Source organism: Chelonia mydas, chromosome 4 (assembly GCF_015237465.2).
Source record: "Chelonia mydas isolate rCheMyd1 chromosome 4, rCheMyd1.pri.v2, whole genome shotgun sequence".
In the NCBI taxonomy this organism is placed as follows: domain Eukaryota; kingdom Metazoa; phylum Chordata; order Testudines; family Cheloniidae; genus Chelonia; species Chelonia mydas.
In genome coordinates this window covers 12,686,893-12,831,071 of record NC_057852.1, presented here as the reverse complement: position 1 = coordinate 12,831,071, position 144,179 = coordinate 12,686,893, and the positions used below count along the sequence as shown (strand labels likewise).

Below are 144,179 nucleotides of genomic sequence, written 5' to 3'. Positions count from 1 at the left end.
TTCTAAATCAGCTGTGTTTTCATATACCCAAATCAATTATATTTTCCGAAATTCTCCAGCTGATCATAGCAGACTGTATCTGCAAAAGGTAACGAAGTGCCAAGCCACCATGAATCTCTCTTCCAATGAGTATCCAACCACCATTACTTTTTGATCCCCTGCTCTTCTCTGAAAACTCTCTCAACAAGAATTAAAATTGCAGGGGACCTCTCTCACAGGGCTTATTTGCACTTGCTCTAAGGTTTTTCTTTCTGGAGCTAAATTAAGTTCAACATCTTTACCCCTCCAATCTCTTACCTGCTTGCTGTGAAAGTTCTTCTGAGCAGAAACATGGTTCTGAAGAAGGATTGAGGTGATTGTGATAGGGAGAAAAGAGCACTTTGAAGAACTGGGAACTACTTCAATCACATCTTCAATTGAGAATTCCTGCCACCAGTTGTCAAAGTGGTATGCTGCTTTTTGGTCCTCTTGGACTCATTGTTGCTCCTGAACACCCAAAATTGCAAAAAACAAAACAAACAAAAACTTCTGCCATTTTCTATTAGTAAAGAGACTTTGTCCTGTCCTCCTGAAGACAGCCACAGTGATCTGTGAATTTGCCACCTCCAGGTTGGACTATGTCAATTCTGTCTGCCTGGAGCTGAAGAGGAAGGCTATACAGAAACTGCAACTAGTACTCCTGGGAGGATTCTGTGCTACTGTGCATGTGCATAATTAATGAGCTGTGCATATCTTTATTTTTTTTGCCCAGAAAAAAGCTTCTGCCAAAACGCTGCTGTAGTTCCACCTTTCCCCCACCAGAGGGCACTGTGGTGCAAGAACAGCCGCGGCTCCCAGCAGAAAATAACTTCTGCTGTTCCTCCTTTTGCCCATCAGAGGGCGCTGTGGCGCTAGAATAAAGTAGCAGCTCCCTGCAGCTAGGGAAGAGAAAGCATCTGCCTTCTTCACAGTGCCTGCCAGGCCAGGTCCGGAGACAGGAGCTATGGGGAGACAGACAGTGTGGGGTGCTGGGGGTGGGGGTCAGACAGGGGCTCATAAGGGCTAGTGCGGAAGGACAGACTGGGGCAGGGGCTGAATGGGAGTGGAGGCACAGTGCCACAGGGGGAGGGAGGTGCAGGGGCATGTGGTGATGGGGGAGGGGATGCAGAGCTACATAGGGACAGAAGGTGGCTGAGTGGGGGCACAGAGACTTATAGGGACAAGGGGAGGGGGTACAGGGACACATAGGGACAAGGGGGTGGCTGGGTGAGGGACAGAGGAACCTGGAGATGGGGGAAGGAGAACAGAGCCACCTGGGAATGGGGGAGGGGTGAAGGGCCACACGGGGATGGGGGGAGTGGGTGTCTGAGTGGGGGTGGCAGGACACATGTGGCTAGGGGTGCCTGGACACATGGGGATGCAGGAACACAGGGGGCAGGTGTGCCTAACTGAATGGGAGGCTAGGGGTCAGCCAGGGTCTGCATTGGGGAAGCTCCCTAAAAATCCCCCTCCACCCCCCAAAAAACCTGTTCCATACTTTTGCCACCCATACCCAACAACCCTCCAAATTCACACCCAGGCTGCTTCCCAGCAATTTACTTCCCTCTCCCTCAGCTGACTTACCCCTGACTCCCTCAAGCCTTTGCACTCCTTCTGAGGGGTTTGGGAAATATGGTTCTGTATTGTAGTTTAAATGAATTATTACTCAGAGTTCTGTATTAATATGCCCAGTAAGGAATCTATTTGTCAAAAAACATTTCCTGAATCTTTTTTGTTGTCTGTATTGTTACAGGTTTCAGAGTAACAGCCGTGTTAGTCTGTATTTGTAAAAAGAAAAGGAGTACTTGTGGCACCTTAGAGACTAACCAGTTTATTTGAGCATGAGCTTTCGTGAGCTACAGCTCACTTCATCGGATGCATAGCATATCGTGCACCCAGCCACCCCCTTGTCCCTATGTGTCCCTGTACCCCCTCTCCTTGTCCCTATAAGTCTCTGTGCCCCCACTCAGCCACCCTCTGTCCCTATGTAGCTCTGCATCCCCTCCCCCATCACCACATGCCCCTGCACCTCCCTCCCCCTGTGGCACTGTGCCTCCACTCCCATTCAGCCCCTGCCCCAGTCTGTCCTTCCGCACTAGCCCTTATGAGCCCCTGTCTGACCCCCACCCCCAGCACCCCACGCTGTCTGTCTCCCCATAGCTCCTGTCTCCGGACCTGGCCTGGCAGGCACTGTGAAGAAGGCAGATGCTTTCTCTTCCCTAGCTGCAGGGAGCTGCTACTTTGTTCTAGCGCCACAGCGCCCTCTGATGGGCAAACGGAGGAACAGCAGAAGTTATTTTCTGCTGGGAGCCGCGGCTGTTCTTGCACCACAGTGCCCTCTGGTGGGGGAAAGGTGGAACTACAGCAACGTTTTGGCAGAAGCTTTTTTCTGGGCAAAAAAAATAAAGATATGCACAGCTCATTAATTATGCACATGCACAGTAGCACAGAATCCTCCCAGGAGTACTAGTTGCAGTTTCTGTAGTTTCCACGATATGCTATGCATCCGATGAAGTGAGCTGTAGCTCACGAAAGCTCATGCTCAAATAAACTGGTTAGTCTCTAAGGTGCCACAAGTACTCCTTGTATTGTTACAGACACACTTGTCGACAGGTATTTTGAAATAAATGACCAAAAATAATTGAAACTGGTGTGATTATCATTGTGTTATTTTGACAAATAAAATAAGCAGAATTTTAAAATATTGTGAGCAGAATTTTTAATTTTTTGAGCAGAATTTCCTCAGGTGTAAACTAGTCCATGACTCTCAGGGGCACTGGTGGCTCTCAGCTGGTCATGAGGCAACCAGAAAGATCCGCTGTACCCAATGAGCTCCCTCCAGATGGTTGCACTTCCTGATTGGGCAGGGGAGCCAACAGTCTGATGCTTGAGTCTTGCAGCACAGTGGCTGCTCAATATATACTATGCCTGTGGCTGTGCTTACCTACCTCTCACTTCTACTTTCTACTCCAATCCTTGGTCAAGCCCTGCTCCAGCTCCAGCCCCAGCCTTCCTGTCTGTTTGGATTTCTGACTCCTGGCTCTGACTCTCAGCTACGTACCTATGATTACAGCTTTCCCTTTGGCTCAGACTTTGACTTCTGACTCCCATCTCTCATCCCCTGGCTACTTTTCTAACCATGACTCTGACTTACCTGTTGGCTTAGGCTTTGGCCTCTGACTCTGGTTCTGACCTTCAGCTTAGCCCCTTGACCCTGACTCCGGCTACACCCTTGGACCAGTGCCTTATCCCTGGATCTAAGCTTGTCATGAAACTGCCACCGCAGCCATCAGGCAAGGGCCTGGTTCACCTACTAGATAGGCTGCCCAGGCCCCAGCAGCTTACAATCACTTTCACATGGTATCTCACTTCTTGAGCACAACAGCCCAAAGGGAGCATATAATAGTAGTGCTCTGCAACCAGCATTAGCTTATATTTATTATTAAATCAATCTCAGTAACCCATATTAATGAACTAGGCCTGCTCTCTCAGGAACCCTTTCTCCTTCCATGCTGCTCCATGGAAGTTTTGATTGTTGGCACACTGTAGTTGATGAAGCCCAGGTTCAGACTATTGGCAGGGTCTTCTTGGTGTAGGGTCCCAAACACTGAAATTTCATATGAGCAGAGATAGCACAGAACAAAACATCTCTTCCTGAATGTTTGCAGTGTTGTGGCCCTCATGGGCCCAAGATACGAGAGAGATAAAGTGGGTGTGGTAATACCTTTTATTTGACCAATTTATGTTGGTGGAAGAGACAAGCTTTTGAGTTTCACAGCGCTCTTCCTCAGGTCTGGAAAACATAACCAGAGTAGTTATAGCTAAATACAAGGCAGGACAGATTGTTAAACATAAGTGGGTAACACTTTTGTTTATGGGGGAACACTTCACAAAGTGATCACTCCATATCTGACCTCTCAGTCTTAGTCCTCAAAGGAAACCTGCACAACACGTTCAAAAGATGAGCATGGGAACTTGAATTCATGATTCTACTAGACATTAAAAGTCCTGGTCTGAACAGAGACACTGGTTTTATGGCTCATTACAATAATTGTGTTTTTTGCACCATGTTATGTTTATGCTTAACAACCTATCCCATCTTGTATTTAGTTGTGACACTCTAGTTACCTTTTCCAGATCTAAAGAGCTCTGTGAAGCTCAAAAGCTTCTCCTTCTCAGCAGCAAAGTTGATCCAATTAAAGGTATTACCTCATCCACCTTGTCAATCTCTTTATGAAGGCATTCCCTAAGTAACAGAACTGAGGAAAAGCCCAGCAGCTTTTGTATGAAAAACAATCCATGATGGCTAGGAAAAGTGGAGGATTTTGGTACTGCATTGGACAGAAGTCCCTGAGATTCTTGCTCATGCACAGTAACAATGTCTGTATGCTAAGGAGGTGGGCACTTTATGGTGATTAGATCATGCAGACACCTAAGCATGGGAACAAGATGGTAGCATATAAAATGTGAACTGCACTGAAAAATGTATAGAATTTTCAGAGATTCTTGGGACAATGAACATATTTTTAATGTAAAAATGTCTAGTGCCCAAAGGTTAAGATGACGACAATTTCTTATACACAAGCAGTTTTTGATGAGCGTATCATACATGGAAGCTGTCTGAAAACCTGACCTTGTAATTGTTTTTAATATGGAGTTTATTAGAGCTGACCTCTTTATAAATGAGTTGGAGATAACTTTCTTAGTGAGAGCATGTTGAGTTCTTCATTCCAAGTAATTACTTTGGAAATGAATGTTTTGGCAAAAGTTACAGGCATTCCATGTTTAGATTTATCACAATAAATCAGGTCTAGTGGAAATCTACTGAATGCTTTGCAGGAAACAAACTAATTGGATGTAACAAAAAAAAGGTCTTGTTAGAACATGAGCTGGTTGGGAAATATGATGTGAGTTTGACTTCAAGAGTTTGTTTCTTTGTCTTAAATTTGTAATGACATCTTCCTCTTATGTTATTAATAATGCTGATTGCATTTATGTATCAGTAAAGTAAAATATGGTTTCACTGACGTCTGCTAACAGGAAAACAACTTCCAGCACGCCTTTTCTCTGGAATTTAGAATTGAGAGAATAAATTCTGTACTATAATGCACACATCACGTAACCTGTGAGTCCTGATGAAAGTCTTGCATAATTTTTCCCTATAATTTAACCAAGTACTTAAAATAATAATATAAATATTTGCATTTGTTAAATTCAGAAAAATTATGAAAAAGAGCTTACAAAATAAAATTGGAAAGTCAACCATGTGGAGACTGCATTGTGCTTTAACTGAAGCCCTTAGGCAGCTGTGAGCACATAACGTCTTATCTTTCTACTAATATCAAAGAGCAAAAGCACCCAATAACAATCTCGTGCTTATTTCCTATGGTTCTGCACAACAAAAGTAAATGTATTCAGAAGAGCAAAGAGTTTGGGGGAAAATATTTGAACCTATTTGACTATTGTAAATTTGACTAACCCAGTGTCGACCAAAACACTGAGGATTTAGGCACCTATCTGTATGTTTAGGTGCCCAAATACATTTGAAAATCCAGGCCTTAATACTTGAAAGTCAATCTACTTCCCAGGGACAACTCTGTGCGTACATCTTTTGTGCATCAGTGTGATTCATTTGGACAAATGGGTTTTGGGCATGACAGCCATCACCTGTGCATACAGGTGGTAGCGAACAAAAATACATGCATAGGTAGCTTCTATGTTACACTGAGGTGCTAGGGGTTGGAACTTATCAGATCCTACTACCCTTATTAATATCCCAGCATAGAATCACAGAATCATAGAAGATCATAGTTGGAAGAGACCTCAGGAGGTCATCTAGTCTAACCCCCTGCTCAAAACAGGACCAACACCAACTAAATCATCCTAGCCACGGCTTTGTCAAGCCAGGCCTTAAAAACCTCTAAGGATGGAGATTCCACCACCTCCCTAGGTAACCCATTCCAGTGCTTCACCACCCTCCTAGTGACATAGTTTTTCCTAATATCCAACCTAGACCTCCCCCACTGCAACTTGAGACCATTGCTCCTTGTTCTGTCATCTGCTACCACTGAGAACAGCTGAGCTCTATCCTCTTCGGAATCCCCAGGGCTTCAGGTAGTTGAAGACTGCTATCAAGTCCCCCCTCACTCTTCTCTTCTGCAGACTAAATAAGCCCAGTTCCCTCAGCCTCTCCTCATATGTCATGTGCCTCCAGCCCCCTAATAATTTTTGTTGCCCTCCACTGTACTCTCTCCAATTTGTCCACAACCTTCCTGTAGTGGGGGGCCCAAAACTGGATGTAATACTCCAGATGTGGCCTCACCAGTGCGAAATAGAGGGGAATAATCACTTCCCTCAATCTGCTGGCAATGCTCCTACTAATGCAGGCCAATATGCTATTTGCCTTCTTGGCAACAAGGACACACTGCTGACTTATCCCCAGGTCCTTTTCTGCAGAACTGCTGCTTAGCCAGTCACCCCCCAGCCTGTAGCAGTGCATGGGATTCTTCCTTCCTAAGTGCAGGACTCTGCGCTTGTCCTTGTTGAATCTCATCAGATTTCTTTTGGCTCAATCCTCCAATTTGTCTAGGTCACTCTGAACCCTATCCCTACCCTCCAGTGTATCTACCTCTCCCCCCAGCTTAGTGTCATCCGTGAACTTGCTCAAGGTGCAATCCATCCCATCATCCAGATCATTAACGAAGATGTTGAACAAAACCGGTCCCAAGACCGACCCCTGGAATACCCCACTTGATACCGGCTACCAACTAGACATCGAGCCATTGATCACTACCCATTGACCCTGATGATCTAGCCAGTTTTCTATCCACCTTATAGTCCATTCATCTAATCCATACTTTTTTTAACTTGCTGGCAGGAATACTGTGGGAGACCGTATCAAACACTTTGCTAAAGTCAAGGAATATCACATCCACCGCTTTCCCCATATCCACAGAGCCAGGTATCTCATCATAGAAGGCAATCAGGTTGGTCAGGCATGACTTGCCCTTGGTGAATCCATGCTGACTGTTCCTGATCACCTTCCTCTCCTCCAAGTGCTTCAAAATGGATTCCTTGAGGACCTGCTCCATGATTTTTCCGGGGAATGAGATGAGGCTGAGCAGTCTGTAGTTCCCCAGATTCTCCTTCTTCCCTTTTTTAAAGATGGGCACTATTTCCCTTTTTCCGATCATCTGGGACCTCCCCTGATCGCCACATATTGTCAAAGATAATGGCCAATGGCTCTGCAATCACATCAACCAATTCCCTCAGCATCCTTGGATGCATTGCATCCGGCCCCATGGACTTGCGCATGTCCAGCTTTTCTAAATAGTCCTTAACCTGTTCTTTCACCACTGAGGGCTGCTCACCTGCTCCCCATACTGTGCTGCCCAGTGCAGCAGTCTGGGAGCTGATTTTGTCTGTGAAGACCGAGGCAAAAAGCATTGAGTACTTCAGCTTCTTCCACATCATCTGTCACTAGGTTGCCTCCCCCATTCAGTAAGGGTCCCACACTTTCCTTGACCTTCTTCTTGTTGCTAACATACCTGTAGAAATCCTTCTTGTTACTCTTCATAACCCTTGCTAGCTGCAACTCCAATTTTGCTTTGGCCTTCCTGATTACACCCCTGCATGCTCTAGCAATATTTTTATACTCCTCCCTAGTCATCTGTCCAATTTTCCACTTCTTGTAAGTTTCCTTTTTGTGTTTAAGCTCACTGAAGATTTCTCTGGTAAGCCAAGCTGGTTGCCTGCCATATTTGTTATTCTTTCTGCACATTGGGATGGTTTGTTCCCGCACCCTCAATAAGGCTTCTTTAAAATACAGCCAGCTCTCCTGGACTCCTTTCCCCCTCATATTAGCTTCCCAAGGAATCCTGCCCATCAGTTCCCTGAGGGAGTCAAAGTCTGCTTTTCTGAAGTGCAGGGTCCGTATTCTGCTGCTCTTTTCTTCCTTATGTCAGGATCCTGAACTCGACCATCTCATGATCGCTGCTGCCCAGGTTGCCACCCACTTCTTCTCTATTTGTGAGCAGCAGGTCAAGAGGAGCCCGGCCCCTAATTGGTTCCTCCAGCACTTGCACCAGGAAGTTGTCACCAACACTCTCCAAAAACTTCCTGGATTGTCTGTGCACTGCTGTATTGCTCTCCCAGCCTCCCCTGCTGCACCCTCCTACTTGTGTTTCCTCCCGGTATCCCACTTCCGCACTTATCTCAGGGCTTAGGTCTCCATCCCCCAGCGAACCAAGTTTAAAGCCCTTCTCACTAGGTTTAGCAAGCCCGCCTGCAAAGATGCTCTTCCCTCTCTTCATTAGGTGGATCCCACCACGTCCTAGCAATCCTTCTTCCTGGAACAACATCCCATGGTTGAAGAATCGAAAACCCGCTCTCTGACACTATCTGCATAACCGTGCATTTACTTCCACAATTCGATAGTCCTTGCCTGGGCCTTTTCCTTCAACAGAGAGGATGGACAAGAACAGGACTTGCACCTCAAACTCCTTTATCCTTCTTCCCAGAGCCACATAGTCTACAGTGACCCACTCAAGATCACTCTTGGCAGTATCATTGGTGCCCACGTGGAGAAGTAGGAAGGGGTAGCTTGGCTACAAGGGCTTGATCATGGCTCCAATGTCACTTCTGTGTCTCTAGCTCTCTGATCCCAGCCAATCTAATCTAAAAAACCCCAACCAACCAAACCAGCACATCAAATTATGTTCAGCCAATATCAGAGATTTAAATTTCTTATTTTATCACTCCACAATCTTTGTTCCTGAGCCCTGACCTTCACATTGAGATTTAGGCATACAACTCTCTCCAATTTGAAACAATCTTCAGTTCTACTTGGGGTTATCGTGGCTATCATTGGTAACAGAGACAGTGTATGCCCAGGGTCTTTCTCAAACCTTTGAATACTTCCATCGCCACTTAGATGCTAAACCTTTTACATTTATGTTGTTCCAGCTATACCTGTCTCCCTATACTGGTCCAGCATATTTGAACTATGTTTTCCTATTATACATTTCTAACAGTTCATTATTAACTGAATTGGTATGTTACTTGGTTTGTTCTGGTAATAACCTCATGACAATGGAAATCACAGCTTTATGTCATTAAAAACAACAAGGAGTACTTGTGGCACCTTATAGACTAACAAATTTATTTGGGCATAAGCTTTCGTGGGCTAAAACTCTGAAGTGGGTTTTAGCCCACGAAAGCTTATGCCCAAATACATTTGTTAGTTTAGAAGGTGCCACAAGTACTCCTCATTGTTTTTGCTGATACAGACTAGCAAGGCTACCATTCTTAAGCTTTATATCATTGTGCCCATAGATTATGGTACTCAGGTCCCGTTACCATTCATAATACCCAAACCATGATGCCACTTAAAATCAAGTTGAAGGAATAATGTTTGCTGCTGCTTTTAATTGTTTATTGTTAAGCATCCAGTGTTTTTTTTTTGTTAAGAACACTGTATAAATATGTTATCATTAGAGACTCACAATTTTTTTTTTCTATGAGCAATGTTCAAGCCAACTCATTCTGAGCTAAGGGCCTATCTGGGTCCCCAAACTATGGGCAAAACATTTTACATTTCACATAGAATATTTTATTTTCTGTTATTTTAAAGGGACTCCTGTATTAAGAAACATGGTAGGAGAAGCTTTAATTTAGTAGGCAGGATCACTTTAGGTGACAAGGGAACATTTGATTTTAATTTATAAGATTAAAAATGGATACAACATCTTGGTAAAAAAGATTAACAATATCTTGGTTAAGCAATGGCTAAGAGTGGGGAAGGAGACAGGACACCTATAAATATTGGAAGTAAGTGAAAGCTAAGGTGGAGAGGTAACATTTATGGTGGTACAAAGGGAGTAATGGTATGAAATTAAAAAGAAAAACTTGGAATGAATAATGAAAAATGAAAAAATGTACTGCACAGCAATCTATTAGGCTGGCAATAAAAATGGTAGAAACCTCACTATTTGAGAGTTTTAAAAATGAGAGAAAACTCAAGGAAATATATTGTAGGGACCATTCTGCACAGGCTGTCGGACAGATTAGATGACTGAACATGTCTAACACCTCTAGTGTTTATGATTCTATAAGGAAAATGTTCAAGATTGCAAATTTTTAATTTTTCTGAACTTTTGGAGAGTGCTCTGGTTTCCCCCCTCCCTCCTTGCTTACTGTACATAATGCCCCATTTCTGTGTATTTCAACACATCAGTTTATATGCTACTGATATGCAAGAATAACGATTATATCAATTTAAAACAAAGCACACTAGATACTACCTGAAAGACAACATGCAAGCACAGTTTGAACCAAGTGTTTTAGATAGGGTAGTATTAATGGCCCATACATGTTAAACCCCTTTATATGTCAATACTGTGTGTCATTAATATCTTTTTTAATAGTGTGATGATCAAGTGTATCACTTCATATATCAATTGCTACAGTAATAACTTCGAACAGACATAAAACTAAATGGGAAAACAGCTCATCTATTTCCTGGATGAACATACAGATGATAATACAACACAGGCAGAGCATGCGGACAGTCAAGGGCTCAATCTACTTCATTCATGTCATCGCTTCCAGTGTTCTCTTCCCCAGAATGACATTTCTGTGCCAAACAATGCTGATTTAGTAATCGCTAAACCATCATTCCCGGAAGCATTGCCTCTTTGAGGGCGGCAAATGACGTTTCAGCATTGGTAGTTCTGTGACTAAAGAAAGGCATCAGTAAGTAGTTGAGGCAGAAGATATTTTATTATTTGCTAATCTCTAACATGTGCAGATGACTCCAGTTTATCCTTTAGTCCAAGAATTCTTTCATTTCTGATTCTAGGGAAAATCATATATATTTTTACAAGACAGTTTAATTCTCATGAGTATTATTCCCACAGGACAGTCTAATTCCCATATGAATTCTCATTGGTGTAAACTCTAATGACACCTAGCAGTTACATGGTTACAGAGATAAAGATTTTTGAGAAGGCATGCCTAAAGTTTGCTGCCTATATCTTTATTTAAGCTCCTAAATAAGTGGCCTGATGCTGAGTCCCCACAGCTCCCACTGAAGACAGTCGCTCTCTCATGAATGTAGTTCCTGCAGAGGAATTTATGTGTATTTGCCACTTCAGATGTCATCAGCTATGCACATGCTGTGTGGTCTCCAGTTGTTCTTGCATTTGGATATATTACACTGCCATTATCTATCAGAAAGATCCTTACAGAGATTATAATGCTAACGTTAGCAGAAATATTTGAGGATCTTATTTCTTGTGATTAATTTTCTCTATTTTACATCATGATGGTCTTAGCTAAATCCACTGCTACTGTAGCATGTGTGACATTTTTAAAGATTAGTTTGTGCATTTCACATGTTCCCCCCCCAAAGTACTGTATTGCTGTTCACATAGGAAGTTGCACAAGAACTGGAAATATGCAATAGTGTGGATCAGTAACATTTAACTAACTTAGCCTCTGAACTCATGTAGTTGCTGCCATCTAGTGTTTAGTTCTATACCATGCATTGTTTTCTAAACATACCTGACAAGTACTTTGATTTCTGTAATTGTCCCATAATAGAAGTTGATTTTATGGGAGTGCGAGGGATGGGGGAGTTGCTGTGATATAAAATCTTGCCTGCAGGTAAATGAGGAGATCACAATGACTGTGCAGAATGGGAACCTTTAGACCTTGCTTTGACATAAATCTCAAGACTGAAGGTCCAAAAACCTGGAGATTTTTTGAGTAAGATGCATTTTTTCATTTACATAACAGAAAAAGTAACTAGATTGTAACACACCAGCATTCAGAATACACTACTCACTATCTATTTATCTTCCCTCTTTTCTCTCTAAGTAGTAAGTACTTTATGATTTTTCCTATCAAGAAGAGACCACCGGAGTTACTTGAAAGCTCTGAAGAGACGGCTGGTTTTCCAACAGACGCTCAGACCATGTTCTCTATTGCACATGACCCTCTCACATGTGATAATCATGACTTGTACAAAATATAATGAATCTGGATTAAAACTGTACACATTAAAATGCATAAAATCAGTGCTATTTGATGGGATATCTACTATGTGGCATTTGTATATGTATAGAGCAGTGGTCCCCAAACTGTGGAATGCGTCCTTGTAGGGGGGTCCAGAGGGAGTTCCACCTAGCCCTTCTCTGCCCCCAGCTCCACTCCTCAGCTGAGGCCTGGGCTCCCGGCTTTAGCTCTCAGCCCCAGCCTCTGACTGCAGCCCAACTCCGGTCCCATTCCGCCCCCAGCTCCGCTCCAGCTCCAGCCCCAGCCCTGCCCCTAGCTGATGCCCCAGATTTGGCTACAGACCTGGACCCTGATCACAGCCTGGCTCCTGACCACAGCTCCCGCTCCTGGCTTCTGACCCCACCCTGCTCTCCGCAGCTCCGCTCCTGGCCTTGGCCCCGGCTGCAGCTCCAGCCTCAGCTTCCAGTCCCACTCCCATCCCTGGCTCCTGGGAGGTTGCGGATAGATTACATTATGGGTAAGGGAGGGCACAACTTAAAAAGGTTGGGGACCACTGGTATAGAGTTTTAAATATCTTATATGGGTTTTGATACCTCCCCCCCTGCAAGGATTGAAGTGTTTGTTGTGAGGACAGTTTGACTGTGTGCTTGATTGGTTGTTTGAAAAGGGCAGGAACTGGGAGTGCTTTGTTCCAGGTGAGCCTTAAGTGGGCCTGACTGTATAAAAGCCAGTCAGCAGCGAACCAGCTGAGCAGCGAACAGAAGGAGTTTGCCTGGGAGTTCGCCTGGGGAGAGCCCACTGAGGCTTACATCTTGCTGGATTCTCTGAGTAAGTACTACAACTCCTGAGGAAGCTCGTAGAAGGAAGGTAATATGGATGGGGGGTGTTCAGCTGTTGTGACCTGCACTGGATGTGCTATGTTTGTCTTTCTTCCACAGGACAAAAGTGACTTTGTCTGTACAAAGTGCAAGCTGGTCTCCATATTGGAAGAGAAGGTTCAAGGTATCGACCCTGCGTTGCATAAGAGAAACTGAAGATTTCCTGGACAGACATCAGGACATGCTTCTACGGACACAAGGTTCTGAAGATTCAGAGCAGGCTGCACATCGGGGACAGGAGGATGGTGAAGAAATTTGGCAGCATGTGACCTCCAGAAGAAAAAAGGGGAACGTCCATGTACCAGCAATGCAGATACAGGTAAGTAACTGTTTTCATGTTCTCTCCACAGGTACTAATGCGGAGAGTGGACCAGATGATACGTCTGAGGGAAGGGAGCAGAAGGAGACTCCGCTGACTGGAAGGCATGAGATGCACTGTCCTAGGGTTGGGGGTTCCACGACTACCACTCCCAAGAGAAGGAAGCGGGTGGTGGTGGCCGGGGACTCTCTCCTCAGGGGGACTGAGTCATCTATCTGCCTCCCCGACCGGGAAAATCGAGAAATCTGCTGCTTGCCAGACGCTAAGATTCGCGATGTGACAGAGAGACTGCCGAGACTCATCAAGCCCTCGGATCGCTACCCCTTCCTGCTCCTCCACGTGGGCACCAATGATACTGCCAAGAATGACCTTGAGCAGATCACTGCAGACTACATGGCTCTGGGAAGAAGGATAAAGGAATTTGAGGCGCAAGTGGTGGTCTCGTCCATCCTCCCCGCGGAAGGAAAAGGCCTGGGTAGAGACCGTTGAATCGTGGAAGTCAACAAATGGCTACGCAGGTGGTGTCGGAGAGAAGGCTTTGGATTCTTTGACCATGGGATGGTGTTCCAAGAAGGAGGAGTGCTAGGCAGAGACTGGCTCCACCTAACGAAGAGAGGGAAGAGCATCTTCGCAAGCAGGCTGGCTAACCTAGTGAGGAGGGCTTTAAACTAGGTTCACCGGGGGAAGGAGACCAAAGCCCTGAGGTAAGTGGGGAAGTGGGATACCAGGAGGAAGCACAAGCAGGAGCACGTGAGAAGGGAGGGCTCCTGCTTTATACTGAGAAAGAAGGGCGATCAGCGCGTTATCTCAAGTGCCTATACACGAATGCACGAAGCCTGGGAAACAAGCAGGGAGAACTGGAAGTCCTGGCACAGTCAAGGAATTTTGATGTGATTGGAATAACAGAGACTTGGTGGGATAACTCACATGACTGGAGTACTGTCATGGATGGATATAAGCTGTTCAGGAAGGACAGGCAGGGCAGAAAAGGTGGGGGAGTTGCACTGCATGTAAGAGATCAGTATGACTGCTCAGAGCTCAAGTATGAAACTGCAGAAAAACCTGAGTCTCTGGATTAAGTTTAGAAGTGTGAGCAACAAGGGTGATGTCGTGGTGGGAGTCTACTACAGACCACCGGACCAGGGGGATGAGGTGGACGAGGCTTTCTTCCGGCAACTCGCAGAAGTTACTAGATCGCCTGCCCTGGTTCTCATGGGAGACTTCAATCACCCTGATATCTGCTGGGAGAGCAATACAGCGGTGCACAGACAATCCAGGAAGTTTTTGGAAAATGTAGGGGACAATTTCCTGGTGCAAGTGCTGGAAGAACCAACTGGGGCAGAGCTCTTCTTGACCTGCTGCTCACAAACCAGGAAGAATTAGTAGGGGAAGCAAAAGTGGATGGGAACCTGGGAGGCAGTGACCATGAGATGGTCGAGTTCAGGATCCTGACACAAGGAAGAAAGGAAAGCAGCAGAATACGGACCCTGCACTTCAGAAAAGCAGACTTTGACTCCCTCAGGGAACTGATGGGCAAGGTCCCCTGGGAGAATAACGTGAGCGGGGAAAGGAGTCCAGGAGAGCTGGCTGTATTTTAAAGAATCCTTACTGAGGTTACAGGGACAAACCATTCCGATGTGTAGAAAGAATAGTAAATATGGCAGGCGACCAGCTTGGCTTAACAGTGAAATCCTTGCTGATCTTAAACACAAAAAGGAAGCTTACAAGGAGTGGAAGATTGGACAAATGACCAGGGAAGAGTATAAAAATATTGCTTGGGCATGCAGGAGTGAAATCAGGAAGGCCAAATAACACCTGGAGTTGCAGCTAGCAAGAGACGTTAAGAGTAACAAGAAGGGTTTCTTCAGGTATGTTAGCAACAAAAAGAAAGTCAAGGAAAGTGTGGGCCCCTTACCCTTACTGAATGAGGGAGGCAACCTAGTGACAGAGGATGTGGAAAAAGCTAATGTACTCAATGCTTTTTTTGCCTCTGTCTTCACGAACAAGGTCAGCTCCCAGACTGCTGCACTGGGCAGCACAGCATGGGGAAGAGGTGACCAGCCCTCTGTGGAGAAAGAAGTGGTTCGGGACTATTTAGAAAAGCTGGACAAGCACAAGTCCATGGGGCCGGATGCGTTGCATCCGAGAGTGCTAAAGGAGTTGGCGGATGTGATTGCAGAGCCATTGGCCATTATCTTTGAAAACTCATGGTGATCGGGGGAAGTCCCGGACGACTGGAAAAACGCTAATGTAGTGCCCATCTTTAAAAAAGGGAAGGAGGATGATCCTGGGAACTACAGGCCAGTCAGCCTCACCTCAGTCCCTGGAAAAATTATGGAGCAGGTCCTCAAGGAATCAATTCTGAAGCACTTAGAGGAGAGGAAAGTGATCAGGAACAGTCAGCATGGATTCACCAAGGGCAAGTCATGCCTGACTAATCTAATTGCCTTCTATGATGAGATAACTGGTTCTCTGGATGAAGGGAAAGCAGTGGACGTGTTGTTCCTTGACTATAGCAAAGCTTTTGACACCGTCTCCCACAGTATTCTTGCCAGCAAGTTAAAGAAATATGGGCTGGATGAATGGACTATAAGGTGGATAGAAAGCTGGCTAGATTGTCAAGCTCAACAGGTAGTGATCAATGGCTCCATGTCTAGTCGGCAGCCGGTATCAAGTGGAATGCCCCAAGGGTCGGTCCTGGGGCCGGTTTTGTTCAATATCTTCATTAATGATCTAGAGGATGGTGTGGATTGCACCCTCAGCAAATTTGCAGATGACACTAAACTGGGAGGAGAGGTAGATACGCTGGAGGATAGGGATAGGATACAGAGGTACCTAGACAAATTGGAGGATTGGGCCAAAAGAAATCTGATGAGGTTCAACAAGGACAAGTGCAGAATCCTGCACTTAGGACGGAAGAATCCAATGCACCGCTACAGACTAGAGACCAAATGGCTCGGCAGCAGTTCTGCAGAAAAGGACCTAGGGGTTACAGTGGACAAGAAGCTGGATATGAGTCAACACTGTGCCCTTGTTGCCAAGAAGGCCAATGGCATTTTCGGATGTATAAGTAGGGGCATTGCCAGCAGATCGAGGGACGTGATCGTTCCCCTCTATTCGACACTGGTGAGGCCTCATCTGGAGTACTGTGTCCAGTTTTGGGCCGCACACTACAAGAAGGATGTGGAAAAATTGGAAAACGTCCAGCGGAGGGCAACAAAAATCATTAGGGGACTGGAACACATGAGTTATGAGGAGAAGCTGAGGGAATGTTCATTCTATGGAAGAGAAGAATGAGGGGGGATTTGATAGCTGCTTTCAACTACCTGAAAGGGGGTTCCAAAGAGGATGGCTCTAGACTGTTCTCAGTGGTAGCAGATGACAGAACAAGGAGTAATGGTCTCAAGTTGCAGTGGGGGAGATTTAGGTTGGATATTAGGAAAAACTTTTTCACTAGGAGGGTGGTGAAACACTGTTACCTAGGGAGGTGGTAGAATCTCCTTCCTTAGAAGTTTTTAAGGTCAGGCTTGACAAAGCCCTGGCTGGGATGATTTAATTGGGGATCGGTCCTGCTTTGAGCAGGGGGTTGGACTAGATGACCTCCTGAGGTTCCTTCCAACCCTGATATTCTATGATAAGTGTGAACCCAGGCATCCTAGCCAAATCATCGTTTGGTAATTCTCCTCACTCACTCATTCTCACTTTCTGTCAGGCATAAACAGACAATATATTAGCAGGAGACAGAATGCACTGCTCCATATGGAATTGGATGCAAATTGCAAGTTATTTGTGTGAATTATGTGACCACTGAAAGCAATAATGAGCTGGAAAATGAATAAGTAATCACAAACTATTTTCATGTATGTTTTGGCACACAAACTATCTTTTAACATGGTGAATTTGTTCTTTTAGAAGGATAGCTTGAATTTTCTCCTCCAGATGAGTCAAATGCAGCTCTGTTGATAAACCACTTATCTGTGGTGTTGCAGGCATGGAAGATAGCAGAGATATATTGTTTAACCATCCTTTTTAATGCCTCACTATTTAAATGTTTTAACATAACAAATGTCTCAGATATTAATCCAAAGAATTCATACTTGTTAGTTTTTCCCATGTGTTTTGAATTAATGACTGACATGCATGTTCCCATCTTACACAGGGCACAAACCTTTTTAATAATGACATCTCTTTCTGGTCTATAATGGACCGGCGTATGGGACCCAGCACAGTGGGAGGCTAATAGCTGTGTGGCTCTGCTAACCACTACCAGAAATCTGCTACCAGGACAGTTGTACACTCCACTATTCTTTGCAAAATCACTACAGCCAGCTTCTGAGCATCCAGGGACATGGACCTGGAGAAGCCATAAATAACAAGCATTCACCATAAACACCTCCATTTTCTTGGTGCTTGGCAAAGTATTTCCCCAATTTACAATAGTAGTTTACCTTAAATGAATATCTTTTCTATATTACTTAGAGATCAGCCTTTATTTCAAATTCACATAGTATATCAGAGATGTTTGTAGGAGCAGACAAAACTGGTGTGTTCAAGGATACAGCATGCAATAATCTATCGATGTATTTATATGGTCTCAGCACGATAGTATCTCAGTGCCTCACAATCATTAATGGATTTTATCTTCACAACCTCCCTGTGGGGTAACATATTATTCCCATTTTGTAGATGGGGAAGTGAGGCATAGGGTAGATTAAATGACTTGCCCAAGGTCACACAGGAAGTCTGTAGCAGAGCCAGGAGGGAGCAGGGGAGACGATAATCAAGGACAAGGGTTTCAAGCTCATATGGTGGAAAGGGCATAATTCCATTTTTAGTCATGGCCTGTGGGGTGGGATATTCACAGCTGATGTCAAAGAGAAGCTTGCACAAAAGTTAATTGATATGTTTTATGTACCTTATACTCGTATTGAGCAACACTTCGTGGGAAAATATGCTCACTACAAATACAGGACCCTTGGGGTAAGTGGCTGTCCGTAGCGTGTGTTTGTGTTTGGGGGTTACTTGCTGTGTGGTGAGCTTGTGTTTGTCTGTCTGTTTGTTTGAAGGACCGTGTGCTGTGGCCGGCAGCTGGAAGCTGTAAGCTTCTAAACAAGGTTTGAAATCTAGAAACCTCTGTTCATTAGCTGAGCCTTAGTCAGGGGGCGGGGCTATCAAGAAGGCCAGGGCTTTATAAAGCAGTGAGCAAGCGACTAGGGACCGCTAACAGGGCGTTTCGAGAGGGAGTGCGGAAAGGTGGCAAAAGGTGCCATTCTTTAAAACCTTTAAACTAAACTATAATCTAAACTTCTTGATTTAAACAAAAACCCTATCATTAACCTAGGTAGCTGTAGGAGAGAATGCAGGCAGAAGCCCAGCAGCAGAGTGGGGGCTATTCTGTTTATTGCACTCAGTGTAGCATGTATGATTACCCGCCCTGTGGGCGGGTGGCATATGTGTGCATTCGGTGCAAGGAGCTCCTGGCCCTCAGACTGTGTATGGGCTTTGGAGGCCAGGGTGGCAGAACTGGAGGAGCTAAGGGAGACAGAGGTATGATGATGAGGCCTTCCGGGACACTGTAGATTTGTCCCACCTCCGGTCAGACAGCCCCTGAGCTGTTAAGGAGGATGAAAGGCCCAGAGAAGGAGAGCAGTCAATGGGAGCAGAGGGAAACCTTCCCATAGTTGGGACCCTCCTTCCAGATGATGTTGGGGTATCCTTTCACACTGAAGTTACCTCTCCGGAGGAGGGAACTCCAGTCATTAGGAAAAGGCAGGTGTTAGTAATGGGAGATTCGATCATTAGAAACATCGATAGCTGGGTTTGTGATGACCAGGAGAACTGTATGGTGACTTGCCTGCCTGGTGCGAAGGTTGCGGATCTCTCGAGGCATCTAGATAGACTTATGTGTAGTGCTGGGGAGGAGCCGGTGGTTGTGGTACATGTAGGTACCAATGACATAGGGAAGGGTAGGAGAGACGTCCTGGAGGCCAAATTTAGGCTGCGAGGAAAGAGACTGAAATCCAGGACCTCCATGGTGGCATTCTCAGAAATGCTTCCAGTTCCACACGCAGGGCCAGGTAGGCAGGCAGAGCTTCAGAGTCTCAACGCGTGGATGAGATGATGGTGTAGAGAGGAGGGGTTTAGATTTATTAGGAACTGGGGAAACTTTTGGGATGGGGGAGCCTATACAGGAAGGATGGGCTCTACCTAAACCAAAGTGGATCCAGACTGCTGGCACTTAACATTAAAAAGGTTGCAGAGCAGTTTTTAAACTAAGAGATGGGGGAAAGCCGATTGCTGCAGAGGTGCACGTGGATCGGACAGAGACTTCTCTTAGAGGAGAGTCTATAGAGAGATTCTCTAGGTTTTAGTCAGGAGGAGAGGATGGAAGAGGATAAAATATGGGCCAGATCAGATGAGAAACATTCACATAAAGAATCTGACACATCAGAAAAGGGCAGACAAATAAACAGTGACAAGTTTTTAAAGTGCTTGTACACAAATGCCAGAAGTCTAAATAATAAGATGAGTGAACTAGAGTGCCTCATGTTAAACAAAAAAATTGGTAACCATATCCATTATTGATATAATAGGCATCACAGAAACCTGGTGGAGTGAGATCAATGGGACACAATCATTCCGGGGTACAAAATATATCGGAAGGACAGAACAGGTCGTGCGGGGGGTGAGTGGCACTATATGTGAAAGAAAATATAGAATCAAATGAAATAAAAATCTTTAATGAATCCACATGTTCCATAGTCTCTATGGATAGTAATTCCAAGCTCTAATAAGAATATAACAGTAGGGATCTATTATTGACCACCTGACCAGGACAGTGATAGTGACAAAGAAATGCTAAGGGAGATTAGAGAGGCTATCAAAATAAAGAACTCAATAATAGTGGGGGATTTCAATTATCCCCATATTGACTGGGTACATGTCACCTCAGGACGAAACGCAGAGACAAAATTTCTTGATACTTTAAATGACTGCCTCTTGGAGCAGCTGGTACAGGAATCCACAAGGGGAGAGGCAACTCTCGATCTAGTCCTGAGTGGAGCGCAGGATCTGGTCCAAGAGGTAACTATAACGGGACCACTTGGAAATAGTGACCATTATACAATAAAATTTAACATTCCTATGGTGGGAAGAACACCTCAACAGCTCAACACTGTGGCATTTAATTTCAGAAAGGGGAACTATGCAAAAATGAGGTGGTAAGTTAAAAAGAAATTAAAAAGTGACTAGAGTGAAATCCCTGCAAGCTGCATGGACACTTTCAAAGACACCATAATAGAGGTTAATTAAATGTATACCCCAAATTAAAAAACACAGTAAAAGAACTAAAAAAGCCACCATGGCTTAACAACCATGTAAAAGAAGCAGTGAGATAAAAAGGCATCTTTTAAAAAGTGGAAGTCAAATCCTAGTGAGGTAAATAGAAAGGAGCATAAACATTTCGAAATTAAATGTAAAAATGTAATAAGAAAAGCCAAAAAGGAGTTTGAAGAAAAGCTAGCCAAAACCTCAAAAGGTAGTAACAAAATGTTTTTTAAGTACATCAGAAGCAGGAAGCCTGCTAAACAACCAGTGGGGCCCCTGGATGATTGAGATACAAAAGGAGCACTTAAAGATGATAAAGTCATCGCAGAGAAACTAAATGAATTCTTTGCTTCAGTCTTCATGGCTGAGGATGTTAGGGAGATTCCCAAACCTGAGCTGTCTTTTGTAGGTGACAAATCTGAGGAATTGTCACAGATTGAAGTATCACTAGAGGAGGTTTTGGAATTAACCTGGAAACTTAACAGTAACAAGTCACCGGGACCAGATGGCATTCACCCAAGAATTCTGAAAGAACTCAAATGTGAAATTGCGGAACTATTAACTATGGTTTGTAACCTGTCCTTTAAATCAGCTACTATACCCAATGACTGAAAGACAGCTAATGTAACACCAATATTTAAGAAGAGCTCTAGAGGTGATCCTGGCAATTACAGACCAGTAAGTCTAACATCAGTACCGGGCAAATTAGTTGAAACAATAGTAAAGAATAAAATTGTCAGACACATAGAAGAACACAGATTGTTGCACAAAAGTCAACATGGTTTCTGTAAAGGGAGATCATGTCTTACTAATTTATTAGAGTTCTTTGAGGGGGTCAACAAACATGTGGACAAGGGGGATCCAGTGGACATAGTGTACTTATATTTCCAGAAAGCCTTTGACAAGGTCCCTCACCAAAGGCTCTTATGTAAATTAAGTTGTCATGGGATAAGAGGGAAGATCCTTTCATGGACTGAGAACTGGTTAAAAGACAGGGAACAAAGGGTAGGAATAAATGGTAAATTTTCAGAATGGAGAGGGGTAACTAGTGGTGTTCCCCAAGGATCAGTCCTAGGACCAATCCTATTCAACTTATCCATAAATGATCTGGAGAAAGGGGTAAACAGTGAGGTGGCAAAGTTTGCAGATGATACTAAACGGCTCAAGATAGTTAAAACCAAAGCAGACTGTGAAGAACTTCACAAAGATCTCACAAAACTAAGTGATTGGGCAACAAAATGGCAAATGAAATTTAATGTGGATAAATGTAAAGTAATGCACATTGGAAAAAATAACCCCAACTATACATACAATATGATGGGGGCTAATTTAGCTACAACTAATCAGGAGAAAGATCTTGGAGTCATCATGGATAGTTCTCTGAAGACGTCCACGCAATGTGCAGTGGCAGTCAAAAAAGCAAACGGGATATTAGGAATCATTTAAAAAGGGAAAGAGAATAAGACGGAGAATATCTTATTGCCCTTATATAAATCCATGGTATGCCCACATCTTGAATACTGCATACAGATGTGGTCCCCTCATCTCAAAAAAGATATACTGGCATTAAAAAAGGTTCAGAAAAGGGCAACTAAAATGATCAGGGTTTTGGAACGGGTCCCATATGAGGAGAGATTAAAGAGGCTAGGACTTTTCAGCATGGAAAAGAGGAGACTAAGGGGGGATGTGATAGAGGTATATAAAATCATGAGTGGTGTGGAGAAAGTGAATAAGGAAAAGTTATTTACTTGTGCCCATAATACAAGAACTAGGGGCCACCAAATGAAATTAATGGGCAGCAGGTTTAAAACAAATAAAAGGAAGTTCTTCTTCACTCAGCGCACAGTCAACCTGTGGAACTCCTTGCCTGAGGAGGTTGTGAAGGCTAGGACTATAACAGGGTTTAAAAGAGAACTGGATAAATTCATGGAGGTTAAGTCCATTAATGGCTATTAGCCAGGTGGGTAAGGAATGGTGTCCCTAGCCTCTGTTTGTCAGAGGGTGGCGATGGATGGCAGGAGAGAGATCACTTGATCATTACATGTTAGGTTCACTCCCTCTGGGGCACCTGGTATTGGCCACTGTCGGTAGACAGGATACTGGGCTGGATGGATCTTTGGTTTGACCCAGTATGGCCATTCTTATGTTCACTAGAGCAGCTTGAAAACTGGGAGAGGGGGGAAATCATGAAAAATGTCAGTTGTTTCCATTTCACAAGCTTTGAAATTACCCATTTTTTATTTTCTTACAAATTTTCATTTTTTAATAAAAAAAATTGATTGCAAATGTTATAGAAACCATGAGTGGAACGGTTACCAATTTTTTTGTTTGCCAATTTACAAAAGAGTTTTTAATGAATGAAATCTTTTTGTAATCACTTTGATAACACTTGATAAAATGTATATAAAAACGTTGACAATTAAAATAAAAGGTTTTCACAAAATTTTCATTAAAAAAAAAAAGGTTTTTTGACGAAAAAACTTTTCCTTTGAAAAATTTCAACCATTTCTAATGCTCATCTTTAGGACCACTGCCTTTTTCTGCTCATTGGCTCTCTTCTTTCTCCATCTTGCTTTCTTTCTCTCTGCTTTTCCTGTCTTTGTGTCTCTCCTACTTTCCCTTCTCTGAATTTCTCTCCCTTCAACAACTCCCAGTTTCCTCTATATGTTTCTCTCACTCCCTTTCCCATTCTATCTGCTAAAATGATCAGCAATGAAACAGTTAATATTCACTGAACTAGTTAATGCTGACATTTAAAGTGTCATCATTAAGCTTTAGGGTCAGCATCCCCATGAGATGAATAAGATATGGGGGAGTTCATACCTCCCAGAGCCATTGTTGCAATGATTTATACTTGCTTCAAGCTTGGAAGGTTAACTTTGCAAGTAAGAGGGACAGAAACATTTTGTTTTAAATAAAAGTTTAAATTCTCCAGAATCTGAGTATCCCATGCAGGTCACATAATTACATCAAACAGAGCAGGGGATTGACTCCACTGAACTAAGTCTAGGGGAATGAAAGAATAGGAAATTTTGTGGTTGTTTACCTGAAAAATTTCCTCTCTCTAAAGGATAGGTCCACAGATCCTGTGTCTGTAGCTAAAGTGGGCAGAATCAAAGCCGATTGGACAGCTGACGAGGGACTAGTTCCCAACTTCTGGAGGACCCCTGAGTTTGGAGATACATCTAAAACTAGTTCCTCCAGACTGTAAAACAAAACACAAATCTCTTATGCTGCATGAGCCGCTTTCAATACTGATATTCAACAAGAGAATATTATGAATATTAAGAAAAATTTAACTACTGCAGAGAACTTTAACCATAAGTTACAGATCTCCCTTTTCCAGGTAGGGCTGGATCTATGGACCTATTCCTTCAAAGAAGGGAACATTTTTCAGGTAAGCAACCACAAATTGTCCTGTTCTCTCTTAGGGCTAGGTCTACAGATCCTTAGTGTGGGATTGTCTTAGAAATGACAAAATTCCTAGAGAGAGAACAAAATAAAGTCACGGAGAGAAAGGATTCCCTTATTCTAAGGAATCACCACAGCATGCAGGACCTGCCTGCCAAAGCAACGGCTGAAGACTGACTATCTTGTAAAATTTGGTAAATGTACGCAGATTTAATTGTAAGGGTCTTACCCTTTCTCAGCCCATGGTACCACTACCACTCATATTGAGTGAGCTCTAATGCCCATCAGAGGACTGAGTCCATTTGTTCTATACTCCTCAGCAATGCACCAGCATATCCATCATGAGACTGATGATTCAGATTCTTTAACACCTCTTATTCTCGGAATAAATGAGATCACGAAGGCTGCTGTTTTTTTTTATGCTCTCAGTTCTTTGAAGATAAAACATTAAGGCTCACCTTACATCCAGCAAATACCAGTCATTCTCCTTTGAGTGAGAAGTCTGTGGACAAAAAGAAGGCCATGGCATGTGCTGAAAACATCAAAGCATCCCTGGCTGCACTGGCTATGAATATAGAAGCCACTGAGATTTTTAAGTCTGAACCTTACTGTAACGATTTCTTAGCCTTTTTTGGCAGTGTGGCTGCCAAACTGTCAGTCCAGGCTAGTACTGCTCTTGCAAAACATGTTTCCATAGCAGAAGCCACCAGACAGGAAGATGCATCCTCAAACATACAGTACAGTGATATTTCGATTCTGCAGTCATTGGGTTCTTTCAGGGAAAAAGTCCCCTTCCATTGGGACAGCAGTGTCTTTGATTCGTGCTGAAACTACCCTGTCCACTTTGGGAAGAGACAAAATCTGCTTTGCTGTGCACATTGTAGAATTTTTTGGCATGCTTGGACAATCTCATAGACTTCGCTGGCGTTTCCCAGTTGACCGCAATTACTTTTTCCAAAAAGACATGAAGGGGAATGTGTGGTTCAGACTTTGAAAATACTTTGTTGTAATTTCTGTACAAATCCTCTATTCTTATTCCTTAGAATCTTTTCTAATGGGCTCATCCTCATCACCTTTCATAATATTGTCTCAAATTATTTAGTTGGAAAAAGATCCTCTTGCTTCACTTAGTCCTCCTGTGAAGAACATCCTGACTTTCCTCTTGACTTCTTTTTTTCCTCTCTTGGACTTAGATTGAATGGATTTCCTAGTCTTCTTTTTCTTTGGTGATGCCCATGAAGATGAGGATGAAATTGAATTAAATGATGATGGTGAAAAAAAGAGACAACAATTCTATTTAATTCATTTTTATTATGTTTTTCTTTCCATGTATGAAAACTTTGTGAGCAGAACCTTTAGCTCTGGGGCTCTTTGGTGATGTCAGAGGTACTGCGGCTATACCCAGAACATGCCAGTTTTCTCCTACATCTTGGAGGTAATTTGCTGAACATTTTAAAACTTGTTTAAGTATTACTCCTTAGAGGAGTTGGAGATTGGGAACCTGAGTCAGATGAGTCCTGAGAACCTCTTCTAGCAGACGTCTCTCTATCTTTGCCCTTTTGAGAGTGGACATTGGCCGCCCATCCCTGATCAAAGGGCAACAGGGAAGCTTGGCAACACCTCAGGTGACAGAGCAGCCCTTTTTAGGATTGTACTGTTCTCCCTTTGTAAGGGAAGGGGCTAGAAAAGGTGCCTCAAACATTGCCTGCCCAAATTAAATCTGGCCAGTTTACCGCGACTGGTGGATCATCCTCAACGTGGTCGAAAACCAAAGATAATTAAAAAAGCACTAAAGATTGTTGCTTGGAACATCAAGCCTATGATAGACAAAAACAACACCTCTCGATTTGAAAGAAGAACAGCTCTCCTTTCAAAAGAGCTAGCCCGGTATGACATTGACATTGCAGCGCGCAGTGAAACTAGATTGGCAAACGAGGGCATTGTTACAGAACCGGCTGTGGGTTTGTAACGATATGGCCTCTGGCGGGACACAACTGAGAGTATCAATTCAGGACAAATTGCTTAGAGCAGGGCAGTCACAGCCCAAAGTTGGGTGTCCTTTATTGCTCAGGCACACCAAACCAGCCAAACAGAGAGGACTTCGGTTTTACCTCACTGGCTTACCAGAAGTCATACAAGCAATTCCTTTAGACGCTCCAGTTTCCCAGTATCACCACCAGCACCGCTCCTTATGGGGATGAATGGTTATGAAAACCAATACCCCAGTAAAAAAAAAAAAGGTTCTCCCGATCCCAAAGGACCAAGCCCCAGACCCAGGTCAATATACCAGTCAGATCTTACCCACAAATCACGCTGTTGCCAATCCTTTAGAATCTAAAATCTAAAGTTTATTCATAAAAAGAGAAATATAGATGAGAATTAAAATTGGTTGAACGGAATCAATTACATACAGTAATGGCAAAGTTATTGGTTCAGGCTTGTAGCAGTGATGGAATAAACTGCAGGCTCAAATCAAGTCTCTGGAGTACATCCATAGCTTGGATGGGCCATTCAGTCCTTTGTTCAGAGCTTCAGTTTGTAGCAAAGTTCCTACAGAGGTAAGAAGCAGGATTGAAGACAAAATGGAGATGATTCAGCTGCCTTTTATAGTCCTTTTGCCATGTGGCTTGTGCTTCCTTTGTTCCAAACACCAGCTACCCAGCATATAGCATGGAAAAACCGTAGAGTTCTGTTCATAGGCATGTCCCTGCATGCCTTGCTGGGTCACAAGGTGTATCTGCCTTCTCTCAATGGGTCAGTTGTATAGCTGATGGTCCTTAATCAAACAGGCTAGGCAGTGCTGATGCCAAACCATGTGGGATATCACCCAGAAGCACAGCACAAGTTTGAAATACACACAGTATAGAGCCAATACGTATAACCATAAATACAAAAATGATACATACATACAGAAAGCATAATCACAACCAGCAAATCATAACCTTTTCATGGATACCCCACTTGACCTCCTTTGTACAAGATCTGGTGCCACCATATGACCTTGGTTGCAACAATGATCTATATGGTCACAGTTCATATCACTAACATCACAGGGTTACACCACCTTTTGGAAGGGAAAAGAACCACACAAAGATAGAATCCATGGAGTGGGAATTGCCATCAAGACCAAACTCTTGCAACGTCTTGAAGACTTTCCAATAGGCATTAACAAAAGACTCATGAAACTCTGGTTGCCACTAAATAAGTTGCGATTTGCTACCATCATCAGTGCATATGCGCCCACCTTTACAAGCCCTGACGATGCTAAGAAATGGTTCTTAGATTCATAGATATTTAGGTCAGAAGGGACCATTATGATCATCTAGTCTGACCTCCTGCACAACGCAGGCCACAGAATTTCACCCACCACTCCTACAAAAAAACCTCACACCTATATCTGTGCTATTGAAGTCCTCAAATTGTAGTTTAAAGACCTCAAGGAGCAGAGAATCCTCCAGCAAGTGACCCGTGCCCCATGCTACAGAGGAAGGCGAAAAACCTCCAGGGCCTTCCAATCTGCCCTGGAGGAAAATTCCTTCCCGACCCCAAATACGGTGATCAGCTAAACCCTGAGCATATGGGCAAGATATGGTTCTATTCTGATGTCGACTTTCTCATCAAGTCAATACCACAAAGTGACAAACTAATCGTCCTAGGAGATTTCAGTGCAAGAGTATCTAAAGATAACAACTGGCAAGGTGTCACTCGGAAAAATGGCATTGGAAAAATGAACGAAAATGGTCTCCTACTCCCAAGCAAGTGTGCAGAACATAGCCTGACAATTACAAATACCATCTTCAGACAGGCAGACAAATATAAAACTACCTGGATGCACCCCAGATCCAAACAGTGGCATCTAATAGATTACATCATTGTCCGACAATGTGACATAAGGGATGCCAGGGTCATCAGAGCCATGCATGGAGCAGAATGTTGGACGAATGATTAGGTCAAATACTGAATCTACACATTGTACCCACATGCCTGAAACACCCCAAAACAATCAAGATGTCCCCTGATAATTGTTAAACTAAACCATGCATCCTATCGAGACAAGCTACAAAGTGCACTAGAAACCAACCTTGGTGATAACCCTGTTTCATGGGAGGAATTCAGAGACACAGTACAAAAAAACAAACTGCAACTGATGTCCTTGGTCACCGTGACTAGTTTAATTAAAATGATGAGGAAATCACAGTACCCCTGAAAGAAAAAAATGAGGCTTTCCAAATCTGGCAAAATGATATTCAGTTCACCTCAAAGAGAGACAGATTTAAACACCTGCAAAGCACGGCACAAAGACAACTACACCTGATACAAGATAAATGGTGGGAGAAGGTAGCAGAAGACACTCAAATGTATGCAGAAACAAATGAAACAAAGAAATTCTTTGATTCCTTGAAGCTAGTACATGGACTTTCAAAAGTGGGCACAGGTTCGCTCATGACGGCTGATTGCAGGACAGTCATCAAAGACAAACACGGTATGGGTTGAACATTTCAGCCAACTACTGAACAGACCATCGTCAATTGAAACAAGTGCTATTATTCAGATACCTCAAAAGCCGATTCAGCACCACCTTGACTCACCACCCTCTCTTGAAGAAATAGAAAAGCCAATCAGTTTGATCAGCTCAGGAAAGTCCTTGGGCAGACATGGAATACTGGCAGAAATATATAAATCTGCGGGTCCAAAGGTGGTAACTAACATTCCAGAAGATCCTTACTGACATCTGGGAAATGCCAGATGACTTCAAAAAAGAAATGCCACAAGACTTCAAAGATGCCACAATTGTTCCTTTATTTAAAAATGAAGGCAGCAAATTGGTCTGTGATAACTACTGTGGGATATCTCTCCATCTGTTGCTGGAAAAATCTTTGCTCGTGTCCTCCTGAACCAACTCATTTCATCTGTCTCAGAAGCCAATCTACCTGAGACACAGTGCAGATTCAGACCTGGTCGTAGCACCATAGACATGAATTTCAGTATCTGGCAAATACAAGAAAAATGCATCAAATAAAACATGAATGTGTTTAGTGTTTTCACTGATCCGACCAAAGCATTTGATACAGTCAATAGAGAAGGATTATGGATGATCCTCAGCAAACTTGGTTGCCACCAAAACTGGTAAAGATCATTTGTTTATTTCATGAGGGATGCAAGGTCAGATACTTTTTTATGGAGAGCTCACTGACTCATTTCCCATTTCAAACGGAGTCAAACAAGGCTGTGTCCTTGCCCCTGTACTGTTCAATCTCTTCTTCACGCAAGTTCTCAACCATGCTACAAATGGGCTCAACAGAGGCATATACATCAGATACAGACACAACAGCTCAGCCTTCAATCTTACAAGGCTTAAAGCAAAAACAAAAGTAACAGAACTACTAATAAGAGAAGCACTCTTTGAGGATGATTGTGCCCTCTAGCGCACACACAGAGAGATCTCCAATGCATCGTAGATCGCTTCGCTGAAGCATCACAATTGTTTGGCCTCACAATCAGCCTGGAGAAAACTGTGGTGTTGCACCAATCATCTTCACTGGTCCATGCCATATCCCCTACCATATCCATTAGTGGAATCCAGCTGAAACAACTTGACAGTTTTGCCTATCTCGGCAGCAACATCTCCAATAATGGATCTCTTGACAAAGAGATCATGAACAGGATAGAGAAAGCTTCTCAATCATTAGAAAAGCTACGTAACTAAGTCCTGAAATCCCGCAACATAACCCTCTCAACAAAAATAAAACTTTAATGCTTTTGTGCTCACATCCCTCCTGTACAGCTGTGAGACCTGGACACCATACAAATGGCATATCAAACCGCTAGAGGCCTTCCATATGCGATCTCTGCACACCAGTATGGGGATCCGCAGAACAAAATTACCAACCTGAAAGTTCTCCAAAAGTCAAATGACATAAGTATCGAGGCCATGCTGATTAAAAACCCAACTACGCTGGGTTGGACACATCATTAGGATGCCTGAATATCAACTCCCCAGAAAAATTTTCTGTGGAGAATTGACACAAGGACATTGGAATCAAGGCTGCCCCAGAATGCATTACAGAGACAGCATCAAGAACTGCATACACCTTGGTGCAATAAACCCAGATCTTGAGAAGGCTGCATTAAATAGATCAGCATGGCAACACACAGCACTCTGAGCTTTTCAAGCCTTTGAAAAGGACAGAAATAATCTCTTGTTAGCTGCAAGGAAAAAGCATCATACCACTGCTATAGCTACCAAGATGCAAACCACTGATTTTGTTTGCCTGATCTTCTCACGAGCATGCGCGTCACGCTTTGGACATCAGAGTCACTCAAGAATCCACAAAAAGAGAATATGAAAACATCATTGTCGAACCAACAGACTACACACACGTACAGCTATTTCTAGATATTCCATGGACAGGAGATTATTTTATATGCTGATAACCTCTTGTATATGTGTGCTCTCTCGCTAACCTTCAATCCTTCATGTGCTGCATAAGCTCAAGGAGTTAGAGATAATTTTGTTCTATAATCATCATTTGGTACCATAAATTTCCAAAGCAGATGACACATTACATGCCCCCAAAGTGATCAGTTTTAGACAAACCAGAAATAACATAGGAAGAGTCAGAGGTGGGTGGGACAATGGTTATAAGTGAATCTAGGTGCCTTGGCTAAGTGTTCCTTTCTTTAAATAAACCTAAATAAAATAAAATATAAGACATATTAGACTGTGTGTGAAGTTTGTGATTGCTGTTTCTGTTTTTTTATCTGAGAAGTTGGCAGGGCAAAAGAGAAGATGTATGTAATATATACAATATTAGAGAAAATTACAATATCATTGTTAAAAAGTGGATGTAAATTTTCTGTATCAGTGCTTCATGGTTATTCAGTTTGTGATACAGTGCTCGTATCCATAAGCTAATTTGTCAGTCTCAAGAAGCAGAAATTGCAAACTCACTGTCACATTTGAATCTTTCACAATGCAGCAAAATCCACCAGCTAGCAACGAATTTAGCGAACTGTGACTAGAAGCATACTGCAGCTGATGCTGCCATCATTATTTGGACTGGCTGCCTGCTGTGCGGCTATTATTTTAGGATCTCATCATTGGTTTCTTAAGGAAGCCCCACTCCTACACACACAAATCAGGAGTAAGATTTAAAAGCTCCTTTCAAGACAAAAAGGAGCAATAATGTTTGAGAGAGGCAACAAAAGAGAGCAGTCATCAGAATAGGCTTGCACTGGGAAGACAATACAAACAGAACAGGAAGGAATGACAATAGATGGAAATGTTCCTCTGAAAGATGAATCTGATGAGGAGTGCTAAGTGAAGTGTACTGAACATCAGCTTGGGTGAAGGCAGGAGAATAAGCCATAAAACATCATTTGAAGTTACACTGGCTAGATGGTAGATTTTCTGTCTTGGCAGGGGGTTACATTAGATGACCCTTGTGGTCCCTTCTAACCCTGTGGTTCTATGATTCTGACTTTAAGATTAACAGTCTCACAGTCATATTCAAATGTTTATAATCAAAATTTTAGTGCTTTATGGACAAAGGATGTACAGTATATTAAAAGCAGCACCCTACCAACATAGTTCCATTCAAATCAGTGGTGTACTATAGAAGTGGTATGGCCCTTGAGTGTGTAATATCATGTATACCAGCTGATGTTACATCTAGTGCTGCTCTCTACCCACATTAATAAGCCCTATACTTTGCAAAACTGGATACTACAACAAATGGCAAGGATCACAAATCAGGAATACATCAACAAATAGTCTCCAATTTTAAAAGTAAGAATTTGTTAACTTAGAACAATAAGAAATGCAGAAATAAAAATACCAGGTTTGTGTATAATGCAGATACATTTAAATAATAAGTGAGTGAGGCACTATGTACTGAGATGCAGCCAAGTGTAATTTCTAAGGACCTACGTAAACACAGTCTCAATATATAAATTGTTATTAGACATCCTTGAGTATCTGTGCATTGTACATAAACATGTATTATTAGAGATCACGATGTGGGAATATGCTGCTCCCTCTTCTTTCAATGAGGAAATCAAACCCCTTCCCTGTTTTATCATTTTTAAGGTTATTTCTCATAACATTTTAGCAGTGGTGATCCCTGCCTCTTTTGTAAGGCCCCCCTTTTTTCACAAGATCCTGGAATTTGTTCTTTATACCACAATTTTAAATTTTCTTCCAATTTTTTTTAATATCCTTGGCTTGCTGCCACTATTAACTACTGTAGGAGTATGTATAAGCTTGTATGACTTACAAGTTTGCTAACATACAGTGTTTTATTAATAGCTGGCAACATGTATGACATCACTAAGCACAGCGGGGCCATGGTGTGCTGGAGGCTACTACCCAGCTAGCACTTGTTTGGTCACATCTGCGATACAGACATACCCTCTGCTTTTATTCTGACCCTGCCTGTGTATTTCATCCTGTTAAAATAATGCAGGGGGCTGGACTAGATGACATCTGGGATCTCAATGCCCTTTTCAGCCAAACATTTCTACGATTGCAGGCCAGCAGAGTCTGACCAGTTCAGAGGAAGATGCCCTGGCTTTGGAGGGATGTTTTCCCGGTGGAGATGGAAGGTTTTGTAGCATATGTCTGAGGAGGGTGGATTTGAACGGTAATTTTACATCTCTCTCTGATCCTCCTGTCACTTAGCATAGGTCAATAAAACCGCTGCAGCAGACCCCTGTCTGACTCGGGCTGCGAAGCTATAACATTACAATGTGGATGTTTGCACTTGGGCTGGAGCCTGGCCTCTGGGAAGACCCAGAGCAGAGCCTAAACCTCTCTACACTGCAATTGTGTAGCCCCTGGAGCTGGAACCAGCCTAGAGGGGCCAGGCACAGGTGTTTAATTGCAGCGTAAACATACTCTCTGAGCTCAGCTAGCCGGGGCATGGGCTAGTGAGGTCAGGGGAGGGCTGCCCATGGCCCCACGGCTGCAGTACACCTCACAGTCTTTAAGGCCTTTGTTCTCACAGCACCCCAGGGCGCGGAGGTGGGGTTAGGCCATCGGAGGTCCGGAGCTGAGGCCCAGAGCTGCCCATCTCCTACTGCTGTCAATGGGAGTTAGGGGCCTAAGTACCTTTGAGGACTGGAGCCAACCCGACCTGCCCACAGCCACACCTGGGGCCGGGGCACTCGCCCACCTGCGGGGCCTGCAGCTCCCAGAGCCCCACCTGGCCGTGACCGGCCGCCGACCCTGGGCTCCCGCCTTACACTGACACCTCTGCGGCTCCTTCGCCGTTGCGCCCGTGGGAGTGGGGCGCGGCGCCTCGGGGTGTGGAAGGGAGGCGGGGCCCGGGCTCTCCGGGTGCGGCGGGGATGAAGAGCGGACATGGCGGCGGCCGGTGGCGTCTCCTCGCTGCGCTCCTGCCTGCTGCGCCTGGGGAGAAGGCGACCCCGGCCCGGCGGCTACAGCAGCAGCTGCTCCCCGCGCAGAGCCGCCAGGTACGAGCCCTTCCGGGGGTGGGGGAAGGTCATTTCCCTCTCGCTTCGGCCGGCGTGGAGCTCGGCCCAGCGGGGGCTGGATGCGCGAGCCCCTTGGCTGCCCTTCCCGCCAGCGGCTGGGGGCGGCGGTTAACGGCTGGAATTCGATGCTAACGGCTCCTCCGCGAACGTTCGGGGCGGGGGCGGCAGCGCGCGCGGCGGGGCTCGGCCACCCGGGGCAGGCCCGGCGTCAGGGGGCCGTTCTTCCCCGGCACCCCTATGCCCATTCAGCCCCTCCTGGGCGGTGGCGGTGGGGGCTTTAAGACCACGTGAACCCAGTTGTGACGTTGAGCACCCCAATGAGATGCCCAGCTCCCATGTTTGGGTGTTGAAATGGGTGCCTGCCCTGCCAGACAGCCCCTAGTACCAGCCAGCAGGGCTCTGACTGCGCCCTGGGTTGGAGCCGGTGGCCAAGCCCAGGTGTGCAAAAATCCTTAGCCAGGCCCGGGAAATCCTGAGATTCTGCCTGAAAATCATGGGATTTTTTTTCTTTCCGAAATAATGCAGGTCTGTCTCTTTGCCTTTTGGGTTCTGGGCCTCGAGGATTCCCTCGCGTCTCCTTCTCGAGCCTTGCTCTGCAACCAGGGGGGCCGCTTGGTTTTTTTATCCACTAAAATAGGGGTTCTCAAACTGGGGGTCGGGACCTCTCAGGAGGTCGTGAGGTTATTACATGGTGGGTCGTGAGCTGTCAGCCTCCACCCCCAAGCCCCGCTTTGCCTCCAGCATTTATAATGGTGTTAAATATATAAAAAAGTGGTTTTAATTTATAAGAGTGGGGGGTCCGCACTCAGAGGTTTGCTAGGTGAAAGGGGTCACCAGTACAAAAGTTTGAGAACCACTGCACTAAAAGCTGAGATTTGCATGCACTCCTCTGACTCCAGCGGGTGGAGCTTTAAACAAAACTACAAACATTGTCAGACGTGCAATGAAATCATAAGAGTTGCCAGTGTGCCTGACTGAGAGCTAAAATGTAGGGTCTGGGCACCTATGTAAGCACCTACATTTGGCAGTTGAGCTCCCTGATTAATCTCTCCATACAGTCTCTGGGTAGGCCTATACTACAGGGACTGTATTGGCATAGCCACATCACAGTAGCTGTGCTGGCATAACCCAATTGTGTAGATACAGCCTACAGTGACAGAAGAGTTTTTCCATTGGTGTAGCAACAGCACCTTCCCAAATGGCGGTAGCTAGGTCAACAGATGCATTTTTCTCTTGACCAGGCTGTGTCTACATTGGGAATTCTATTGGCATAGCTATCCAGTGTGGATTTTTCATAGCCCTCACCGACGTAGCTATGTTGATGTAAATTTTAAATGTAGACCAGAGTCACAAGCCATTCAGACAGATTGAATGAGGGAGATAGAATTGCAAAATATTTATTCTGAAAATGGACTTGTTAATGGATTTATTGAAACCTAAGAAAATCCTTAATGCCCAGAAACAAACACTGTAAACAAGTTTTGAACCTTAATTGCCCCTGGGAGGGGTACTTGGAAATTTATTTGTATTTTTAAAAGCTTTTATTTGACCAAGAGCCCCGTTTTGCTACCATTTGTTCTGGGTCCAGAATTGCTTCTGTGTTAATAGCCCACAATCTAATATTTTCACTTTGTTAAAGAGTGTTCTTCTTTATACAAAGACAATATAATATTGTGGCACTTGTTTGTCCTTTTGTATGTGTTATGAAAAAAAGAAATGAAAGATATTGTAGATGGATACATTGTGTTTTAGTATAGTTTGTTCAAGAACTTCGTACAAAAAAGGACTAAATATCTTTTGTGGGAAGTTTGTTCAGTATATCACAGCAATGAACAAAAAGCCTTGTGAAGTCTCCCACCTCAACCGGGTAACATATAATTTAATGTGTGCGCCTGCTGGTTTGCTAACTTAATGCATAAGTACTCTACCATGGTATGACAATTCTTTGCTCTTGTTGGGTATGGAAGAGGCCCTTAACAGAGACCCTTTTTTATATAGAGTCTGTTCTGAGATAAATATTAGTAACACTGGACTTTAAGTACATCATATGAAAAATATCCTACATGGATGCAATGCTATTTTCTCTTCACTAATTCTAAAAGGAAACAATCTGCCAGCACTACTGTGACAACATTAAGTAAATGTCCACCCGAACAGCTCTTCTTTCATTGTTCTAGAAAATAGTGGAGAGAAGTGATCCCATTGTTCCTGAGATGGATGTTGAAAAACATTGCCTTTTTGTATGACTAGCTTTTTGGATATGTGGTGCTTTTTGCTGTTATCGTTTTCCAGATCTGCCAAAAATAATTGCTTCTATGATAATGAATTCAGCAAATCACATGGTTTTGAGTGTATTGATCTTAGGGGCATTGGGATATCAGAGATTGAAAGGGACAGGATGTAATGGACTATGTGATCTCCTGGGTTTGTAGTATTTCTAATATTGATGCTAGGCAACTTTATCTTTGTTATATTTTATCAGTTACTGCATTTATTAAGAAGAATTATTCTCTCTATGTACTATAGTAAATTTATACAAGCTTTAGAAACATAAAACCAGATTATTTCCCTGCTGGGCTTTCTCAGAGCTCAGTTATTGGGGCTTTGTCTATATAGGGAAAAAACATGTGGTGTAACCTTAGGTGAGAGTTTAAACTGATAATTAAACGAGTATAATTGCCCTGTGTAGACGTTCTTATTCTGGCATAAGAGTATCTTTTTTGGTTTAATTTATGTTGCTTGGGAAGGAGTTTATGCTAAACTGAAAAAAACCCACTCTTATACTAGAATAAGAACATCCACATAGGGAGGTTACACTGATAAAACTCTGTTAAATATAGCTGGCTGAACTTGCCCATGTAAACAAGGTCTGAGCAAAAAGGTTTTTCTTCAACTGTTACTCTCATTGACCTATTCAGTGAACAGAAGTGCAATCTCATGTTTGTTTTTCTGAAGTACTGATATTTTGTTTTCTGACTTAGTAGTTTAAATACATATATAAATTTTGCTTTATTTGGAGTAAGTTGTCTAGATTTTGACCTGAGTAGGCAAGTGGGGGGAGAGGGGGAAAGGTTTAAGCTAGGCTTTTTTATGCTTAAAAATCGTTGAAATTCCATTCCTTGATGAAAAGTTGCATAAACTGTTCTCACCAATATCATAATTCACAACAGAAGGAAAGTAGTTTGAGAGTATCGGGGTGCCAGAGGGAGAGATGGCAAAATATTAGAATTTTCAGTTTGTTTTTCTCTTTCAACAGTACCTTCTAGACAGAATCAATTAAGATTAAACGGACAATTGAAATAATTTACAGGAGTTTGCCAGTCCAAATGCCAAACGTGCAAGTATTTGCCTGCTGTTATAAAAGAGAGTTCAAATAGTTGCCTCAGTTATATAGGGAATCCCTGGATAGTTGGCTTTCTTCAGAAGAATAAGTTAGAGATGTCTCATGCAAAACAATCATCCTATTTGAATTCAGAAAATCTCAATTTTTTTTAGTAGCAGTCTATGCTTGTTTTACTTTAGAGAATTTATGTCCCTGATGGTCTCTTGAATTAGGAAATGAACTTATTTGGAATGTTTTTGTATTAGGCCCACTAATACAAGACAGAGCAACCGTGTGTGTGTTACTACTTCTATATATCTTTCATAGTGTATTTGTCACCACCTCCTTTAAAGTATGTTAAAACTCGTTTTAGCATTAATAGCAGTTACAGAATTTAAGAGAATGTACTCTAAGATTCTGTGGATAGCTAGTGAGCAAATAAATGGTTGAAAACCTCATATTTAAGGTGAAAAATAGAATTTACATTACATGATCTTTGCTTTCAATGTAATTGGTATTTTACACTTTTTTTTTAGAATGTTTGCTGCAGATGTGAAAGAATATAGATTAATCTTAAAGAGAGAAATGCACAAGATAGAAAACGTTTACTTTGGAAGAAGTATATTTTTGCTTTGGCATTATCTTCTGATTTTTATATCCACATGGACTCCCGGGAACTGGTTTTCAATTTCTGCACATACAACTGTAGTTCCAAATAATAATTTTCAGCAAGTTGGTAGATATTAGCAGGAGGCTTTGAAGCGATAGTAAAAATTTGCAGTTTAGGTATGGTGAAAAAAAATCTCATAATTGGAATTTCCAGAATGTTCTACTGATAAGTGATATATTTCTTAATATAACATAATTCGTGCAAAACAGTGCCATGAAGAAGTAGAATCAGGTTGTGAATGGCGTGATGTTGAGTTGTGGGACAAGGCTGGGGTGGATACAAGGCAGTGTGTTTATTCTTATTGGTTTCTCTTTTCTCTTCTAGGACCAGCAGAGAGAAGAGATTCCATCTTCCAGAATTCACCACTGTCTGCTTTCCCCCATATGCCCCCTAGACCTGTTTTTTTTATCATTAAAGGGACACTGCCAAGTAATATTTTAAAATAATCCTTAATATTAATTTTACCCTAAATTGTGTTTAATTGCACTTAATCTTAATCTTCTTAATCTTCTTAGAAGTCTAAACATCTGTAGCTATATTTTTCTTATATCTTGTATCATCAACAATTTTCATGTTATTTTAGTGTCTTATTGTCATGCCAAAACATCTTCCTGTCTGTAGACATGTACTTGATTGACGTTACTTTGGGGAAGTAATTTAAGTGTTGCTCTAGTAGAGAAGGTGCACAATACTGGTTTTAGGAGACTTGAAGAAATATTACTTCCTCTAAATACATTTATTGTTTGATCAAATAATCAGCTTCAAAATGAATTCAAAGGACAGTACTCATCATACATCAATTTAAAATTGGTCAAAAGTTTGAATCTAAAAACCTTGACGGTGTCCCTTTTTAAAACTCGTTATAAATGTCTTTGTAATTGAAAATATCAGATTACATTTTGCATTGGTAATTTTTAACGGTTGTAGGTGTAATTGCACAAGAAATTGGGTGGTGGTTTTGCATTGAACATATAGAGTGGTTAGCCTCTCCCTCTCCAAAAAAAAATCATACTGATCACTGTCACAACAAAACGTGGGCAATTTATTTTACTTAAGTAGAAAAATCTAATTATAACCATTTATTATTGGTATTGTGCTTTATAAAGTTATCCTACAAATGAAAAATAATTTATTATTCTACTGCACTAATACTTGACATGCACAAGTTTATTCCTTTTTTAAATGTTGAAATAAATAAATTTTGTTGATGTTATACCTAAAAAAAAAAAAAAACCCCTCCATTGTATATCTACTATAGTAGTCTCAGGAGTTCTTATTCGTGTAACTGAGATGTCTCAACACACGTGGCAAATATGGCTAATTGTGAAAATATATTAATATATTCTGTCAATGTTTTTTTTTTTTGAATAAAACATGATAAAAAGAATAAGTGTTTATGAATAGCCCCAAAGCATTTAATATCTGTACTTCTTGAAGAATGAATATAATAATGTTAAAAATCAATATGATAGTCTACGCATAACTATTCTTTCTTTGTCCTTACCTTGACTTGAAATAATTTAAACACAAGTGGAAATTGGGCAAAATTTTTGCGGGCTGTTTGGCCAGTAAAGGAAGAAGATGAAGTAGTCTGCAAGAAAAAAGAGGCAGCCTGTGGTTATTTTGACAAGACTGTACATTTAGTATATATGAAGAGGAGGCAAGCCCCCAAATCTATTTTATTTATCTTTTCTCCTTCTGGAAAGAGGTTTCTTCACGTTGTTGTATTTCCAGAGAACAACTATAGGCACAGCAAACAGTGAACTTCTGCACCAAACACTGATTTGTGCCACAGAAATATCTACATTTTGGCTCCTGGTGTGTCACCTCGTGTATCTTTTCATTTTATAACTGGCCCAGTGGATTAGGGAGGCATTTTTAATAGTCTGGGAATAATATGGTAGTTGTGATGTTAGATTGCTGAATGAGTAAAATGTTGTTAATCTTTGCTCTTCAGGGAATTTGTATTGATGACAGTTGTGCTAAGGTTTTGTAAACTATAATATAGCTAAGGCTAAAGAACATAAAAAATGCAATATATTAAGGTAGTGTTAAAACTCTAATGTTAAAGCCAGGCAAGCAAACATTTTCAAAACTGGAGAGTGTAGCTATGATCTCAAAGGTACGCTATTGTGTGGTACGATAACTCCCAGAGTTCTGCTTGGCATAGATGGAAATACATAAATAATGCAGTAAAAATAAGATGGTTGGATCCCATGGATCATGCTAAAGACAAGAGGTGAAATCCTGGCCACTTTGAAATCAATGGTAAAACTCCCATTGCCTTCAAATGGGGCCAAGATTTCACATGATGGGTTTGATTCATTACTTCAATGAGTCTTGAGTGAGGAAAGGGTTCACAATCAGATCCAGAGGGAATAATCAATAATAGCTTCACTGGCAATTCAGAGTTCTATCATCCTAAGTAATACACTGATAACTAAAGCTTAGTGTCCTTAGTGGCAAAGATTAATAATTAGCAAAATTATCCGACAAATTGGGTATTCACCCACGAAAGCTTATGCTCCAATACGTCTGTTTGTCTATAAGGTGCCACAGGACTCTTTGCCACTTTTACAGATCCAGACTAACAGGCTACCCCTCTGATACTTGACAAAATAAAACTCTTATTCCTTTTATGTAGCCAGTTTCAAACTGAGAGTTTCCTTTAAAATAGAGTTGCATACCAAACAGCTATGATCTGTTTCTGCAGAAGTACTCAGCGAGAAGTACTTAAAAGTGAGCTGTGTGTAGTGTTATAGTTCACTTGCATTGTCCTTGCTACAAATAATATTTTAAATAAAATATTGTTATTAGCTAACAGTTACCTAGTTTACAAAGTGCAATTTACGAAGTCACATATCTTTTCTGATAAAGATGAGTTTCATCTCTAAAACTGCTAATAAAACAATTCCAGCATCCTTAAAGTAATTTTAATTTATAAATTAAAGAATACATGGAAGAACCAATTTGGGGACAAACAGGAATTTTCGATCATTTTAAAAATTTAATCCCCTACATATAAATAATCATCCTAGCATATAATGCTCTTTATACCCCAGTAAGACACTGGTTTTCCAGTAATCCTTTTATTTCTTTTTTTTCAAACTTGTTTAAGGGGCTTTCTGCAATTACATTGGGGGGTTAAAAATTCAAAACACTTGAATAACCTCTAAAATGGAAAATGTTCTCTATGTATTTAACCCAGGCAGAAAAATTTGGTGTGTCAGCTCACTTAGGACTTATTTTACATGCCTGACCACAATATAGTCTATATTAGCCTTACCATCTTGGTAAAGGTGAGAGAGAAGATTCAGTGTATGGGTGTTACATTTTCTTTAAAAAATGTGCAAGACTACTTTAGTGCATGCTTTTGTTTGTTTTCTACACATGTCCATGTGTCTTTTTATTTTGGTTGCTGAGTTTAAGCAGACCCATCCAGCTTTAGCAATTTTGGATAGACTGGCAAAACTATTTATTTTCCTACCCCTCCAAAAGGTATCCATTTACAAAGGGACCAGCCTAAGGATTTTGGAAAGATTTAGCAAGATTGGGTTTGTTTTTGAAGGGAGGTGATAACTACATCTTAACAGGCTCTTTTTACATACAAAGTGTGCCTTTAATGCCTCCCTCCCCCACTAGTCTTATCTTCAATTTATAGAGGCCTATCGTCGATAAGGCCATCACTACTGTTTGAGTTTTCATCTTCTTTGGACTTTTATCCAGCAGAAGTAATATGCCTGAAACTGGGCATGGAATTCCAGGTGGGCTTTGCCATGGCCTTCTACAATGGTATAATTTTTCTTGTTTCGCTTACGTTTATTTACATCTTCTGATGTAGCCTGGAATCCTTTTGACCTTCTGTGCTTTAGCTGAACACATTGTGTCCATTTTCATATTAGTGCTAACTTGAAACCTTCCTTTCATTGCCAGTATATTGCATGTTATAGTTTTTGTATTATAGTTTTTAAGCAATCCATCTCAGCTCTTAAATTTGCTCATATTAAAATCCAACAGCTGTTTAATAGTTTGCTCTCTTAATGTGTTTAGGTCGTCTTGAAGATGATCTCTGTTGCTTAAAGCATTGATGATGATTTGAATGTCAGTGATTTCAGCAAAATGCACCACTAGGCAGGAACAGCCCTCCATTAGGTTGTTAAAATAAATTGAAAAAGCTACATTCTCCTGTGAGCTGTTACCATTTACAATTAGCTCTTGCTTATGCTCGTCTGATTTGCTTTATATTATATTTAGAAGGAACACTAAGTAGGTACAGGTATATCATATTGTCTAAGAAATTTGTTACCTCTCAACCATAATACATTGGCATAAAGTTTGTTCTTGACCAAGGTTAATGCACTATATTGATCTGTTGCATTTTTTATTTGGCACTTCATGCTCTAAACCATATTAGTTTATACCACCAGTTTCAGCTTGATGGCTGTTAGAGTCCTAAATATTTTGTTGTCTGTAAGCCTTGAGTGATGACAGCTCTTTTAGACCTATGCCATGGAGCTGGTGTTACTCTTTAAGGATACAAGCTTGCACTTAGATGTTTTAGAAGGTTAGGCTGTATATGTAGAATTAAGAAAATTAGTCCCTTGATAATACAATTACAGTGAAAACTAGGAGGCTAAATGAGAATAACATGATTTCACTTATATACTGTATGATATGTTTTAAAGACCGGCTTCAGAGTAGCAGTCATGTTAGTCTGTATCCGCAAAAAGAACAGGAGTACTTGTGGCACCTTAGACTAACAAATTTATTTGAGCATAAGCTTTTGTGGGCTACAGCCCACTTCACTGGATGCATAGAATGGAACATATAGCAAGAAGAGATATAACTTAATTAATTAGCCTCTTACTCCACCTTTTCATGTTCTCTCTCTCTCTGTGTGTGTATGTATATATATATATAAATATAAAGAAGATCTTCTTACTGTATGTTCCATTCTATGCATCCGATGAAGTGGGCTGTAGCCCACGAAAGCTTATGCTCAAATTTTAGTCTCTAAGGTGCCACAAGTACTCCTGTTCTTTTTATGTTTTTAAAGAGCAGATTAAATACATGCAGCATTGCTCAACACAGGTGACTATCAATATTTAATTGGCATAACAAGTGCAGAAAAGGAGAGATCAGTGCCAAAGTATTGTAATAGCCAAAGCATGTAGCATGCAAGATGAGAGAGAACCACATGAAGGGTAAATAAGGGCATGTATATAACTGAGAAGCATGAAATTACACCTGTCTCCTATCTCTAGTATCATAGTTAAGGAAGGATAGTGTTTCCCAATACAAAGTATTGGGGGGAGAAAATGGCTAAATCCAGCTTTTGAATTAAAAGAAAAGAACACCAACTGTATATTAGTGGTTCCACTTGAGCTGATACATATTTATGTTTTTATTGGCTTTGCTGTGGAATAAATGGAGTTTGTTCTCACTAGGTTGTTTATATCAACCACTGAACTTTCAAGGATGCCGCCTGGGTTGGTAGTATTACACCTTTTCTTAAAAAATACTTTCTAAACAAAGTTATTCTTGTTACTCACATATAATTCACTTATTCTAAACTGAACTCAGTTCAGAGCAGGGCTTGGTCCCTTGCATAGTGTGTGCATGTGCGTATGTACAGACAGAAAACCATATTTTTCTTTCAGAAGAAGGAAGCAAGATGTGTGAGTGGGAGGTGTCTTGCTCATAATCCTGCTTCCTATCTAGAAAAGTGGGAGCAAGCTTCCTATAGGATTCTGATCCTTGTATCATGGATATGTGGACCACCAGCAGTTATCCTGATGCTGTGTGTAAGAATAGAACACTGGTACCCTACCCTGTGCAGTTCTATGTTTCGGAGGAAGAGTAGACATGTCCACTGGTACTTGGCACTTCATATATATCTTGTAAATCTTACTTTCAGAAGTTTAAATGTTATCTATAAAATGAAGTCAGATATAATAGACATATCTTAATATAGAAAGATATACTATTCCTGTCTAGAAACAATATTTAATAAATATATATATATCATGCTTGGCTTCCTTGGTTTTCCTTGGAATGTGTGAAAAGATAAGGAGTTGAAATATTCGAGGAAACAAACACATAATTACTTCAGAGGAGGGAGTCAAAGCAGGGTCATATTAAATGCCGGCAGTGTTGGCACAGAGCTAATATGCACATTTACATATATCAGACAGGTGAGACTGGAAAACAGTGGGGGTATAGACAGGAGGGTCAAATGGGAGATCTGGATGGAAAAGATGGAATTGCTCCTGAGGACGCTCTTGTCCAAGTGAATGACTTCCATTTTCAAAGAGTGAACTGAGGGATGTTGAGAGAAAGCTGCAAACTCAATTTGAGACAAGAAAGTCAACAGAAAAGAGTTGGTAAAGCGGCTGAAATATAAGTTCAGTTAAGTATCAGCAGCATAAGAGTGGCAGTTAAGGTTAAATGTTGTTATAATAAGACCGAGAGAGAAGGCTAACGTTTACTAAAAAACTGCAGCTAGTGAGGAATTCAACCGCTCACTTGCTTAGCAGTGCTTCTAGCAGGCCACCTATTAAGCTGTACTCCATAGTCCATGATCCTATTTTCAAGTACAGTTCAAGGTGTACTTACTACTTAAAGACCATATTACAATCAGGGACAATTGAATGTCACGATGGACAAGTTTTTAATGTTGCTCCTGCTTATAAAATGCAGATCCTGTTTTCTTCATGCACCTCTTGAAATCAGTGAGAGTTCTGGCTATGTAAAATGTACAGGATTGAGCCTTAAAGTTTGGGGAGTTGCTATCTTTATGAACTGCAATACTTTACTTCAGCTTGTAAAGTGCTAACCCCCTTCTAAGAGAGAGAGATTTTATTTTTTAAAATGTTATTTGTGGTTATAGAAGTTGTCTGACCTCTAGTTGTTGGATGTGTGAAAGAGGGGGAGTGAAGCTGTAAAATGGTACAAAAATCCTCAATGTTTCTTTGGTCTGTATCCCGAACAACATATAGCATGCTGACTACTAATAAGACAGTGTTTAGAACCCACTTACTCTGCCTCTGATTCTTAGGCCTTGTCTACACTACCAAGTTTTGTCAACAAAAACTGCCTTTTGTCATCAAAACAGTGAATGCATACACACTGCAATGTGACTTTTGTCGGGAAAAATGCCCGGTTTTGGAGACAAAATACTACCACTCCGATGAGAGACATATGTCTATTTCCTTTAAATTTTTCTCGACAAAGTGCAAGTGTAGACACCACGCTTGATTTCATCACTTTAATTGGCCTCTAGGAGGTGTCCCACAATGCCCATCGTGACCGCTCTGGTCAGCAATTTGAACTCCACTGCCCTGCAGCCAGGTAAACAACCATCCGTCCCTCCCGCTTAGAAGCCCTGGGAATTCTTGAAATTCCATTTCCTGCTAGATCAGCATGGAGAGGTCTCATTGCTTCTTCCCAGGTGACCATGGCAGGTTATCGCACCAAACGCTCTCTCTCGCTTGGACCGCTGTGGAGCTGTTGGATCTAATCAGGATATGGGGAACGGAGGCTGTGCAGTCACAGCTGTGCTTGAGCCGTAGGAATTGGGATACCTTCGGACACATTTCTCGAGGCCTGTGCGAAAAGGGCTATGATCGGGACCGCTGCAGTGCAGAGCGAAGATAAAGGAGCTGAGGCCGGCATACCATAATGCGAGGGAGGCAAACCGTCACTCCAGTGCTTCACCTAAGACCTGCTGGTTCTATAAGGAGCTGGACGCTATCCTCTGAGGCAATCCCACCTCCACTGCTGAGAGCCTCGTGGATACTTCAGTGGGCCTGGAGGTGGCGGAAGGAGGACCTAACCTGGAAGACAAAGTTATTGATGAAGAAGTAGAATTAGATGACGATGTGGAGCTCTCGAGGGGGTTGCCTGGGGGGGCAGGCAACCAGGAACTGTTCTCCACTCCAGAGGTGTCTAGCCAGTCTCAGGAGTTGCTCTCTGGCGAGCAAAGCAGTAGAGGAGATGGCTGTGATTTGCATAGTGTGGAGGTGGGTTGGGTGTATAGAAATATGGATGGATGGCTGTGTTTCTGTCAGCTGGACATTTCCCTGTGTAGCTAATCGGTACAGCGGAACAGGGTGTTGATGCACAGTGAGATCTCACGGGAATCCTCCAGAGAGATCTCCAGGAAAGTTTCCTGGAGGTACTCGGCAATCCTCTGCCAAAGGTTCCGTAACAGAGCAGCTTTGTTCCTTCCCCCATTGTAGGAAATTCTCATGCCATTCGACAACCCCTTATGCAGGGACGAAAGCAGCACACAGGAGAGCAGCATAGGGAGCAGGGCGGAAGCTGCAAGCATGGAGTAGATGTACCCTCGTTTCCCTGCTTATCCTTAGTAGTGAGATGTCTGCTAGAATTACCCCCGCCTGTGGAAAAGTGTGGGAGAATTTTAGAATTTTTTCCCTAGTCGGCTACACCACAACCCTTGCAGAGTGTGTGCTCTTTTCCCCATGTGGAGCACCCACCCCCACCAACACTCACCATGCTTTGGGTGTTCGCAGAGATGTGTGCCTACCAAGGGACAGTGAGAAAGTGATTATGTTGCAAAAAGTGTATTTAACTGAGATGTTTCAATGCTATGTGTGAATTTAACAATCCCGCTTCTATGCATTGTCCCTTGTGCTTCGGTAGATGTGGACTTCAGGAACACCCCACGCACCCTGGCGGAGCATCTCTGCCAGATAAGAAAGCGCCCAAGACACAGCAAAGAAGACACGTTCCGGGAGGTACTGCACTGCTCCAATGCAGAGAAAAGGGAATGGAAGGAGAGCTGGGAAGCCAAACAGCAGGACAGAAAAGAGAATCAGGAGTTTAAGGATGCAACTGAGTGGATGATTAAAGTAATGGAGGAGCAAACTCAGATGTTGAAGTCCTTAATAATGCTGCAGACTGAGCAGATCTGAGCCCGCCCTCCCTCCCCTGCAGCACATTCAGAACTCTTTTCCATGCCCCTCCCCACCCAAACTCCACCCGCACAGTCCTTTTCCACTGTCCGGGACTTCTCAATTTCCCCCTCACTCCACCCCCTCAGACAACTTTCACAATGATAGCTGGATTTACACACAGCGGTGAAAGTCTGCCCTTCCCTGGTACCTCCTTTCCCACCAAGCATCTTTTGTGTGTGCTATTTCTTGTTCAATAAAAGCAAAGTTTTCAAATGATAACTCATCTTTGTTTCCTGCAAATTGAGATTGCAGGCGCTACCAATACATGCACAGGCATGTTAATCATGTGCTTACTGGAATGTAAGGCCCCAGATGTCACCATTGTTTTCTAGGAAAACTACATGTAATGTAACGTTGAAGCACCAATCACAATGATATACATCACTGGTTCCCATTTTCAAATTGTTGTCTCAAAGCCTCCCTGATTCAAATTGCCCCCCTCTGGGATCCTCTGATAGTTGTGGTATCTGGCTGCTCAAAATCAGCAGCCAAGCAGTCTGCCTCAACACTCTACCCGTAAGAAAACCTGGCACCCTTAGCTTCACAGAGATTATGCAAGGACAGCATGCGGCTATGACCATGGGAATATTATCCTCATTAAGGTCTAACCTGGCATAAAGGCATCGCCAGTGTGCCTTTAATCTGCCAAAGGCACATTCAACTGTCATCTGGCACCTACTCAGCCTGTTGTTGAACCACTCCTTACTGCTGTCCAGGTGTCCTGTGTAAGGTTTCATGAGCCATGGCTGTAAGGGATACTCTGGGTCTCCCAGGATCAACAACCCCCACTGTAATCTTCTGGTTTGGAAAGAAAGTCTCCGCTTGTAGCTTTCTGTACAGGCTGGTGTTCCTGAAGATGTGTACGTCATGCACCTTCCCGGACCACCCCGTGTTGATGTCATTGAAATGCCCATGGTGATCCACAAGCGTCTGCAACACCATGGAGAAATACCCCTTCCTTTTGATGTACTCCATCGCAAGGTGGTCTGGTGCCAAATTTGGAATATGTGTGCCATCTATCGCCCCTCCACAGTTAGGAAAACCCATTTCTGCAAAGCCGTCCACTATTTCATGCACATTTCCCAGAGTCACGGTCCTTCGTAGCAAGATGTGATTTAATGTCCCGCACATTTGCATTAACGCAGCCCCAAAGGTCGACTTCCCCACTCCAAATTGATTTGCAACTGAGTGGTAGCTTCCACACAGCGATCGCCACATGCTTTTCTACCAATAGGGCAGCTCTCATCCTGATGTCTTTGCACTGGATTGCTGGGACAAGCTCTGCACACAGTTCCAGGAAGGTGGCTTTCCGCATCCAGAAGTTCTGTAGCCACTGCTTGTGATCCCACACTGCATGACGATACGATTCCATCATTCAGTGCTTGTTTCTAGAGCCCAAAAGCAATGGTCTACCCTATGCAGCTGTTCTGTGAGTGCCAAAAGCAATCTAAAGTTGCTCCTATCCATATCATGTAGCATGTCAGGCGTCTGGAGTCGTCTTCAGTTAGGAACTTCACAATTAATTGCACTGCCATCCGCTATGTCTTCATGACAGGTAAGGGAACATAGAAGAGCAGGGCGGGATCCATCCCTTCTCACAAAGATGCTGGGGTGCACAGCAAAGGAGGGCCGTTGCAAAAATGCTGCAAAAGAAAGCCAGAAGCCCATGGAATGCTGGGACAGAAAGCAATGCATCATGGGACATTGAGCCCGGTCCCAAGATGCGCCGCGATCCGCTCTGCCTTCCCACAACACCTAGCGACAGAAGGTGTCGAGCTGGACTGTAGGATAGGTACCCACAGTCCATTGCTCACACTGTCGATGATAGTGCCCCCACTGTGGATGCACTCTGCCGACAGAGGGTGTGAGTCTGAACATGACTTTCGGATTTTTATTATGTCGATTTTTGAGTGTCAACATCACTTTTGTCGACAAAACTTTGTAGTGTAGACAAGGCCTTACCTATTTAGGAGAGACTTTAGAACTATCTAATCCAACTGCTCTGTGACCTAGCTTTATTTATATTTTTTTAATTCTTCTTATTTTGCATCAACAATGTTTACCTTTATAAATTTGGAGAAACTCTGGTGAACTAATTGTTCTCATAAATGGAGCATTCCCAACCCCTGCTGGATTTCAGTTCCTTCATCCTATGAAATAATATCCCCTCTTTTATCTAGATTGAGCTTCCACCAGCTAGTTCTCACCCACCGCCTTATCTCAAGAAGGCCTTGGGAAAGCAAGGAAATGGCACCATCTAGATCTGATAAAAGGGATTATATTGTAAATAACAGGACAATTATAGCCTTGAACTAAGTATGGGGCAGGAGTATCTCCTACTTTGTGGGCGGGGGGGAGGGGGAGGAGGGGAGCCACAGGAAGGTTTTAAGGAAGGATATCTCTAATCAGATTCCCTTGGATTTTATCCCCAGACTCCGTTCCCAATCCCATGGACTTCTGGGGATTAACATGATGCAGCCAGCTGTGTGTCTGAGGAAAGTGAAGCAACAGTGCCACACAGGTGGCTGAGCTGCCCTTTTGTATGTGTGGGGGTTCTCTGGACGCAGGACCTTCCACTTCTTTATGGCTTAGAAAGCAACTGGCATGCCATACTTGAGCTTTATACTATCATTTATACATCATTCAAACAGCAGGTCTATCTCCATTGGTCCCAACATTTGTAAATATACAATACAGTAGATCTGAGTATTTTAGGCATTTTGATTGTGAAATTTTTGACTTAAGATTGTAGGTTTTTAACGCTTGAATTTGTATCTTTGTCTTTATAGTGATGAAGCAACCATTATCTCAGGGACTCAGCTTGCTAAAGAAGTCTATAAAGAAGTCCAGAGGGATGTAGAATCATGGATGTCCCTCGGGAACAAGAGACCTCATCTCACTGTCATTTTAGTAGGGGACAACCCAGCCAGTCATACATATGTAAGAAATAAGATGAAGGCAGCTGCTGCTGTAGGTATGTGATGAATAAGAACAAATGTCTGCATATTAAGCAAGAGATTTTGTTCTTGTTCAAAATGACCAATATCTTTGGATTCATTTTGCATCGTTTCCCTTTCTGAATACCCATGATTTACATACTGTGGACAATATTGTATTGTCATACTGCAGGAATATAGTCAAAAAGCAAACAAAACTATGTTCATATTATATTAATATTAGGCATGAGAGTGGTGTTGGCCTACAATGAAGTAATTTTCTACACTTTAAATGTTTTTGAATAAATTATTTGCATGCTTTCCTCAGAGATCAGAAACTAAGGGAAACCACAGGGGGGGAAATGCTTATGGCTACTCAACTCTTTGTATGGTGCTTTTTGGCAATACCCTGTATTTGCCTGCCCTGGAAAGACAGATGATGAAAGGTAATCAAGTGGAAGTCACTCCAGTTTCTGGTCCTCCCCACAAGGTACCCCAGGATAACTTATTTTAAAGTTTTAGATAAATTTAAGAGATTACCTTTCCAATCTGAATTAATCTTTCTCTATAACTAGTACAGCCACCTGAATCCCTAGAAACAAGTTCTAATATCCTAGAATTTGAGGGAACTGAGCTTGTGAATTGACACATCTCAAAAGAAGTAGCTACATTTTGTAGGAAAATTTCATATCATAATATCATGATTGTAAGGCATTATATAAAATTATAGCCACAGTACCTTGTGGAATTCCTTTTGCCATTGAATACCTTCTTTCTGGATTCATAAATAAAAGCAACAGCGTCACACCTCTAAATCCAAAAAGCAGCAGTCTCAGCATTAAGAATAGTGTAAATAGCTCATAGATTCTGCAGTTGAGGGCCCAGTCCGGTAGACCACACTGCCTCACAGCTACTCCCCATAACTCGTCTAACTCTTTTGCACTATCAAAATTCTGAAAAGCTTCTGCTTACAATTCCATCTCGGAGGCTGATTATTTCTCCATGCTAAAGGCCTGGCTTCATTTCTTCAAATGTAAGTTCTAAGCATGCTCAGTTCTCATTCACTTCTGAAAGTCAGGCCACTTATTTGTATGATTAAATAAGGATTTAGTTGCCTAACTTTAGATACTATTTTAAAAATGCATGCCTTTAGCTATGGATATCTTTCTGAAATCAGTCCCCTTTAATAGCTTCTACCAAGTATCATTTATAGCAATAATATCGCTGGCTAGGATTAAGTTGCCCAAACTTTCTGACGAACATGTCTTTCAGTATTCCTTAGAGCGGGCTCAGGATTCTTGCTTAAAGAGGGTACCTATTTTCATAAGACAAAGCACATTCTTTCTTTGGTTCAAATATCATCATTAAAACAATAAGAAAATTATGTGAAACCACAAAGAACCTCACAAAAAAATCACATCTTTTATCCTCCTCAAGCAAAAATAAAGCATATAAGGTCATCTAGGCCATCTTCCTGAAAAATGAGAGGGAGAAAAAGGATCCAGGTCTTCCCTAACAAAATTTAAAAAATAGGTTAAAATCAGTTTTTGTACCCTTCAGTTATGGTGTAACTACAAGAAGTACATCTACCTCTCGGCATAAAGAAAACTGTCATTCCTAGCAAATATATGTAATGCAGCCAGTTCCTCAGCTACAATATTATTTTCATTCTACCTAATAGACACATTACTTCTATAGAGGCAGAATTTCACCTCCTACCTTACATCAGTCTTTTGATCACAGTGAAAATTCAGTAGCAGTGAAGAAAGGAATAACAGGAGATATACTGATTATATAATTAATTTTAACCGTGCTAGCTGGTTCTGCATCCCCACTACCTTAAAGGGGGCAGACCATCCTGTTACAGTTTTGCTTTTTACACCTATTTTCATCTTCTTCAATTTTGACATCTTCACCTTGCTTGGAAAGGGTTGTAGATTATACTATGGGACAGGATGCTCTGACACCATGATGATGAGTGTGGTATAAGAATATAAAACAGATAGGTTGTGGGTGTTTCTTTTAGGTGTCCTTAAGAATACCGGCTTTAAACAAAAATCCTTGTCTTGTACATTATTACCTATAGTAGTGAAAAGAATGAATTGGCCCATTAATAGTCAGTTGGCTGTATATATTTTTAGATTAAATTGTATCGTTTTCATGCACTAGGTTTTGTATTAAGTTAAAAACAAAACAAAAAAATTGAACTGCTCAGGAATGTCATATGCTGTTGCAAAAATCTTTATTTTTCCCCTATCGTTTTATTATTTCAATTCATAGGGAAGATGGAGAACTTGGTATATAAGACAAAATGAGAATTGTGTTATATTGTCTTATCAATAGAAGAATTACTTTTATTATTATAAATGCTTCCTCTAAGATCCTGCAGAAAAATACATTTAATAATGACTACATTGGAAGAATAAGCAGACCTCCTGAATTAACACCACAGTCTAAATGGAAACCTGAATCACTTTGATATCAATACAACTACAATTCTATGATGTTGCTTGACAAATTATTGTATTAGGATTTTCCAAACATATATAAATCTGTTTTAATATTGTTAGACTAACTGAATTAAGACATTTAACTTCCTATGAATTTCTTTATAAGGTTACACATGAATTATATACGCATACTATTAAAATTGAACAGAAAAGGTGAAATTTTCATAAGTGCTCATTGAAGACAGTCAATAGGAGCAAAGTTGAGCGAGTGCTGGGCACTTCTGAAAATCTCACCCAAAATGTCTCCGTTCACCTTAGAAAAAGCTTTCACTATGCAAATGTCTTTTGTTTTGCTTTTTTATCAGGCATTTGTAGTGAGATAATACTGAAGCCTAAAGACATTTCTCAGGAAGAACTTTTAGATCTGACTGCCAAATTAAACCATGATTCAAGAGTTAATGGTATATTAATCCAGCTACCTCTTCCAGGTAAGTAATGCAGTTTTATTATATGCTTTAAATTTGGACAGTTGTAAGGGAAAAACTGTAAACAACTTGTGTATACAAGCTGCACCCCATTGGTATAAAAAGCTCTTTAGAGGAAACTGCTGATTATAATGAGTCTGCTGCGTGATGCTTACACCTGATATTTAATATTGATTCCTTATTTTGTCCTATATCTCATGAATGAAACAGTAGAGATTATTCTTATTGAATCTGAGGTTTCTTATCAAATGCACAAATTTCCCTGTTAATCTGATTAAGAGGATAGGTATCTGTTCATGCCCCGGAATATTGTGCATCTCACATATTTTCTGAAAGGTGGACAGGAATTATTCTATAAGTCAGTCTCTTTATAAATTGACAGGTTTCAGAGTAACAGCCGTGTTATCCGATGAAGTGAGCTGTAGCTCACGAAAGCTCATGCTCAAATAAACTGGTTAGTCTCTAAGGTGCCACAAGTACTCCTTTTCTTTTTATAAATTGAGCAGACTTTCTCCCACTCCCTTGTGTTGTGTGTGAGAGGGGGTGGGGTTATTCTCACTGGATGGGGAAGCTGTGACATACCTGGGTACAGTCCAGACTAATGAGTAGCTGTGTCACTCCGCCCTGTAACCTGGGGTGCCCTTTCCAATGCTTTGCTGCTGAAGCCACCAGCTTGGACTGCTCACAAACAGCCTCCAGCATATAAGTCACTCCCAGCTCTGTGTCTCTGTGTGCTGCAGCCAGGCAGCCACACCTTGTCTCTTACCAGTCTTAAAAATCCCCACAGGGTGATCCCAACACACTCCCAGTTCCAGATTTTTCCCCAGAATAGAATCCTAGGGTTAGAAGGGACCACAAGAGTCATCTAGTCTAACCACCTGCCAAGATGCAGGATTTGTTGTTCCTAAACCATCCAAGACAGATGGCTAGCCAGCCTCCTTTTGAAAACCTCCAGTAAAGGAGCTTTCACAACCTCCCTAGGCAGTCTGTTCCATTGTCCTACTGTTCTTACAGTTAGAAAGTTTTTCCTGAGATTTAATCTAAATCTGCCATGCTGTAGTTTGAACACATTGCATCTTGTCCTGCCCCCTGTGGCAAGAGAGAACAATTTTTCTCCATCTATTTTATGGCAGGCTTTCAAGTATTTGAAGACCACTATCATGTTCCCCCTCAGTCTCCTCTTTTCCAAAGTAAACATTCCCAGTTCCTTTAGCCTTTGTTCATAGGTAGGGCCCTACCAAATTTGCGGCCATGAAAAACGCGTCATGGACCGTGAAATCTGGTCTTTTGTGTGCTTTTACCGTATACTATACAGATTTCACAGGGGAGACCAGAGTTTCTCAAATTGGGGGTCCTGACCCAAAAGGGAGTTGCAAGGGGATCACAAGGTTATTTTAGGGGGATTGCAGTATTGCCATCCTTACTTCTAAGCTGCCTTCAGAGCTGGGCAGCTGGAGAGCGGTGGCTGTTGGCCGGGCACCCAGGTCTGAAGGTAATGCCCCGCCAGCAGCAGCACAGAGGTAAGGATGGCAATACCGTACCATGTCACCCTTACTTCTGTGCTGCTGCCTTCAAACCTGGGCGGCTGGAGAGTGGCGACTGCTGACTAAGGGGACGGCTCTGCAGGCAGCCATGCAGAAGTAAGGGTGGCAATACCGTACCATGCAAACCTTACTTCTCTGCTGCTGCTAGCAGCAGCTCTGCCTTCAGAGCTGGGCTCCTGGCCAGCAGCCACCGTTCTCCAGCTGCCCAGGATAGCTCAGTGGTTTGAGCATTGGCTTGCTAAGCCCAGGGTTGTGAGTTCAATCCTTGAGAGGGCCATTTAGGGATCTGGGGCAAAAATAAGGGATGGTAGTTGGTCCTGCAGTGAAGGCAGGGCACTGAACTCAATGACCTTTCAATGTCCTTTCCAGTTCTATGAGATGGGATAAAATAGGAACACTGCACAGACACAATATAGTATTTAAATGTGTGTCATGGAAAATAATTTATCATATTAAAATATAACTGTTATAATAAAAACTAATTAGGTAACACACACAAATATATGAGCAACAGTAATTATAAAAATGGGCCATTAGAAATATAAGATCTGATTGCTTTGCTAACTGCTTCACTGTTACTGACTGCAAGGAAGTCCTAATTTTACAAGTGAGTTAAACCTTTGTTGATAGAAGTACTTTGAACTACTTAATGATTTGCTCCAATTACTTGTCAATTCGCAGAAGTGGAGCTCCAGAAATCACTAGTTAATGTGACCCCTGTATAGGTGTACCTTCACAGGTGGCACTCAGATCGATGCATGTGCAGCATGGGACAAGCATATGAGATGTTCATGTTTACATAACTCAGTGCGCACCCATGGATACTATGGCAGATGCAGTCTGGTAGTGCAAATGTCAAGAGATTTAACCATTTTAGGCCTTTACCTTTTAGACACAATCCTTTGCTTGAGTCCCAGTGTGCAGGCCATATATACTTCTCCTGATGAGCCCAACACACTCCTTGGGGTGCTTTGGGGGAGAGATAGGGTCCTGGTTTCCCCTATTCATTTTGAGGTGCTGTGTGTCATACTGGCATTTGGCAGCTGCTATGTATTCCCCTCCATCTCAGAGGGTATGTCTACACTATGAAATTCGGTTGATTTTATAGAAGTCGATCTTTAGAAATCGAGTTTATACAGTGTACGTCCCCTCTCAGTGCATTAAGTTGGCGAAGTGTGTCCTCAATACCGTGGCTAGCATCAACTCACAGAGTGGTGCACTGTGGGTAGCTATCCCACAGTTTCCGCAGTCTCCGCTGCCCATTGGAATTCTGGGTTAAGCTCCCAATGCCTGATGGGGCAAAAACATTGTCGCGGGTGGTTTTGGGTACATGTTGTCAGTCTCCCCTCTCTCCCTCCCTCTGTGAAAGCAACAGCTGACAATCATTTCGCGCCTTTTTTCCTGGGTTACCCATGCAGACGCCATAGCACGGCAAGCATGGAGCCCGCTCAGCTCACCGCTGCTGTTGTGAGCATTGTAAACACCTCGCGCATTATCCTGAAATATGTGCAGAACCTGGCTAAGAGACGCCAGCATGAGGATGATTGTGAGGAGGACATGGACACAGACATTCCTGAAAGCATGGATTGTGGCAATTGGGACATCAGGGCAGCAGTGGGGCTGGTTGATACAGTGGAACACCGATTCTGGGCCCAGCAAACAAGCACAGGCCAATGGGACCGCATAGTGTTGCAGGTATGAGATGATTCCCAGTGGCTGCGAAACTTTTGGATGCGTAAGGCCACTTTCCTTGAACTTTGTGAGTTGCTTTCCCCCACCCTGAAGCACAGGAATACAAAGTTGAGAGCTGCCCTGACAGTTGAGAAGCAAGTGGCAATAGCCCTGTGGAAGCTTGCAATGCCTAACTGCTACCGGTCAGTTGGGAATCAATTTGGAGTGGGCAAATCTACTGTGGGGACTGCTGTGATCCAAGTAGCCAATGCAATCACTGATGTTCTGTTATCAAGGGTAGTGACTTTGGGAAATGTGCAGGTCATAGTGGATGGCTTTGCTGCAATGAGGTTCCCTAACTGTGGTGGGGCGATAGACGGAACGCATATCCCCATCTTGGCACTGGACCACCTTGCCAACCAGTACGTAAACTGCAAGGGGTACTTCTCAATGGTGCTGCAAGCACTGGTGGATCCCAAGGGACGTTTCAACGTGGGATGGCCGGGAAAGGTGGATGAAGCTCGCATCTTTAGGAATGCGAGATGTTTGAGCAACTGCAAGAAGGGACTTACTTCCCAGACCAGAAAATTACCACTGGGGATGTTGAAATGCCAATAGTTGTCCTTGAGGACCCAGCCTACTCCTTGGTCCCCTGGCTCATGAAGCCATACACAGGCAGCCTGGACAGTAGTAAGGAGCAGTTCAACTATAGGCTGAGCAAGTGCAGAATGGTGGTGGAATCTGCCTTTGGATGTTTAAAAGCTCGCTGGCGCTGTTTGCTGACTAGGTTAGACCTCAGTACAACCAGCATTCCCATTGTTATTGCTGCTTGCTGTGTGCTCCATAATATCTGTGAGAGTATGGGGGAGACATTTATGGCGGGGTGGGAGGTTTAGGCAAATCGCCTGGGGGCTGATTTTGAGCAGCCAGACACCAGGGGGATTAGAAGAGCACAGCTAGGCACGCTGCACATCAGACAGGCTTTGAAAACCAGTTTCATGACTGGCCAGGCTACTATGTGACAGTTGTGTGTGTTTCTCCTTGCTGCAAACCCACCCCCTTTGTTGATTTTAATTCCCTGTAAGCCAACCACCCTTCCCTCTTTGATCACAGCTGGCAAAGGAAATAAAGTAACTATTGTTTTGAAACCATGAGTTCTTTCTTTATTAATTAAAAAAAAAAGTGAGATAACTGACAAGGTAGCCCGGGTGGGGTGGGGTGGAGTGGGGGAGGAGGGAAGTACAAGGCCACATTGCTTATTGTAGCCATACTACAAATCAAAACTGTTTGAATGACAGTCTTCTGTGGCTTGGGCCATCCTCTGGAGTGGAGTGGCTGGGTGCCTGGAGCCTCCCCCACCACGTTTTTGGGCATCTGGGTGAGGAGGATATGGAACTTAGGGAGGAGGGCAGGCTGTTATACAATGGATGCAGTGGGGTTCTGTGCTCTTGTTGGCTTTCGTGCAGCTCTACCAGACGCCTCATCATGTCCGTTTGCTCCCCTATTAACCTCAGCATTGCCTCCTGCCTCTGCTCATCGTGGTCACTTAATGCTTTCCTGGCCTCTGCCACTGAATGCCTCCATGCATTAAGCTGTGCTCTATCAGTGTGGGAGGACTGCATGAGCTTGGAAAACATGTCATCTCGAGTGCTTTTTTTTTTCACCTTCTAATCTGCAATAACCTCAGGGACGGAGATGATATGGGGAGCACAGAAACATTTGCACCTGCAGGGGGAGAAAAGGGGAGAGTAAAATTTAATAAATTTAACAGCAGACAGCACATGTGCTTTAGGTACAAGGTAGCATTTTGCCTTCTATATTGAGCGTCTGCCGGTATGGTGACACATCACACACGGCTGGGCAACAGAATTCGGTTTCCAGGAAGCCATGGTAAGCCAAAGGGTATGCGGGGTTGGCTTCTTATGCCTTCATAACATGTGGGAATGGTTTCAGACTGCAGCGCCCTCTTTTCCCATAGCAAGCAATGCCGGTTGGGTTTCTCATTTAAAAGGAGGGGCTGCGGTTTTCGGGTGGATGTGCAGCACACACCTCCCCTGACCCCACCGTATGGCTATTCTCTGGGATGATCCCTTCACCCCTCCCCTCCGCCACATGGCTATTTTCCGGAATGATCCCTTTTACCCAAACGCAAACAGCCCAGCATGAATGGGGTCCTTTTAGTGTTCCCTTACAAAAATTCCCCTATTTCAACCATGAAGGTGACCATGAAGGATATCACTCTCCTGAGGCTAACACAGAAAGATATAGATCAAGTGTTGCTTGAATGCGATCAAAACCCAGGACCATTCGCTGCCATGCTTTGTACTGCAGTGATTCCAGACGACTTGCTACTGGCTTGGCGTGGTAAAGTGTCCTACGGTGGAGGACGAAATAAGGCAGCCCTCCCCAGAAACCTTCTGCAAAGGCTTTCAGAGTATCTCCAGGAGAGCTTCATGGAGATGTCCCTGGAGGATTCCCGCTCCATCCCCAGACACGTTAACAGACTTTTCCAGTAGCTGTAGTGGCCACTAATGCATCCCAATTGTTCAGGGCAAATCAAACATTAAACACAATTGCTTTTAACCCCTGTAGTGTAGTTACAAATGTGCACTCACCAGAGGTGACTTTTCCGGCTTCAGGGTCGGGGATCCCTCCTTGGGAGGGTATTGGCTCCAAGGTGATGAAAGGGTCCTGGCTGCCGGGGAGAACAGATTCACCACTTGCCTGCTGCGCATTCTCCTCTTCCTCATGCACAAAATCCTCCTCCCTGTTGTGTGAGACTCCCCCCTTGCAGGTGCCCACGGACAGTGGTGGGGTAGTGGTAGGGTCCCCCCCAGAATGCCATGCAGCTCATCATAGAAGCAGCATGTATGGGGCTCTGACCCGGAGCGACTGTTTGCCTCCTTTGTCTTTTGGTAGACTTGCCTGAGCTCCTTAACTTTCACGCAGCACTGCTGTGTGTCCCTGTTGAAGCCTCTCTCCACCATGCCTTGTGCGATTTTGGCAAATATATTAGCATTTCTTCTTTTTGATTGGAGTTTGGCCTGCACAGATTCTTCTCCCCATACAGCAATCAGATCCAGTGTCTCCCTTTTGGTCTATGCTGGAGCTCATTTGCGATTCTGTGGGGACTGTATGATCATCTGTGCTACTGAGCTCACCACACTGACCAAACAGGAAATGAAATTCAAAATTTCCCAAGGCTTTTCCTGTGTACCTGGCTAGTGCATCGGAGTTCAAAGTGCTGTCCAGAGCGGTCACAATGGAGAACTCTGGGATAGCTCCCGGAGGCCAATACCATCGAATTGCATCCAAATTCAACCCAGCAAGGTCGATTTTAGTGCTACTCGCCTCGCCAGGGAGGAGTACAGAAGTCGATTTTAAGAGCCCTTTAGGTCGACGTGGCTAAATTCGACCTAACCCCATAGTGTAGATCAGGGCAAAGAAGCACAAACGTTTTAAATAAAGTGCTTGCTCTTAATTAGCATCACAGAAAATTTTGTTTGCATTGAGTCAAACATCTTTCTGTTTTGTACTTGACCATGGCCCACTTTATCATTTTCATGGGATATGCACGTTTTGTTCTGTTTTTAGATTACTTGTTCTGCTCACAAAGTTTTTCACTAAAGGTGACCCCTTCATACCTGCTAATCATAGCCTTTGGTCAGCATTTTCTGCATGTTTTTTCCCTATGTGAAAACAAACCAATATCCAACTAATTAATTTCCAAAGAAAATCATCATTTGATAAAATAGTAGCTAGAATAGAAGTGAGAGATTTATTTTTTTTCCCAGAGGAAATATGGTATCATGGTTAAAGCAAGCTTCTTAGGGCTATGTCTACACTAGTACTTTTGTCAACAAAATTTTTGTTGATGAGGGGTATGAAAAAAACACACTCTGACCAACACTCTTCCGCCGACATAGCTACTGCCGTCGTTAGGGGTGGTTTAATTATGCCGACAGGAGAGCTCTCTCCCACCGGCATAGAGCGACTACACAGGAGACCTTTCAGCAGCTGTAAGGTCCACAGTGTAGACCTCCTCCCAAACTACCCTTCTACATCCCTATCTCTCTCTGTCATCAAGGACAACACTCTGGTCCTCCTTGTCACTTTATCCTGGCATCTTCTTTTGACTCTGCCCTCTTTCTAAATCCACACATCCAGGCCACATTTAAATCTTGCTGCTTCTTTCTAGACAATGTCTCTAAAGATATGTCTACACTACGAGCTAGGGGTGCGATACGTAGCTTCTGTACACGTACTTGTGCTAGCTCTTTTTGAGCTAAACCACTAGCCTGTGCCACCACTTGCCACTGTCCATGTTACCATGGCTATTCTACTGGTTTTAGCATGCTAGCTTGAAGAGAGCTAGTGCAAGTATACGTACATGAGGTGGGTAACACACCGCTAGCTCACAGTGTAGACATACCCTAAGATTCAACTTCTCCTCTCTGTCAACACAGCTAAAACTCTCATGCAGGCTCTCATTATCTCCCAACTTGACTACTGCAACCTCTTTCTTTCAAGTCTTGATAAAAGTCATCTTGCCCACCATCCATTAAATATACTGAAAACACTACTGCAAAGATAATTTTCTTGACTTGTTGCTTTGTCACTTCCTTTTGCATTCCTCCATTGGTTCCCCCTTCTCTACCGCATAAAACAAACGATTTGTCTTCACTTTTAAGGCCTTTTTATGGCATATTTCAATCCTATCTATCGCGTCTTGTATGCTATCAAGTGATCAACCTCACCTCTGTTCCGCCGGCGATGCTAACCTTTATCACCCATTAGTCCAATTTTCCTTCAAACAGCTTCATGCTTTCTCTCATGTTATCTCTTATGCTTAGAATGAGCTTTGTGTAAAAATTCACAAAGACTTTATCCTCCTTTAAGTCTCTCCTGAAAGCCAACCCATGCTGTGATGCCTACAAAAGACTCAGCAATGGGTAGGCAGTTGGTGTGCTGTGACTACTGCTTACTGAGCTAATCATAGTCTGTTGCCTTGTGTTCTCCTCGTTGTGTCCACTTGCTGTCTCATCATGCACTTGGATTGTGAGCTCTTAAGGGCAGGAACTGTCTTTTTGGTACACATGTGTACAGTGCCTAGCAGAATTGGGCCCTGACTCCTGACTGGGGTTTCTAAGGTCTACTGTAATACAAATAATAATAATAATAATTAATAAAGTACAGGACTGTGAATCAGATCAAGTTTCCACCTTTGCTGCCAGTCTTGCTCTTTGACCTTGGACACCTCTCTGTGCCTTAGTTTCCCCATCTGTAAAATGGGAGTAAATAATCTGTACTTCACAAAAGGTTTTAAGGTTTACTATCTCTTGGCCCTGGTCTACACTATGAGTTTAGGTCAAATTTAGCAGCATTAGGTCAATTTAACCCTGCACCCGTCCACACAGTGAAGCCATTTTTGTCGACCTAAAGGGCTCTTAAAATCGATTTTTGTACTCCTCCCCGATGAGGGATTAGCGCTAAAATCAACATCGCTGGGTCGAATTTGGGGTAGTGTGGACACAATTCGATGGTATTGGCCTCCGGGAGCTATCCCTGAATGCTCCATTGTGACCATTCTTTACAGCCCTTTCAACTCAGATGCACTAGTCAGGTACACAGGAAAATCCCCGCGAGCTTTTGAATTTCATTTCCTGTTTGGCCAGCGTGGCGAGCTCATCAGCACAGGTGACCATGCAGTCCCAGAATTGTAAAAGAGCTCCAGCACGGACCGCACTGGAGGAACTGGATCTGATCGCTGTATGGGGAGACAAATCCGTGCTATCAGAACTTTGTTCCAAAAGACGTAATGCCAGTATATATGCCAAAATCTCCAAGGGCAAATGTGAGGTGTTTATAATGCTCACAACTGCAGCGGTGATCAGAGCTGGCTCCCGCTTGCTGTGCTGTGGCGTATGCATGGGCAATCCAGGAAAATGGGTGAGAAATGATTGTCCACCGTTGCTTTCATGGAGGGAGGGAGGGAGAGGTCACTGTCGACATGTACTCAAAACCACCCACAGCTACCTTTTCCATTCTCTCAATTTTTTAAAATTAATAAAGAAAGAATGCATGGTTTCAAAACAATAGTTACTTTATTTCGAAGGGGGGAGGATGCTTGACTTACAGGGAATTAAAATCAACAGAGGGGCGGGTTTGTATCAAGGAGAAACACACACAACTGTCACACCGTAGCCTGGCCAGTCATGAAACTGGTTTTCAAAGTGTCTGTGATGCGCAGCGCTCCTTGCTGTGCTCTTCTAATTGGTGTCTGGTTGCTCAAAATCAGCCACCAGGCGATTTCCCTCAACCTCCCACCCCCTCCATAAACATCTCCCCCTTACTCTCACAGATATTATGGAACACACAGCAAGCAGCAATAAAAATGGGAATGTTGGTTGCACTGAGGTCTGACCAACAGTGCCAGTGAGCTTTTAAACGTCCAAAGGCACATTCTACCACCATTCTGCACTTACTCAGCCTATAGTTGAACTGCTCCTTACTACTGTCCAGGCTTCATGAGCCATGGGAACAAGGGGTAGGCTGGGGTAGGTGTGACCACGCGGTGCTGCCAGTTGGGAGAGCAGCCTGAGGCAGAAGCCTCCAGCTCGCAGGAGATCAGGATAGCAGAGTTGCAGCGGAAGCGGTGGAGCCGTTCACCATTGATGCGAAGGCACCTGCTGCTGTGTGGCCAAGGCAAAAGATCAAGAGCCCTGGAGCTGTTACATGTGGAATGTATGGCTGCAAGACTTCTTCACCAGCGACAAAGGACAGGAATATGATGGACCGAAAATCTAAAAAGGCCCGCACGTTTCCCAGAGTCACTACCCTTGATAACAGAACGTCAATGATTGCACTGGCTACTTGGATCACAGCAGCCCCCACAGTAGACTTGCCCGCAACAGCAGTGGTGACGGTGAGCTGAGCGGGCTCCCACTTGCAGTGCTATGGCATCTGCATGGTTAATCCAGGAAAAAAGCCGCAAAACGATTGTCTGCCGTTGCTTTCACGGTGGGAGGGAGGGGCGACTGACAACATGTACCCAAAACCACCCATGACAATGTTTATGCCCCATCAGGCACTGGGAGCTCAACCCAGAATTCCAATGGGTAGTGGAGACTTCAGGAACTGTGGGATAGCTACCCACGGTACACCGCTCCAAAGGTCGATACTAGCCACGGTACTGTGGATGCACTCCGCCGATTTACTGCGCTTAGTGGGGACGCACGCAATCAACTGCATAAAATCTGTTCTGAAAAATCGACTTCTGTAAAATCGACCTAATTTTGTAGTGTAGACATATAAGCTGTTTTGAGATCTGTGGCTGGAAAGTATTTTTTATTTTTTTAAGTGCAAAACTTTATTGTTATCTAGTACTAATTTCAACAGTTTTCAATCAGTGAAATGAATTAGCCACATGATGGCAGTGTAACATAAGTAAGTAGGACAAAGTCTGATTTACTGAATAATGATTGACTCTGGGAATAGATTGGAGTGTGCTGACTTTTAGCTCTGGAGTCATTGTTTTTGTCTGAAAAGCAGCAGCGATATTAACAGATTCAAGGGTGGAGGTGAGAGCTGTTCATTAAGTATTTCTTGTGAATTTAGAACTGGTGAAAGGTCCCGCATCAAAGCCTGGGGATTGAAGTCCTCTCTATAACCTCAGAACAGTTATAGTAGTGGCTTTGTAAACTCCCCTCTTTCTTGCAGAGCCCTGCCTTTAGGCCTCTGCAGTGATCTAGAGGGGCCACCTCTAATGTGCTGTGTCTACACTAGGCAGCTTACAGCAGCACGGCTGCACCAATGCTGCTCTGTGCTCTCCTATTGACATAATTAAACCACCCCCAACGAGCGATGGTAGCTGTGTCGGCAGGAGCCTGTCTCCCGCTGGCATAGGACTGTCCACACCAGCGCTTATGTCAATTTAACTTATGCTGCTCAGGGAGGTGTTTTCTTCATACACCTGAGCAACATCTGCCAACATAAGCTGTAGTGTACATAGCCTAAAAGCGAGAGGATAATTCACCCTCCTTTCTCATTTGGTCCTTGACTACTCTGTTTAGACTGTCATTTATGGTGATGGTTTCTGAGTGATACAGACATCAATCCACTGGAACCTGGACTGAGACCACTATGTTATTTTCACACAGAACAATGAACAGCTATATTTTAACAACTGATTTAAATTTTTACTCATGAGGTATCTGGGCTTGTCTATGTTACAAATGTTGTGATAGTTTGAAATCGATCTCCGTTAAACTACTGATTGCCATATGCTGGGTTAGGAAGGATTTTTCCCCCAGATCAGATTGGCAGTTTACTCATGGTGAATAATAATGGTGACCTGACAGACTGTTGAACTGAATAAAATACATGTGGTTTTCCTTAAAAATAAAATAGTTGGGCTGGGAGCACTCACTTCTGTTGACAGCTGAGAAAAAATATAATTTTTAAATAACAATTTTCCAGATCATATAGATGAACGAACAGTCTGCAATATTGTTGCACCTGAAAAGGATGTGGATGGATTCCATATTATCAACATTGGACGACTGTGTCTCGATCAACCTTCTGTTATACCTGCCACAGCTGCTGCTGTTTGGGAAATTATAAAAAGAACAGGTAGGAAACTAAATGTCTATTGAAATGTTCTGGAGAAGAAAAATTAATGCTAGCAAGAAGGCATATACAAGGAAATTTACATGATAGAATACAGCAGAATGGATTAATTTAAACCAAAGTGATTTAAATAATCAATTTTAATCAGCAAGTAGGAAAGCTTGATTTAAATAAACTATTTGAATTATGTTTTGCATTTGTTCTTTTTAGTTATTTCCTAACGAAAGTCTGATTCTCATTAGTTGGTAAACTTTAAAACATGGCAAAGAGTCCTGTGGCACCTTATAGACTAACAAACATATTGGAGCATAAGCTTTTGTGGGTGAATACATGCATTCGACAAAGTGGGTATTCACCCACGAAAGCTTATGCTCCAATACGTCTGTTAGTCTATAAGCTGCCACAGGACTCTTAGTCTGGATCTGTAAAAGCGGCAAACACAGCTACCCCTCTGATACTTTAAAACATGTTGAATTGCTACTAAATATAGCCTTTCATAAATTTGGTGCTTCTTTTTGCTAACCAGGAGGATGTACTATATGCATTTATTTAAGTGATTAGTTGAACGTTTAACTTTTACATATTTTATTATATTAAAAAATTAAGGATTATACCTTTATTTATTAGATTAACTTTTTGTGATTTGTGCCAAATTCTATTTGGATGGAAATTCAACTTAAATTAAAAATGAACAAAAACAGAATTTTATTTTTATTTTTTTTAAATAAAGCTACCTTAAATGTGCTGGGTGCATAAGAAGAAAAGTTTTAAATGTAAAATAAAGTTTTTCAAAATGTGTGATAAACTAACTGATGTATTAAACAAAGTAAATATTATCTGTAGTTAGTGAATTGAACAGATTATTTCTGGTCACCATGTGCTTCCACATTTTTGAACTAGTAGATCCCATGCGCTTTCACCAAGTTTTTATTCATAGATCAGAAGAGGAAAAGAAGTTTTCCTTCTTTTTCAACTCCCAATTGATGTCTTAACTTTCAGTGAACTCGTCATTGAATTTAACTAGTTGAATACATTGAAATGAAATAGGTGTTCTCTCTGCACTGCAGAAGAGATTACTGCTGTCAAAAGTTGATTTGGCATTTCAAAACTTGGCAGCAAACGTACTTTTTCGTATTATATTTTTATGTTACTGTACTGGTCTGAATGGAAAAGAAAGGATTAAAAGAATATTTAAAGACTAGTAAGATGGATGGAGCAGTATTCTGCAGATAGAATAAGATATTTAAAGCCAGTAGATGTACAATAAATTGAGCACAGAGAGAATAGTCAAAACAATGCGTTGATCTTTCATGATGTAATTTTATGGTCACCAGTGTATTTTGCATATTTTTGTAATATCATATGCAAGTACCTGTACTAGAGTTTGTCTGAACCTCAGTTTTCAATAATGAAAGATAATTTAAGTGATAAATTGGATGAGTTCTGCAGAAAAATATAAAACTGAGGGCAAAAATTCCCTATTATTAAAACACCTCTTTTAACACTAAAATAGGGGGGAAAAATATGTTTCTAAAAGAAATAGTAAAATGATGGTGTAGATCAACTGTACATATACTAAATTTAACTTTGAGAGGAAATTTGAATAGGTGATAAAATTGTTCCTTTACTGTTTCAGTTGGCTGACATGTCAAGTTCAAGTGGTGAGGTTTTTTGGGTCTTTTAGACTAACTGAATTATTTTTTATTTTGTTTTTCCCTGTAAGGAATACAAACATTTGGAAAAAATGTTGTTGTCGCTGGACGATCTAAGAATGTAGGAATGCCTATTTCAATGCTTTTACATACAGACGGAGAGCATGAAAGGCCTGGAGGTATGTCCAAGAATATTATGATTTACTTTAATAACCTGATCAGTGAAAATGCGCAAAATGAGAGATATGCAAAGGGGAGGGGGACAGAGAAAATGTAGCAGTTCATCCCTAGTACCATCACTTAATTTTTTTAGAATCTTACTCAGACAATCTTTTCTGTATTTTGAATATGTTTGGATTAATAATGTTTCCTTCAAGTTTCCATGCAAAAGACACCATGCTGATAATCTCATGAAAATATTTATTCTTGCAAAATTTCCAGCTTAATTGTTTAAATTCAAGAGTTTCAGATTGTTTGGATAAGAATTTGAACTTTTGGATACTTATCCAAATTCAGCCCAAACTCTGCACTTCTGAGATTCATCAATCCCTACTTAAAATGAACATGTTCAATTTGGCCAATTGTCATTTTTGGAACACATCCTAGCAATCTTGTTAGTGTATAGTTCCTACATTTACCTTGTTTAGGTGCATAACTAGCTATTTGAAATCTCTCTACTCACCAACAAATCTATTCCACACAAACGCAGAAACAGTCTCCCAAGATAGATATTCCTCTGCGCTGAATCTGATGATAAGTGCAACTGAAGCAGTTAGACAGTGGTCTCTATCAATGTATTGAGGAAGGGGTTGATTAAAACGAAATTAAATTTTCTATAAGAAATTTATTTGAGCATGAGCTTTCGTGAGCTACAGCTCACTTCATCGGATGCATACTGTGGATGAAATGAGCTCTAGCTCACGAAAGCTCATGCTCAAATAAATTGGTTAGTCTCTAAGGTGCCACAAGTACTCCTTTTCTTTTTGCGAATACAGACTAACACGGCTGTTACTCTGAAATCTATAAGAAATGTTGACCGTAGAAATGTTAAAAATGATATGCAGTGACTTAATTTTTTATACATGTCCATCCTTAGGACTTTACTGAAAGCTTGCTAAGAAACACAAATCTCAAAGCAGAAGTGGTCGTTTGTTTCTAGCTCGCAGTGTCAGTATGACAAACTATCCATAATCCAAACTCTCCTTATCTTCCTGTCTTCCTTGTCCCTTGTTTTTTCTGGGCCAATCACAATATTTCATCACTGAGAATAGACTCAGCAACAACCATTTCATCTTAATTTCAAAGCCATGCAACAAATGCAGTTTGTCTTTCTCTCCCAAATAATTACATTGACTTAAATGGGACTATTCATGTAAGGCCCTTAATTTGGATTTCATCTTACTGAGTGATAAGTATTAATTTACACAACTGATTAGGATCAAATCCTGAAAGATGCTAAGCATCTGCTGAATTCCTGCTGCTACCATTGGCCTTTGGATCAGGCCCTCCCTTTTTGCCTCCATATACCTAAGGCCCTGATTCAGCAAAGTACTTACACGTTCTTAACTTTAAGCACATAAATAATTCCATTGACGTCAAATAAGGATGGGGTTTTAAGTTACATTAATGAGAAAATGCATCCAAAACAAATAAACTGTTTGCTCCAATATAGCTTAAAACTGTTGATAATGATTAATTTTTTATTGTATTAAAATAGTATCTTCTGTCAGGCATGTTGTCACGGTTACAGGGCGAGATGCACTTTAGACCCCTTTTAATATCTCTCAACTTGCACCCCTTTGTGGAGAGGTTTAGCTACCTTCACCCCTCTCTGGGTGAAACCATGTGGTCCTACCACTCTTAGACTTGATCTCTGGTCTTCAGTCTCCTGTTTACTAACCATGTTAACCCAAAAGATCCAACTGTGTTTGGCATCTGTAAACTGTTTTCCTTTGGGTGCCCGAAACAGCTGCTGATTAAAGTGACTCAAAATATTTTATTCAAAAGAAAGCATTGTTTATTCAGCGAAATGTACATAATTCACACAACAAAGGATAACAACAAAAATATTTATATGCATAGGTCTTTACCTACATCGTAATCTTTCCTTGCAAGTTTTTGTAAGTTCCCTTCTACCTGGCTATCTCCATCTCTAGGTTGAGAGAGAGAGCTGGTTTGCTGCAGTTTCTGTGTTGCTTTCTTAGCGTGTCTCTGTCAGAGTCTTCTCCCCTCAGCCCTCCAGGCAGCTGCTGACAACTGACTCTACCTCCTTCTTCCCTAAACCAGCATCTTTAAAGTTTTAGCATCCCTTATGTTCATGGGTATGGCTGGGAAAGAGTAAACTTTGCCAACCTAGTTGGAATCTGGCCCAGGGGTATTTCTCAATTGATAGCTTCCTCATTGTTTCCCCAGGGTGTGTTCTCTGAACTGTACATTATTTTTGCCATAGTTTCATTTCCCGATGATTTCCCCCAACAGCATCCTTTGATTTAATTCTGTGGAGCCAGGCAGGATGATATCACAGAGGTAAACTGAGGTACACATGATATTTATATAAAAATAATACAGATACATCCCTCATTCTCCAAACTTTATATATTACTTTTAATTTTTTTGATGTTCTTTTAAATTATTGGTATGTATATCTGACCACTTTTGTAGTATACTGCTTATCAACGTTTATAAATGAAAAACAAAGTATCTTTTCAGCCTGAGACCTATAATGTTAACTCTTAGCCTGGAGGAATGTAGTTATGGTTCAATTTATGTCCCCCCTGAAAATAAGGAAAAATAAGTGTTTATAAAGGGATTACTGATGCTTCCTTCATTATAGCGGCACTGATATGCCGCTATAATTGCAGTGTAAAAAGAATAACAAATGCTATTTAATTTTAAATAAGATATTACCCTCTTGCAACATTGTTTTGATGTTAGAACTGCAGAAGTGTCATTCATAAATGAAGTAAACATGGGTGTTGCTTAATTTCAGTCATGTTTAGTAGGAGTGTAGTGAAATGTATTATTAATATAATGAAATGTTGAAAGCTTGTTACTAATCATATAGTTGTTTTTTCCATGAAGACTCTGTGGGAAAGTTAGTGTTTGGAACTTCTCTGTATGTTTTTGTAGTAATTATAGTCAGTGAAAAGCTTTGGGCTCAATCCTGCTCTCATGAAAATCAATGGGAGTTTTGCCATTCATTGCCCTGGAAGAAGAAGAATTAGTTCTCTTATATTGTTAGTTATGAGGTTTAAGGAAGAAGGACTAACTTTCCAAGTTCCTGTCTGCAATGCTGATCTAATTAGATGAGTGAAGTTTGATAGGCAAAAATACTGTACAGTTTTCTGGCTTCTACCAGCCAAGACTCAGAAGAATTAGTGATCTGAGACACTTTTTGTTTTATAATCAGAAAGAGAAATTGCTATGGAATTAGTTAATAATGACCTGTTTCACAGCTTAGATATTCGGGCCAGTTAAATACCTCAGTTTCCTTCACTTGTATTCAGGATCTGCCTCTGTTCTCCCATGCTTAGAATTGTTGATACAGTATTTAAATGAACCAGTTCTCGCAATGTTTTCTTTGTAACGACTGCCATCTGAATTTATTTGCTCCAATGAAAGTTCGGCCTGCTTCCTGAGCATTCTGTTACTTACTGCTGTTGTCATTTAGGCCCCTAACATGTGGCCTAAATTACATGAAAATGTAATTAAAAATCTGCACAGCTACATCCATAACTAATGTTAAACCTTTTTCTTAAATCAGAAAGAATAGCAGAATGTGCAGAAAAAATAGCAAATATGGCAAGCCACCAGCTTGGCTTAACAGCAAAATCTTCAGTGAGCTTAAACTCAGAAAGGAAGCTTACAAAAAGTGGAAATTTGGACAGATGACTAGGGAGGAGTATAAAAATATTGCTCGAGCACGTGGGGTGTAATCAGGAAGGCCAAGGCATGACTGGAGTTGCAGCTAGAAAGGGATGCGAAGGGTAACAAGAAGGGTTTCTACAGGTATGTTAGCAAGAAGAAGAAGGTCAGGGAAAGTGTGGGACCCTTACTGAATGGGGGAGGCAACCTAGTGACACATGATGTGGAAAAAGCTGAAGTACTCAATGCTTTTTTTGCCTTGGTCTTCACAGACAAGATCAGGTCCCAGACTGCTACACTGGACAACACAGTATGGGGAGGAGGTGAGCAGCCCTCAGTGGTGAAAGAACAGGTTAAGGATTATTTAGAAAAGCTGGACATGCACAAGTCCATGGATCCAGATCTAATGCATCCAAGGGTGCTGAGGGAGTTGGCGGATGTGATTGCAGAGCCATTGGCCATTATCTTTGAAAATTCGTGGCGATCGGGGGAGGTCCCGGACGACTGGAAAAAGGGAAATACAGTGCCCATATTTAAAAAAGGGAAGAAAGAGAACCCAGAGAACTTCAGACCAGTGAGCCGAACTTCAGTCCCTGGAAAAATCATGGAGCAGGTCCTCAAGGAATCCATTTTGAAGCACTTGGAGGAGAGGAAGGTGATCAGGAACAGTCAACATGGATTCATCAAGGGCAAGTCATGCCTAACCAATCTGATTGCCTTCTATGATGAGATAACTGGCTCTGTGGATATCGGGAAAGGGGTGGATGTGATATATCTTGACTTCAGCAAAGCTTTTGGCACGGTCTTCCACAGTATTCTTGCCAGCAAGTTAAAGAAGTATGGATTGGATGAATGGACTATAAGGTGGATAGAAAGCTGGCTGGAATGACGGGCTGAACGGGTAGTGATCAATGGTTTGATGTCTAGTTGGCAGCCAGTATCAAGCGGAGTGTTCCAGGGGTCAGCCATGGGCCAATTTTGTTTAACATCTTTATTAATGATCTGGATGATGGGATGAATTTCACCCTCAGCAAGTTCGCAGTTGACACTAAGCTGTGCAGAGAGGTAGATATGCTGGAGGGTAGGGATGGGGTCCAGAGTGGCCTAGACAAATTGGAGGACTGAGCCAAAAGAAATCTGATGAGGTTCAACAAGGACAAGTGCAGAGTCCTGCACTTAGGAAGGAAGAATCCTGTGCTCCACTACAGGCTGGGGACTGACTGGCTAAGCAGCAGTTCTGCAGAAAAGGACCTGGGGATTACAGCGGATGAAAAGCTGGATATGAGTCAGCAGTGTGCCCTTGTTGCCAATAAGGCCAACGGCATATTGGGCTGTATTAGTAGGAGCATTGCCAGCAGATCGAGGGAAGTGATTATTCCCCTCTACTTGGCACTGGTGAGGCCATACCTGGAGTATTGCGTTCGGTTTTGGGCCCCCCACTACAGAAGGGATGTGGACAAATTGGAGACAGTCCAGCGGAGGGCAACGAAAATTATTAGGGGGCTGGGGCACATAACTAACCCCAGTTCCCTCAGCCTCTCCTCGTAATTTAGTCTGCAGAAGAGAAGGGGAGGGGGGATTTGATAGCAGCCTTCAACTACCTGAAGGAGGGTTCCAAGGAGGATGGAGCTAGGCTGTTCTCAGTGGTGGCAGATGACAGAACAAGAAGCAACGGTCTCAATTACAGTGTGGGTGGGGAGATCTACATTGGATATTAGGAAACACTATTTCACTAGGAGGGTGGTGAAGCACTGGAATGGGTTACCTATGGAGGTGGTGGAATCTCCATGCTTAGAGGTTTTTAAGGTCAGGCTTGACAAAGCCTTGGCTGGGATGATTTAGTTGGTGTTGGTCCTACTTTGGTCCGGGGATTGGACTAGATGACCTCCTGAGGTCTCTTCCAACCCTAATATTCTATGATTCTATGATTGCATGACTCCTCCATATACATTTGATATCTAGAACTATGTAAATTATTTATAGCTTGTTTGAGTAAATTAGTTCTTTGTCTGTTTGCAGATTTACTTATATCAACAGACTTAAACTTGTATGAACTTCTTTTTCAAGCTTATTTGACTAATGTTTTATGCAAACATCTTTCAGTCTATGGGATTTCTCACAAATTATAATCAACTCCTATTCACCATCCATAATTCATTTTTTATGCTGTGTGACTGGACATCTGAGTCCCAGGGCTATTGTTTCTGTTCCATGATTGGATGTCTGAAACTTTTGTATACAGGGGGAGGGCTTGAATAAGTCACTGGAGCTGCTTAAGTCAGTTTCTAGATGACCATGCAAATACTTCTGTCACAAAACTTTGCAACTATATATTTGCACAGGTATTTGTAAGACTTTTGTTTTCTATGAACGTTCTTGCACATGAAATTGATTCATGTATGAATATTTGTGAGAACAAATGAAAGAGTTATGAATTACCACTGAAATACATCATTGTTTTTTCATTCCAGAAAATGTTTGCAATACTGTTTTGCAATATTCACTCAGCTTTCTGAAAGCCCTCCTCCTGGAAATATTTCCTCTTTCATTGTTTCACGCCAAAGGTTCTTAAAAGCTATAAAAACACTTTCTGTGCTGTCACCTTTTCTCAAAACATATCTTTAAATACAATGAGCCTTGCTTCATTAGGAAATCTTTTTCATGCCCCTTGAGCTAATTTGTCAAGTTCTGTACTCTTTCCAGAATTTGAATATCTCTGTAGACTCAATATTCATTTCTGTATTGTACACAATACACTGTCATCTAACATTGCCTTCTAAAAGGATAGCATTATCTTACATGGCCTTTAAATGCCTACCCTGCATATACTTTGTAGGACTTTATTTGCTTGTTTTATTTGTCAAGGATGAAGCCTCTACTTTCTGACTATTGTTACTAATAGGTCCTTTTCCTCCTGTGTTTCTGTGCATAAGGTACCATTCAACATATAAGTGGCTTTTTCATTGGCTCTCCTTTGAAGCAGGATTTTATATTTATGAACACTAGAGAAATGAAGCAGGGGAACAAGGCAGGGGACTCGGCCAAAAGCTTCACCCAACCACTGAATAGAATACAATTTTTTTTTGTATTGCTTGATAAAGGAGATCATCATCATGCCTTTGGCTCCTCACATTTCCCCCCATAACACTCAACCACAGTATCTGCTCCCAGGTCGTGCCTCCAGCCTACTCTCCCCCGGCCCTCCCCTCCACCCCCACCACTATGTTGAGACTCCCAATGTGTTCCTGGCTGGCAAAGATACAATGTGCTGCTTTCCTCCCTGTCAAATGTATTGTACTTCTGGGGAGGTGTCTTTGTGTTTTATAGGTTAAATTATCTATTCTTCTAATCAAAGCATCCATAACAAAACAAGTGTGGGAATGAAAGGAAGATGGATGTGTAGGTGTGTAACAGGGTTTTTGCCAACCCAAGAGCTGGCCGTTACTTGGGACTTGGGTGACTTCTTATTAGAAGATGAATTAATTAAAGATGCTTCTATCAGTTTAACCCTTATTTGGCTTGATAGGAGCTTTGTAGGAGATCCAAAAGTTGTCTTTGTAGGCATGATTTCCATCCCTATTTAATCAGTCTTTATAAAATGGTTGAAATACAGACACAAGGGGCTAGATTCTGCCCTGTGCTGTGACCCCTGTATGCTGGCTCTATGGAAAGCTCCCAGTCTTAAAGGGGATTCCCTAGAGGCATATAGCCAGCAGAACTGGCTCCCTTTCTTATACAGCCCCTGTCACAGTGGTATGGAGCTATGCACTTCAGGCACACTGTGACGGTAGGTGGCTCTGTGGGGAGTCATTGCAGCGTAGCATATTTTGAGTGCCTAATCTGGGAGGTGCAAAAGTAGTGTACAGCCACCTTTGTACTTACGAGGCTCCCACAACCTGAGCTCAGCCACAGCCCAGAATCAGGGCCCAGGTGAGAGGGAAATGATAAAACAAGGGCAGCATTTTGTTGGTTTCCTCAAAACACTCAGTTTACACATCATGCAAGTATAATAGATATTTGTAATCTGCAACAGTATTCACATCTTTGGTTATAAAACAAAGTGAAGTTCTTTTGTGTATAATATTTGTATTATTTACTGCATTGTAGTCAAATTACCCAATGCTCAGATAGTAGACAACATTCCTGTAATCCCTGAGAGCAAGGAGATAGTTGCTAAGGGAATCTTCATTGAATTTTCTATTATTAATTTGAAATCTCAAATTTAGCATTTTGGCATACATTTTACATACCTTTTCCTTGTTTTAATCTATAAATGAGAGTGAATATACTAATTGTGGTGAAATGATCTAATGGCATAAATCTTTTTTAAAAGCGTGTATGTTTCCTGGTTACATTAAGGGTTATAATTTGCATCATGCCATGTTTGAACCTACCCCCATAAACCAGCTACCTCTTACCATCTGACTTCTAAAAAGTAAAATACTAGTCAGAATTCTTCCCTCATTCTGACCCCTACTTCCCTGATAAATCAAAAACCTCACAGTGATTTCCCAAGACCATCCCACCAATGATGCCCCACCTAGCATACAGCAACCTGTTGTTAAGGAGCATCTGGAATCCACTTGCACATCATTCTGGGTCAGGGTAATTGATGATGATGAGTGAGCAGAAAAGAAAAAAAGCTTGACTTTCAGATCTCATGGAGAGCTTGAAGGTCTAACTTTTTTAAAAACGCATATTTTTAATTATAAAATTAAGAATTTTATCTGAAATCAGTGAAGGACAATAAGCATCTAGCCCCACAGTGTCATTTTTCCAGCCACTGCTTAGAGTAGAACCACGCTTTAAACATTTATGACCTTTGATGGAACATCCACCTGTTCCTTGTCAAATCTCACCAAACCAAGTCCCATTCTGTATTTCTTCTGAGCGGTTCTTTCCCTGACCACAATTATTCCTCCTCCACCAATAGGGGCAAAGGTGAAAAGTAAGTAAAAATAGTCACCCCCAGTTTCTTCTAAGACTAAGACATCTACCCCCAAACAAACCCACACACCTTTAAAAGAAACTTTAAAAGGTTTTCCTCTTCCTCCTAAGAACCCAGTTAGAACAATAAATACAAATCCTCAAACAATGACTCTTTGAGGAAGGTTAAATTGGATGGCATCAATAATCTGATTAAATTATTTTCTATGGATTTACAGGCTTCTCTTAAAGCTGAAAAAGTTAGGGGCACAGGGGGATCTTTCTGGATGCTGAGAGAAGATACATAACTTGTCTAGCTTTATCTGATCAGGATTAGGTTGTATCAGAGGTCACAGGTGTTCCTGGTGAGGAATCCCCCATATCTAAAAGTTTTGATAAATTGTTAAAATTTTTTTTACAGACATATCTCAATTATGGGGCTCTTCTCCTGTGCTGGGTTCAACTATACTGATATGTTTCTAGAAGTCCTTCTGTCCTGCAGATGGCAACACCTCCCTAGCTGATTCCTCTGGCAGGAAAGTTGATGCTGGCCTCAGAAAGGAAATTGTATTCTTCTCTACAAGAAGGCCAATGGCATTTTGGGATGTATAAGTAGGGGCATAGCGAGCAGATCGAGGGACGTGATCGTTCCCCTCTATTCGACACTGGTGAGGCCTCATCTGGAGTACTGTGTCCAGTTTTGGGCCCCACACTACAAGAAGGATGTGGATAAATTGGAAAGAGTCCAGCGAAGGGCAACAAAAATGATTAGGGGTCTAGAGCACATGACTTATGAGGAGAGGCTGAGGGAGCTGGGATTGTTTAGTCTGCAGAAGAGAAGAATGAGGGGAGATTTGATAGCTGCTTTCAACTACCTGAAAGGGGGTTCCAAAGAGGATGGCTCTAGACTGTTCTCAATGGTAGCAGATGACAGAACGAGGAGTAATGGTCTCAAGTTGCAATGGGGGAGGTTTAGATTGGATATTAGGAAAAACTTTTTCACTAAGAGGGTGGTGAAACACTGGAATGCGTTACCTAGGGAGGTGGTAGAATCTCCTTCCTTACAGGTTTTTAAGGTCAGGCTTGACAAAGCCCTGGCTGGGATGATTTAACTGGGACTTGGTCCTGCTTTGAGCAGGGGGTTGGACTAGATGACCTTCTGGGGTCCCTTCCAACCCTGATATTCTATGATTCTATGATTCTAGAACAGGGGTTCTCAAACTCCATTGCACTGCGACCCCCTTCTGACAACAAAAATTATTACATGCCCCCAGGAGGGGGAACCAAAGCCTGAGCCCAGCTGTCCCGGGTGGCAGGTCCAAAGCCTGAGCTCCACCGTCCTGGGTGCGGGGGCCAAAGCTGAAGCCCAGGGGCTTCAGGCCCAGGCAGGGGGCCTGTAACCTGAGTCCCACCACCCAGGACTGAAGCCTTTGGGCTTTGGCTTCGGTCCTGGACAGTGGGGCTCGGGCTTTGGCCCCAGCCCAAGCCCCAACAAGTCTGAGCCAGCCCTGGCGACCCCATTAAAATGGGGTCCCACCCACTTTGGGGTCCCGACCCACAGTTTGAGAACCGTTGCTCTAGAAACCAGGCTGCAATCCTAACTATATTTGCAGGCTGGTGGAGTGATTTCAGCAGGAGCACACAAAAATCCTTAGTCAGCAAAATCTTTTCCTCCAAGTTTATTCTTGAAACTTAGGTAATGGTGTATAGAAAAAATATATTTACGCTATTTTAACCTAACCACAAAATAAACAGAAAAGCTCCCTACTTTGAGGTTCATACAAGTCCCATGATAACTGCTGTGGATGTGAAACCCATTCTTCAATGCAGCTGCTAATTGTTTGGCTTTAGGGATTGCCTAAGGACAAATCCTTCCTCAGAAGTTCTAGGGAAAGCCTGTAATGTTCAGCCTTAGAAGCTGATTAAGTTTCCAGCCTACTCTTGACTGCAGACTCTCTGGCCTGTAATATAGTAGCTCAAAAGGCTGTGTGATTATGTGCATGAAGGAAAGGTATTTTTTTTTCTAAACAAGCTGGCATTTCCTCTCTTCAGAGGAAGTTTCTTTGATGAAAGTTGGTGTGGAAGGACTTTTCAGCTTTATAAAAGTCTTCCTTTCTAAAATCTTAATGAGAACTGTACCCATATTTACTGTTGCAAAGGTGGCTCTTCTTTCAGAGATCCCCTATTAGATACACAGCTATGTTTCTTGGCTCTGGATTCCATAATGTCAGGGTCTATATTTCCCCTCCTTCGACTTTTTTCCCTAAGGGAATGGGAACTGATAACATCAGTTTCTAATTGCTGCCTCATGGACATTTCCTCCTCTGTGGCTTTATCCCTTTTGATCTCCCCATCAGTCCAGAAGAGAGGGCAGGTCTACAGCACTTCATCTCTGGTGTTGCAGTTTTAGCATGGAACAGGAACTAGGCATGCTACCCTTTTCTTCACCGTTCATTTGAAGCTTAAGGATACCAAGCAATGATGTAAAATAGCTGAATTCTTTTGTTCTTTACAAGAAATTTGAGATCAGTGGCAGCAGCAGCTCAGCTGGGGCATTACTTATGCTTGGAGGAGTTGAGTTACACATTCCAGTAGCTCAACAACATTATCAATTCCTGCACGTGGTAATGCAGAATTATTAATACCAGCATAAAGCTCTTCCATTCAGGATAGCAGCTACACCTCAGGCTGTTTTCCAGAGTCTAGATTGTCCTGGCAATGTGAGGCATTTAGTGTGCTTTTCTGAAATCTTAGCAATTATGGATCAGTGCAGACAATCTGGAATCTATTATTTATATCAATGAACATGGAAACCCATCGCGCTAATTTCCTAAGAGGAGATCTGGTTCTTCTGCAATTTGGGTGGAAAAAATAAATTAACTATAAAAGTGGTTCATCTAATATAAGCATCTCAATACGCAAGCAGGTTGGCTAACGTATCAATTCACTTATGTGAGAGCGAGATCCTTGGAGAAGAAAAACTTTTGCCAGTGGAATTGCTCCCTCATTAAACCTTTTTGTGCCAATGATAATCAGTAGGTCGAAAGATATGACAGCAGATTTCCAGAAAGAATAATATCTCCTTTCTGTTTCCACAATATCTGTTTTGTGCATTTCCTTTCATTTATTGATCCCTAAGATGCTAAGGGAGGAAAATGTAGCTTTAAGTAACCTCAAGGGCTAAGCTTCATCTATAGGATTCTTGACAAGAATGACTGGGGGTGTTGTTATCCCAGCAGACCTTTTAGCTAAGAGATTCTAGAAGAATGGTCCATCTTACACTCAGAGTCAGCTGCAGCCAGGCTCTTCATCCTTGGAGCCTGAATTTGAGTACGGAAAGTTGCTGCCCTCCCTTTGATCCCTAATCACCTTTTCTGTCTATCTCCTGTCACTTAGAATTGTGTTTCAGCCAGCCAACCATCCAGGTTTTTTTTTTCCAGGGACCCCATCAACAAAGAACTTAAGTGCTGAACAGTTAGATCAGATCTGTACAGTATGCTGATGTCCAGAGGGTACTTTGTAAGGGATTCACCCTTTCCAGTTTCTATGAGTCTATGCTTGTTGGTTTCCTTTTGGCTTATTTGGTTTTTTTTTTTCCTTGTTTGTTTTTAATTTTGGCTATGGATAAGCTTTAACAGATAGGTGAGTTTTGCAACAGCTTTTTAAATTCTCTCAGTGTAACCTCCTCTGGTCCACTGATTCAGTGAATCTGTTCCCACACTCTGGGTGTCTCCCTGCTGCCAATTACTGTAGTATTCATGATTCATTTCTCTTGTGGGAGAGCACATAAAGTACAGGCATATGCTGGAAGAGGGAGTGACCTTCACAGTAGGGTGGATACATGAAGGATGGATAGGGAAGAAGAACAAGGAATCCAGCAAGGGCACAGTTTGAAGGTATAGGAAGAAAAGTGTATCAATGAGATGAGGTGCAGATTTGATCAATAATAGATGTTCCTGAGGTGTCGGAGCAGATGGCAGGGACTGAAATAGTGAAAATTGTAATGTAAAATTTTAAGAGGAGACAATGTGCCAGGGGACCTGAAATGGATGGAGGGTGAACAGCATGGGGTAGAACAGGTTCAGCATACGCAGGGAAGATAGCAAAGAGAAAGAGAGGGGGCATCAGGCTCAGGGCCTCGGAAGAGTCTCCTTTGCTGATTGTTACCTTCATTGCTTTCCCAATTATCTCCTCCTTGCTTTTGGAAGACAACCAGGAAGCATGGTCCCCATGCTCACAAACCTCCTTGATTTGCATGATGGGCTACTCTCGGGTTCTCTGTCAGGTTCCCCACAATTGTACGACTTTTCATGTCTAGTGTTAGGAGCCACAGAAGAACTGTCCTTGCCCAACTACATACACCCATGCAAGGGCAGGTCTCCAAAGCTTCTGAGTTAGCCCAAAAGACTGTAGGCCTCCATTTGCCATGCATGCAAACTCTTCCTGTGGTCTCTGGCACAGATGAGTGATCAGCTCTTTGTTTAACAGCAAGTAACAGGAGATGATGGAACAAGGCTTTTCTGCATCTGCAATGAGAGAAAAGCAGAAATGGATATTTGGGAGACATTTTCCTTTCTACTTTTTTTGGTATCCATATTAATGGAATAATAAGTGTCTGAGCAGTGTGAGATGAGCTATCATTGTGCTTCTCCTGGGGTTTAGGAGAAGAAGGCATAGGACAGCCAAGGTACCTCACTTGATAATACCATAGGATTTGATCTGGATAATTTCTTCCCCTGAGTGGGCATAGTGACAGGCATTCTCAAGTTTGTCTAATAGGAATTTTATCAGATACACAAATAGTGACAGTGTTGTTAATTGTTTTGGGCATGAATGTTTCTTAAAGAAATCCTCTCCTCTCTGAAATCTGCTAGGGACACTGCAATCAACAGGCATATTCCATGTGCTGGCCGCCAACGTGAAACTAATGGTAGCCAGGGGCAGAGCTTTGTAAGCAGAAAATCCTTGGTGGTAGACTTCCATATTGGTGTTGTAGCTCCCAGGAATCCCCATGCAATCCAAGCTGTGTAGTGGATAGAACGGAGGCCGAGCCATGCATGTCTCCTTCCTGCACGATGAACCATTTTCAAATCCAAAGGGAAATATCAACAAGAATGAATGCTGCTCCTGTTAACGTTAATTACCACTTGTTGCACATTCAAACCTCTCCAAAACATACATTGAAAACTAAACTCTGACCTGCGGAAATGCAGAGATGTGAAGGTAACTCTGCTGTTACCTCTGGTTGTAGACACAGAGAAGTCCATAGTCTCCCTCAGAATTTGTGCCACAGAATGGCAAGAGAGGTGTATAGTAGACACAGAGACAGATGAATGACCAAGGGCATATGAGGAGAAAGTTATAAACATAGTCTCCTTATATCCAGTGTTTTAGGTTGTGATAAGTGAAGGGGTCTTATAATGCTATACTCATATCACATTTAGTAAAATAGATTCATGAGGCCATATTCATTCCCATGTAATTCCATGAACCTCAGTGACATTAACCCAGAAAAGAATTTAGTCCACACTGTTAAACAGCTGCACTGGGTTATGCTTTTGAAGGATGAGACTGATATGGTTGCACTTCTTTGTACCTGTGGGAAGGCAAGCAATGGCATTCTGCATATGCTGAAAAAAAGGTGTCCAGTCATAAAAAAGAAATATATCTGATGACGTATCAGATCATAAGACAGGAATTTATTTGATCAAGCGTGTGTTCTTAATATGCCAAAATCTAATGAATCATTTCCACATGTTAATAAATACTTCGTGGGAGTTTTATAAATGACAATTAATTGTGAATATTTTACATTACAGGTGATGCTACAGTGACAATTACTCACAGATATACTCCAAAAGAGCAGCTGAAGATCCATACCCAACTAGCTGACATTATAATAGTAGCTGCAGGTAATACTAAGTGTCCTTAATACTACAATGGCAAATGTTAAAAACTCACCAGGTGCTCGGTTTCTACAACTGTGGTTCCACTATCCGTTTTAAATGTGTTATCTAAGTGGGTTGTGATCATGCTTGCTGAGGGTGCTTCAGTGGGTCCGCTTGTTTTGAGTAAGGGAAGAGATTTGGCCCTCAGTTCTTGCCCTTCATATTTGCAGATTCATAAACTAGTTTCTCATCACGTATGACACCTTCCCTTTAGGGAAGCTTAAGGATGAACTCAGGAATGGAAACCAGTCAGTGCACAGCTAATACAGGTATAATTATATAAACTAAAACATTTTCTGTACTGTACAAAAATGGTGAGTCATTCAGCTTCTGACAGTAGGGTTTCCGTAAATCAGCTGGAGGCCATGTTCAGGTAACAATAGTGTCTTTCTTTTGCTATTAGAATTAAGGGCAGTCTTGGCAAATTAAATGTGGTGTTTTGGTATTATGTATGTATTATTCATCCTTGTTTTGTACAATTGCAGTATAAAGAGGTAAACGGAAGAATGGGCTGTTGAAAGAATGGATTTTCTATAATTAGTAACTGGAAAGTTCAGTGGTTTGATATTTCTGGAGATACGTAGACAGAAATACTTGTGTTTTGATTGGGCTTTTCTTTACTAAATAAAGAACTGATCAGAGTTCCAACTTTGGATGGCAAATGTTGCTTTAATGGTATTTTTAATATACATCTTAACAACATTAGAAACAAGTTTGGCCAATGTCTATGTAGTTCTTCTATTTTTTTTTTTTTCACAGTGGTCATTCAAGCCCCTCTTGCTGTACACAGGATTTGTGTCATTTCACCTCCCCGATCACTCCTCCACACTCCAAACCCCAAGCCTTGCTAACTGCCTTCCAGATGAATATGGGTATGGCTTACTCTGAGGCTTATCATTTCTGTTCAAATGTGAAGTGAGGTGCTGCTTTCCCTGACAGGCTAAATGCACTTCTTCACATGCCAGCTTAGGAGCAAGAAAACAAGCTCGGGTCTTGAGCTCAGATCTCCCATATGGTGATTACTAGACTGTGCACTTAACCAGAATTCACAAATTATAAGTAGAAAATAATAATGGATGTGGAATCATTTTCTTTAGCGTGTCTGTGTAGATAAATGCTGCTTAGTAGTTCATCAGAACTTACTGTCAGGGTTTAATCACAGCTTCTGAACAGAGTTTGTTGTTGGCTATGCTTGCAGTTAAACTGCATTCAGTACCAATTCAGCAATACCTGTTGCTTACACTTTTTCTTCATGTCACTCGTTAGAGGAACATGATACAACACTCATTACACAATATGAGATATATCTGGGCTAGATTGGGCAAAGTATACACAGCCCTGCATTGGGTGTGGCGTGGAGTTGCATAGCCCCAGTGGAAGCTCCGGGAGAGATCGCGCCTCAGGAAGGCATAATCCCTTTAAGTTTCCCTGAGTTCACAGGAACTGTGCAGACTGCATCTTTCTCTGGGATGGTGCAATATTCTCCCCGATGTGCCTGGCTTGCTCTGCTGCTAGGATGAAGGGAGGTCAGGGCATGAACCTATTTCCTCCCCACCCCATTTGTGGTGGGACCACAGTTGTGACAGGGCTGTATGTGGGAAGTGCCAGCAGGAGGAGGCTCCTTGTGTGTTCCCTAACACATCTATAGCAGGCCCACTTGCAGGCTGGCTCTCAGTTTGACTCCTTTTCTGCAATAAATGCTATTCATGATGCAATACTCTATCTTCCATTTAGTTGTTAGTTTTTGAAGCCTGCATTTTATCAAGCCAATGGTTTATTCATTTCCTCAAGTGTTCTTATTTCACATTTCTTGCAGAAAACAGCTCTGCCTAAATTGTGATTTTGAAAAAATAGATAATTAGCTTTTTCTGCAAAACCTACGCATTTAAGAATTTCCCACATATTAGACGTAAAGCATGTTAGGAGTCAGTGATCTCCTAGCACTTGGTATGCAAAGGAGACTTTGGTAAATCACAGAATCCTAGAAATGTAGGGTTGGAAAGGATCTCAAGAGGTCATCTAGTCCAGCCCTCTGTGCTGAGGCAGAATTAAATAACTGTGTTAATTTTTGGGGGGGGGGTGGTTGGGGGGGAGGAGCAAGCAATTTTTTTCATTTAGTTTAAGTATTACTGTGTTAATGGGGCATGTTCTCAAATCATTATAAAGGATTTAGCTGTGCAACTCCTGCCAGCTTTAATAAGAGTTGTAGAGTATGACTCTATGCCGCTCAGATAATTTCCCCCCATAAAATTGTGGAGTGGTCCTATTACCAGTACAACTTCCAGTTTATTGTGTAACAGTTTGATGAAATAGACATAGGCCAGCACCTCTCAACATTATTGGAACGTATATTAGAAAATTTGCCTCTTTCAACACTTTTCAAGCTCATCTATATACAATATATAGAGAGAAATGTTGTTGTATCACCTCTCTCTCATACAGCAGTCCCTTTCTCCCCTAAAACAGCTTGTATCCAGAAACACTCACTTTTGCTTTCTATTCTCCTGCCCCCCACAGCTCTCTCAAACCATTCCGGCCTGTGACCCAGCTAGTGGGAGAAGGGAAACCTATTACAACATATATCTCTGCGGGGCACTGCAGATGTTCTGTTTTAGAGTATTAGAATGACCATATTACTAAAGAGTGGCAGAGTCAAGAGAGTGAAGGTGTCCTTATAACACATGAAGCAAGACTTTATTTTATTTTAAAGATGGAATGTCTTCTCATTTAAAAAGCGGGGGGTTCTGTAATGTAATAGGTAAGAAAATTTGGAAATGGCTTTGAGTGGTTACGCTTATCAGAATAACATGTCATTCCTTTTAGATCATGTAAAATATAATATGGAGGTAATGTACAAGTATTTCTATACTTTATTCCTCAATAGCACATAATGGTTTAGGTGTCATATAGTATTTGTCTTAACAGTTGAGGGAACTGTTAGTTAACTAGCTGCCTAGCCAGGCAGATCTGTCTGATGTCTAGTCAGATCTATTGTTGTTGTCTCTAAAGCCATAGCAATAAGTCACATTAAAAATATAAAACACTATAAGTTTATTTAAATATTGGAACACAGTTCAAAAAGATGGCACTAAAATTCTGTTCTTGACAGGAAGGGCTTTTCTCTGCGTCAAAGAGAATTGTTGAAATGGTTCAAAGAGCTTATGTTGGATTTTAGCAGAGCCTGGAAGCCAGATTAGAGCAGTCATCTCTCTGCACAAGCCTGGGTGTTAAAATCAAGCTCCTTCCGATGAGGATCCTTGCAAAGAAGAGAGTCTTTGTGGACCATTCCTGCTTCCATTGACATCAAAAGAGTTTTGCTGTTGTCTTCAATGGGAGTAAGATCAGGCTGCATGTGTGTCTACAAAGAGGTCACCCTTATGCTTACCAATTACCTTGGATAACAACCTTGGCATTTGTAGAATTCTAGTTATTTCCTCTAATGATTGATTATAAGGAAGTTTAGCTAAAACTGCAAATATTGAGATAACCTTCCATTCTATTCTGGTTCTTATACCACATTCATCACCGTGGTATCTTCCTGTATAGTGTTTTAAGTGACGTAACTATCATCTGTGGTTTTCTTTCTCCCATCTTCTCTCTGAGCTGAAGGGAATTATGTGAGTTTTTCTTTTTATGTGTATTAAGTTGTTTTTATTAGTGATGGCTGGTTGAAGACATGCACTGTGCACTTGAGTTCAGTTGGAATTTCTTAGTTGCTGAGGGCTTCACGCTCAGGTAGACTGCACTGCTGTAGTCCAGTTAGAAGTTAATGAAGGTGTGTTTTACTGAGGCCAGGTCATCATCCATCAGGATGGGATGCAATCTCCTAACTAGCTATAGGTAGTAGAATTATTTATTTGTGTTATTATGGAGGTTGCTCTGCACTTGCTTAGCATCAGCAAGGAATCCAAGAGCACTCCTAAAATGTGGACTGACTAACCGATTTTGGGTGTGTATCTTCAACCAAAGGAGACTGTTTCATAGCTACAAACTTCTCTGCATTTATTTCTGCCAGTAACGTAACCTCCACTTGCCCAGGTTCAACCTCAAGCAATTATTCTTCATCCATGAACTGATCTCAGTCAAGTACTGGGTTAACTTGGTGACAGTGGTGTTTTCATATGTAGTGAAAGATAGAGTTGTGTGTCACCTGCATATCTTGAGTCCCCAATGTCTTGCTAGATCTCCTAGTGGCTGCATGTATATGTCGAACAGTTGCAATATTTTATCTGCTTCTAGAATAGTAAAATTTGTGTCAGCAATGTTACGTAAACAATATTGTACGCTGTTCAGGTAAATGGTTGGAATGTCAAATATTTAACAGTTAAATATATGGGAAATCAAAGAATCCAAGGATGTGCTGTGAAATAGGATCTTACATAGCCTCACTGAAATTATTTGCTCATTGTAGACGCAGCCTCTTGACATCAACCTTGTTTCTGACCCTCAAAATCTAATTAAAACCATGGTGTTTTCTGTGTATCAAAACTATGACAAAGATACTGAAAAAATAAACCAATTGCATAATTTTCTATAATTTTCTATAATTAAGAGCAGATTACTTAGTTCTGTATCTGGCTGTGTTAATCAAATATTTCTTGATGATTTCAGGTATTCCAAAGTTGATTACAGCTGATATGGTTAAAGAAGGTGCAGCTGTGATTGATGTAGGAATCAACCATATCCATGACCCTCTGACACGGAAAACCAAATTAGTAGGGGATGTGGACTTTGAAGGTAAGAAAAATACCCCTTCTGATATAAAAGTACTGGATAAGTTGGGTTTAAGGTATTTGATTATTTTTAAAAATGAGATGGTTAAATTAATTTGTCAAATCGGATCTTTTCTCCTCACCTGAAGAAGTGTATTGACAAAGCAAGAAGTTGTATCTAAGCTTAATACATACTCTATTAAAGAGCCCAAGTATGACTGTTTTTAAAGGAAACTGGTACGTATAATTATAAAATGCATACCAGCACTGATGACAGGTGCAGGGGAAGCAATGGCAAAGGGCTGTGGTGCCACTTCCTCCCCAAGTTTCCCATCTCCCTTTAGGCATCTTGTGCCACTAAGAGAAAGCAATCCCCAGACCTCAACAAGTTTAGGGACTCCAATTGCATATAGTATGTATTACAGCATCACTGGTCAAGCTGCTGTTATCAAGGATTTTTCTGCACTTCCACTGGAAACTCGTATTTTAAAATATTAATTTTGCTTAAGTAATTTTCTCCATGCTAAGACTTGCTATATATAAATCTTTTGATCCTGAAAATCTTGGTGAAATTATCCTATCTTAGATCACAAATGACAATGTGCACATTGATCTCATTTTAGTATCCTGTTTTTGTGCAATGTATTACCAAACAACTGCACAATACGTCTTGATTGACAATGTCTGCTCAAAAGAAGCTCTAGACTGGAATAGCAGGATTGTTATAGTTCAAAATTAAAGTTTATTGGCAGAGCTGTGTGTGGGAAGCTTACACCTATCCACATTCTAGCTATTGGCCCGTCATTTTTGATATGCATTAAATTCATTCACATTTTTTAAAAATAATCTTTCAAGTCTTGGCATACAGGCTCTCAGTCCAACAGCGCAATTGTATTCAAAATGTTTTTTAAAGGACTACTAGAGCTTCACACACACAAACTAGACAAAATCCTGCTTGCTTTACTCACACATAAAGATCTGTTAAAGTCAATGAAATTACTCTCATGAGTAGAGCAACAGGCTTGATCCTAGATATATTTTAGACATGTATGTGCGTATGTATAATTGCATGTTTAAAATAAAGATATACAGGAAGTTATTATGAAAATATAGTTGTAACAAAATGCTCTCTTCATTTGCTGCTTTGTACAGGAGTAAGTAAAAGATGGTAAAATGGTACAAGAAATGTTACATAGCAGATGCTGTTCAGAACTGCAACAAAATATAGTAAACAGAAGTTCCACAAACTACTAGTATATACAAGGGAACATAATTTGCATAAACACATCTTAAATATGTGTGCCACATTTCTCTTTATTTCTTTAAAAAGTTTATCTGACACTCTGAATACAACATAAAGCTATATCCGGATGGCCAGGTCATGATTCAAAGTTTCTGTACATGCAGACATAGTACTGTGCTGTGTATGTCTTGACAAGTTCTGCTGTGGCTTGTTCCTCAGGATTTTACCTGGGGTGAGGGAAGATCCCAGAAGGAGGGAGGAACTTTAACTTGTGTTATGCCACTGAAGTTATAGGTAGTACTTAGCTGCACATTGCCATAGGGAGATTGTTTTGTTTTGATTAATGATTTAGTGAAACTTTCACCGATACTAATGAACCAGCAACAATCTGATGCATATAGGCTGTAAAGTAAAACATTTACATGCAAATTATTCGACTTAGCAGTTAAGAAGTTGAGCAAGCCATTATATCGAGTGAAAATGATATGGTAATCACAATCTGAGTTATTAGATATTTGCATTTTTGTTTAATGTGTTTGTTTTCACCAACAGTATCTTAAATTGAGCAAAGTATTGTACTGAGAATTAATTTAATGATTCTCTGAATTATAATCGGTTAGTATACAAATCTGACCATTTGGCTGAATTCATATTTATACACATCTGATTTTTTTTTTTTTTAGGGTTGAGTATAAGATGCTTTAGATGGCCAGCAGTAATATGCAGTAACAGTTTAAAGTGTCACCTGTCTCCATCCTGCCACCCTCCCTAATCTCAGCTGTTCTGTACTATTAAACCATCCTTGACATAGAAAAATGTGCACTGGAATAGAAAGCGGGGCATTAATTCTCACATGGGCAATCCAAATTTAAATTTCCTTTATAAGAAACATGTATAAATATGGCTTGGATTAATCAAGCAGTATGATTTGAGATCACCTTTAACAGCAGGGTGGGATCTTCAATTGCCACATCACAACTAACATCTTGGATTCCCTGCTTTATAAATACTGAAAGATGCTATTTAAAACTAAAGCAAGCTTTAAATGCTTTAAAAGTGGACAGTGGGGTGAATTCCCACCTCTGCTGGAGGGAGTTCAGGATGGCTCTCTACACCTGTTTTTGAAGATCTTATAAAGTTTTACTTTATGGTACTTATAAAATTTCTCTTTATGCTCAAAGAAACTATAATAAAACGAAGTTTTCAAGCTTCACATTTGAGCAGAGATGAGGATCAAAATCATGTGGGTGTTCATGCTTACTCTTCCCCAGAATATAAGGATAAAACAGACATCTGATGGGACTCAAAGGAAATAAACATAAAAATTGTAATAGGGAATAGTTGTGCAACATACAAAACATTATATAATTAGCCTGTGGCACTCACTTCCACAGAGTATCATTAAAGTAAATAGCTTTAGTAAGTTTCAAAAGAGGAATAAGTATTTTGGTGCAGGCCCAACACAATGGGCTTTATGCAGCACTTTATCATGTACCAACTATTCCATGTACATGAATTGATGTCAAAGGGCCTAATCACCATGTTTGAATTTTTAAGTATTTCCCCCTATTAGTCCTGGGGGAGATTTTCAAAACCACCCGAGGGGCTTAAGAGCACAAGTTCCACTGACTGTCAGTGAGACTTGTGCTCCTAATTCCCTTAGGTGCTATTGAAAACCTCCCCTCTTGTCTCTGATTTGCAGGTGAACTCTGTCCCCAGAGTTCAGGTTGGGTCTTTTCTCAACAGCGACTTCTAATGTGCCCAGGATAACCTGGCATTTGCTGATAACTGCCTGGAGTTTCTCATATGGCTCAACTAAAACCCTTCTTTTTCCTTCCTTCTTCCAGAGTCCGGGGTTTCATAGATTTGGCAGGAAGGCTGCAGCAGAGCCTCCATATGTCAATAAGGATTTTGCAGCAGATAGTAAATTTGATGGCTGCAACAGTTTTTGAAGTACCCATAGCATATTTTCTACACAAAACATCCAGAGTTTCTGACCACGCAGAGACGCACACCATATCTGTTCTCAGATGTTTTGAGTTGGCCCAAGTACAGAGACAATGTGAAATTAGCTATGGACTTCCAAGCAGGATCAGGCCTGACTTTTTCCATCCAGATTGTCTCTTACTGCTGTTGGTCTCTGAACCAAATTCAATCGTGGTGTAAACAGCTGTCAGTTCATTGCTTAATTTGTCTCTCTATGCTTATTACACCCCAAACCTATTAAATACATTGTTATATCCAGACGTTGCTCAAACTCGCACGCTTTCTCACTCAGGTAGTCCTGGTGTGTTTGGATCTTCTCTTTTGGACCAAATGGGACAGCTCCTGTTGAAGGCAATGATAGCTGGGGGTACTCAGCACTTCTGAAAATCAGAATTTAGCTTCACACAACAAACTTCTGCTGGCCTAGCTATGTTGGTCAGGATTATGATGAGGTGTGACCCCTGACGGAGCTATGTTGGCAAAAGCCCTATATTGGCAAAACTGAGCTTCTGCCATTATAGCTTATTCCAGCCCCCCACCCCCACCCCTTCACTCCCAAACAAACTAAGCTATATTGGCAAAAGCTCAGTTTTGCCAGTATAAGCTGCATTCACACTAGGTGCGATTTGCCAGGCTAGTATACAAGTATAGCTATACCGGCAAAGCACTCTTTGTGTAGACATACCTTAAGGGTCTGAGGTAGGGCATCCAACATGAGTGGGATGTTTTGAAAAATTGGCCAATATCTGCAAGCATCTCTACCATGTGGATTGAGGCTCTTGGCCAGGGGTGGGCAAACTTTTTGGCCTGAGGGCCACATCAGGGTTCCAAAATTGTATGGAGGGCCAGGTAGGGAAGGCTGTGCCTCCCCAAACAGCCTGGCCCCATCCGCCCCCTCCCACTTCCTACCCCTGACTGCCCCCCTCATAACCCGCCACCCATCCAACCCACCCTGCTCCTTGTTCCCTGACCGTCCCCTCCCAAGACCCTCCCGCTCCTAACCACCCCCCCCGGGACTCCACCTCCTATCCAACCCCCCTGCTCCCTGTCCCCTGACTGCCCCAACCCATATCCACACCCCCACCCCTTGACAGGCCCCCCGGGACTCCCAAGCCTATCCAACCCCCCCCCGCACCCCCCATTCCCCATCCCCATTAGAAACAATGGAGTTACACTGGTGTACAACTACTGTACAAAGTGGAAAATCACAGCCTAGATATTCACATAGGGAAAAAATAGTACTTTGTATGAAATATATAATGAAAAAGTTACATTTTAAATTAATGACAATTTGGAGTAAATAACGTGCTAAATGTAATGTTTGTGCCAAAATGCTCTCGTGAGTGTTGTACACAGCTCAACTTTTGATCTGCAAAAGTTGCAGACTGCTCCTTGAGACTGTTACCCACAAACGTTTAGTTCAAAGAGTGAAGTTATGTTTGTATCTGGCTGTTGTTGACAAGAGTGAGTCTAGTTGGTTGGCATAAGAGCACTGTCATCTACTCTTCTGTGATTAATCCTCTTAGATGTCTGAAGTTCTTAACTTTAAAGGAACCTAGCAAATGAAGACTGTTCCCAAAGTAGAGGATCCTGTTTGTCAAGGAAACAATCTGCTTTTCATTTCTTGTTAAGAATCAAAGAAATATTTTAAAGTTCTAAATAAGCTGCAAAATGACAACTCGTTCCCCTTAGGCGCTTAATTAGAATCCTGGCATTTTCCAGACTGCCAAATAAATGCTTAGGGCACTGTATGTTTCAAGAGTCTCCATGCAGTTAAAGCAGATTCAGAGGCTAGAGCTTTTACATCACCTAAAAGTGAAGGTGAGACAAAGTCATTGGTAATGCAACATGTCATTTGCTGCTGATTGGTCTGTCCTATCCAAACACCATCTCAGAAACCGCACGTTGATTTATCATGCTGCACAGTCAAACCAAATCTACTTAGAACTTTCAGGGCCAAATTTTCAGATCTGGGCACCAAAGTTTGTCTGCAAAAAATGCATTCAACACATCCACATTTACTCCTCTAGATAGGGATTTACCAGACTGCAATCACCCTTTTGCAAGGGCAAACTCATTTTTAGATGGCTTTACTTAGTCACCTATTGTTCATTTTAAAAATGTGGCCCTTGGACTGTCCTTTGCAAATTGACCCTAGGCAGGTAGTTATATAAGCCAGTATAAAATTAAACCTTTGCAGGATAATGATACAGTACAGTACATAACAATACAGTGCAGGAATAGAAACTGCCCAGCATCTGAGAAAAACAGCACCCTATGCATTTAGTCCTAACAGGGTCACCAGCATGTCAGGTAATTAATACTATGCATGATTTTCATTGCTAAGCTTTCTACAGGAAAAACATCTTCAGGTTGTATATTGCATCTCTTTGTAAATAAGATGGTATAAATTGCATTCTGAATAGTACCCCAAAGAAAACCATGAAATATTACCACTTGGAAACAAATTTGTTGCCATTTGAGATACATTCTGTTTTAATTAGTATTATGTTATTCCCCAAAACAGGATAACAGTCTTGATATGTGCTAATATTCGTTCACGCATGGGTATAGTTCCATTCAATGATTATGACATTGATTGGGACAGTGCAGTGATAACTTTACTAAACTAACACATCAAATTCAATCAAAAAATGAGTAGTAAGTAGTTCAAAATTATAAAACTAATAAAAGAAAAGGCAAATAATGTATCTGAGAATTTTAAGAGTGAGTGTCCTATTTCATCAAATTCATTCTTATTGTATAATGTAAGCAAAAAACCACATTGCAATTTATGTTCACCTTTCAAAAAGCTTTCAACATGTCTAGTGGCATCAATCAATTCAGTTATTAAAACCCTATCAACTTTAATTACCACTACTAGATTTTGCCTCAGTAAGGGCTTGATTTGGCGCTAATGAACTCAATGGGAACTTTGTCGATTACCTCGGTGGATGCAGCATCAGGCCCTAACTGCAAAAAATAGTATGGAGAGGTATCGTCATTCGTAATCAATTGTTTGTTACCAAAAAAACAACTAGAAAATTAATTAATATCCTGTCTATTAAACTTATAGCAACCCTTCCTTTACTCTTCTCAATAGTTCTTTCTAAGATCTTTCATTTTACTCACCAATCGAGCACCAGATACATGTAAATTTAATTATTCTGTAGTATTGGCAAGTAACTTTATTCCTCATATTTTAGCTGCCTAATTTTCTAGCCCTCAATCTACATGGATCTCATCTAATGCTTAATTTGAAAATAATGGTGCAATTTCAGCCCATTATTGACTTTGATGGGATAGTCCCACTTACATCAGAGGTGAACATGGTCCTCTTAGGGGAAAAAAAAAAATTTCCTTCTTAATCCACGTATATATGCTGTGAGTACATGCCTTTCCCACACTGTTCTTGAGCAGCATCCATATGCTATGCAGAGTCCAACTCCGTGGCAAATACTGTTTAGCCATTCCAGTTCACTCCTCTATTCTGTTTCATGCATTTGGCAAGAACAACGGGGTTTGATTTTTCTGGCAATTCCTTAAGAGCTAGCACTGCCAATTCTGAAGCTGGTAGTGGGGAGGTGAAGATGTACAACCTGAAAAAATCACATGTTCTGCAGCAGTTGAGTGCAGAAATAGACTTGCCATGTAGAGGAACCACAACCAGCCTGTAATTTATTGATTGCATTCCATCATTTGTTGGGTTTTCTGAAAGTTAAATGATTCCCTTGCAAGTGGTGAGCCTGGAGTTCCAATTGTTAACCTTATGCAAAATATATAAGTAGCACATTGTGTCAAGAAATTCCATCTCCCATGTCAACAGGTTAACATGACACTGTTTTCCATTTCTCCTGTGTCCTTAAAGGCTGTTTTTTAAATGTCTGGGATCCTGCCATTAGTGTTTCTCATGAGTAATGAAAGAATGTCCTAACCCTGGGTAATGTTTCAAGGTTTGTGACTGGGTTGCTGGTGTAGTTTTCAGCAGCTTCCTGGGGAAACTGATTATGTAAAACTGAGCCCCGTGAGAATTTATTACTTGAGGCATTGAATCCATTCAGCCTCAACTTTGTCTTTTGGTCTTAGCCCAGATCTCTAAGCCATGTTAGTAAATTCCTCTCTCTCTTTATTCCTCCCTTTCCTTTGTTGGACACTAAGTATTCTGGCCACAGGCGGTAGGCCAGGTTGAGGAGAGGGGTTGGAGACAGAGGGCTCAAACCTCAACCGCAGCCCTGCTGTTTGTACATTTTTAGAACAGTGGTGGTGGAAGTCCATCTGTAATCCCATCCACCAGACGCATAGGTGACTTGGACTTCCGTTTTTATTTTCAAAGTGAGATTCTGAAACTTTTCTGAGATGCGCCACTGATTTCCAGCTGATGACACAGTAAATTCATGCGCACTTTTGAAATATCAGAGCTTTTGAAAATAGATTGTTTGGAAATATTCTTACAGTAGTATATTTTTTTCTCTTTATATTAGAGGTAAAGAAGAAAGCTGGCTTTATCACTCCAGTCCCCGGAGGAGTAGGACCTATGACTGTTGCCATGCTCTTGAAGAACACGCTCATTACTGCTAAAAAGCTCATTTACTAGAGAGCTACTGCTACACTGAAAAATGAATCCAAGTCATTCTATTTATTGATACATAAAACATTTATTTTTTACTACAAATATATTTATTTCTACATTGTATTTATTTTTTCATGTAAAATATTATGAATCCGATGATGATTTACAAAATGTTGCAATACCTTATGTTACCTCCTGCAGCTGAATTGTGAGTAAAACAAAGTGCAGTTACAGCTTTCACATGTGTATTGTTGTTCTGTAGGTCAATCTTGTTTATAAAAAAAAATAAGGACTAAGATGCTTTTGAATATTTTACTCTAAGTCCTATTTTCAAAAGTGACTTAGTCAGTTAGGACCCTAAACTTCGTTGAAAGTTAATGAAGCTTAAGCTCCTAAATGCTAGATCACTTTTTTGAAAATTGAATTTAGGCTCCCAAGTCACTTATACACTTTTGAAAATTTTATTCTAAATCTTGAATTCCTTGCAAATCCAAAACTTCTGTTGATGTCAGTGGGAATTTTGCATGCCCAAGTAATGCAAGATTCAAACCTAAGATTCAACTGCACGCCAGTAATGCTGAAATCATAAAGGGCTCACATTCAGCATGTACTTTTTTTTTTAACTAAAATAAGCTTACACACAAAAGGCCAAATTCTGACTTTATTTTCCCACCCAGAAGTCAGTGGGAGCTATGTGCACTAGAATGGAAACCAGAATTTGTCTCCTTCAAAATCCAGGCTTTGTTAGCCAAATGTGTTGATACACATGCAGCGTGTTGTGTTTCGTTTTAAGCATGCTCATGTTTGATATGCGATGATCCTACAATGTGACCATGCATGGATCACTTAGTAGGATCAGGACTGGGATTAATAAGTCTATAATAAAACCTACTATAGAAATGTGTCATTGGTAACATAAAAGGGCAGAAAAAGATCATCCAGAATGAAATAGTTGTGTTAAAACTCTGAACTGCATTCCCTCTTGCCTCCTGTGATCAGCTTATGTTCTTAGTCTCTGCCATAAGGCCCAATCCTGGTCCCATGGGAGTTTTGCTATTAACTTCAATGACCACAGAAAAGTGACATTGGGAAGAGGACACTACTGCTATAAAAATAAGAGGTAAACTTGGGAGAATAGGGAATATTTATCTGCATTTAAAGAAGGAATAAAAATGTTGATGCTCACTTATTCATTCAGTGAGAGAGAGGGTCAGTTAAAAAACTGGATTAGAGTAATCAAATGCGATGTAAAATTAAAATGGGAATGCCAGTAAATACCAATAATAAGCCATTCTGATGATGATTGCATATATTATTAACACTGAGGGCCCACTCCAGCTCTGACTGACGTCAGTCAGAGTCAGATTGGGCCATTGTTTACATCTCTGAATCTCAGTAGAGAGGGTTTTGATTATTTACTCTAATCAAGAGCCATTGATGCTTGCCAGTAGTTTGTAGATTGCCTGAATGAAAAAAGCCCAAATATAATGCTGAATATTTCTTCAAATACAAAAATGTACTTTCTACAATAAAAAAAGTTGGAAAGTTACATTTGTACTGATTTTTCTTATGACAGTTTTTTCTGTTTAGCTTTTAAACACCAAATACCTGCTATTTTCTTTAAATGTACATAAAATACAAAAATGAAAAGTAAAAGTATTTATATTTCTGCTAACATTTTTCTACATATTTAGAAAAATTAATGGTGGCCCAAATAGTATAAACCGAGGAAAGAAATAAAACGGCTATGCCAAATGAACAGAATAAAATTATAATTTCTGTAATGTGTTTTTTACAGGAAGAACATTTGAAGCCTGAGGCATAAACAGTGTCAACAAACATGTACAAACAATGTCCCAGTCCTGCATACATTTAGGCTTTGTCTACACTAACACTTTTGTCGGCCAAACTTTTGTCAGTCAGGGCTGTGAAAAAATATACCCCGGATCAACACAGGTTTCATCGACAATAGCGCCAGTGTGGACAGTGTTATGTCAGCAGGAGATGCTCTCTTGCCAACATAGCTCCTGCTGCTCATTGGGGGTGGTTTAATTATGCCGGCAGGAGAGTGGCTACACTGAAGACCTTACAGCGGCACAGCTGTGCCGCTGTAAAGTCAGTAGCGCAGACATAGCCTTAGGTATGTGCTTAAATTTAAACACACACATAAGTGTTTGCAGGATCAGGGTATAAGGATACAGTCCTGTTGAACCTATTGATAATGAAGAAGCCACCTTGTGGGTTCTATAAATTAAGTTCCTATTGTGTGGGTAGGTGGATGGATGGATAGATATAGAAAATAAAGCTCGCTTGATCCAGCTATCCTCCTGAATTGTGACTTATTAGCAAGAGTTATCCACCTAGGCATAATACACAAGCTGCACCCCACACCTGAAGAAGATCAAAACCTACTGGCTGTAATGCATTCCCAGGAGAGTGAATTAGAATGGGCAAGGCTAACATGCCATTTCCCTCCTGACAAGTGAAGCTCCTGGATCTAATCCCATGGGTCACTGAGAGGAACACAACACAGAGGAATAACCTGACACAGTGAGACACGTTAGAGATGTACCACAGTATCCTTACATTGTGAAATGTTCGTCCCTCCCTCTAGCTCTCTCTTGAGAAAGTGGAAGTGGCTGCTAATGTTCTGTGAGCGTAACAATGTGCGAGAGTTAGGAGCAATGGGACTACTTGCATGTACAAGTACTTTACTGGACCAGGGCCCGCTGTATTTTATTATGTCTGATTAAATTAGTGACCCTGGGAGGGACCAGTCCTAATTGTAAACGCTAATAGAAATGTAACTGATGCTGTACTATATTCCAGGTATCTTATCCATCTTAGGTACTTATATGGCTCCTTATATCAGGCCCTTTGGCCTGAGCTGTTAGCCAATATGCAGGGCCTTGCAGGATTGTTTCCATTAGGAAGAGCAACGAGTGATATGAGTGAGGTATATTTGTCAGTGCAACCCTGTTTGTTTACAAGAATGTAAACAGAGTCCTGTTTCCCTGCACACAATAGAAACAAACAGGAAGAGTCAGTTTTCTTCCTCACAGTTTCCAAGTCTACCTTCCTGGCCAGTAGTCTCCCCAGAGAGAAGCTCTTGGCTTCCTTTCACAGTCATGCTACCAGTTCTTCTCTGGCTTTCCCAAGGCTTTCCCACGTAGCTCCAACCAAAGAATGCCCCTGCTCCTGCATTTTCAGTCAGTTCCAAGGAAACCCCTTGGCATGCATGGCTAAGCCTCTGCCCCGGCCTTATGCAGCCAGTACTTTGGGTGGTGGTCTCCCATTGTTTCAGCTATCGCTAAACAAAGGGACATTCCATTGCTCCCTTGTTTAGCCTGAATGAGAGGTAGCTAGCACTCCCATCATCTTCAGTGAAGTCTGTGTCTTCTAAGTTCTCAGCTAGTGCCTTAACCATTGGCCAATCCTTCCTCTCTAGGAATAATATAAGGCCCCCTAAATACAAGCCACACAGAAAATCTCTCTCATTTGTAAGTAGTACATAGGTTAAGTTTCACTGACTTTTGCTTCACTGCATCTTTGACAGATACCAGGTTTCTCCATAAAATAGTGTCTTTGCATGCACAATTATGCCTACAGGTAATAGGAAACGGGTGTTTCAAAAGAAAACCCAAACAGATTGCTAGATAATGGTAGTTTCCTAAATGAATGTGTGGTTGCCCTGAGGCTTTAGGTTGTTGCCAGATGCACTTTTTTTTTTTGATTGGTAAGAACACCAGGTGACGCTTCATGGTATAATAAGTGCAAGAAAGACACATGAGCACAGGTAAGCAGAACAACTCATTTCTCTGGAAAGAAGAGAAGAAACCTCTGTTAATCTGCTGCTAGATATGGCATTTGGAATGCTAATATATATTTTGCTACGAGGTAGGTTTATTGGGGTTTTTATTGGTGTCCTATAGACATAGGGTTTTGTATTGTTACATTTGTTTCAGAAAAGTTCACTCATACTTTCTGTAATAAGCAGTGGGGGAAAAAATCCAAAAAGCTCAAAGGAATTCAGAAACAAAATTAGTTTCAATAGTTTCTGACTTCACTGAATTTTTGGATAGAGATGATTTCATTTAGAATCATTTTAAAGAGAATCTATCTATCAGTAGATATGTCTTGTGTACCATGTTCTAGTGAACTGTATTGTATGCAATATAAAGTAACTACAATGGGATTTATAACAGCATGGATATGTATTTGGAGACTGTACAAACAGTAGCTCATTTTCTGTTCCCCACAGTCCTGTAACTAAGCTGTGACAAAAGGAATTCAAAGAGGCAAGAACTTAATAAAAAGAAATCCTCATTATTTAAGTTTATTAATTCAGAAGTCCATTTAACAGATACATTTGTACAGATGAAATAAGCTTCATGCAAAAGTGTTTTCCTGCTAAAGCCAATATGTGTTTGCATTATACAGCAATGGTAGCACTTGGTGAAGAGGCAGCTATTACTGTTTCGTCGCTAACCACAGGCCTATGGAATAGCTGGGCAAAAAACAACACAGAAGGTATTTCTTCTCTGCTCTGTATTGTCTCAAATAAGCATTTGTAGACTGAAAAAAAAAAAAACCTATCTACTGAGTGTAGCTGAATTGATAACTACTCTTAATGTGACTGTCATTTAGTCAAATGCTAGTGTTTATTGTAATGCGAACATTTCTCGACTAGTTTCAGAGTAGCAGCCGTGTTAGTCTGTATTCGCAAAAAGAAAAGGAGGACTTGTGGCACCTTAGAGACTAACCAATTTATTTGAGCATAAGCTTTCGTGAGCTACAGCTCACTTCATCGGACACATAAAGTGGAAAATACAGTGAGGAGATTTATATACACACAGACCATGCAAAAATGGATGTTTACCGTACACATTGTAAGGAGAGTGATCTCTACTAGTTTCAGAGGGGTAGCTGTGTTAGTCTGTATCAGTAAAAACAATGAGGAGTCCTTGTGGCACCTTAGAAAAGAGGTGGGTAAACTACCGCCCACGGGCCACATCCGGCCCGCAGGACCCTCCTGCCCGGCCCCTGAGCTCCTGGCCCAGGAGGCTCACCCCCAGCCCCTCCCCCGCTGCTCCCTCTTCCCCGCAGCCTCATCGTGCCACCAGAGCCGTGCTCTGGGAGGCCGGGTAGCGCAGTTGCAGAGCCACGGCCTGACCCGGTGCTCTGGGCAGCATGGTAAGGGGGGGTTGGATAGAGGGCCGGGGAGTTCGGGGGTGTGGTCAGGGGTCGGGGGTGTGGATAGGGGTCAGGGCGGTCAGAGGGTGGGGAACGGGGGGTTGGATGGGGCAGGGATCCCCGGGGGGCAGTCTGGAATGGGAGGGGGGGTTGGATGGGGTGCCGGGGGCGGTCAGGGGTGGGGGTCCATCAGGAGGCGAGAAGCGGGGGCGTCGGATAGGAGGCGGGGCTGGGCCACACCTGGCTGTTTGGGGGGAGACAGCCTCCCCTAACCGGCCCTCCATACAATTTTGGAAACCCGAGGTGGCCCTCAGGCCAAAAACTTTGCCCGCCCCTGCCTTGGAGACTAACAAATTTAGTTGGGCGTAAGCTTTCGTGGGATATAACCCACTTCATCAGATGCATAAAGTGGAAGATACAGTAGGCAGGTATAAATATACAGCACATGAAAAGATGGGAGTTGCCATATCAAGTGTGGGGAATCAGTGCTAACGAGGCCAATTCCCAGCGGAAGGTGTGAGTATCAACACAGGGAAAATTATTTTTGTAGTGTCCCGGGGGACACAGCTGTGAATAGAAATTGTACAGCGGGCCACGAATGCTCACAAAATTGGGGTTGGGGTGTGGGAGGGGGAGGGGGCTCTGGTTGGGGGTGCAGGCTCCGGGGTGGGGCCAGAAATGAGGAGTTCAGAGTGCGGGAGGGGGCTCCGGGCTGGGGCAGGGGGTGGGGTGTGGGCTGGGGGGGCACTGAGGGCTCCGGCTGTGGGTGCGGGCTCTGGGGTAGGGCTGGGGATGAGGAGTTTGGCATGTAGGAGGGTGCTCCAGGCTGGGACCGAGGGGTTTGGAGGGCGGGAGGGAGATCAGGGCTGGGGCCAGGGGTTGGGGCGCGGGGGGTGGTGAGGGCTCTGGCTGGGGGTGCAGGCTCTGGGGTGGGGCTGGAGATGAGGGGTTTGGGGTGCGGGACAGTGCTCCGGGCTCGGCTCGAGGGGTTTGGAGGGCAGGAGGGGCATCAGGGCTGGGGCAGGGGGTTGGGGCACGGGGGGAGGCTCAGGGATGCAGGCTCCGGGCGGCGCTTACCTCAAGCGGCTCCCAGAAGCATCAGCATGTCCCTCCAAGTGGAGAAGTGGCCAGGCAGCTCCCAGATTAAAATGGCTGGCGGGCCGTACTTTGCCCGCCCCTGTTGTAGATGGAGCCCATGATGTGGCTTGGCGTTTGTTTCTCTGAGACATGGGTGTTCTTCCAGGATTGGATAAAGAAGAAAAAAGGGTCCTCTTTGGTGTCACATCGCTATAGACATTTAGGTTCTGATTCACTGACGAGCGTTGCTGTTTGAAATACTGGTTGCACTAGAGCGAGAGAATTTATTATGGGCCAGATTTTTACAAATGAGAGGTTCACTTGCATGAACAAAGCCAGGTGGGCAGCAGTGTCACCTCAATGTGCACTTGCTGTCGTTACGGATATAAAATGGATATTTGCAGTCAGCGAGACGGTGGCTTTAACAATTGCTCACAAATACAGGCATGCAATTGCACACTTGGGCTTGCAGATATAAGCAGTCGTCTCCTTTTAAAAACTGTAACCCTTTAAGAGTTAGAAGACTGGACTTCGGGGTGGAAGGAAGTGTTTAAAGACTCTTGTGTGAAACTGGTTATATCCCTTCACTCCATTCTTGCAGCTTCCATTTCTAGGCAGGTGGAACAGTCATTAAATAGTGAAGAAAGGAAGCTCATAATTAAAGCATGTTAATAACAAACCCTGAGGAAATTAATTAACTCCCAAGCGAATGCCAGGTTGGAAATGGCACTATCCTGTGGGATTGTGGATCCAGGCAAGAGGGAGCTGAGTCCCACACCCATCAGCCAGGAACCTTCCTCCTTTCCCTAGTCTGCATGTCATATACAGTCATCCTCAACTGCAAAAATTAGGGGTTGGTGGGTCACCTTGAGTGGCAAGGTCAGCGAGAGGAAAGAAACAAGATGGAGAGACAGGAGGCTGAGCTGGCAGCTGCCTGGAAGTTGATAGGGAATATGAGAATTTCTTCCTGCCTGAGGGGGACGTCTTCCAATGTTCGTCAGGAAGGAATCAGGGAGCTACGAAGGGTCTTGTTTTACTCAGAGTGGGATGAGGGGGACAGAACTGGGGGAGAGTTAGAAGAGCTGGGTCATGGATGAAAATCTACATACTCATTGTCATTAGCTCAGTGCCAGCAAGTGAGGGTGAGTATACTACTCTCATCCTCAGTGTCAAAATGCAGGGAAAAGAACCTGTGCAGGCCCGCCCGCCAGCCAGCTCCTGGTCTGTTTTGCACAGCCTACTCCAAATAGCACACTGATGGATCAGCTGTCATACTGCGGTCAGATAAGTTCTTTGATGCATTTACCTGCATCCCTGGCGATGATTAGTTCAGAAATGGGGCAGTATGCATCAAAGTTAATGCAGAAGAAATGATGGATCTCTGTCTGATGCAATTTCTATTAAGTGCATTGCCGTCTGGAGCTAAGGCTGGGCATTTATAGTTTATACAAATCTACCTCTGGCACTCACGATGGTTTTTGGATATTTTGCATGTGTGTGTGTGCATGTGGATGCATGGACTCTGTGTGTGTGTGTGTGTTGGTATATATGGTAACTATATAGCATATACACTTAGTTTTTCTTTTATAGCAGCTCTGTCATTCTGTGTCAAACCATAACGTTTGTCAGTTTTGTCATGATCAACCCTTCAGTTATCCATTATTTTGATTTCATGTCAGACCAGGTCAAATTCACTCTTTGTATGACTCTCATGTGGCAAACATCCATCCATAGGCATGCTTATACTTCATATTTTCTTCACGTGGACTTAAAGGGCAAATGGGAACTAATACCTGGCTCTTATATGATGCTTTTCATTGATAGATCACAAAATGCTTTGCAAAGGTCAGTATCACTATGTGCTCTTTAAACAGCTTATCCAGTGCTTAGGTGGATAATATGATATTTAAATTAGTAGAATTGTCTCCATCACTGACTAGAAGAAAAGTTTTTCTTTTTGTTTCAGATTTTGTAATTCATTTGAAAGTAATTACTTTGAAATTGTAGTCTTACAGTATTTAACACTTTTAATTTGGGGGTCTGGATTTGAGATCTGAGCTTGCAGCCCTTAGTTAAACAAAACTCCCTCCAATGTCAGCGGGGGCTTTGTGTGTGTGTGAAGAATTACTGTAGGACTGGGCCTCGGAATTACAAGATTATTCTCTCCAAGCTTTGTCTCAAAACATTTTCTAGGCCTGTTTTCACTCCTGTTTTAAATGTATTTAGAATAACAATATGAGGTCTGATACAGCTATTTTGTACTTTCATCGTATAAAAATGGAATGCTGCCACCTTTTGGCAACTTGCAATGGTACTTCCAAACAAAACCTGGAAGGGTTTTTTTATGCAGATTGAAAATATTACAGTTTTATTCTGACAGCTGGAGATTTTGAGCTTTTTTCTATGTAGATTAGCAAATGTTAATGATATTTTTTTAATTTATTTAAAGCGTTATACCATGGTTTTAAGTGAAATATTTAGCAGAATAATCCTACCTCCCCGGTGTTGACAACAGGGGGTGCTACTACCCCTGAAATGGATCTTTACAGGCTCCTGGTGGAGCAGATTACTGTCATACCAGTGAGAAAGATCCACAGTAATTATTTTCAATGCACAGCAGTTTATTGAGAAGGAAGTACACAAGCAGTAAAGGGTTATATCAAACACATGACTCCTATGTTAGACATTAAAAGCTATACATTCCCCTTAACGAGTCTCTCTTTCACAAACAGGCCCTGCGCTAGCCTCACACAGTTCCTGCTTGGCAGACAGAGAAGGTGGTTACCAATTTTATAGGCGGCTTCTTCCTTCCAGGTCTGGTCTTCTCAGCCCTCTGGTCTGTCTCGAATTTCCCTGAGGCAAGGCCTCGGCTGCCTGGAAACCCCTCTTGTCACAGTCCTACTTGAGCGCACGGAGCAGAGTTTTGGCTACTCTGTCTAGCAGCATTGCTTCTTTAAGTGTTAATTAAGGAATCCCAACAGTAATTTAATTTGCTTGATTTTTATACTCTCTTTCCTCAAAGGAGTCACATGTCTTAAAAGCGTGCCCAGTGGGCATGTGGCTACTAATTTTTACGTGGTTATTACTTTTGGAGGAGACTGCAGAGTGATGCCAACTGAACATTACCCCACATTCACTCCCTTATCAATCGTTCACTTCAGCCCCCTGCGTGATGTCCTTCAACAGGGTCAATATGCCCCCATTTAGGATGTTCTACACATGTTCTTTGCTTTCAGGTGGACTTATTTGCTGACCCAAAGATCAGTATTGATCCTACACGCAGCATGGAGCCAGTCAGTTTCACCTCTGGCATCTGCCTGATGCTAAGAGAAGGATTCTGCTCCCAGAATCCTCTTTCTCAGTTCAGTCATGTCAAGCCATGTTCTCACACCATTCATTCAGTACGGCCACACCAATTCGGCACCATCCCAACACCCAGTATCACTGCGGTACATGAAATTTAAAACAAAAGGCAGAGCTTAACTCTCTTGTGACACTGTGGGTTTGCGCTTATGCTCTCGTTGTGGTTCCAGAGTCTGTCAGCACTACCCTCTGAGTCAGCCGCAAGAGTTGCTACAGAGTGACATAAAGGGTATGTCTACACTGCAATTAGACACCCGCAGCGGGCCCCTGCCAGCTGACTGGGGCTTGTGGGCTGGGCCAGTTGCGGGTGTCTACTTGCAGTGTGGACCTACCCAACGTGCTCCTGCAATCCAGGGTCTGGGTGCGTTGTCTGCACAGCCCGGCCATCCTCAGCTAACCTGCAAGACTATTGCCAGGCCTCTGCTTTGTTGTACTGTCACTTGATTGCTAGGCCAGCCTCTGTTAACATGGGTATGATTTAGAGTGTGTGACATTTTACTCTGATTATTAGATACAGGGTCTAATTCTCTGCTAGCAAGAGTCATTGACTTCAGTGGTTACAGCAGCAGTGAATTTCGCTTCACCACCTAAAAAAGTTCATTTTAAATGAAGGTGGGTTCTTCCCACTCCAGAAGCATTTCCTGAAAGGGAGGAATAAACCACCTACTTACTTCAAGAATAAATGTGTATAGGCCCTTTCATCCCCTAAAATACCAAAGCACTTAACAAACCTGAGGCTTGATGCTCCTACCAATACACATGTTGAGTTGTACTCTTTGCCTCTTTTTGACCCTGAGCAGCAGTTTGGAGCTCTGGGGATGTTCAGCTGGGGGATGAAATTGGTGATATCAGGTATCTGATGCAATTTTGTTTACAAAGAATGTACGAAGTCCTATGTCTCTGAGTGAGTGCAGAAAATGTTAAATAGCAGGAAACCGCTTCTTAGCTTACAGCTGCAAGCCTCTTTAGCCAACAGACCCCAAAATACTCTCTGTAGCTTTTTCAAGGGTCACACTGTTTTCTAGGGTTGTCACCTTTCTAATTGCTGGTAACAGGACTCCTGAGGCCCCGCCCCCTTCTCTTCCTCTTCCCCCCAAGGCCCCGCCCCCATCCCTTACTCTTCTCCCTCCTTCCCTCCCCCTGTCGCTTGCTGGATCATCTCCACCTTCCTCCCTCCCCAGCTGGGCCCCTCTTGCTCCAGGGCTGGCACGGGAGCTCCTGCAGCCTGACAACAAGCCTGCCTGCAGGTAGGAGGCAGCCCCAGCTGAGCAGGGGCTGGTGTGGGTTAATGACCTGGCGCCGCCTCCTTCCCTGAAGTAACTGGACTCTTGGTGTCCAGTCAGTACATCTGACTGGGCACTGCCAGGTCACCTTTTCAACCGGACTTTCCGGTCAAAAACTGGGCACCTGACAAGCCTAAATGGAACCTGGACACAGAAGCCAAAAACCGGGTTCTCCAGGTAAAACCCAGATGGCTGGCAACCCTACTGTACTCTCCGGCTACTGCTTGGCTTGCTTGCTTTTTGCCTCTGCCTGCCTCTCTGTGTCCCGTCTGGTCCTCTCTCTCTCTCAGCAAAGCTCTCCCCCGCCCACTCAGTCCAAACTCCTGGGCGGGTTCACAACCCCCTTTTGTCTTCGGTGCAGGCGTGATGGTGGAAGGGCTTCTGATTAACTCATCCTGTTAATTGAAGGGTGAGTTCGCATCCAGTCTCAAAAGAGATACGTGATTGATGCAGTCTCCAGTCCCGCTCAGCATAACAGTATCTTGAATGGCAGTGGGGCTTCTCCCTTAGGGAGCTGCTGCTCAGCCTGAGTAGTGGTGACAGAATCAGGCCCTCTATATGTCAGAATCACTTGACTCGTCACCAAAGTGCAGACAGACGTGGTTTACAATACATTGGCACGCAAGAGCCATCTAGAGCTGTTTAGACTAGCATGAGAAGAGGAAGAGCTCACCCAGCTGAGCGCACGGGGGAACGTAGCAAGGCAGAATGGAATGACTCCGATTGGAATTTGGTCAGGAAATGGGGGATTAATAATGTTACCCTTGAGAAATGTGTCATGGGATCGTCAGTGACCACAAGTGGTCAGGACAGGACGTTGGGCTTACATCTCTGACGGCACCTCCAACAACATACAGTACACGTGCACCCTTTTGGAGCATTGTTTCAGCATGTACTAGGAGGGAAGCTTTCCGCTTGACAAAAGACCAATACCAGACTTCAGTTACTTGGAGGTGGTGGTGTTCTCATCCTGCATGGTTTTGCTTTTCTTGCGGTCACAACTGAAAGCAAGTGTTGTGAAATATTCAGGTAAGAACTCACTCGGCTATGTCTAAAACAATTCCCTGAAATAAGAGGCATTGATTGGCCGCTCCTCCCAATCAATAACTCCGGCAGTCAGGAGGCCTGTTCAAACAAATACTTCCTCCGACGGCAAGCCTTTGAGACCTTCCGTTCCTTTGCCCCACCACACCCCCCCCATCCTGCGACCTGTTACTGTTGGCCTCTGGCTCGTTCTATCAACAAATAGTGATCTATCCACAGTCCTGAAGAATGGTCCTGATATGTGTCATTTACGTAACAAAAATAGCTGCTAGGGTTGGGAACAAACTATGGGCAAGCTGCCTTACAGCCATGGTGTTCTGTCCTTTTGATTTAAAGTTAATCACAGTCGGCCAGATTCAGAAGCACTGGCTAACAGCAAGGTATGTTACAGCTCCCTGAACCTGCTAATCCCCTGGGCCCCTATCCTGCTGGATTTCAGGCTGTGTTATGCTGACATTAACTTGGAATGAATCCAGCATATTCATTAAACTTCTGCACATTTATGAAGAGGAAATCATTTCTTTAAAACTGGTGTTTGAAAAACTCCATGCTAAGGTGTCCAGCGTCTCCGTTCTGTTTTAGTTGGCAGTGTCACTATTGGTCAGCAATATTTACATCACCTTAAACCTGCGTGCAATGGGGTTTTCTCTTGTAAATGACTGTATGGTTAAAAATGACGCGATTACTGTTTTCAAACAATTTCATTTCTTCAGATGTAACTTTCCCTCCTCCCCAGCGTCTTTCCCAATAGACTCCACAGAGGAACCTATTGCTCTGAAGCTTATGCAATCCTGTCTTGAAGAACACGACAGTTATTGTATTAATGGCCTCTGTGCTTTTCATAATGAACTCAAGAAACCCATATGCAGGTAAATACATTGATTGTTTAAATAAATGCTCTTGGAGAAGTAAACAAGTTTATATTTGTTTTCCTGTGTATGTTACACATAACTGTTATCCTGACCTGCACTCTGATCTGTATGCGGGCACAAGTTTAATGTCTGAGTAGTTTCACTGAAGCCAGTGGGACCTACGCACATGCTTCGTTAGGCACTGTGCAAATTCAGGTTCTCTATTAACAAGACACTAGAGCTGTGACAACATCATACTCTTGAGAATTAAAGCTTGCTGGAGAAAGCGAAAGCAGAAGATGAAGTGCTTGGAAGCTGCTTTTGACACATTCTGATATCAGAACTGCAGCATCGAGCTGAAATCTGAAGCTGAAGGGTTAAATTTACAGCTGTGTCCATTGTTTGACTGCTGGACTCAGGGCAGGGGCCACAAAGGAGCTTTCTAGAGCTATTCTTGGTTGCCTGTGGGCCCAATGGTCATTACAACAGCTAGGTATCACCAGAGCACAGTGTTCTCTCACGACACCCTCTATCAAGGGGAATTCTCAGCGCGAGGGATCCAGCAGCTTTTTGACATACAGGGTTCCGACTGCAAAATAGAATCTGCCCACCCCAGTTTAGTTCCCTTCCACACTTTAATTGCAAATTGTTTAAAATTAATCAAATGTAATAGGCATCTTACAGTCTCAAGTTAAGATTTTCTGAATACTCTTGTGGATTTTTTTTTCTTTTAGGTGCCTGACAGGTTACAGTGGAGAAAGATGTGAACACTTGACGTTAAATTCTTATGCGCTTAATTCTTATGAACGCTATATTGCAGTGGGAATTGGTGCTGGAATGTTACTGAGTGGGATAATTGCTCTAAGCTATTGCTATGTAAGAAAGAGGTATGGAAAATGATATTATCTGGGGCACAAAAAATTGTTATGTGACTTTCTAAACGGTTCAGAATACCTGGAAGTATGAGTATTCCTATATTAAGGATTTAAGTTAAATATGGTTCCTTTGCATTATATTAGTCTGAATAATTTGACAGATTTTGGGGAATGTTGTCTAGTGGATAGAACAGAGGGCTCAGGAATCTGTTCCTGGGTCTGTCACTCACGTATTATGTGATCTTAGACAAGTCACTGAACGGCTCTGTGCCTCTATTTCTGCATCGGTAATGTGTAAAATTATTCTGAAACTGCCAACCAGCACTGATTTCATGGGGACTGCTCACATGACTTAGGCAAGTAGGATTTGGCTCAATTTACATCATTACAGTTCTATCATTGTGTGATGAAATTCACAAATCTGTTATCCACTTTAGATGCGGGAAGTTGAAATCACCGTACAAAGTCTGAACCGGGGAGACAGCATTGTGAAGATCTGACATAGGACACTTACCAATTTGCCTGTAAATTACAGGAGGTTCCGAGTTGAAAAAACTACCAGTGTCAACAAAATACTAGCAGGTGCTACAGCTTGACTGATAACCTGAGACAATGGAAATCAAATAGCTGGTACCCAACTGGCACGCCTGTAGAACTGGCTGGCTTCACTCATTTTGATGAAAGCCTTCGTTGCTTTAATAAAGGTTGTTGGGGGACTTATCTGGGTGGATTGAAATGGCTGAGGATCCTTCCCCTGTTCGACTACAGTTCACTTGTTTTTGGGAGGAGATCTGACTTCTTTTAGCTGCTTTTGGAAACTTCAAGCCTTGATTGTTCAACAGGGAAGGGCATTCTGTATGGAGGAAGACAACAATATGTGTCTCAGTGCTCTGAGGCAAAGAATGGAGTTCACACCCTGCCAAAGGCAAGAAGTCCGTCTAGCCAACTTCTGGTTTCCCAATGGCCTATAGTATGGGTCTGGGCTGACATGAATACTGCAGATCTCTCAAGTGGGTTAACTGCAATATATGCTTCTATTGCCACAATGGACAAAGGCGGCAAAGGCTTTGCACTGGGAAATGGGTGAGTGAAAAAAGATATAATTAAAACTAAGAAGAATAAAGATCAGATGATTTTGGAAAAATAATAAGGAGAATGAGAGCAATCCCAGAGATCTTAGAGGACAAAGGGCTCCTGACGTTTTGAGAAGAATAGAGCTCAAATGACATCTTTTTTCAAATGGACTATGAAAGTGTTCATCGGGACAGCTTTGATCTTCCAGTACATCACATAGCAGCTCCCCGCACTCCCAGACTTGTCAGTCAGGCATCTTCTTGCCCAGTGATGTGCACTGCTAGACAAGAGAAACAAGATTCTAGTTGCTATGGAAGTTGCAATTTTGTTATAAGGACTGTGACAAAGTTCCTACTCTGCTTTGGTGGTTCCTGCGCTTATTTGCAGATTTGCTTGCCTAAGAGATTCACGGCAGCCCTCAGTTTGGCCACTTTTGCTGGTGGCTCAAACCTGCCGTTCACTCAGCTAACCTCATCACTGGCCAGCCTGGGGAAAAGGAAGGAGAACAATCCCCGCAGTCTCTGCTGATCCACCATGTGCGTCGGGGAACAGCCCAGAGACCTTCCCCTCTTGTGGAACCCACAGTCCACATCAACTCCTCCTGTGTCTGATCAGGCGTTGGGAGGTTTGGGGAGAACTCCGGGTTCCAGCCTAGGGCCCTGTGGGCTGCAGCTGTCTAGAGTGCCTCCTGGAACAGCTGTGTGACCGTTACAACTCCCTGGGCTACTTCCCCATGGCTTCCTCCCAACACCTTCTTTATCCTCACCACAGGACCTTCCTCCTGGTGTCTGATAATGCTTGTACTCCTCAGTCCTCCAACAGTATGCATTCTCACTCTCAGCTCTTAGTGCCTCTTGCTCCCAGCTCCTCGCACACATACCACAAACTGAAGTGAGGTCCTTTTTAGACTCAGGTGACCTGATTAGCCAGCCTGCCCTAATTGATTCTAGCAGCTTCTTAATTGGCTCCAGGTGTCCTAATTAGCCTGCCTGCCTGAATTTGTTCCAGCAAGTTCCTTCTTCTTCTTCTGGAACTGTCCCTGTTACCTTAACCAAAGAAAATGGACCTGCTTAATCTGGGATTAATATATCTGCCTTCTAACACTCTCCTGTAGCCATCTGGCCTGACCCTGTCACAGGACTCACTAATACAGTTCTACCCTGCTGACTTCGCTCTCATGGAACGTGTAGTGTATCACCATTTAAACAAGAATGAAATGGATAAAGGAAATATGCCCAGCTCCAACCTGCCAGATTAATATTATGTGCTTTCTTTTTCTTCTCACCCACAAGATGCTTCAGATGGGGAGATTTGTTCTTGAGATAGGGAAATAAAATAGATTCAGAGGACAATGGCTCTTGAAAGACTTTGCAGCTTCTAACTGTGAGTTTTGGAATATTGGCGCTGATCATTTTCAGCATTGCTCAGAAGGTTTTTTGTTTCAGGCGCTGCACATTGTGGATCCAGATTTCAGCTGCATTTAGACACCCGGGGCGCTAAGAGTGCCTAACTGTGTAAGGGCTAGTTTGGAGACATCATTTGTCTTTTGAAAATCAGGCTCCCTTGTTATGTGGGGTATTCACTTTTTCCAAGTGATGCATGTCGGGTTGTTTTTTTTTTAACATAATGTCATTAGTAAGAATTGAAATGCTCACAACAAAATATGTAAGATAGAGTCCAGTTTAAAAGGGGAAATGTGCATGTTGACCTAAGTCCTCTAGTATGACATGCCCTGCTTGATTAGAAGTGCCAATGTACAATGAATACAATAGCAAGGATGTATTGGCAAGGAGTTGACCTCAGGTGCAGTGCCATCCATTTCCTCTAGGTTTTGAAGCGAGCATTCCTTAAGGTATGTTGTTTTGGTTTTCCATATCCCTGACTTGCCAGTCCCCTTTTTCTCAAGGTCAGCCTTATTAAACTCACTAGCTGTCCAGTTAATCATAGAATCATAGAAGATTAGGGTTGGAAGAGACCTCAGGAGGTCATCTAGTCCAACCCCCTGCTCAAAGCAGGACCAACCCCAACTAAATCATCCCAGCCACGACTTTGTCAAGCCTTAAAAACCTCTAAGGATGGAGATTCCACCACCTCCCTAGGTAACACATTCCAGTGCTTCACCACCCTCCTAGTGAAATAATTTTTCCTAATATCCAACCTAGACCTCCCCCACTGCAACTTGAGACCATTGCTCTTTGTTCTGTCATTTGCCACCACTGAGAACAGCCTAACTCCATCCTCTTTGGAACCCCACTTCAGGTAGTTGAAGGCTCCTATCAAATCCCCCCTCTCTTCTCTTCTGCAGACTAAATAAGCCCAGTTCCCTTACATTATCTTTACTTCTTTCTTCTACACTTTTACAATTTCTGCTCTCTCAATTGTTCTGCTTAGAGTAAATTCATCAGCTTGAATCAATTTATTTTGGCTTCTTGCGTTTGTAATGAGAGCAAAATCTGGCCCAGAATGATTAAATCATTTGGGCAGGTACTTCACGTAGGCACCTGTTAGAAACTTATGCACAGCCTGGAGACAGTGGGTTGTACATTTTCTCACCAATCCTGATTTCTCCTGTGAAACTGGCAATGGACTGGTGGGTCAAAAGAGGAAGACTTCAGGGTTTTTGTGTGTCTCTTTACCCAGCAATGATCTGTATGTACACACACATTATGCAGATTGCATGCGATTCTGTCTGTGCACAAAATTGCTGCATGCCAGAATATAGACATACATTAACGAGTTGTTTGAAGGGCACATATTTTGTGAGTATGAACATAAGCAACTTATAACCTTAAAAGGTTTACACAGAGAGACGTGGTTTTGTTTGTTTTAACATCCTGGCTGCAATTTTTGAAGCCCATTAGGGTGAGCAGCTGACTTGGCTAAGTGGCCACGTAAGTACTTAACAGGGTGCATAATTAATTGTCAAAGGGGTGTCAAGGCACATAGGGTGCCTAAAGATGTGCACGCCTCATTCCTGTGTTTTGTGAGTATGGCGTAGTGTATGAGCAAACTGGTCTGGGAGATGGCTAAGCAGATTGTGTGGCCTGAAATGGAGGCATGATCAGAGCACACCTACATTGTTAGGCTCTCTTCCAGGTTCCTCTCTGGTGCCAGGGCAGCACTGGAGACGCTGCCTAGGGAGAACATCTGAGGATTCTGCTGATGGAGGAAAATCTCAGTAAAAGAAACACCAGACAAGTGAGTGCTGCAGGTTAGACACTGATCGTATAAATGAATCTGGGACAGAAAGAAAAGGGAAATGAAATGGGACAGAGCAGAGAAGGAGAGAGGCAGTGCCTGCTTTATTTCTCCACTGCCTTTTCAGTGAGTGACTCTGAGGCTTCCAGAGATTGCACCCTTGCCAACCAAGCGACTGGGCAGGGACATTGACCTGGCCCACATCTGGTGTCAGTGACACAGGTAAAGGTGATTGATGGAGGGGACCGTGTACAGATTGCTCCCGGGATGCAGCCAATGGGGGAGAAAGGGTGTTGTCACTGCTAACCCAAGGTATCACACCAGGCCTCCTGTGCCTCTGAGGCAGTGGAGACAAATGTGTCACACTGGGTACTGGGTGAGCAGCTGACTCAGTGACCCCACTAAGGAAGTCCACGCTGCGAGAGATTCCTTCATGGAGTCAGCCACGCTGAGCCTTTGAGTTCTTTGGGGAATGCCAGCTGCTTTGGGGCTCATGCTCTATGTTGCTGCCTAATTTGCCTAACTTCCTGAAGAGCCTCCCCAGGTTCTACTCCGAGATGTGTCTCCCCCTGGATACTCCACTTTAGGTGCACATGTGCCCCTGATGCCTTCGATCGCAGATTTCCATTAGCAGTGTCCATTCAGCCCTCTCATGCTCCCTATTCAGCCTTGTTCCCAGCACTGAGGTTATGTCGGGCTGCTCAAGTGAAACACCCTCAGTTCCTTCTCAACCACGTTGGCTTGAGATGGCGCTTAAGAGTGTCCGCCTTGAGCATGCCTTGGCTAAAAGTTTTTTCGCTTCATTGCTAGTTTAATTTTAGATAGTTTGCTTGTTAGTTAAATTAACTTAGTTTAGGAATCAAGAGGATTAGCTTTGTTCCTCTAGCTTCCCTCTGGGGAAGTTTGTCTTTCTTGGACAGGCATGTCTGGCTCACTGGGGTTCTAACACTGCATCCCTTGCTGGGTGGCCATCACTGTTGGCGACGGTCACTCCACGTTCCTTTGTTTCCTTGGAAAGTCGCAGATTGAGGTGTCATTAGAGGAGGTTTTGGAACAAATTGATAAACTAAACTGTAATAAATCACCAGGACCAGATGGTATTCTCCCAAGAGTTCTGAAGGAACTCAAATGTGAAACTGCAGAACTACTAACTGTGCTTTGTAACCTATCATTTAAATCGGCTTCTGTGCCAAATGACTGGAGGATAGCTAACATGATGCCAAGTTTTTAAAAGGGCTCCAGAGGTGATCCCAGCAACTACAGGCCAGTAAGGCTGACTTCAGTACCGGGCAAACTGGTTGAAACTATAATAAAGAACAGAATTGTCAGACACTTAGATGAACATAATTTGTTGGGGGAGAGTCAACATGGGTTTTGTAAAAGGAAATCATGCCTCACCAATCTACTAGAATTCTTTGAGGGGGTCAACAAGCATGTGGACAAGGGGGACCCAGTGGATATGGTGTGCTTAGATTTTCAGAAAGCCTTTGACAAGGTCCCTCACCAAAGGCTCTTAAGCAAAGTAAGCGGTCATGGGATAAGAGGGAAGGTTCTCTCATGGATGGGTAACTGGTTAAAAGATAGGAAACAAAGGGTAGGAAGAAATAGTCAGTTTTCAGAATGGAGAGCGGTAAATAGTGGTGTCCCCCAGGGGTCTGTACTGGGTCCAGTCCTATTCAACATATTCATAAATGATCTGGAAAAAGGGGTAAACAGTGAGGTGGCAAAATTTGCAGATGATGCAAAACTACTCAAGATAGTTAAGTCCAAAAGCAGACTGCAAAGAGCTACAAAGAGATCTCACAAAACTGGGTGACTGGGCAACAAAATGGCAGATGAAATTCAATGTTGATAAATGCAAAGTAATGCACATTGGAAACCATAATCCCAACTAGACATAGAAAATGGTGGGGTCTAAATTAGTTATTACCACTCAAAAGAGAGATCTTGGAATCATTATGGATAGTTCTCTGAAAACATCCACTCAATGTGCAATGGCAGTCAAAAAAGCAAACAGAATGTTGAGAGCCATTAAGAAAGGAAGAAATAATAAGACAGAAAATATCATATTACCTCTATATAAATCCCTGGTACGGCCACATCTTGAATACTGCTTGCAGATGTGGTTGCCCTGTCTCAAAAAAAAGATATAATATATCTAAAAGGAAAAGGTTCAGAAAAGGGCAACAAAAATGATCAGGGGTATGGAACAGCTTCCGTATGAAGAGAGATTAGTAAGATTGGGACTTTTCATCTTGTAAAAGAGATGACTAATGGGGGATATGATACAGGTCTATAAAATCATGACCGGCGTGGATAAAGTAAATAAGGAAGTGTTATTTACTCCTCATAACACAAGAACTAGGGGGTCACCAAATGAAATTAATAGGCAGCAAGTTTAAAACAGACAAAGGGAAGTATTTCTTCATACAGCGCACAGTCAACCTGTGGAACTCTTTGCCAGGGGATGTTGTGAAGGCCAAGACTGTAACAGGGGTCAAAAAAGAACTAGATAAGTTCATGGAGGATAGGTCAATCAATGGCTGTTAGCCAGGATGGGCAGGGATGGTGTCCCTAGCCTCTCTTTGCCAGAAACTGGGAATGGGTGACAGGGGATGGACACTTGATAATTACCTGTTCTGTTCATTCCCTCTGAAGCACCTGGCATTGGGCACTGTCAGCAGACAGGATACTGGATTAGATGGACCTTTGGTTTGACCCAGTATGGCCATTCTTATGTTCTCTCCTTCCCTGCTTCTGCTGGTCTCTAATGTCCAGCTGTTTCTATTGCTCTAGTGCAATGCAGTGTATATCTAGGCATTGCTCTCAAGCAGTAATGGAGGAAACAGTTACCAGCAAGACCAAAAGGAGCCCTCCTTTTCCATTCCCTGGTCCCACCCACTAGACACCACCTAGGGCTCTGTCCTGCAAGGCAAAGGGCACAGAATAAAAAAAAATTCTCCTTCTCCTTTGAACCATGTCCACAAAGCCTCCCAAGCAATTATCTGTATTGTACAGATGGGGAGGAGAGGCACAGAGAAATTTGGCCAAGGTCCCACAAGGAGTCTCTAGCAGAGCCAAGAACTGAACCCAGATCTCCTGAGTCCTTGGCTGGTGCCCTAACTACTGGAACCTCCTTCTTTTCCACTGATAGTGAGTTTCTCAATGAAATTACAGTAAAATATTTGTATTATGCACTACAGTAGTTCACAAAAATCAGAAGAGAAGGGGTAAGAAGGAAACAAGCTATCACTCTCAAGGGCAAGCAGTGTTGGAAGACCCCGAGCAAATACCCTTTTTTGACTATACATATGAAGTCTGCATCATCACATGAAAACTTGGTATTTGTCTGTGTATCCGTTCCCAGGGAAATGTCATGACAAACTGGAAGGATATGTCAAAATTATCATTTGAGAGTCTAGCTAAATAAGCTGATGGCTGGATTGTGCCACCCTTAGTCCCCTTGAATTAGAACCCTGCTCCTCAAGTAGTTTAACTGATTTCAAGGGCCACTCCCACAGAACGGAGCTATATGAAGTGAGTTAGGGTGGCTGGGTTGGCCCCTAATAAGTAAGCATGAAAAAGTAGTGAAGGGGGGAAAAAACAGAGAAGTAATCTGTTATGTTTCACTAATCCTGGTCTTGGCCAAGTAACATGCACAGGTTAGAAGTATCAGAGGGATAGCCGTGTTAGTCCGTATCCACAAAAACAACGAGGAGTCCGGTGGCACCTTAAAGACTAACAGTTTTATTTGGGCATAAGCTTTCGTGGGTAAAAAACCCACTTCTTCAGATGCACGCATAAATATATATTGGCAAATGAAGAGAAGGGAGTTACCTTACAAGTGGAGAACCAATTCTGAAGGCCAGTTCAATCAGGGTGGATGTGGTCCACTCCCAATAACTGATGGGGAGGTGTCAATACCAAGAGAGGGTCCCTATTCAAGCCCAAATTGATGGTGTTAAATTTGCAAATGAATTATAACTCTGCAGTTACTCTTTGAAGTCAGGACAGGCCCAACAAGGAAAATAACAGAACACCACTGGCCATCACTTACAGCCCCCAGCTAAAACCTCTCCAGCGCATCATCAGCAATCTACAACCCATCCTGGAAAACGATCCCCCACTCTCACAGGCCTTGGGAGGCAGGCCAATCCTCGCTTACAGACAGCCCCCCCAACCTGACGCAAATACTCACCAGCAACTACATGCCACACCACACCACAGAAACACTAACCCAGGAACCAATCCCTGTAACAAACCCCGTTGCTTTCTCTGTCCCCATATTTACTCTAGCAACACCATCATAGGACCCAACCACACCAGCCACATCATCAGGGGCTCATTCACCTGCACATCTACCACTGTGATATATGCCCTCATGTCCCAGCAATGCCCCTCTGCCATATACATTGGCCAAACCGGACAGTCTCTATGTAAAAGGATAAATGGACACAAATCAGATGTCAGAAATGGTAACATAGAAAAGCCAGTAGGAGAACACTTCAATCTCCCTGGACATTCAATAACAGATTTAAAAGTAACCATCCTTCAACAAAAAAACTTCAAAAACAAACTTCAAAGAGAAACTGCAGAGCTACAATTCATTTGCAAACTTAACACCATCAATTTGGGCTTGAATAGGGACTGGGAGTGGCTGGCTCATTAAAAAAGCAATTTTCCCTCTCTTGGTATTGACACCTCCTCATCAATTATTGGGAGTGGACCACATCCACCCTGACTGAATTGGCCCTGTCAGCACTGGTTCTCCACTTGTGAGGTAACTCCCTTCTCTTCATGTGCCAGGATATCTATGCCTGTATCTGTAATTTGCACTCCATGCATCTGAAGAAGTGGGTTTTTTTTACCACGAAAGCTTATGCCCAAATAAATCTGTTAGTCTTTAAGGTGCCAGCTGACTCCTTGTTGTTTATGCACAGGTTAGTAATGTTACCAGTATGCAGTACACATACAGTACTATGCTCTGCAAGGCTGATACAGATCTGAGAGCTCTGAACTTCATCTGTCCCCTGTGTTCCCAGCGTCTCTTTTTGGCAGTTGCGTTTGTCTGTTTGGTCACATCCCACTCCAAGCATGTTATTGTCCTTGTTGATATCAAGTGGAAGACACCTGTAGAGGTCTCTATTGTACTAGGTAAATCATTTGGGACTCCTTCACAGCCCAGGTTTAAAAAGGGATTGCTCATTAAGAGTTCAGTGTAAACAGTCATTAATTACCATGGCAGCAATAAAATCTTGTCCTATGACTACTTTCTGGACCTGATTCTACTCTCTCTGAATTCAATGGGAGCAAGGCCTATTAGAATGAACCCTTATTAGCCTGGAGGAGCTGGAATGCTCCCTGAGTCACAGGGAGGAGGCTGCCATCTCCGGGTTGTCAGCGTGGTTAAATGCTGAGTGCATTCTGCAGGAGAGACGCACACACAACAGAATGATGATTATAGCAGCCCCTAGACGCCCCAATCACGACTGACGTCCCCTCATGCTAGGTGCTGTATGCCCACATGAAGAGAGGCCAGTGCTGCCCCAGAGCACTTACAGTCTCAGTAGACAAGATGGACGAAGGATAGGAGGGGAAACAGACGCACAGAGAGGGGAAGTAATGTGACCTGGATTGCACAATGGCAGAGTTAGGAACAGAATCCAGGCTTCCTGCCACCCAGTCCAGGGCATACTGCAGTGTTAAGGCTTTGCTCTTTTATTAGCCACTGCAGGAGAGATCAGGGTAGTGTAAGGGCTTGAAAAGAGAGGAGAAATGAATCTGGAGCAGCACCCTCTGGTCCCTAATGTTGCAGCTCACCCCCATGAGAATTGTGGAGGTCTTGGCAGGACAAACAGGAATTTGCAGTATCCAGTGAGGGCATTTTCTTAAAATAGGAGAAAACAAAATTCTCAGCATTCTTGTGGTAGTTGCTGCCTTCTTGGGACTGCAAGTTGATAAACAAAGTCACAGAAAGGACATCAGATGGCAGGTATTTAGAGTATGAAAGGCTTCAAGATACCTGTGTTTTATCCCTCTCTTGTCCTTCTAGTTCATTTCACTCTACCCCTTCCTGGTTTCTCCCAAAGCATTATGGTCCCAAGCCTGCAATCAATTCCATGTGGACGTCATAGTTCTCATTGCAAGACTGGGGCCTTGGCGGTTTAGCTTGTGAGACTCATTCATTGCTTTTATTGGATAAGAATCTCAAACACAAATTAGAATAAGGACTATTTTAAATGCCCATCCTTCATAAGAATTAGAGATGGGCTTAGAGCCTGGGTTTAGACATGTCTTACTGCTCCAGATTCCAGGGGAGGTTCAATTTGAGGTTTTCGTTTGCCCCAGTATAGAGATTGGGCCATCTGTGGAATTCACATGTGGATTCAGAGTTGAATTCCTAACCCACACAAAGTTCAGAGATGTCCAGATCTGAGGTTTTGCTTCAGGCCAATACTTAAAAGTTGAGGTTCACAAATTTTTTTGCAATGAAGACTTCGTGATAAATTTATCTGATGAATGTCCTCAAACAGATTGTGATTTCCTCATATTTGTTCATTATTCATATCTATTCATCTCCCCCCCCCTTCTTTTGCTCAATGGATGAATTACAAATAGTTCACTGTGCACGTTTAATACTTGATATTTAAAGGTCAAGCCGTGTGTCTTAGACATGACTGGTCAGAGAAGTCAAATAGTATTTTCTGTTCCCTACTTAAATGAGCATATAACACAAATACTGACACATGTGATGTCAACATTTGATTTCTGCAAACATTGATTCCAGCAAAACTCAGAGGTTCATGGGCAGCAAACACAAAAGGGTCAGAAAACAGGGGGATTATTTCATCCTGTGTGTTTAAAGCAAATCTGAATTTCTACTTTAGTGTCACAGTGGTTTGTAATGGATCTTTAGTCTTTTGTGGTAGAGGCTAAGACAGGCAGTGATATTATAGAGCAAACATCTCTGTATTGGATGTTTTTCTACATGTTCTAGTTCAAATAGAAATTAATTCAGGGAAGTCCTATTCCTCGTATTATACAAGAGATCAGACTAGATGTTCACAATTATCAGCTTTGGCTTCATAATCTATGAACAGTTAAACTTGCAACCTATTATCAAATGTGATTTTTGACTTCCTTTAACTTTGATACACACACAACCCCCTTCTTTTGGCCAGAAATGTCTGTCTCTCACGGGTGGGTTTCTTTTCCTTTTCTTTTTTTCTTTTTCTTTCTTTAAGTTCAAAGGAAATCAAGCACATGCTTTTAAGAAACCTGTTCCCCTTCCAGTGCCTTCTTCCTTTTACAAAGAAATGTCCATCTTTGCTTGGTGATACATACCACTCCAAAATAGCTCAACTTTTGGAGTTCAAATGTCTTACATATTTCAACCCTGATTAATGGAAACCCTTAAGTACATGCTTAGAGTTAAGCACATGTTTAAATCCTATTGAATTCAGTTGGATTTCAGGATGTGCTTAAACTTAAGCATTTGCCTAAGTGCTTCACTGCATTGGGGGTTAGCAGCCCTGCCCAACAACCATTTAAAACCAATGGGAGTCTTTCCATTAAGTTTAATGGATGTTGGATTGGGCCATGATGCAGTATCAGAGGCCAGAATTTAGTGCTTAAAGACTGAAATAATTTGTCACTACTCAGCAAAGCTCACTAGATATTAGTACTGGAAGTTACTATCAATATCGAGAGATGAAGGGCTCAGATATGGCTCTCGCAAAGCTGACCAATGCTGGGGATAGGGAGGCTGCAGTGCCTGTAAGTATTATGCCTTTGAAAGGTATATGTAGAGGCAGGGAGAATGCAGGGAAGGCTGCCTTGCTACACCTGTGTCCAACACACAAGCACAGCCATCCAGTGTGCAGTGCAGGTAGGGCCGCAGATCTGCCTAGAAATTCCCTTTCTGGAGCAGCTATCATTGCTGGCTGTGTTAGCTGCCAGCCCTTCCACTCCCCAGGACTGGAGCCAGATTACTGCTGGCCCCTGGATAGGGCGTTCTGGACCTTTCTCCTTTGTAGTGCGCCATGTTGCAGAAGCAGTGTTTAGCACTGTTTTTACAAGAAACCAAAATCCGTCCAAATAATTCATATTCTAGGATGCTGTGGAAAGACTAATCTAGCTAGGAAATGTAGAAAAATATAGCAGCCAGGGCTGCAATAATTAAGAAGAGGAATGACTCTGCTTCCTAGATGTTTATGACTAACCCAGGCAAAGTTAATTACGTTATGATGAAGTATTTAAACTGAACTACCTAGAGATAAGAAAGTGTATTTGTCTCCTATTGTTATGGCAAGACAATAATGAGCTGCATTTTATTGAATTCTTGAGCTGCCTAATATGGGCAGCAGAAGATTTGGATATGACACACCTTCCAGGGCCCCTCCCAGGGGTTAATAGTGCAAAGCTTAATGGTAGCTAGGCAACAAATAGATGGGAGAGAGGACTAATCACACAGCTACTGCAGCTTTATGTAGCAGGGAGGATCCACTTGTGTGGATGGGTCCCCACTTTGTAAGCAAGGCAGAACTGGCACCAGCCAAAGTGCATGTGGGGCTGGGAGAGCTGAGGCAAGCTGACCATGCAGTGGAGGATGTGAGGGACTGTTATCCCTGAGTCACGAGCCCAGAGAGCTGGACAACGGGATACGCATTTTACTGACGTCTTTGTGAATTTCTGGGGTCTGCGTATGTGTTTGAGGGCGGCTATCTGGACACCCAGGGACAAAGTGCAGGAAGCAGGATGCAAAGGCCTTGTCTGCGTTTGTGTGTCCTTCATAAATTCTCCACTCTTGTCTGTCACTGGTAGGGCCCTGCTTATGGTGTTTGCTGATGGAGTATTAGGGTACAATGCGTTTTCACAACCCAGACATCTAGACCCGCTCTGAGCAGGCTCATGTGACTCAGTAGTTAAAAACATCTATGCCCTGTCTACTCTAGCTGCACTGGTGGGAGAATCACTGACAACTTTTAGTGTAGACACAGCCAGGCAGAGGGGGAGAGAGAGAGAGAGACTACTGGTAAAGGCAGCCATGCAGGTGTTCTAACTGGAGCTCTGAAAAGGGAATTGTCTCTGTGAAGTTTTGAGGTCTTTTCACTGGCTTTGTCTAGGTGAACAGGACTGGGGTACCTATTGGTCCAGATCCCCTGATGTGTTGTACATAGGTGTAGTTCCATTAGAGTCAGCAGAGCTATGCTTATTTACACCAGCGGAGGATCTGACACATATCCAGGTTTCTGTCCACTCATTTCGCTCCCAGCAAGGAAAATAACTGAGTCTAAAGTCCCAGCTTCTTATCTGACTGCTTGGCAGGCAGGATGGTATTTGTTTACCATGGGCCTGATCCTTCCATTGAAATCAGGGTCAGATCCTTATGCAGAAATAAGAGCAAAATCTGGGATGTGTAATGGCTGTCACTGTTGTAGGGGTGGCTGTTAAAATCTTTATAATTGGTTTCCATTAATAAATGTTACCATCGTATTTGCAGTCATGGTTCTTAGGCAAAAAGGCAAAATTTTAAAGATTTGAAAGATATGAGGAGAGATTAAAAACACTGGGACTTTTCAGCTTGGAAAAGAGACGACTAAGGGGGGTTATGATACAGGTCTATAAAATCACGACTGGTGTGTAGAAAGTAAATAAGGAAGTGTTATTTACTCATAACAAAAGAACTAGGCAGCAATTTTAAAACAAACAAAAATAAGTATTTCTTTACACAACACACGGTCAACCTGTGGAACTCCTTGCCAGAGGATGTTGCGAAGGCCAAGAGTAGAACAGTGTTCAAAAAGGAACTACATAAGTTCATGGAGATAAGTCCATCGATGGCTATTAGCCAGGATGGGCAGGGATGGTGTCCCTAACCTCTGTTTCCCAGAAGCTGCGAATGGGACAGGGGATGGATTACTTGATGATTACCTGTCCTGTTCATTCCCTCTGAGGCACCTGGCATTGGCCACTGTCGGAAGACAGGACACTGGGCTAGATGGGCCTTTGGTCAGACCCAGTACGGCCGTTCTTATGTTCTAACCACTGAACATACTAAGTATCCAGTTGACTGTGATTAGCTGTGGCTCGCCCGCTGGCTGAAGTGCGCTGTTCTTAATGAGTCTTCCACATACTCACTCAAGGATTGATCTGGTACCACTGAAGTCAATGGGAGCAACACTGAGTACTTAGGGACAGAATAAAAATTCAAGAGACAGATCCTCACTTGGTGTCAATTGACGTAGCGCCATTGAAGTCAATGAGATCTGGGCAGATTTCCATCCTCTGCAGAGCTGGCTTCTATTACGCAGGTATCTAAACGATCCAGCAGTGCTTATGGTTTCTGGGTTATTTTTAAAAGGAGAAACAGTTGCCTGCACCACTCGCTTTGGGGTTTGTTTCTAGTGGTGTGCTCACATCATCGTCAAAGAGCTGGCTGGAGAAAGACAAGCTGGATTTGGTTCCAGTTCCCACTCACACCAGGAGTTACCCATTTTAAGGCACTGCTTGTCGCTTGCTTCTTCCACTCACACTTTGGATATTACGTGGGCCATGTACTGTGCACATATCACAGATAAACACAGGCTAACATGTGATCGATCCCTGTCTTCCAGTCAAAGCTGTTACTGACGAAGAGCTCTGTGTAGCTCGAGAGCTCGTCTCTTTCACCAGCAGAAGTTGGTCCAATAAAACATATGACCTTATCAACTTTGTCTCCCCAGTATCCGGCTACAACAACCCCACAAACTGTAAATACACTTGCACATGAGTCACAGCTGAGTAGTCTACCGAGCTTTCATCACAATGCCCCATACAGTTGTCTTGGATTGCTGGAATGGACCAGCATACAGAAAATACAGCCACAATGAAAGCAGGATGTCTAAAGATGCTGAAAACAGGAAATTCTGTTGCTCACCTGGCCCCCTCCCCCTGCCTCATTAGTACCTTTCTTGATTTTTTTCTTAGTCACACACTCAATACTTTCACACACAGGCATTTCTGAAAGTACGTAAGCCGAACGGTTCTTTTCCCTCAGGCTCTTCAATAAAACCCCCTAAATTCTTTCCTCTGTCTCTATCTGCTTTTCCATCAAGATTAGAGCTACAAAAATGTTCTCCATTGAGGCTGTGGGCCAGATGCTTCCCTAGGCATGAAAACCTGTGCAGGAGCCAGCAAATTCCATCAACTTCCTTGTAATCATTTCAGAGGGAGACAGATCAGGGGCATGACTCTCCAAATACGGTGCTGTCCTATGGATCTCTCAGGATGGCAGTGAGAATCAGGGCAGAGCCCCAGCTGCTCCAGAGCTGCCATCCCCTGTGGAAACACGGCTACTTCCAGAGCCATCCTTCTATGGCTGCTCCAAAGCATCCCCCCCAAGGGCAAAGGTCTGTCTGCACAGGGAAATTTACTTGGTCCACTTTGTCTCTAATGAGGAAATCTCCATGGATATGGAGCCTTGCCCTGACCCTGAACCCTGCATGCCCTTCTAAACAGCTGAGCCATACCCCTGTGGAATGAAGTGCAGAGAGTCTTCTGCAGGGTTGGGAGGAAGGACAGAACATGCCATATTGTTACTGCTTCACCCTTCAGTGGCCCCCTGGCTAGTTTCCACCGGCTGTGACACCCCTCTGCTCACCGTAGCAGAGGGAAGCATATGTCCTCGCGCTAAGTGATATGGCAGTTGCTCTGATGCTATCACTCTTTAATGCTTCAGGGTTTGTATTCAGCCCTGGTGAGCTGCAGCATGGAAGGCCCTGGATCAGGCATTCTGTAAGGCTTTATTCTGAGCTTTTCTTTTTTTAAAACCAAGTATTTGTGGAATTTGGCCAGTTAAAAATCTATCTTTACTGAGGATTTTTTTTTTTAAATAAACTGTACATGAGGCTGAGATTTTCACAAGCACTCAACCCTGGCCTAACTTTGCCCTGCTGAAGACAATAATAAAACTCCTGTTTACTTCAATGGGAACAGGGATGGGCCAGCATGAAATGCTTTGTGAAACCCCAGCCTGACTTTCAGTAAATACAATCATGGAACCGTAGGACTGGAAGGGACCTCAAGAGGTCCTCTAGTCCAGTCCACTGCACTCCTGGCAGGACTGAGTATTATCTAGACCATCCCTGACAGGTGTTTTTCTAATCTGCTCTGAAAAATCTCCAATGACAGAGATTCCACCACCTCCCTGGACAATTTATTTCAGTGCTTAACCACCCTGAAAGTTAGGAAGTTTTTCCTAATGTCCAACCTAAATCGCCCATGCTACAATTTAAGCCCATTGCTTCTTGTGCTATCCTCAGAGGCAAACAAGAACAATCAAACTCCCTCCTCCTTGTAACAACCTTTTATGTATTTGAAAACTATTATCATGCCCCCGTCAGTCTTCTCTTCTGCAGACTAAACAAACCAAATTTTTTCAATCTTCCCTCATAGGTCATGTTTTCTAGACCATTAATCATTTTTGTAGCTCTGCTCTGGACTTTCTCCAATTTGTCCACATCTTTCCTGAAATGTGGTGCCCAGAACAGGACACGATACTCCAGTTGAGGCCTAATCAGCGCAGAGTAGAGTGTAAGCAAGACACAAGAAGTAATTCTTCCAACACTCCTGCTAATACATCCCAGAATGATGTTTGCTTTTTTTGCAACAGTGTTACACTGCTGACTCATATTTAGCTTGCGATCCACTATAACACCCAGATCCCTTTCCGCAGTACTCCTTCCTAGACAGTCATTTCCCATTTTGTATGTGTGCAGCTGATTGTTCTTCCTAAGTGGAGTACTTTACATTTGTCCTTAGTAAATTTCATCCTATTTACTTTAGACCATTTCTCCAGTTTGTCCAGATCATTTTGAATTTTAATCCTATCCTCCAAAGCACTTGCAACCCCTCCCAGCTTGATATTGTCCACAAACTTTATAAGTGTACTCTCTATACCATTATCTAAATCATTGATGAAGACATTGAACAGACCCAAACCCAGAACCAATCCCTGTGGGACCCCACTTAATATGCCCTTCCAGCTTGACTGTGAATCACTGATAAGTACTCTCTGGGAATGTTTTTTCAACCAGTTATGCACACACCTTATAGTAGCTCCATCTAGGTTGTATTTCCCTAGCTTGTTTATGAGAAGGTCATGCAAGACAGTATCAAAAGCTTTACTAATGTCAAGATATACCACATCTACCTCTTCCCCCCATTCACAAGGCTTGTTACCCTGTCAAAGAAAGCTATTAGGTTGGTTTGACACAATTTGTTCTTGATAAATCCATGCAGACTGTTACTTATCACCTCATTATCTTCTAGGTGTTTTCAAATTGATTGCTTAATTATTTGCTCCATTATCTTTCCGGGTATTGAAGTTAAGCTGACTGGTCTGTAATTCCCCAGGTTGTCCTTATTTCCCTTGTTATATATTGGCACTATATTTGCCCCTTTTCAGTCCTCTGGAATCTTCCCCATCTTCTATAACTTTTCAAAATAATCACTAATGGCTTAGATATCTCCTCAGACAGCTCCTGCAGTATTCTAGCATGTATTTCATCAGACCCTGGTGGCTTGAAGATATCTAACTTGTCTAAGTAATTTTTAACTTGTTCTTTCCCTATTTTAGTCTCTGATCCTACCTCATTTTCACTGGCATTCACTATGCTAGACATTCAGTTGCTATTAACCTTTTTGGTGAAAACTGAAACAAAAAAGTCATTTAGCCCTTCTGCCATTTCCATATTTTCTGTTATGGTTTTTCCCCCCTCATTGAGTAGAGCAGAAGAATTACTTCTCATGTCTTGCTTACAACACTCCTGCAACTACAGCCTACCCTGTCCTTGGTCTTCCTCTTGCTTCTAATGTATTTGTAGAAAGTTTTCTTGTTACCCTTTATGTCACTAGCTAGTTTAATCTCATTTTATGCCTCGGCCTTTCTTATTTTGTTCCTACATACTTGTGTTATTTGTTTATATTCATCCTTTGTAATTTGACCTAGCTTCCACTTTTTATAGAGCTCTGTTTTGAGTTTCAGATCACTGAAGATCTCCTGGTAAGTCCGCATGGTCTCTTGCCACACAAGTAGAAGGAAGGGCCCAGACCCAGCATCCTCAGGCATGTGTGCTCCCTCTCTCCCACCCTTCTGCGTGGCTGTTTATCCCACTGCCGGTCCATTCAACATCCCCTACCGTTGGGAGAAATGGGCAGGGTGGTATTACTGCTAATCAGCCTTTACATTCTCCCTTCCTTAATTCTGTCCTGTTACCCCATGTACCACCCTAAATAATGACTATGCCTCCTTGGTGTTTACACCTTTCAGATATGTGTGCACTCTTCGTCATGCCACCTAGTTGTCATTGTAAGCAGAGCGGATAGTGATGCCTATAGTTAAGGTTGCCTAACGCTTTCCATTCTATCACCCTGGTGTCAGTTCTTATAACTTTGCCAAACTTGAATCACTTGGGCCAAAATTTTCCATGCGGGGTGTCTGACTCTGGCTGAATTGTTTTGGAAAGTTCAGCAAAAACAGTTCAACTGTTTCTGAAAATGAGATTAGGGAAGATACATTATTTTGTCCATGTTAAAAATATTCTTACAGTTGTAACATTGAAACGCTCTAGCCCCTTCATGCTTTGGAGCAGAGACTTGAAATTTAGCAAAGGGGTTATCGTCATCCTGGGAATATTGTTGTCTCTGTAAAGGTATCTCTCTATATTCCGTTATTTTATAGCCAGGTCTTCAGCTGGCATAGCTCCATTGACACCTTCTGAGGATCTGGCCCATTGACTTGGATGGAGCTAGGCCTATTTACACCCACTGAGAATGTGGCCCTTACCCTTTCTTCACATGTCAGTCCCTCCAATGAAACTCAACAAATGACCTCATACACCAGTATCTACCATGAAACTAAGCTGTATTTCAACCCGTCTATCAAAGTGCTCGCAGTTTTCATTTAGAAGAAGGTGGAACAATAATAAAATATGGACCAAAGTCCATATGTATCCCTAGCATTTAATAAATAATAAATCATTTTAAAATGACATCAACCCATCAGCTCTTGCTAAGTCGTCTTATCATATAGGAGTAGAAAATGATTTGTTCATCCATTAAACGTTAACTTGTTGCAGTAAGCCTAAAAAACCACCATGCTATCCTACTTGTGTATCAAACCACGCTCTGCAGCAATACACCTTATGTTATAGTAATTGAGAAAAGGGAAAACAATTGAGACAGATAATAAAAAGGCAATTGAAACGTCTGCTGCCACCCAGGCATAATTTCTGCTATGCCCAATGACTCTAAGTGTTATGGGTTATTGGCATGCAAATACATAATAAAATGTGATAAATGCATTCCAGAGCCATATAAAAATGTCTAATTTTAGTATGCATTCCACAGCCTATGCTAAATTGGCTGCTTGTTTCTAGGGGAGAATGCTGTGGATGCATATTCGCAACACAAAGCTCAGCTAACACAAAATGGACCCAGTACGGGTGTCCAAAGGAGTCAAGTTAGGACACTATGCTATTGTAAGTGGGACCGGGACCATCTCTTCTTTGTGTGTGTGTGTACAACACCTAGCAGGGTAGAACCCTGATCATGGGGTCTCCATGTACTACTGAAATTCATATAATCTGAATAATATCGTTGTATATCAGTTGTACACTTTTGTCTCCTTTTTGTCATCCATGGCAGGAGAGAGAGACTGAGCGATGGTAAACTTCAAAACTGTGTCCACTTCGGGCTCTGACTTAGATTTCAAAAAATAGGAAAATGTAAGAATAGGTCTGCAACTTTACCCTGAATTCCTAAGGGAAAACTTTGTTAATGTGGAATTAAGGTGGTTCGACTCAATTGCGTGGGAGAAAACCCTGCAGAGAACCTTACCGTTTTCTTAGACCCCACCCCAAATAAAAGAGATCCTGGAAATTTCACATGTAAAATAACCCGACGTGGGGAAAAAACCAGTTGCAGGATCAGAGCCTACGTCATGTAACTTCTAGCGCGAGGACAGGCTGCTGTCCTCTAGCTACGCCCCACGGCAATCACATACACGAAGTTGTCAGATAAAGACTTATGTGTGGAACAGCCTGGCATTGCAGACATCCAATGTGAAAACCCCTGATCAGTGGATCTCTACAATCTCCCTGACCTGCCTGTCACACCTCCCTCAGTGCTGAGCGCACACGGTCTGTAAGCAGTCCATGTTCCCTTTGAAACCATACTGCTCTTACCCTTCTCCCTTGGCATTGCAGGCAACTGCAGAGATGGGCAGTACCTGGCTCGCTCCCTTTGCAACTCACATCACTCTAGGGTGACCAGATGTCCCGATTTTATAGGGACAGTCCCGATTTTGGGGTCTTTTTCTTATATAGGCTCCTATTACCCCCCAACCCCTGTCCCGATTTTTCACACTTGCTGTCTGGTCATACTACATCACTCACCACCGCCACCATCACCAAACAACAGGGGGCGTTTCCGAGTGGTAGGAATGTCATTGGGTGGTTTTAGGTTAATGTTTGCCTGAGGAACTTTCACAACACTCACTAACAGAGGCTTTTGGTGTAAGCAGTAAAACAAATTGCTCCCGCCCTCCGTCAGCACACAATGTACAGTGAGCGGTGTCTGCCCCCCGGGTCATGTGCTGGAGAGGCTAAATCCAACAAACTCCTGCTTGGCTGGAAGGCTGGGGTGAAACTCTGGAGTCCTCTTGCCGAAGTCCAGAGCAGCATGCACAGACCCAATGTTTCCATTGACAGGCCGGGCTACTGCAAGTCTCAAACAGAGCTGAGCATTTTGGGTTGGTGGGACGCATTCCTTCGTCCGGGTTGCGCATCCCTGCAGTGTGCTTAATTAAGAATGCAGTTTAAGCCTTGATTTCCTTTCTTTTGCGGGCTTGCGTCAGTCCTGTGAGCATTATTTGAACAGAGAGCTTTGTTTATCTGTCGCTTTGCCTTGTGAGGGAAAAGCAAGCAACCTTTATGTCTTAAATACCTCACATAGCTCCCTGAGGGTGTTTGGTTATGTTATTCCTTGGCTCTCGCTCAATCGTGGGTGCGATGGTACAGTTTCCTCCTGCTGCACCTGAGAAGGAAGCTGGAAATATACCCTGTGAAGCCGTGTGCAGCGTAGAAGGACAATATGCAATGAGTTTTCCTGAGCAAAACTAGTGCCAGCATAATGCTTTGGGTCTGACCAGTGTTTTCACCTCAGTTCTGAGAAAGAAAAAGATACAATTATTCCCTTTAAAAGTGAATCACCGTCAGATGCAGTGGACTGTGCATTTCAGTTGCGCTGCAGCAGGGTCAAGAGCATTGACATATCCCCTGCCTATGGTAGCCCCTCAGGCAGTACGGGACTGCTGGCATGACTCTACACCAACCCCCATTCCCATCCTCCAGCATAGGAAGTGCGGAGAGGGTGTGGCCACAGTCTCAGATGCCCACAGGGCCTATAGACAGCTAGATTGTAAGTTAGGGTCCCCCCGAGGCTGCTCTAACTTACATGAGGAGTCAAACGTATCCACAGTTGTTCTGAGCATAGGCGCCAACTCCGTGGTGCTCCAGGGCTCAAGCACCATGGAAAACAATAGAGGGTGCTCAGCACCCACCAGCCACAGCTGTTCAGCGGGGCTGCCGATCAGCTCTTTGACGGCTGGCAGGAGGTGCTCGCGGGAGGGCAGAGAGCAGCGAGGGCTGGGCAGAGCAGGAGAGGAGCAAGGGTGGGGCCACCAAGGAGGGGGAGGGGCAGGAAGAGGTGGAGTGAGGGCAGAGCCTCGGGGAGGGGTGGAGTGGGGGCAGGGCCTCAAGGCAGAGCAGAGGTGGAGAACCCACCAGGAAGAATAAAAACTCAGCACCTGTGGCTCTGAGAATATGGGAGCTATCTTTCCTCTCCTTCCATGTGACCGATGTCAGAATGGAGAAAAAGAACAGCGGGGCCAGTGTTATGGTGACAACTCCGCTGTGGGGGTTGCACTGGGAAACAAGCTTAAAACGTGGCATGCATTCCTGTTTTCCTTCAGGATGGAATGGTACTCAGCCGACAGCTCTTGCACCAAGCATGGGCCTTCCGGATCGCACTTTCGCAGACCCTGGATCTGAACAGCGTTTGTCTTGCTCTGTCTGGAGCTTGCCCGGGCTGAGAAGAGTGCTGCTCGTAAGCACAATCCCCACACTGGTCTGCTACATCCACGGTAGTGCTGGGAGCACCAGAAAACTGGCCTGGTGGTGCAGTGAAAAGGAGCCATGGCGATCCTTTCTGCAAGCAGAGCTGGGGGAAAGAGAAAGGAAAGGAAGAGGAGAAACAGCCCCATCAGCGGGGAGTTGAAAGGAGAGCGAGACAGAGCTGGCACTGAAAGGAATGATGGAGACTCAAAGGAGCTCTGGTGATGAGGTACCTTGGTGATGCAATGTCACCACTGATGTTTCACAGCAGAATGCAGAGAAATGTCCTGATGACTTCCTGGCTCTTATGGACAGGTCTATTGGCTGGGCTCTCCAGCCACTCAAAGTTGATATCACTGTGGTGGTCTAGACTAGAACTGTCTGAAATGTTTCAAACTGGTTTTATTTTCGTCGAAAAATGGCCTTCTTTTGTAGGGATTCTTTTGGGGGAAAGGCTGTCAACAACCATCTTTTCACAAAATGTGCCTTTTGATGTTTTGAGCGAAACCATCAGGGAAAAAGCTAGCGCGTGAAAACTTTCAGCAAACAAAAAGGTCCATAACCGTTTCGATAATATTTTCAATATTAAAAAAAAAGCAAACCCTAAAAATGTGGCAAAAAGCCAGAAACAGGTCTATTTTGAACACTTCAAAATGCACCCAATTTTGAAAGCTCCAATATTTTGCCAAACCGATCCTTTCGTTTTTCACCCAGCTCTGGTAGCCAAGGCAGCTCAACATGCTTGGGGTCTGCTGCTGCATGTTAGCAGCTCTGGAGCGAAAATATCACCAAAGAAAAGGGCTGTTCCTAAAATTCCCACCTTTGCCTATGGCTGGCTGTGTGTCTGGAGGGCTTTACCTTATGGAGCGCTGCCAGGCACTTCCTTGCACGCAGAGAATGGCCAGGGTCACTGCTGAATCCCCTGGAAGAGCATACTTCATTCCAGGGGCAGAGATGTAGAGGTCCATGATCCAAGCCAGTAGAGGAGTAGGTGGGTGGCGGACACCTCCAAAGGCCTTACAGGTAGGGCTGCACTGTACTCTAAGCCCCCTTCCATCCACACACAAATTAGTCTGATTCAGGTTAGGACCTTAGGACCCGGGTTCTAGAACCCCCACTGGGGGAGGGGCTTGAGTCCGAGTCCTGCTGTGACTCTGGTCCAAGCCCTGTCTTTTTGCAGTGTGGACACAGCTCAAGCCACAGACCCAAGTCAGAAGGTCTGCCTAGTGCAGTAAGGATGCATTAGCTGGTCCAGGAAGTCTAAACCTGGTTTTACAATGCAGTGCAGATGCTTAAACGTGGGCTTGGAAACAAGTGTCCCGTAAACCTGGGTTTACAATGCAGTGTAGACATACCGTAAGCTGCTAGTTCCAAGGAAAGCCATCCTTCTTGGGTGCAGAAACAGGTGTCAGGCAGGATCAGTTCGCCATTCCCATCTTATCTAGGATCAGAGGCATGTGCCATAGGGCCCAGAACAACCAGTGTCCAGGGAGAAGCCTATGTCTATCTAGGCACTTACATGGCCCCATCATCACCACAGGGTTATGAGGGCCTATGGCAGCTGTAGTGTGGAGCTGTGCAGAGAGCAGTAACTGCAGGTAGCTGCCATGGAGAAGGGAAGGAACGGAGAGGCAGGGGGAAGCAGCATGGGGACTGGTAGGAAAAGCCCCTGGAGGGAAGAGATGTGACGGGGAGATAAGCAGTTCAGCAGCTAGAAGGGGAAAGAAAGGGGCCAGTTATGGGAGCAGGCCCAGACAGAAGCCAAAGGAGGCTACTGCCGACCACCTGTGGAGCTAGAAGGACCAGCAGTCTCCTTCTGCATGGTGCGTGACGGGGTGAGTGGAATATAAAGGAACAGGGCAGGAAGGCCTCCGCAGAGATGGAGAGCAGCCCGCTCAGAGCAGCGAGAGCTGATTGCAAGGGTGGGGGACAGAACAGTGGCCCTGCAAAGAGACAACCACTGCAGAGGGGCCTTTTGCAGGAGCCAGTCCTCCAGGTTTCCCGTCAAGGGCAAAGCCAGTGAATTCGGCCCTCTTCAGCATGAGCAGGACCTGGGACAGTGGAACCTTGGCTGTGGATTGGGCCGCAGGGAAGGGTCAGACTGGAAGGAGTTGTGGACCTTAGTAGTGTCTCTGTGTGGGTACCTGTGGTGGGAGATTGTGTGGTCTGTCCCCTAGAGGTTGAGGCCGGCTAGTGAAGCACATGAGACCACTATCACATTAAGCTGGAGGGGAGACAATGGAGAGGGGGCCCCAATTAGACCATGGGCTACACCAGGATATGGGTAAAGCCCTGGTCTGCCCACCAAGGGAGAGATGGCTTCAGGCTGGAGCCCCAAGCGACAAGGTTAGCCCAGTACATGTGCCTCTGGCACTTTCCCCTCGGGGTTTTGTTAAGAACTTGCTCTGTGTAACTTCAACTGCACCTGACTGCCCGGGCCAAATTCTGCGCACAGATGTGCACATCCAGCTCCCATTTAAGACAAAGGGGCTGCAGATTTGTTCTTGAATTTGCAAATTTGCAGGCTTTAAACCAGGGTTTCTCCACCCTTTTCTTTCTGCCAGTTGTACTTAAGACTTCGTTCACATTAAACATGTTGGTGAGTGCTTATTGAGAACCCCACATACTGCCTAGGATTTGGTGATTTTCCTCTGAGCTAGTAGTGTATTGTCAAGCTACCAAGTGCTAACACGCTCACAGTGATCCCTGCAGAAGGGAATTAGGAGTAGCAGAGCTTTGTATGGTTAATTCTTCTCTGTCGACTATTCTTCAATCAGTGGCTCTGTTAAAGCTTTTGTATTCCTTTCCAAACTGGAGATTCCCTATGCATGTAGGCAAAAAATGCCTATCATTTGGAACTACACAGGGGAGTACCAATCTTGTAAGTAATTGCTGAAAATCCAGGTTGACTGTGTTCTGTTTTATACGAGATAATACACTTGGTATTAGAGAGACAAGGTGGGTGAGGTAATATCTTTTATTGGACCAACACTAGGTATTCAGTCCCAAAGAAACGTTTCACCTCTCATTTGTCATGATGAGCTGTCATGTCATGGTACAGGATGATGGAACACAACGGAATGTGCTGACACTTTGCTAAGAAGTATTCTAAAATTTATTGCAGATGAATGTTGTGTTTATGTGCCGCTAAATGGTGATCCACCCCAATCAACTCCCATTCATCAATGGTTTAGAAAAGTCTTAGCAAATTCTTATAAGGCAATGAGTTCATAGGAATTCCTTTCATATATGTGTGGAAGAGAACCTTTATAATCTCCAAGTAAAGTCTCGGGGCAAGATGTACTAAAGCAAACTCCGCACGAGCATGATTCAGGCTGTTTTCTGTAGGCGAAGATTATCAGAAATGCACTACAACTGTGCAAACCCTTGAAAAATGAGGGTAGCAATAACTTATTACTTCCGTTAATTACTAAAGCCACGAGTTATAGTCCCCAGTTTACTAATAAAGCCATGATTTATAGTCCCCATGCACCATTGTAAAGTCCCTCTGACTCACATGAGATGTAACCTTTCCAATTCACGAATTAAAATGCTGAAATACGTAAAACTGGAGGCAGATGTCATTGTTAGCAGTGATTGTGCAACTTTACCAGCAGATTCTTAATAAATCGAGACAAGTAACAAACTAGCGTGTTTAAGCTAATCTATTCTGAAGCTGCAGATTCACAGCTGATGAAATTTCCAAGAGGATATATACGATTTGTTAATATCCTGTTTACAAAAACTGTGTAAACAGTAGAAGCCCATTACCCAAAGATCCACGTAAAGGATGCTTCCAATGTTTGTAAGACAGATGGCAATTCAGATGGTATGTGATACGGCTGATGCATATTGTAATCAAATGATGCCCCAACATAACCAAAGGAATGTTGCAATTTAGACTGCATTGCATCAGACTAAAATAAACAGATTTCCTTAAAGAACTTATTTTAAGTGCATTAAACCTCTGTGCCTATTAAAACCATGCATTTGGAAGGATAAGAAATAAGTGTTGTATACTGAGGCCTGAAGAACACCAGCCATTCATGGAGCGCTAGCTGGTGCTCCACAGAATGGAATATTCCGAGACCAAGCAGAGGAAGTGATGGGAGATGAGGTGGGTCTGGGAGACGAGCCCTCTGTTACAAAGTGCGCTGCAGGATTTAAAGACTGGCAAATACCTGATTTGTCCTGGCCAATCTCCTGTACTAAGTCCAAGGGTTTTGTTTTGATTTTGCACTGAAGTTGCATGTGTGTTCAGTGATGTGTGTCTCGAGCAGGGTAGATTAATATGGGTGTGGAGTTGGACCGGGTGTACATTACGTATGAAGGGACAAGCTCTGCTCTCAGACACATGTGCAGGACTTCTGTTGAAGTAAAGGGCCAAACGTCTGTAACCTGGGTGCCTAAAGTTAGGCCTCTAAATCCCATATTTAGCCTCCTAGATAAAAATGACCCAATGTTCAGGGACACAGAGCCCACACCGAAGTTCTCGGTGGTGAGAGCAGGGTTCATCAGTGCCTCTAGAAATCAGGCCACTTTCATTTAGGAACCTAAATGTTGGATTTAGGTTTGCAGATTTGACAGTGATTGGATTCCACAGCCCCGTCCCCCATTCTTCATGTTCGTTTGATCTCCTTCTGTGGTTTTTCACAGCACCACACCCGGTGCCTTCCATATGTATGAAGAACACAGTCCCTGCCTTCAGGAGTGTACAGCATAGGCTGTCTATCCTGGATTAGCGACAGTCTCAGTTCAACGGCTAAGCCAAGTCCAATGAAACACAAGTTTCTAATACTGTCGGCTAGTTAAAAACAACAGTCACCGTGTTCAAAGAGCTGGTGTATCACTGACGTAGGGAAAAAAACCCTGCAGGCCATGGGATGTTGTAGCCCCAACATGGGGCAGGAGGTGTCTCTCTCTCTTTCTTTAATTACATGGGCTTTTGAAAGAGCCCCTGGTAGCCCCCCCTCCTCATCCTCATTCAGGAATAAGCTCTGTCCCCTGCTGTAGCATCCAAAGAAGCCCCCGAAAGCTCTCCTATGAGAGCAGCGGTGAGGCAGCTGCAGGAAGCAAGCCTGGCTGCTGGGGACAGCAGGTCTTCTGGAGAAACCACCAAGGGAGAGCCCCCACCAGAGGCTTCTTAAGGTATGTCTGCACTGCAGTAAAGCACCGGCGTCTGGTCCATGCCAGCTGACTCAGGTTCACGGGGCTCAGGCTAAGGGGCTGTTTAACTGCAGTGTAGACGTTCTGGCTCGGGCTGGAGCCTAGACTCTAGGACCCTGCGAGGTGGGAGGATCCCAGAGCCTGGGCTGCAGTGCCAGAACATCTACCCTGTAACCTTCCTGCCTTGCACGGTCCCAGAGCATGGGCTTCCGCCCGAATCCATGCATCTACACAGCAATTTTACAGCCTCCCCCAGCCCAAGCCCCACAAGCCAGAGTCAGCTGACCTGGGCCTGCCGCGGGTCTTTTATTGCCATGTTATCACACCCTTATAGCTAACAAGCAGCGCTGCAGGGCAGCCTTAGCCAGCCCGTCCCCACAGGCCAGTAGACGCACTCTGCTCCCTGCCAGGGCAGCTCCGGAACCTGCCCCTGGGAGGGCAGAACAGGCTGTGTTTGGCCAGCTCTCCCTCCCAAACCCTGCTTAGAGGGAAGGATTTGGCTCCCTTTCCAGGACTGAGGGCTGGGGGAGAGGATCTGGCCAAATACCTTTGACCTATTTCCTCTTTCCTGGTAGCTGGCAGCATCTCTGTGTGCAAAGGGTGGGAGAAGGGAGATCGGTGCCTCAGGCAGCTGGTTTCCATGGGTGATGAAACTGGTTGTGGCCTTCCCGGCTCTCCACCTCCTGAGGTGTTTGTGGCTTTTTCTCACGGGGCATGCTTAGGGCCAGGCCAGAGCCTGACTGGCTGATGTCTTAGCTACTGTGTCTCTGGTGAGGCTAGTGCCACAGGCTATGCCCTGCCTGCGGGATGGCTGGAAGGCGATGACAGGTGCCACTCTTGCTCTCCCATTACCGCTGTAGTGTGGGGTTCTGGCTATAGAGAGAATAAATAACAAACCTTACATTGAGCTGTCAGGGGAAAAATGCAGAGCTGGAAACCGTTTACTCAAACAGATCATGGAGTCCGTATGTGAGTGTGTGATATAGACACACGTATGTATGGTACCTATCAGGGAGAGAGTAAGATAGATACCCACCTTGCACCGCTCCATGTGACTTAGCCAGGCGGTGAGCCACTTCTTTGCTCAGATGGTAGAGCAGCTGGCTGTGGGCCACAGAGGTGCCAGCTGGCATTGTGACAATGGTGATGAAGTGGCCACACCGATTTAGAAGCTTTCTAGGGCAGGGACATCTCTTCACCTGTGTGTGACAATGCCTCGCACACTGGGGCCCCAGTCCTAATTGAGGCCTTTGGATGCTACCAAAATAGAAATGATTAATGGTAATTATAACAACGTTAGGAGTGTCCTATAATTCTCCAGGATGGGGGAATTCCACTAATTGGTTGAGTCTGCTCCAGTGCCTAGCTACTAGTTACCAGGCAAAACAAATACAATATGCACATAGATTTCATTTCCTGCTAATGCATATGTTGGCTAAGCTGTCTGGATCCTGGAGTTTCAGGTGAATGTTGTTTATTCCTCCACTTGTCATTACATAGTCATCATTTTTATGATGTCCAGTAAAGATTAGGATGCTCATTCTGGGTTATTGGACAGCCAGAGATAAAGCACATAATGTCATAAAAGCACATAAAGCTACTAATGTCTACCCCCTACCTGGGCATAAGATGTGAGGGTCATGGCTAGCCAGCGTGTGGATACAGAAAGCCCACCCATCCCCAGAGCTTTAAACACACCAGTATACATCAATGGCCAGACTATAGTGTACATTCCACTGTCCACATAGGGCAGGCTGCTGTCCTGACTCAGGTGAGAATGCCGATGGCTTCATAGGGACTCTTCCCTGAGTCAGATTAGCCAGGCTCCACCTAGAGTGCACAGAGACTGACCCAACTCTTTATATAATGTACGTTATTTAGTTACTTCAAAATTGGGGGTGGGGTGGGGTGTATAGGGCTAGGCCCAGGATTTAAGGGCCTCAGAACTGTCTGTAGTCTCCAAAAGCTCCAAACTTTCCTACTTCCCCTCTCCTCCCCTTGATTCCCTCACCCACTTCAACGCCAAGGGTAGTGTCACAAAGTGCAAAGTAATGCACATTGGAAAACAGAATCCCAACTACAAGTAGAAAATGATGGGGCCTAAATGAGCTGTTACCGCTCAAGAGAGAGATCTTGGAGACACTGGGGATAGTTCTCTGAAAACACCCACTCCACGTGCAGTGGCAGTCAAAAAAGCGAACAGAATGCTGGGAATCATTAGGAAAGGGATAGATAAGAAGACAGAAAATATCATGTTGCCCCTATATAAATCCATGGTACGCCCACACCTTGAATACTGCGTGCAGATGTGGTCCCCCCATCTTAAAAAAGATATATTGGAATTGGAAAAGGTTCAGAAAAGGGCAACAAAACGATGAGGGGTTTGGAACGGCTGCCATATGAGGAGAGATTAATAAGGCTGAGACTGTTCAGCTTGGAAAAGAGGCGACTAAGGGGGGATATGACAGAGGTCTATAAAATCATGACTGATGTGGAGAACGTAAATCAGGAAGTGTTATTTACTCCTTCTCATAACACAGGAACCAGGGGCCACCACATGAAATTAATGGGCAGCAGGTTTAAAACAGACAAAAGGAAGTATTTCTTCATACAACGCACAGTCAGATTGAGGAACTCGTTGCCAGAGGATGTTGTGAAGGCCAAGACCATAATAGGGTTAAAAAAAGAACTAGATACGTTCATGGAGGATAGGTCCATCAATGGCTATTAGTCAGGATGGGCAGGGATGGTGTCCCTAGCCTCTGTTTGCCAGAAGCTGGGAATGGGTGACGGGATGGATCACTTGATGATTATCTGTTCTGTTCATTCCCTCTGGAGCACCTGGTATTGGCCACTGTCAGAAGACAGGATACTGGGCTAGATGGACCTTTGGTCAGACCCAGTATGGCCGCTCTTATGTCACCATCCTGGCTGAGAGCTGAGTATTTACTCTAATGGAGCAGTTCAGCAGATTCAGCAGAGGCACTGGACAAAAGGCTGCTGAGCAAATGCATCACGTATTCGCTATCCAGGCCTCAGTTTAGGCGGCAGAGGAAATCCCCACTAAGTGCTGCTGAGGCCAAGGCCCTGGATCAAGTTGAGTGCAGGCTCAAGTTATCATCTGCCTCCTTGTGAGGGCAGCCCGGTAGGATTCCATACGGAACATCGTCAACGTCCCAGAGTCGCCTTTGTCAATATCCGAGCCGGCTGTTCAGTTTACAAGCAAAGGAGAAGTACCCAAGCTAGGTGAGGAAAGCCATAGCCAGTGCTGTCAGCTGTGCTGAAGGCCACGCAGCACAAACTGGAGAAGCCAGTTCCACCAAGCAAAGATCCTTTAAGTCATTGCAAATCCCTTTGGCGGCTCTGCTGCTATCATTTCTCTCCCCTGAGGTCAATGTCACTCTCTGGGTTGCCCTGCCCAGTCACAGCGCTGCTCTCTGTGGTCAGCAGGCACGAATGCCGTCACTCATTTAATGGAGCCATTTTATTTGCTTGTTGTTAAAAATAAAATTTGTGTCAGTCATTAGACAGAGAACTGCAAAAATGATCGGAACATGCCTGTCAAGGCACTTCAGGGTGACCAGAGGTCCCGTTTTTATAAGGACCATCCCTATATTAGGGGCTTTGTCTTATATAGGCGCCTATTACCCCCACCCCCATCACGATTTTTCACACTTGCTATCTGGTCACCCCAAAGCACTTACTGTAGGCACCAACTAGAGACTGAGTCTCTACAGGAAAACCCCCAAATGGATGACAGGATTAACCCCATTGCAGACTGTGACAAAGCTCCTATTGATTTCACTGAGGCAGGAGCAGACCCGAGGGTTATACTGGCTACTAGTCACAAATTCAAGGGCTGCACCCAAGTGGCAGACAGTATCTACGTACATAGTGTTATCAGCAGGAATAGACCAGTCAGAATATTTGCATGTGGTTGTATCTTCCTGGGTAGGTTAAGATGTATCTTTCTTGAGAGGGTGACCAGATGTCCCGATTTTATAGGGACAGTTCCGATGTTTGGGGCTTTGTCTTATATAGGAGCCTATTGCACCCCCCATCCCTCCATGTCCTGATTTTTCACAGTTGCTGTCTGGTAACCCTATGAAAGACGCATCAAGAGCATGAGTATCTGGCTGGTGAATCTTGCCCACATGCTCAGGGTTCAGCTGATCGCCATATTTGGGGTCGGGAAGGAATTTTCCTCCAGGGCAGATTGGAAGAGGCCCTGGGGGTTTTTCACCTTCCTCTGTAGCACGGGGCACGGGTCACTTGCTGGAGGATTCTCTGCACCTTGAAGTCTTTAAACCACAATTTGAGGACTTCAATAGCTCAGACATAGGTGAGAGGTTTATCGCAGGAGTAGGTGGGTGAGATTCGGTGGCCTGCGTTGAGCAGGAGGTCAGACTAGATGATCATAATGGTCCCTTCTGACCTTAAAGTCTATGAGTCTATGATCTAAAGCCCACTGAGGTCAATAGAAAGGCCTTCCCTGGACTTTGGGTCAGGCCCTAGGTGTGGACATCACATTTTCAGGTTGATATTGGCAACCTGGAAAGAGTTCAGAGAAGAGCAATGAAAATGCTGGGGGCTGTGGTGGGAGGCCCAGGTTAATTTATGAGAAAAGATTTTAAAAAAGACTCATGGTGAGAGGCAGCATAATCCGGTGGCTAGAGCATTGGACTGGGAAGCAGAGACCTGCATCCTATTCCCAGCTCTGCCACTGATCTGCTGGGTGACCTTGGGCAAATCACTTCCCCTTTCTAGGGTTTGTCTGTCTGGTCTCTTTAGATTAGAAGCGATTTGGGACAGGGACTGCCTCTTAGTAGGTACGTGCCCAGCACTAAACACCAGGGGGCTTTGACCTTGCTTAAGCAATCTAGGCACTACAATAATAGAAGAAATATGTACAGCTAAGCAACAAATAAAGGCAGAAGGGCATGAAAACAGGCTACAACTATCTGAAAGGTGTAGACCCCAGGGAAGGAGAGGAATCATACACTGTGGGGAAAAGAGATACAACTAGGAGGAATGGGATGAAATTAAGAAAGACTGAATTTCAAGAAAAGCTCCCTATCCGTGAATAGGCTGTAAAATAGTCTCCCAAGGAAAAAGGGTGGAGATTTTTTAAAACTGGACAGCACTGTGCTCTAGAAAATGTCCTGTACAAAGCAATCAAGTGTGACCTGGCTGATCTAAGAAGCCTTTTCTGTCTCTATTGTCTATGATTTTGTGGGTTGACTAGGAATTTCTTTTTAGTTTATTTTTAGGTTTACACTCTGCCTGCAGCTGTGCTAAGGCAGTGAAAAAAACCCAACCAACCAAAAACAAACAAAACCCTGTGGTCAAATAGCTTTGTCCTCACTGCATTCACTGCATTATCTTTACAAGTTAGAGAAGGTGATTCCTCATCTCCAAATCCTCTATGACATCAATGATAAATAAACCAATAAAACAAACCCTGTCTGAAGGCTGGTCCATACCTTTGGATTTTTCATGGATAGGCTGTCTGTCGAGCTGTCTGAAAGACACAGTGACCAAAGATAAAAATTAGGGTTGTCAAGTAATCACAGTTAACTCACACGATTAACTCAAAAAAATGAATTGCAATTAAAAAAATTAGTCACGATGAATCGCACTTATAACAATAGAATACCAACTGAAATTTATTAAATATTTGTGGGTGCTTTTCTACATTTTCAATATTGATTTCAATTACAGAATACAAAGTGCACAGCGCTCACTTTATATTATTATTTATCACAAATATTTGCACTGTAAAAATGATAAACAAAAGAAATAGTATTTTGCAATTCACCTCACACAAGTACTGAAGTGCAATCTCTTTATCGTGAAAGTGTAACTTACAAGGGCAGATTTTTTTTGGTTACATAACTGCACTCAAAACCAAAACAGTGTAAAACTTTAGAACCTACACGTCCACTCAGTCCTCCTACTTATTCTGCCAATCGCTAAGACAGACAAGTTTGTTTACATTAACGGGAGATACTGCTGCCTGCTTCTTATTTACAATGTCACCAGGTGTTCGCACGGCACTTTTGTGGCTGGCGTTGCAAGGTGTTTACGTGCCAGATATGCTAAACATTCGTATGCCCCTTCATGCTTCTGCCACCATTCCAGAGGACATGCTTCCATGCTGATGATGCTCATTAAAAAAAATTAAATTAAATTAAAAATTAACTTTGTGACTGTACTCCTGGGGGGGAGAATTGTATGTCTCCTGCTCTATTTTACCCGCAGTCTGCATATACTTCATGTTATCATAGTCTCGGATGATGACCCAGCACATATTGAATCTATTGCCCCTTGTTAAGTATCCTCACGCCTTCATGTCAACTGTCTAAATGGGCCATCTTGATTATCACTCCAAAAGTTTTTTTCTCCTGCTGATAATAGCTCATCTTAATGAATTAGCCTCTTACTCCACCTTCTCATGTTCTCTATATGTATGTGTATATATATATATATATCTTCTTACTATATGTTCCATTCTATGCATCCGATGAAGTGGGCTGTAGCCCACAAAAGCTTATGCTCAAATAAATTTGTTAGTCTCTAAGGTGCCACAAGTCCTCCTGTTCTTTTTGCAGATACAGACTAACACGGCTCCTACTCTGAGACCCAGCACATGTTCGTTTTAAGAACACTTTCACAGAAGATTTGACAAAACACAAAGAAGGTATGGATGTGAGATTTCTAAAAATAGCTACAGCACTGGACCCAAGGTTTAAGAATCTGAAGTGCCTTCCAAAATCTGAGAGGGATGAGGTGTGGAGCTTGATTTTAGAAGTCTTAAAAGAGCAACACTCTGATGCAGAAACTAGAGAACCCAAACTACCAAAAAAGAAAATCAACCTTCTGCAGTAGTGACTCATGATGATGAAAATGAACATGCGTCGGTCCGCACCGCTTTGGATCGTTATCGAGCAGAACCCATCATCAGCATGGACGCACGTCCTCTGGAATGGTGGTTGAAGCATCAAGGGACATATGAATCTTTAGCACATCTGGCATGTAAATATCTTGCGACACCAACTACAACAGTGCCCTGCGAATGCCTGTTCTCACTTTCAGGTGACATTGTGAACAAGAAGCAGGCAGCATTATCTCCTGCAAATTGTAACAAACCTTGTTTGTCTTAGCGATTGGCTGACCAAGAAGTAGGACCGAGTGGACTTGTAGGCTCTAAAATTGTACATTGTTTTATTTTTGAATGCAGTTTTTTTACATAATTCTACGTTTGTAAGTTCAACTTTCCTGATAAAGAGATTGCACTGCAGTACTTGTATGAGGTGAATTGAAAAACACATTTTGTTTTTTACAGTGCAAATATTTGTAATAAAAAATAAATAGAAAGTGAGCACTGTATACTTTGTATTCAGTGTTGTAATTGAAACTAATATCCTTGAAAATGTAGTAAACATCCAAAAATATTTACAGTAAATGGTATTCTATTGTTGTTTAACAGCGTGACTAATCGCGATTAATTTTGACAGCCACAATAAAAATGTGTAACTGCAGCAGAGTGCTCAAGGATAGAATCACGTACAAATGTGATCAAACACAGCTGATCTGAATTGGGCCAATATACTTTTGAACATGGGTTTTCTTCAATGGTGGGCAGTTAGTGAGTAATTCAATTTTCGGTTACTGCAAGCACCCTGCGCTAGTAATTTCGCGGTAATCATAAACCATGTTATGCACCCTGCACTAGTAATTTCGGGGTAATCATAAACCATGTTATACATCCTGCTTGAAATGGGAAGGAAGGGAAAATAAGCCGTAGTAAGTCTGTTGTACAAATTATTTGCATATTTTGTAAACACTGTGTGATAATTGACCTAGTCCATAGGCATCATAAAAGGGGGAAAATTCCTACCCTAAACTGTAGAATGCAAGAGCCAAATGTTCAGCTGGTGCAAACTGGTGTAGCCCCACTATTGACTTCCATGGCGCTGTGCCAATTTACGCTAGATTCAGATCTCACCCAGTGGCTGAAATATATACGCTCAGAGCCCAGTTGTGCTATCCCACTCGTATTGAACAGTACTTTACTACATACGCAATCTCTGTGATTTTAGTGAGTCTACCCAGGAGTCTACTACTCACTGTGAGCAAGGGTGGCACAAGCTGGCTCTTAAAATTACACATCTACGTGAACTGAAGCACTGAAATTTACCATTTGTAGAAGACTGTTTTATAGGATGTTCAAAGAGGCAAACGCCATTTCTCAAAGTAACATTTGTAGAGAATACAGTGTACCAGCTCAGATGAGCGATGAGAAATTATACGCCACAAGACGAAGAAGATTACAAGAACACGAAACAAAGATGTTTATATGATGATAATTGTTTTCCTTAAACATTGGAAAGAGGAAATTCCAATGAATTGCCGCGATCATGTCAGCTTTAAATGGTATCTGGGTACCAATCCAGGCCTGTAATTAAACGCTCTCCGAGCACTCATAAATCATATGAGAGTGTAAGAGAGAAATTAATTATAAGGTCATAAGTCAGTGGAAGTGCCGTGGTGATACTGCTTCTCAGGCAGCTTCAAAAATCCCCATATGAACAAATAGTACAGAAACTGTTGGAGCTCTCTTTCTTTTAATCACAGTGATGCTTGCAGAAGCATGCAATAAAACACTTACTAAAGGGGATCAACCCTCGTAAAGGAGAAACAATGCTGTGGGATCAGAAAAGCTCCCATCTATTGACATCAATGCAGAAGTTTGATCTTACTGGGATAAGCGATGACCCTAATGCTGGGGGAATGGGAGGGGAATCACACGGAGACATCATCATTCTGTAGAATGTCCTGTTAGTATGCAAAGCATCTATCTGTCAGCGCTCTGTCCAACCAGGAGACTTACTTTATCATACTGCTTTCCCTAATCCTTGCACAACTTTGAGGAACAGTCTGTGATATCAAAGCACATAGTAACCTACTGCTTTTGCCTAATGTTAGCATTCTTATACTTCCTTGGGGCTTGTCTACACAGGGGAGTTATTCTGCAGTAAGGCTGGGAGTTAATTTCCAGTGCTATAGCTATTCTAGAATAACTCCCTGTGTGGGTGCCCTTATTCTGGAGTAAGTGTCCAAAGAGGGACTCATTCCTGAATAGTTATTGCGGAATAGCTTATCCCAAAATAGCTATTCTGGTCAATTTCTCTGTGTAAACAAGCCCTTCAAAAATGGAGAAATCTATCCACAGATTTTTGAATTAATCTGCTATTAAATTTCACTGCATTGTCACTGCTCAAATTCTTTCACACATTGAGGGAGGTACATCAGATGTTCTGGATTAAGAGAATAGCGGCATCTCCTATGTTCTTAAGGTGAAAACCACAAAGCAAAGCAAAATGGTTCTGCTACCTTAAACAGACAAAAACTTTGCACCCGTGTGAGAGGAGAATGACGCCTATGCTGATTTAGATAATAAAAAAAAATGGTAACAGAATACACAGCCTTTTACTGAGTTACTGGTCAAATCCAGCCCAGTTCAGTAGCGATCATGAATTGCTAACATCTGATGGCTCTTCAGTGGTATACACAGGGCCTGGTTTACAATGGCTACCAGTGGCACCATAAGCCGGGCCCATGCTCAGAAGGGCCCTGGCCTGCTCTGCTTGCACTGTGCCCCGAGACCGCTCCCATCCCGCCCACCACTTGCTCCTCCCAGCAAGCCGACGGCTTATCTCTGCCCCCTGGCCGGCCCTCCAGCTCCGGGCAGCCTCTGCTTCCCACCACCTGTGGGGCCCCACCTGTCTCCCTGGAGCTGAGCCACCTGGGACTGGTGCAGAAGCCTGGCCAGTCTCAGCCAATTGTGGGG

General features: G+C 42.9%; 2 protein-coding genes across 4 annotated transcripts; both read left to right on the top strand.

Moving 5' to 3' along the window:
- Positions 1–26,301: 26,301 nt before the first annotated feature.
- On the top strand, positions 26,302–93,285 carry MTHFD2L (methylenetetrahydrofolate dehydrogenase (NADP+ dependent) 2 like). 3 transcript variants are annotated; one of them, XM_043545631.1, is made up of 9 exons: positions 33,313–33,441; positions 37,779–37,883; positions 49,222–49,406; positions 52,184–52,306; positions 63,997–64,149; positions 65,870–65,977; positions 80,408–80,500; positions 85,148–85,273; positions 92,959–93,285. In XM_043545631.1, exons 3-9 carry the CDS (start codon positions 49,301–49,303, stop codon positions 93,069–93,071), a joined length of 822 nt encoding a protein of 273 aa, XP_043401566.1. In that variant the 5' UTR covers positions 33,313–33,441; positions 37,779–37,883; positions 49,222–49,300; the 3' UTR covers positions 93,072–93,285. The 3 variants fall into 3 exon arrangements, with proteins under 3 accessions (XP_037752592.1, XP_043401566.1, XP_043401567.1); XM_043545632.1 differs by lacking the exon at positions 33,313–33,441 and adding an exon at positions 33,584–33,987; XM_037896664.2 differs by lacking the exon at positions 37,779–37,883 and having other exon boundaries at positions 26,302–33,441.
- A 3,622-nt stretch (positions 93,286–96,907) lies between these two features.
- EPGN (epithelial mitogen) lies at positions 96,908–108,334 on the top strand. Its single transcript, XM_043545634.1, has 5 exons — positions 96,908–96,944; positions 97,488–97,577; positions 105,759–105,876; positions 106,593–106,745; positions 107,576–108,334. The coding sequence occupies exons 1-5, from the start codon at positions 96,908–96,910 to the stop codon at positions 107,625–107,627; spliced, it is 450 nt and encodes a 149-aa protein (XP_043401569.1). The 3' UTR covers positions 107,628–108,334.
- Positions 108,335–144,179: the final 35,845 nt, after the last annotated feature.

Bases quoted from the DNA above. Each gene is read 5' to 3' on its own strand.
- MTHFD2L (XM_037896664.2), top strand. From the start codon at position 33,329: ATGGCGGCGGCCGGTGGCGTCTCCTCGCTGCGCTCCTGCCTGCTGCGC. The intron at 33,442-49,221 runs GTACGAGCCCTT...TTGTCTTTATAG, and splicing joins TCCCCGCGCAGAGCCGCCAG to TGATGAAGCAACCATTATCT. The intron at 52,307-63,996 runs GTAAGTAATGCA...ACAATTTTCCAG, and splicing joins AATCCAGCTACCTCTTCCAG to ATCATATAGATGAACGAACA.
- EPGN (XM_043545634.1), top strand. From the start codon at position 96,908: ATGGCATTTGGAATGCTAATATATATTTTGCTACGAG. The intron at 97,578-105,758 runs GTATTTCTTCTC...CTTTCCCAATAG, and splicing joins GGCAAAAAACAACACAGAAG to ACTCCACAGAGGAACCTATT. The intron at 105,877-106,592 runs GTAAATACATTG...TTTTTCTTTTAG, and splicing joins CTCAAGAAACCCATATGCAG to GTGCCTGACAGGTTACAGTG.